At 47.5% G+C, this 121,896-nt stretch overlaps 2 protein-coding genes across 13 annotated transcripts in view; one reads left to right on the top strand and one right to left on the bottom strand.

Moving 5' to 3' along the window:
* Positions 1-4,218: 4,218 nt before the first annotated feature.
* TRRAP (transformation/transcription domain associated protein) lies at positions 4,219-116,668 on the bottom strand. 11 transcript variants are annotated; one of them, XM_047089075.1, is made up of 71 exons: positions 116,586-116,668; positions 113,933-114,093; positions 113,456-113,505; positions 107,751-107,861; positions 106,414-106,518; positions 105,417-105,500; positions 104,059-104,115; positions 102,502-102,627; positions 101,117-101,194; positions 100,824-100,912; positions 99,860-99,956; positions 96,911-97,049; positions 93,661-93,739; positions 92,338-92,572; positions 91,300-91,660; positions 91,114-91,211; positions 90,441-90,635; positions 89,797-89,988; positions 87,744-87,909; positions 85,980-86,236; positions 83,486-83,686; positions 80,745-80,896; positions 79,070-79,269; positions 76,485-76,702; positions 76,166-76,363; positions 75,340-75,600; positions 74,690-74,851; positions 72,598-72,694; positions 70,407-70,528; positions 69,895-70,065; positions 66,243-66,311; positions 61,906-62,025; positions 61,541-61,660; positions 60,977-61,141; positions 60,701-60,882; positions 60,333-60,531; positions 59,750-59,878; positions 57,268-57,534; positions 55,747-55,953; positions 55,319-55,477; positions 55,088-55,222; positions 53,597-53,707; positions 52,531-52,677; positions 50,307-50,520; positions 49,628-49,753; positions 47,363-47,509; positions 46,269-46,471; positions 45,546-45,667; positions 45,014-45,227; positions 43,045-43,224; positions 41,008-41,154; positions 37,704-37,823; positions 37,220-37,507; positions 36,914-37,051; positions 36,163-36,275; positions 35,640-35,775; positions 32,482-32,673; positions 29,678-29,906; positions 28,823-29,088; positions 28,161-28,261; positions 24,245-24,446; positions 22,935-23,099; positions 21,150-21,240; positions 19,696-19,895; positions 18,643-18,904; positions 15,263-15,488; positions 14,165-14,382; positions 11,534-11,718; positions 7,586-7,789; positions 7,305-7,499; positions 4,219-5,319 (listed from the first exon to the last, which is right to left on the bottom strand). In XM_047089075.1, the coding sequence occupies exons 2-71, from the start codon at positions 114,030-114,032 to the stop codon at positions 5,035-5,037; spliced, it is 11,580 nt and encodes a 3,859-aa protein (XP_046945031.1). In that variant the 5' UTR covers positions 114,033-114,093; positions 116,586-116,668; the 3' UTR covers positions 4,219-5,034. The 11 variants fall into 11 exon arrangements, with proteins under 11 accessions (XP_046945031.1, XP_046945029.1, XP_046945037.1 ...); XM_047089073.1 differs by having other exon boundaries at positions 116,447-116,623; XM_047089081.1 differs by having other exon boundaries at positions 19,696-19,841; positions 116,447-116,623.
* A 3,731-nt stretch (positions 116,669-120,399) lies between these two features.
* Positions 120,400-121,896, top strand: part of TMEM130 (transmembrane protein 130) — a 17,500-nt gene continuing 16,003 nt past the window's right edge. For both annotated transcript variants that reach the window (XM_047089226.1, XM_047089225.1), the window contains exon 1: positions 120,400-120,527. In XM_047089226.1, the coding sequence (XP_046945182.1) occupies positions 120,443-120,527 (85 nt within the window). In that variant the 5' untranslated portion in view covers positions 120,400-120,442. The remainder of the gene's footprint in view (positions 120,528-121,896) is intronic.

The following is a 121,896-nucleotide window of genomic DNA, read 5'->3' as shown; positions in this document are numbered from 1 at the left end:
TCCTATATAATTATGACTTGTTTAGACTCATATTTCCCAAACTCTTCTGTTTTATAGACCAGTAAAATATACTGACCATAATCAGTAGGCTGGTATATATTAAAATTTTTTTTAATGTTTATTTATTTTTGAGAGAGAGAGAGAGAGACAGAGACAGAGCATGAGCGGGGGAGGGGCAGAGAGAGAGGGAGACACAGACTCCGAAGCAGGCTCCAGGCTGTCAACACAGAGCCCGACGTGGGGCTTGAACTCACAGACCATGAGACCATGACCTGAGCCGAAATCGGACGCTCAACCGACTGAGCCACTCAGGCGCTCCTAGGCTGGTATATATTTATTAATTCTTTAGTTTGTCAGAGATGACATAAAAAATTAGTAACAATTATCTGTAACACTAGCATTTCATTTCATAAGGACATTTTAACAGCACAACTTTTCACGATAAAAGACTATGGTTGATTATCCATAAGAAACCTCAACTTTGATGCATTAATTTTTCTCACTTTTCTATTGACGGGCAAAAATTTCAGCACCAACTCATAGACGTTCATAAGCTAGTGTTTGTCACCCCCTGGTTTTCACCCTTTTCTCCCCTCCAGCCCCTGTTAGCTGGTTCATTCACCAGAGGGGACCAAGTGTCCATCAAAATACTCATTTCCCCTCCTCAAGTGCACCCATCACCTTTGCAAGCTTATTCTCCCCCATCTAAAGCTACTTATCTTTTCAGACTTTTTGCCATGTTTGTCTGGCAACTAAAACGGTTTTCCCCCTAAGAAAATTTATGCCAACACCATCTTGGAAGAAATGTCTTTTCTTCCTGATAAGAACGAACAAAAAGACTGTTGGAACTGAAAAAGCGAATTCACTGAAGCTGTAGGATACAAAGTCAACACACAAAGATCAGTTGTGTTTCCACAGGCGAACAATGAACAACCGGAAGAGAAAAGTAAGAAAACAATTCCATTTGTGGTAGCATCAAAATGAATAAAATAGGAATAAACTTAACCATGAAAACAAAACACTTATACACTCAAAACTATACAATTATAAACTGAAAGAAATTGAAGAAGACACAAAATAAATGGAAAGGCATTCAGGTTCATGGATTGGAAGACTTAATATTGCTAAGGTGTCTTTGCCATCCAGAATGATCTACAGGTTCAAAGCAACTCCTACAAAAATCCAAAAATAGAAAAATCTACCCTAAAATTAATATGGAACCTCAGGGACCCCCCAACTAGCCAAAACAACCTTAAAAAAGAACAATGTTGGAAGTCTCACACTTCCTGATTTCAAAACATATGACAAGGCTGTAGCAATAATCATAGTTTGGTGTTGACATACAGACATATATAGTGGGTATGCAGCTGACTCAGTGGGAAGAATGAGACTTTTGATCTCAAGTGTTTGAGCCCCATGTTGGGTGCAGAGATTATAATCAATTAATCAATCAATCAATCCAGACATACAGACCAATGGAATAGAACACAGAACCCATAAACAAGCCCCCTCTTATATGGTCAAATCAAGCATTCCATGGGGGAAAAGGCAGTCTTTCAACAAATGGCACTTGGAAAACTGGATATCCACATGCAAAAGAATGAGGTTGAACCCTCATGAACCCTTTATACCATATATAAAAATTAACTCACAATGGATCAGAGATTTACACGTAAGAATAAAACTGTAAGAATCTTAGGACAAACATAGGGGAAAAAGCAGCTTTGCGACATTAGGTTCGGCAATGATTCCTTGAACATGGCACCCAAGAGCACAGGCAACAAAAGAAAACCAGATAAATCAGACTACATCAAAATTTAAAACTTCTGCATGAAGGGGCACTATCAACAGAATGAAAGGACAGCCCACAAAGTGGGAGAAAATAGTAAATCATCTATCTGATAAGAGGTTAGTATCCAGCGGCACCTGGGTGGTTCAGTCTAACTCTTGATTTCAGCTCAGGTCGTGATCTCATGGTTGTGGGACTGAGCCCCACATCAGGCTCTGTGCTGACCGTGCAGAGCCTGCTTGGCATTCGCTCTCTCCCTCTCTCTCTGCCCCTTCCTTACTCCCACGCTCTCTCTCAAAATAAATATAAAAAAAAGGAGGTCAGTATCCAGAACATAGAAAGAACTCCTACAACTTAAAAAAAAGACCCAAACAACACAATTAAGAAACGGACAAAAGACGTGAAGAGACGTTTCTCCAAAGAAGATACACAAGTGGTCAGGAAGCTCGTGAAAAGATGCTCAGAGTCACTAGTCACAAAGGGAAATGCAAACCGAAGCCACAAAGGAGATGGACGCCACTCTACACTCCTAGGATGGTTATTACAACAAAGGAACAAGTGTCGACGAGGATGGGGAGAAACCGGAACACATGTACACACACCAGTGGCGAGGGTTTAAAGTGGCGCGGCGGCTACGGAAAACTACATGGCAGTCGTTCAAAAAATTAAAAACAGAATTACCATTTGGTCCAGCAACTCCGCTTCTGTGGGTAGTCCTGGAAGACCCAAATGCCGGGGGTCCCGCAGGTATTTGCACACCGACGTTCACGGCAGCGTCATTCATAGTAACCAGAAGACGGGAGCAATCCAGATGTCCGAAGACGGACGAACAAACAAAACACCGGTATATCCATGCGACGCGATATCATCCAGCCTTAAAAAGGGAGTTCTTACACCTGCCACGACACAGAAGCACCTTGATGTATATGCTGAGGGAAGGAAGCCGGGCACGGGACAAATACCATGTGGTTCTACTTACAGGAAATTCCTAGACACATCCAGAGACAGAAAGAACAAGGGTGGGGGATGGGGGCTGGGGGTGAGTGTTTAACGGGTGCAGAGTTTCAGTTTGGCAAGATGAAGGAAGTTCTGGAGACCACCGGTGGGGGTGGTTACACGACAACGTGAATGTGCTTTATGTCCCTGAACTGGACAATCAGAAGTGGTTAAAATGGTGAATTTTATGTTTATTTTCCGATAATTAATAAGCGGCTAATAACAGCACTTACCTTCCAAAAGTGCTTGGAGAACAAGGGGCACCCGCCACGTGTGGCCCCCACAAACAAGCCCGTGCTCTGGCCTCCCAACTCCAGGTCCCTGATCTTTCCAGCTGGAGCTCCGCTGAGGAACACCCTCCTGCCTGTTCGAGGGCTGGCTTTCCTAGAAACCAGGGGCAGCACGGAGGGCACGGTGTCGTGAGCCTGGCACAGAACCCGGGGCCCTCAGTACACCAACTTCCCTTCTCCGAACACCATCCACACACGTCTGCAGCCACCACACCCCCTGGGCGACTCTCCAAGGGCTACTCCCCACTCTGAGCTGGAAACCCGTCCTCTGAGGGCCACCCCCTCGGGGCTCATGGACCCATCCGCCTCTGAGGACAAGCGCCCAGTATAACGGCCCCACCTGCGGCCACCCACACAAACCAGAGCCCCCACGATCGTCTACACTTCTTACGGCACACTGGTTTACATGCCTGGGACTGGACTTCGTGGTGAGACTGCATGAAATCAGCTGCAGGCTTCCCCTCTGTGCTCGCCTGGGGACAACGGGGCACAACGAGGAGTAAAAGAAAGGTGATGCCTGGGAAGGGCTTGGAGTTCTGGCCCTGGAAGGGGTCTTGCTGACCAGGCCCTGACTTGGGTGAAGCTGTCCTCACAGCAGACGAAGCGCTTCCCAATGGAGTGAGTCCTTAAATTCAGAATCCTCATTTTACAATTAAAGCAGCAATTGCCGTCCCTCCCCAGTCCTGCTTCGCCATTTCTCATCCTCGGACATGAGTTACACCGCGTGCTCAGGAACTGCCTCCCCCTCCATTCTGCACCGTCCACCCCCATCCCACAGGATGAAGGATGCACAGGGGGAAGGACACCACGCTGGTGGGGCAGGGCCACCTCCCCCCTGCGTACACAGGTCCCTTGGCAGCCGCCCTGAGGTGGGGAAACCAAGCCGAAAGGGACCAGATTCCCAGACATGTCTCACACCGTCAGAGTCAGGACCAGCCTCATCGCCATCACAGAAGACGCTGAGGGTGGGTCCGGACCCCCAAGTTCCAAGCCAAGACCCCTCCCAGGCGTCACCTGTCTGTCCATCCCCAGGAAGCCACCCTGAAGCATGGCTGTGTTGGCCCAGGGGGCTCGGTCCCCGAGGGGCTGATGGACGCTCAGGCAGAGGAAACAAGCATTTCCATACATGTAAGAGCAGACACATCCTTTTATAAAATATTTATTCTAAAAAAAAAAAAAAAATCACACTGTACAAATTTAGATAGAACATTCTCAATGCTCATATTTATAAAAATGTGAACATGACAGACTGGAGTGAACGGACAAACTTTTCTTGCCGTTTCTTTTTAAATTAGGAAGGAAAAGGTTTTTTTCCTGGTACAATGATAGTAAATGTCAAGAAGGCGTCCGAAGAGCCAGCCGATGAAAAGCCTCAGATTCACCTGCCGCCCCCGGGGCTCAGTTTTCTCCCGGCGGGATCTGAATCCACCGCGTGAGGAACAGCGTCCCCGCAGGGTGACGAGGCCGTGCTGACCCACATCCAATGCGCAAGGAGATCCCGGAGCCAGTTACGTACAGCATAAAAGTCTGTGCTTAGAGAAAAACCAGCTTGACTTGTTCATAATTTCCTGTTTCTCTAACAAAGTGGGTTTTCTGTACACTTGTTACAAAGGTCTGTACAAAAGCACAAGGCTCCTGTGAGGTGTCATTTCTGAGTTAAAAACGGACAATAGAGAATTGTCTCCTTCAGTTCCATCTGTACATTCACACGCAGGAAGGAGTACGATAAAAAAGGTTTCACAAAGAAATTCCAGAGCGGAGAGTCCTGGTTCCTACAAGGGAATTTTAAAAGCCTAGACGTTTCCACTCTGCCGCCGTAACAGGCAGCTCCTCTAGAACTCCATTTACCCGCGTTCGCACACGCGCTGTCGGGCCTCCGTGAACACGGCGGGTGAAGCAGAGAGGAGGCCCAGCAGCCGGCGGGCGTGCTTCCCATTCTGGGCGGCAGGGCGGGCGCGCTCACAGCCACGGGTGCCAGGCGGGGTCCATGCGGCACAGGTTGTCCAGGCTGTTTGCGGCGGCCACCAGGGTGTTCACTTTGCTCTCCCCGCCTTCGAACTGGGCCAAGTTGTGCAGGCGGGTCATGATGGCGGTGACGGCCTTCTGCACCAGGGAGACCAGCTGCTGGCTGTCCATGTTCTCGGGCTGGCCGGCGGCCGAGAGAGGAGAAGAGGTGTCCTCCTGCGTTTTTTTGTGCCAAGCAATGATCTCGTCCCGAAGCACGGTTTTCAGGATGCCATCCACCTGTGCCAAGAGAGAACGAGACGATCCTGGATTAACCAGGAGCGACCCAGAGGGGCAGCTCCCTAAGGAGGCGGAGCCCGAGCACAGTGAGCCGTCACGGCCAGTCAGCCCCAGCACCCGGGCCGCGGCGTGTGCCTGGCGGATGCGGGGGGCTGGCCCCCAGGGGTACAAACCACCTCCTCACTTGGAGCAGCGAGGGCCCAAAGGCACAGGGTTTGGTCTGGTCTTCTGCAAAGCCGGGGCACATGTGTCCAGGGGCGCCTGCTGCTGTCACGCTGCTTCCTGGTGCCGAGCGTTTAAATGAGCACCTGCACACCTGACAGGGGCTTGGTTGGGCAGGCCTGTTCCCAGCACCGAAGCTTAGAGTGAACACCCCTTGCCCTTATGGGGCTCTGGTACTAACAGAGAAATGTTCCACATGCCCGGTGGTGACGGGCACTGTGCAGAAACAGCAGGTAAGGCGGGCTCAGAGGGGTTTGCAGGGGGTGGGGGCTGGTGACAAGATCACATTTGGGTGGAGACAGGAAGGAATCAAGTGGGTGTCACGGGACATGTGTCTCACGTCAAGGAGGGCCATCCCCAGGCCTCCGTGTGGCCACGGCACAGACTCAGGTTCTAGCCCCAGCTCCACCTTCTTGCCTGGGTGACCTTGATCGATTTACTTAGCCCACTGTGTCTCAATTTCCCTGTTTATATACTGGGCATAGTAAGAGAACCTCCCAGATGTGTTTTTAAAAGACACTCCTGTACAAAATGGTCTATGTTTTAGTGAACTTAAAAGCATCCTCTACATTTAGGCTGTTAAGAAATCTGGGTCCAGAGTTTGGAGAAGGTGGCCCGACTCCTCCTCATCTTGGCCAGCACCATCTACAAAAGGAACAATGCACGGTGCTATTCCACATTGTACCAGGCCCCTGAGATACGGGTAGTGCTTCCTTCATTGTTCTCTTTTAAGGTTTTCAAAGTAAATGCCAGTGTAAGGACTGCCCTATGATGTTTCCAGAAGCATAACATTTCTAAGTGAGGACTTGCTGTTCCAAGCCTTACGCCCCGGCTAAGTGATGGTCACAGCACAGACCACTCACTCACGGAAGAGCCACAGGGCTGCTTTTCCCCCTGTTCGTACTCCTGTTCCAGAAAGCACTCCTCGCTAACAGACAAGCGAGCACTGAAAGCACAAGATGTGTTTGATGTAAAAAGTCTGTCTTCACAGTTAAGCATTTAGCTGATAATCTTACAACTGTCCTGAGCAAACTTTTTGGAAAAGCAACTGGTATCTGCAGGCGTCTCTAGACACAAACTGCTCATCTGTGGGAAAAAAGGTACAACGCGTCTCCTAAGCTAGAAGAAAAATAAGTTGCGTTCAGCCCCCAACCGTGAGGAGAGAATAACTGCGGTGAAGACGGGCTTGGAGTCAGGGGGAACTGGATTCGAATCCCAGTCTGCCCTCTGCCGGCGGCACGAGCTCTGAGCTGCCCACCTTGCCCGCCAGCTGGACAACCGCTGGGAGAGTCTGAGGAGAGGCCACCGAAGCAGCCGGTGCGGTGCTGGGCAGGGACGGCGCCGAGAGGAGGGCAGCGCCATCCCACACCCGCCTGCGGCCGGGGCGGCCGTCGCATGTCCTACCGCCACGACTGTCCTCTAGGACCCATAACCGCGGTGCCAGGAAGACGGCACAACCCTACAGACAGTATTTCTGCCCTTTTAGAGAAGAAAGATCTACATAAACACAAAAAACGGATACCAAATGGAATAAACGAAACCGGCAAGCAACAGTGATAGTTGGGAAAATGATCAGTAGAGGCTTCTGACTCCTTTTTGTAAGTGCTTTGAGACAGCAAAAACTTGAAACGCTTTTTCCAAAATGCAGAAGCTTTAACTGTGCAGCCGCAACACTCTCCCTCCGTACTGGCAGACCAGCAGCTGTGAGGCCGCGCGCATACAAGTGACCCCAGCCGCGCGCCACACCAGCCACCGTGGCCTACCTTGAAGTTGGGCTGGGCGAAGCACCGGGCGACAGCGATCATGGAGGCTGTCAATGGGCCGGAGACGCCGATGGTGGTCAGAAACTCGGAAATGTTGGGGGTGAGGCGGAAAGGGACGGGACGGTTGGCATCTAAGTCCCCGGTCGCGTCGTTTATATCAAATCGGAAATAGGCCACGTTCAGTTTGCCGGTGTCCTAAACACCAGAAGGAGACACTTGTGGAACTGAAACCACACAGCAGAGAGGTCTGGGGAGAGGCGCCGTCTCCTCACACCCTTTACCTGAGCGATCTGTAACATCTCGGGGTTGAGTCTATTTAAATGCAAGACGAACTCTGCAAAGCCAATCAGGGCGAGCTGGATGGTGAACATCTTCCGGAACGTCCAGTAGTCCGTGGCGTTGGGGAACGTGTGCAGAGCCCACTCCTTGAGCATGCTGCGCGGTACCATGTTACTCTGAACCTCCTTGAGGATGTCTCGAAGCACCTGCAAGGACAGATCACCCCATGATACCTCCCTCCAATTCGCTCGTTTTTTTTTTCCCCAAAAGGAAAACTCTCCAATTGTAGGCTTGTACTTACTTGGCACCAACAGAATGAATTCTATTGAGAAATACGTATGTGATGATGTCTGACTAAATACAGGGATGTCAATTTCCCTCTAGGGCTCCACACCGTATGCTCAAACCAACACCACCGCCATCTGAATAAAAGCCTTAGGAGCATGATGCGTGATATCTGTCCTGCCAAGAATTTAGGCAAAATCTGAATACCGTAACCTGCTAAGCAGAGAAAACGCTAGGCCGGTTAACAAAAAGAACAAATAGTTGGATGACAACAATTCACACCTTAGACTATTAAAGACGAAAGGTGTATAACTGAAGGAGCTAGTCTATCAAAGTAGAGCAGGTGTTACACAACACTTTAAAGTGAATTCTGTGCTGGAGGACTCACAACACTATTTCAAACACCACTAATTCAGAGACAGTCTCAATAAAAAGTCTGCCGAGCTAATTCCGTTCCTGTTAGACCAAATGGTAAAGGCACAGGTCTGTTCTGGGCTAAGTCCTACCTATGGGCTCTGACTACCACTAAAATGCAGGCCCTAAGCAACCAAGAACCACAAACACCATCGAGAACATTAGCAAACATCAGAAACTTAATTCGAAGCAGGCTGTGGGCTCTGAGCTGTCAGCATAGAGCCTGACGCAGGGCTCAAACTCACGGACCGTGAGATCATGACCTGAGCCGAAGTCGGACGTTTAACCGACTGAGCCATCCAGGCACCCCTGGAAAACTTTTTTAAATTCTGGAAATTAAAGGCTTATTACAAAAATCCGAGTAGCTCTTACTCAAGGGGAAAAAAAGGCTGAATCTTGGTGACAGTGATCTTTGTGGCAGTTTAATTATACCATTCCCATCTACCCAGCTCCACAGTGGCTTTGCGACCATGACAGCTGTAGAAACCAGCAGCCAGGAGTGGGCAAAATGCGTTCAAAAACCTCATCTCCAGAGAAGTGCCACTATTTGACTTATCTGGCAGCTTCCTGTGGGTGGGGGGTGGGGTTAGGGGGAGGGGGAAGCCCCATTTATTGGGCTTGTCTCTGATCGAACTTCGAGTTCAGCCAGTGAGGAGCACCCTATCCGACAGGCGTTTGCTGAAAGCAGTCAGTGACGACCATGTCACCCTGCAGATGCCCAAGGCAGCGATACCAGCTGCAGCACAGAAGATGATGGCAGACGAGAGGAAGAGTGAGGGAGTACGATGACCACAGGAGGCTTCGAAAAGCCTCGATATATTCTTGAGAATCTAGAAGGTCACTAGAAGGTCACGAAAAACCTCAGAAAGCCCAATGCTTCCACTTCTGGTTGACCTGGATCTGCACAAACAGGAAGTAGAAGCTAAGGCAGAACATAAACTACTCGGCCAAGTGGAAGGCATCCCCCTCCCCCCATAGAGGCCCTCAAAAAAGGTGGAAGGAAGACTTATTGGTTCAAAGCATTCAAGAAAATCTGTCAAATCATTAGCTAAATGAGCAGAGACTTCAATGGCTGCACATGGCAAAAACAGAGAATTTACAAATCAGTCCAGGAAAGTCACTAAGCAAACAACAACAATAACAAACCTTAGGGAAAAGGATCTGATTTCTAGAGTTAACATATATTATTAAAAATGTCCAGTTTTCAACAAAAATGAGATAAATGAAGGCTCAGGAAAACATAGCCAATACACAGGAAATAAAGTGAAACCACTCGTATCAAGTCACTTGCATCCAGAACATACAAAGAATTCTCAGCATCAAAAACAAAAAAACAAATCATACAATTTAAAAATAAGCAGAGGGCTTTAATAAACATTTCTTCAAAGAAAATATGCAAACAGCCAATTAGCACACGAAAAGTTGCTCAACATCACTTGTTATCAACCAAAATGAATGAGAATGACTATAAGAAAAAGAGATAATAAGTGTAGGCAAGAATGCAGGGAAAAAAGAACCCTCATACACTGCAATCACCTGGGAAAATAGTTTGGGAGTTCATGTAATAGACATAAAACTTACCACGTGACCAATCAATTCTACTCCTAGGTATGTATCGAAGAGAAATGAAAACGTATGTCCATGTAAAAATATATACACAAATGCTTACAATCCTTAGCACTGGCCATGAGTCAAAAAGTATCAACAATCCAAAAGTCTACCAACTGATGAAGGGATCAATTACATGTGATATGGTCATACAAGGGACTATTATTAAGCAATAGAAAGGAACAAACTACTGATACCGAAGCAGGGTTCAATTTCACAACTATGGGATCATGACCTGAGGTGAAATCAAAAGTCAGGTGCTTAACCAACTGAGCCACCCAGGCGCCCCTCAACTGTTTTAAAGACAGATTGTGGTCATGACTGCACAACTCTGTGAATATGCCGGAAACACTGAATTGAACATTTTAAAGGGTGAATTTTCTGGGGCGCCTGGGTGGCTCAGTCAGTTGAGTGTCTGACTTGATTTTGGCTCAGGTTGTGATCTCATGGTTCCTGGGATCAAGCCCTGGGTCTGGCTCTGTGCTGACAGCATAGAGCCTGCTTGGGATTCTCTGTCCTCCTCCCCTACTCACATGTGCTCTCTCGCTCTCTCTCAGAATAAACAATATCACACAGATATTTTGTAAAACACATGGAACCTCATGTAAATATGTATTTGCAGATAGAGATCATCAGTTTCCATAATGTCAAAGACAAATAAATGCCGTCTTAAGAATAGAATCCATTCATCTTGCACAAACACCCCAGTACTGTCCTTGGTCCACAGAGTGACCAGGCAGTCACCTGCACCCTGATGAAGCCCTGACTCCAATTCCCAAGGGAGGCCACGAGCTCTGTCCACAGACACCCATCAACAGACGGGTTCCACTCGTTTCGCCTGCACAAAGGTAGGAGGCTTGCAACAGAGCCCGAGGCCCGGACTGCCTCAGGCCCTGCCTGTACCCTGAGCACTGCCCAGGCGGGTGAGGCAAGCACCCTGTGGGCTCCATCTTCCTAGAAACAGCCTTCCAGGTCCCAGGCTAACTGAAGTGAGTCCCTGGGAGAATGGAAGCAAGATCAGAGCTTCCAGCTTCGTGGCATCTCTCCTAAAAATCACGAGGCCCTCTCGGGAGCCACAGGAAGGACCACGGTGGCTTTGGGGGAGCAGGCCAAGATAGAGCTACCTTCTGGTGATGCACACAATCCCGCACAAAACCTCTTCACCCAGACCCCCACCTGCCCTGCTTTCTAGCAAGGGCAGGAATCTGCTCGTGGGGACGGCCCTCCACCCACCTGACGAGGCCAGAGCCGCGCGGGACTCCTGTGGGAGGCACTGTGCTCCCACACCAGGCGACCAAAACAACTGGGCCTGACTTGTTTCAGGGCTCGCCACTTTCCACATTTTAAAAAGCATACACAACACAGAGGCCGTGGTTCACCCCGGCCCCGGCCGCAAACCAGAGGAGCGTGAACGCGGACTGGATAAGCAGCCTCATGTCCCTCAGAGCAGGTCTGGCTGCCAGAGGAGTTTGCCGTCAAGTTATTCTGCAGCAAACGTCACCACATCAGGGGCCACGGTTGCCTAATTCTGACCACTCACAAGTCCAGTGAGGGAGAAAGGTCCCTCTCAACCGCCCGCTACTCCTCTAAGCGCTCTTGTCGGGGGAGCTCCGCCACAGAGCGCAGCTGGCCCGATTCGGTACCTGGTGGCTGGCCTGGGTCCCGCGTGCCTGCACCGTGGCCAGTCTGTCATAGTAGCGGGAGATGGGGTTGTCGTGCTCGATGCCCTTCTTCGCACAGCGCTGCTTGTAGATCTCCACGAGGGAAAGAGAAGAGGGGTTGTCCTCCACAAGGCGCATCTGAGGGGACACCGCCACAACTCGAGGAACTGAGGAGAAAGGAGGAAATGACTGAGACGACGCCAGGGGGCAGCGCTCGACTCCACCTCCAGGGCCGTCTTGGGAGGAGATCACTCGGTCCTTCACGAGCAGAGGATGGGGGTTGGGGGAAAGCTGGAAGTCCCACACTGCGTACCCACTCAGCACGTAGCACGAAGCCCAATCTGCTGAGCGACGGAGCCTGAGCCGCCAGCCCCTTTTGCTTAAGACACAGATGAACGGAAATTCTTTAGAAAGCAATCTTTAAAAATCGGAGACTGCCAACCTCGTCCGCTCTTCAGAGGTCCTCCTCCATCGGCACCCTGTCAGGAGAAATCAATCCTCCCACTCGCTCCGAGGTAGGAGTGTGATTTTGTCAGGCGGTCTTCCGGCATCGGGGATGGCTGGGCCCCGTCTTCAGGAAATCAGGAAAACGATCCCTCACATCATTTTCTGTGCCTCAGATAAGTTTCCAGAACCAACCTGGTCATTCTGCCCAGTCACTTTGTGGAGCTGTATGGGCAGTGATGGGCACTCTTTATGAAGCAATTCACCCCACATGAGGATAACCCACGTCATGACCACACTCAAGCAGAAAGTGTTGGGTATGGCTGCCCTGGAGCCAGATTGTCCACTCACATCCCGAGGGCTGTTTTCCCAGTGACATGACCTTGGGAATGGTCACTGGACTTGTATGAACTTCAGTTTCTTCATTTATAAATGGGACTACAATATGTACCCATGGGGTTGCTGGTAGAATAAATAACACTTTAAAGATATTACATCAATGGGGCACCTGGGTGGCTCAGTCGGTTAAGTGTCCGACTTCAGCTCAGGTCATAATCTCACAGTTCCTGAGTTCAAGCCCCGCATCACGCTCTGCACTGACAGCTTGGAGCCTGGAGCCTGCGTTGAGTTCTGTGTCTCCCTTTATCTCTGCCCCTCTCGGGCTTGAGCGTTCTCTCTTTCAAAAACGAACAAATGCGTGCTCACTTCGGCAGCACATATACTAACAATGAACAAATGTTTAAAAAAAAAAGTTAAAAAAAAGTTAAAAAAGATATTAGATCAAGGAAATATTATTAAAACTTTTTTTTTTTTTTTTAAAGCAAGCTCTATGCTCAACGTGGAGCTTGAACTCACAACCCTGTGATCGAGAGTCACATACTCTACTGACTCAGCTAGCCAGGTGCCCCTTAAGACATTTTGTTGAAGATATTTTGTAGAAAGCTGAGTAATTTCCAGAAGATAGCAAACGAAGTGTGCCAGCACAGGGTCATGGCAGCAGCCGCACTGGTGCTGCGGGGGTGGGGAGGGAGTGGGAGCTATGACCCAGTATCTGCACCAGCCTGTCCCTAGGCCACAATAACCACTTGCGCCTGCCCTGTCAGCGTGGTACGTGTACACAAACACACCCTCCCCCTCCAAATACACACACACACACACACACACACACACACCTCTGACTTTTAACGAACATAGGTTTAATTTGGTCTAAGCTCAGTCAAACCACAGCTACTGGCTTGTTCCATGGTTTCAACCCATAAAGACATCCCACAGTGACTCGAGGGCATGTATTTGGACTGTCATTTGGTGCTGACCAAGAGGTTGTTTCTTTGGAAAAGACAAAGAATCATCTATTACCCACAGATGTAATCAACACTACAGATCACATCATGTGCATGTTAAAATGCATACAGTTTTCTGTATACTCTAGTTCCTCAACTGACTTATTTGGGGGATAGTGAACTTTAGGGTGAAAGATTTTAAGTCAAAACGGGTTGGATTCTTAGCCATCAGAAGAAAGTTCCCTATGGGACTGGCTAATATGCATTGCAGTAGGCTCCCAACCTCAGAGGTTAGATGCTAAAATGTTTTGACCGTGGTTCTCTTCTCTAAGCGGGATCACAGGCATCTCATCTCTGCCCGTTACAGACAGAAAGGCTCACTCATGAACCACCCAGGACAACTACGTATGGAAAGGCCTTACTCGGAGGCTGCTGGTGGCCACCTGGCCACGATTTCTGTGGCGTTCACAGGCCTTGCTGACTTTCCCTTGCACCGCATTTCACTCCACGAAGGCTCGCTCCAGCAGGGGCCGTGCAGTGCACTGTGAGTTCCAGGAGTTGTTTGAAGACCGCACTTAAACACACTCATAACACGCTGCTAACATGCCCACAACAGGCCCGGTGCCAGCGCACGTTTCCCCAGAGCACGGGTTCCGGACGGGGGAAACCAGCAGCGCGCACAGGCAGGCACCCCCCTTTCCCAAACACTCATCAGAGCACCCGTCTTGCAGTGAGAAGGGAGCGGCTTCTTCACCGCACAGGGTCCTCATTCCAGAACCCTCCCTGCTTGGTGAGCTTCAGGGCATTCTCAGTTCCCCAGACGGCACGCGGGAAAATCCGCAAAGGCTAACGGGACCGGCTGTGTGCTCCCAAAGCACACCTGTCATACCTGTGAAAAATAAGTGCCTCTTTGTGGTTTCCTTTCTCTTCTCCAAACAGGGGTTCAGGAGCCGGAGCAGCTGCAGGACGCGCTCCTCTCGCCGGGACTCCGTCAGGCAGGCGTCGTTCATGACGAGGTACGGGTAGATCTTGCCGTTGTGCCCACGGATGTACAGTCTCCTGGCTGCCGTGTTGTGCTTCTGCACAATTTCCACCCTGGGCATAAACCTGCCCAAACAAGCACACGATGAAACACCAACTCCCCTTCCTGAGGCTCGACTTCCAATCCTCTTTGAGAAGAAAAGGGAACTTTACAAAGACAGCACTCGGAATCGTCACAAAAAGACAGAACGTGCAGCTACAGAGGTCACTCTGACCAGGTTTAAATGGTACGACGGGATTTTATGACGTGGGGGAAGACATCTTGACACAGGGAAAATCAAAGGCGGAAGAGTAGATGACGCTGTCGTCGTAAAACAATCGGGCCCCGGGCTCCGACTTCAGGAGCTCCAGATGGGCAGCTGACTGGGCGCTGAGCACCCAGCCACAGAGCCGGGGGACAGGACGGTCTGGCACAGGAGCAGGCTGAGGATGGACACACCCTCGCCCTCACCTCCCTCCCGTGCGCCCTGGCTACGGACGGAAGACGAGGAGCAGGGTGGGCGGCCGGAAGAGGAGTCAGATTTGGAGGACTGGGAAATCCAAGTCCAGATGCACGAGAGAGCAGAGCTCCAGGTCTGATTACGACCATTTGTTACCACACCTTCAACGTTTAAAATAAGATACAGTATACACACTAATGAATTTTATAATTGCCCAATTCTGCTTTGACTACTAAGCTTTAAAAGTTTTACAGACCGATAACCTTTCTATCACGCCCAGTTCTGTGGAAATTAGAAAAGAGCCTTTTAGAAACAAAAGAAACACAAAGGGGACACAAGCAAGACATTTACCCCATCAGTTCGACCAGAACCCTCTACCGTGCTTGATGGCTCAGCTTGATGGCTCAGATCCGAGAACAATCTCTCGTTCTCCCACTTCAGGGGCCAGAAGGAACCAGAACGGCAGCCCCAGGTCTGCCCTGAGGCCAGTCGAGCGGCTCACTTACCTAGCAATCTTGATGTAATAATGTGTCGGCTTTGGCATCAGAAATTCCCCTGGAATTTCTACTTCAGCCGTCTGTGCTGAGAAATTGCTCAAAAACCGGCACTTTTCTTCTATGAGGAAGAACTTTGGAAGCTGCTTGGTTTTAGCCTCCAGGATTTTGATCCACTTTTTCAACTTAGAGATAAGATTATGTAGCTTCATGGATCCTGGAACGCTGAAGTCAAAATCTTCAAAATAAAATGTAATTAGAAACATTTTTAGTCATCTGGGGTGACCCGGAATTCACTACAAAATCACGCTCAAGAGCGTCCCAGAGAGGAAGCAGGAATGTTTTACTCTATACCTAACCTGGAGCAAAGCATTTTTGCCTCTCCCGCTCTTTAGAGTGTAAGCTGAAGACTGACCGAGTGATGGGGACCCTCAGGTGGGACCGGTCTCCCCCCAAGACTGGAGGAGGGAACACATGGAGCGCCGCCGACAGGAAGCCTCAGCCCCAACGGTCACAGGTTCCTTTCAGGAAAGGATGCGGGGAGCACCCTGAGGGGCACGGGAACCCAGGGGGCCGGCAGCCCCACCTGAGAGCAACCACCACAGTGAGGGGCCAAGGCAGTAATCCAATCCAGGCAAATGCTAGGTTATAAACCGGTTCATCAGAAGACATTTAGACAAGAAACTAAAGTGCCAAACACGGAAAGCATGCATTTTATATTTAAATAAAAATCCCAGATGACTGTGTTCCTCAGATTTTACTGAGACTCAGTACTGAAAAGGCAATTAAACTGAGAAGTCCGTCTTCAAAAAAGACCTCAACCCCGCACTGATGAGCGCCACTGGTGGGAGGGGCTGCACGTGACTCTCGCTCGCAGGAGCCCGAACATCAGGATAAGCCACACCATTTCTGCGGGAAACGGACCCCGAGGGAGCCACCATCCTTGCGCCGACAGGACCGGGATCTGTGATATGGCAGGGTGACCTCTGCACTCAAGCTGAAGGGCTCTCCGGAGCCTCTTGCAAACGCTCTTCTGCAGAGTTAGGTCGTGCGGGGTGAGCCTGGTGCAGTCCTGAGAGGCACGCCCAGCCCAGACCCTGGTCCCCTATCCAACCTGCCTCCCCTCTACCAGGGTGCTGCAGGCTGGACCGATGCAGGAAGGCGATCGGGGGTAACCGATGTGCCCGGTGAGGGCCCCATCGACACCTACACGGGCGGCCCAAAGGCACCAGAGGGGCTGCGGCCGTCCAAATGCAAACCCAGCCTCCGAACACCCAGAAGCACCGCAATCCACAGACCCCCCCTGGGTCAGCCCTGTGGCCACGCCCACCTCCACCCTGAATCCGAACACCTGGCCACCGACCCACTCTCCACCCCCGTTATTACGTGATTTCACAAACGCTTCGTAACAATCTCTCGGCAGGCATCCCTTTGAATTGGCTTTTCACTCTCGGCATAACCCAAGGCTCGTCCAAGTCACTCAATCAATGGCTAACTCCATTCTGTCAATCTTAAGCGAGCACGGATGCATCACACACTCCCCATTCTTATTCGGTTTGGTGCCACTGCAAACAAAATGGCTGTGACATTCATGGACGAGTTCGTGCAGGGAAAGAAGTCTTCATTCTCTGGGATAAATCTGACCTGTTTTTGAGCTTTCTCCCACCTCCTCACTGGGTTAGGTAGCAGCCAGCACGTGCAATACTGGCCGAGGATGGGAGTGGGCAACTCTCGCTCCCTTGTGGGAACTAGAAGGTGGTGCTCGGACCCAGAGACGGCCCTTCCTGGGAACGGGTGACCAGAGGGGATGCAGAGCTTGGAGTGAAGTATCTGAAACGCCCACACTTGGAAGAGGGTCAGAGCCTCACGGCGGTCGTCTCTCACAGTTCAGTTTTTAAAATTTTTTTTGTGTCGACACCCAAATGACTTGTCTCCCTCTGAATGTTCTGTTTCAGATGACATTTGATTTAACCAGCGGACATTTTAAGGTAAAGACATACTAAACAGGGGCACCTGGGTGTCTCAGTTGGTTAAGCATCCAATTCCTGATTTTGGCTCAGGTCATGATCTCACGGTTTGTGAGTTCGAGCCCCACATTGGGCTCTGTCTGCGCCGAGTGTGGAGCCTGCTTGGGATTCTCTCTCCCTCTCTCTTTTTGCCCCTCCCTCACTTGTGTTCTCTCTCTTTCAAAAATAAACTTAAAAAAAAAAAAAAGACTTAATGTCCTATTTTTTAAGTAAAATAAGGCAGTCTCCACAAAATTCACCTCAGACTTTTCCTTTTTCAGGAAAGACCGACAGCATGTCACGTGAACATCACAAGGAAAATAATCTAAGGTGACCAAAGTGCTTCAGGGTAAAAGATATGAAAAGCTCGTATTTTATCGCTCAAAGAGCATCTTCTTCAAGGTGTGGGATCAGCAGGGGAAGCCCCTCGACCTTAAGGCGAGTCCAGTGTTACCTTTAATGCCCAGCTCACAAGCAGGGGAAGACACCCGGGGGCCCCGGGCTGCCTGGAATGATGGCAGGACGCACCCTATCCTGGATGGATCAAAAGTAAGTCATGGCTGTAGCTGCAAAGCATCCCGTGTAATTAGTGGGACATATTTTCTTTTATGTGATTTCAACAGAGTCTACACAGCGCAGGTTTCCAGCCGTGTTCTCTGTGACGTGAGTTGTTAAAAGATACTTTAGACACACTGAGCCCTGGTGCTCGCCTGGGCTCCTCCGCCAGAGGGTGGGCAGGTTGGCAGGGTGGTGGCAGGACACAGGTGGCAAGATAGCCTGCGTGGGGGACACGGTCGGCCCCTGTGCACACGTGCTGTGGGAACCAGGGCCCCCGTCTGGCAGATGAAGACTGAGGCCCCGGGAGATCGGACCTGCTCGCCTTCGACCACACCAGGCTGGAGCCAAGGTTCATACTCCTGGGGCTCTCGGAAAAGGCCTGGACCCAAACCAGGGACAATTGATGATGATACAACCTCCTGGTCATTCTGCCACCTGAACACACTATGAGTCTGAGCCCTACTTGTCACCTTGAGCCCACTGCCTCACCTCACACTGTTCAATTTTCCTACAAAAACCAAGTGTGGAGGGGGGTGGGAGGGGAGGTCGGGTTTAGCCTGAAACCCTCCTCTTCCCTACACCCTCCATCCCTCAGGCGGAGCCTGGTTCCAAACCTTAACCCTTCACTTCAGAGAAGGACGGGCAACCACAGGCTGGCAAGAGTCACCGTGACCTTGTGACCTTGTGACCTGAAGCTACATTTTAAACAGAGTGCTGCCAGCTCACCCAGTAGAGTGCTCACGAAAACAAGGAACTAGCTGGCTGAGATGTTAAAGGCAGACCAAGAACAGCCAAGTGGAACTCTGTAGGTATAGGGAAGGGACTCACCGGTTGTGAACTGGCCCTTTAGCTTCTGGAAGACAGGGTCCTGGGCGGTGGCCTGTGCCCGCCTGGCCAGGGACTCAGAGGCCGCACTGGAGAACATGGTCGAGACGTTGGACACGTTCTCTAGGCCCACTCCGAACGTGCTCACCAACTTCTTGACAAAATTTAGAGTGTGGGGGGTAATTTTGGCATCCGACACCGCTCCGCTTTTCTCAAATGCAACAGAGTAACATTTCGCCAGGCCCTGCTGGAGCTGCCTGAGAACCTAGTGGAAAGAGACCCAAGACGATGCACAAAACAGAGCTCCCAATTCAAGCGGCTAACCAAACACATGGCACCTGCTTGGCAGGTCCCACCGCCGCCTCCCAGCACACAGCACGTGTAAAATCAGACAGCACAGAAGGGACAGAACGCCTGTGCACTCCACGGTGTCAGCTGAGTTTTTAATGATGGTGACTAAGTGTCTTGAACATTAAAAAAAAAAGAGAGAGAGAAAGAAAAAAACCCAAACCAAAACTCCACTTTTTGGGTCACACACATACCCTTCTGTTGTCAGAAAACCCTTTCTATGCAGCTAGTTCTGAAGTTACTGTTGTGTGTCTGACACACACATAAGGTAATAGTAACAAGGGGGCCTCTGGGCCAACAAGATGAACATCTAGACAACAGGGCTCATCACTCTGTCATCAGCTTGCACTGCTAACACCACTAAGGAGAGGGCCTGGCTGTGGAAAAGCTCACTGGAGGACCAACTCCGCCTCCGCTACCTACACCTGCACCCAGCGCACACCCACCACCACCGTGGCCCGGGTAACTGCTGCTAAGTGATACTTAATTGAGCACAGTAATAAGCACGTGAAGGCCAGCGGAACTTTCTCAATTTCACCTCCTTCTCAAGTTTCCTGCTTCAAATATTTGGGGCTGCATTAGTGCGCAAACATTAACTATCTGCTTACTCTACTGTTCGATTCGACAACACAGACATAAATGAGCAGGCACCCAATCTGAAGGCGACACGGCCCAAAGCACACGGGACGATGGGTTCTCTGCACGTACCTCTTCGTGCCAGTTTTCTCTGAACCAGACCATCTGATCGACGATGCCTTCCAGGGAAGACAGAAGTGTTGGGTGCAGTTCTCGCTGCATGTGCATGATTCGGCTGCAGCGCCACATTGGTGCTGTTGCTCTTATGGGCCCTGGATCTGATGCAGAATGGGACTGGTTACCCACTGAACTTGGCTGCTGCTGTCCAGAATCTGAGAGCAACACACACAACGCCAATGTCAGCGCAAAACTGGCCCGATGCGAGAGCTCGGTGCTCTAGAGGACCCATCGGCCAAAGCAACGCTGTTCCTGCCGGCGTGTTAGCACATCACGACAGCCGGCTCCCCGGGGGCTGGGTGGGAGCCGCCCCGGCTCCGCGGAGAGGTGCACTGAGGGACTCAGGCCCACAGAACGCCACTGCCTACAGCCTGGCCTCCAGTGTGTCGGCAGAAAGCGAACAGGCCCGTGTGCTGAGCGGTGAAGTGAGGTGAGGGTGCGTGAGTGTTCGTGGTCCTCTCCTTTTTAACTTTGCTCAAAGTTTGAGCATTTTTTAAGTGTTCGGAAAAAAATTCTTCACATTCCTTGCAGACGGCTCAGGGAATCTGAACGTACTTAATGGGCAAGTCTCCATGTTCTCATTGAGGAAAGCCAGACCATGTACGTTAAAAAGGTATTTTTAAAAAAATACAGTCATCTGCCATGTGAGAAATACGTCATAGAAGCAAGGCCCGTTTTTCTAGCTTCGGCTCAGTCAGAAGAAAAAAACCTTAATTTTCAAACGACCAAACCACACATCCACCTGGGTGTGGTGGCCGTGAGGCCAGCACAGAGACGTGCGTGCAGTCCCTGGCTCACCCAGCTCATCAGCTGGGGGTGCAAACGTGCCCAGTGGGTCAGGTCACCTTTTTAAATAGTCTCTGGCCTTGCAGCATAAACAACCGGGTGTTAAAAACGTCCTGAAGCAAAGGGGCTTCAACTGCTCACACAGTACCATGTGCAGTGGGCAACTGAAACCATTAGTAAGTTATTAACATACGACTACTGTTCAATATGGATTAAAACCCTTCTGGTTTGAGTAAATTTTCACATCTGGTAAGACTGATTTCTATGCGGTTTCTTCTGACAGCAGAAGATATTTCTTATAAAGGACACGTATAGTAGGTGACACTTATATTGCTTACCAGGACGCATTACTGAACTCTATAATTTGAGGTAAAAATTTCATATATTTTTTTCTACTTATGGACCAAATCACTCAGGTAAACAAACCCTATTAAACCACAGCAACGGCAAACCACTGACTTCCCTCAGTGATCAGGTTTTGCCTCCCAGCCCCGAAGTGTCCTCTCACTGGCTAGAGACAGACAGGCTGAGGGCGGGAGCGTGTCCACAGCCGTCGGCACATGGAATGCCCCCATGCAATGAGCCCTCCTCGGTCTGGCCAGCTGGCCCCGCCCGAGACATACCGCTCTTGTAGCGTTCCCGCTGCTCTATTTTCAGGGTCAGGTACAGGGTCCGGATGGGAAAGTAGACCGCCTGGGGATACACGCGTCCAACCTGCTCAGAGACACGGAGGATAAAGAGCACTGCTCACCACTGTGCTTCTAGATGAGGACAGTTTGTACGGAAAATAACTTGTCGTTCATAAATGGGCGGGGGTCTGCATCTGGACCAAGGAGGCAAAATACTATACCACTGAGCTAATACACGAGTTCGGATTAAACAGCAGGTCAAATACCTAGTTTCCCTCGAAAGATCTGAGAGAGATCAACGTGGTGCCCAACTGGTTCTGCCTAGGGACGGATGGTTAATGACAGAGAATCCACTTTCGTTTGATTTGGTAAATCTGAGGAGGGCAAAACACACTGGTCCCTGGATCCTACTTGGGTAAGTAACAGGGAAACACAAAATGACACCAGTCAGTCCTTATGTTAGGCAATTCACTAGGAACCGATTCTATTAGGTTCATTAGTGAAGAACTTTGTTGTACGTGACGGCAGCAAGGAGGATGCTGAAAATTTTCTATTTAAGGTAACAAACACCAGTCTTACCAAACCGGGGCTTTATGGCTTCTTCGAAAGGTCTGAATAGCTACTATCATGTTACACTCTTCAAAATGTGCCCAGAAGACACCAACGACATCTAGCTCTAGACGTTCAATGAGGACAATACCAAATGGACTGAATCGAGCAGATAAACGTCAAGCAAAATGCCAGCACCCAGGAACATAGCTGCAGTCTCTCGAGGGAAAAAGTAAAACCATTTCTGGGTACAACGTGGATGATGCATCTCATGTAAAGACAGATGAGCGTAATATTCCTAAATGCTCAGTTGGGAGCCACTTCATTCGTGAAGTCAGTCACGGGGCTAACTTTACAGAAAGAAACACAGTCAAGGGGACTGTACATGAGACAGAACAGTCTCCAAATGTCTACTGTCTGGGTCCTTCCTCTACCCAGCAGGCTTCTCACAGAAGAGGGACAATCTGAAATCATCTCAACTAATGGTCATGAAAGCCCACAGGACCCCAGTGTGTCCCATCTCCAAAGCCCGTCCCCAGTGCACACAGCTTTCACCCTGCACAACTGCACGAGGTGGGACAAGGCTACCATTATGCTGACTTCAGTTTGAAGGGAGGCTCCAAAGGGTTCCGGCACGATGATGGGAAACCAGCTACGATCAGATACGCATTTCACTGTATTTCAGAGTAATCACTAGTAACTGTACATTTTAAGAGAATGCTTGTTTCATCTGCATCTTTATGTGGCATCATACGCAAGCCAAAAAATTAGCATTTTAACACGTAGCAACCGAGTGGATTATTTCACTGCAACCTTGACCTATTCTTCAATCACTTCTTTTTTTTTTTTCTTAAGGCTTTTATTTTTTGAGAGAGAGCGAGCGAGTGAGCAGGGGAGGGACAGAGAGAGAGGGAGACACAGAATCTAAAGAAGGCTCCAGGCCCTGAACTGTCAGCACGGAGCTCAGAGCCCGACACGGGGCTCGAACTCACAAACTGCGAGATCATGACCTGAAGTGAAGTTGGATGCTTAACACACTGAGCCACCCAGGTGCCCCTAATTCTTCGATCACATCTAATTGTGCTTCAGATCAAGTGATGTCTAAATGTGTACATCTTCCTATCTTTCACTTATTTTCAGTATTTTGAGCATGCACTTTCTTTCCAGAAAAAAACAATGTGAAATGAAGACATAATTTTCTTGTGAACAAAGAGACCTTGTTATTCGCACCTGGCTAATAAGGTTCAAAAGCAGCTTTCCCTCGGAGCCAACCAGGCAGGTGAGCAGCTGGGGGATCCAGGCCAGCCACTGGATGGGCGGCACGCCGATGCAGTACTTGTCGACAGCATCTGCCAAAGTATTTTTGTCGTCATCAAAACTCAGAAGCCACAGCACCTAAGACAGGAGGAAAAATCCTAGAGGTGAATAAAAATTCTGACGCCCTTAATCCGGTGCCTTTTCCCCAACATAGCACATAGAATAGCCTTATGGACAATGTGTGAAAAGTAAGTACGAAATGGCCAATGCTGCTAAACTTCATGTATAAATCACAGACGGATAAAAACCCAAGTGTGCACACGGTTCTTATGTAGACTCAGCATTACTGACAATCATTAACTGCCCCAACCTGCCGGCGACCAGTGGCCAGTGACCTCCGAATTCACACTCGCGACCTCACCAAAACAAAATGGCCTTTTGCCAAAAATCTCTGATGAACAGCACCCCGGCGTCAGGTGGGCCACACGCTGGCAGCCTGGTGTCCACTGTCTGCAACAATTATATCGAGAAGTAGGCAAATCCGAAGTCAGATACTTAGGCAGCTTCTTTGCATCACTATAGCTAGTCTGTGTTTCTAGGGTCACTTTTAAATACTAGGTGCTGACATTCATTCCAGATGTTGACGTCAAACCAAGGAATCCTGAGAAACCCAAACCCTTAACAGACAAAACAGAAAGCAGAACTTACTCCTACATTTTCTACAAGGATTAATTCTGGGTTTTGTTTCTGTTTCTTGAATAAATTGGTAAGAATTACATAAGTAAAAAGACGAGAAGCCACGCTGAGGAAGCAGCCTCAGGGTCAAGCAGTCACCCTCGGCATGGTCCATGGCACAGTGCTGGGGTGATATGGGACAAGAACTCTAGCAGCTGTGACCTCACCCTGCAGTGTCTGTGGAAGTCAGAGGATGCCACGCCCCCTGCGACTAGAGCTGAGCAGCTCTGTGACCGTGCGCACCTTCCCTGCAGGTGAGATGTGAGCATCTATGGGGTGTCCAGCAGGTAAGCACTGCTCCCCCCACCCCGCCCGCCGACAGCCTCCCCGGCAGTCTCCAGAGGGAGACCTCACAGAGAACACTGGACTCAAGTTTTCTTAGTTCGCAAATGGAACCATGACAGATGCTGTCAAGAGTGACGGGGACCGATGGTGCAGGCGTGAGACAGTCCCCCCTACCCCAGCACGGATTAGGAAACAGCCGATTCCTCGTGGAAGCCTTAAGGCTACTGGAGGCCCTCGGGGAAAACCAGTTCTTTCGTTCTCACCTTGGCTAAGTATTTCCTCGATTTGCTCTCATTCTGATGCCGGCAGGCGTGCAGGTAACAGGTGATGGCGGACACCCCGAGGTGCAGCTGCCGCTCCTTCACGAAGATGTTCTCCAGGTAGTCGCCCCACATGGCCCAAGCTTTCACCAGCACGTCGTGCATTTGTACAGCTGCAGAAAAGGCTTTGTTTGCTTCCTCAGATCTGAGAGGACACAAATCAGAGCATAATTATTTTTAGGTGAGCTTTGTGTAACATAAAACCAAGCATTTTAAGATGGATAATTCAATGGCGTTTAGTACACTCAAAATGTCATACAACTGCTATTCAATTGGGTTCCAAAACACTGTCATCATCCCAAAACGAAACCCACACCACGGAGCAGTCGGTCTCCGTTTCCCCCAACCTTTAGCCCCTGGTGACTACCAGCCAGCTTTCTGGCTCTGTGCCTTGACCTAATCCGCATGGTTCGTATAAACGGGATTACGCATCATGTGATTTTGCGTCTGGCTTCTCTCAGCACAGCGTCTGAGGTTCACCTATGTTGTAGGCAGCGTCAGCCTCTCGTTCCTTTTTAAGTCTCACTTCTGTCCGTTGCACTGCTTACCCGTTCACTTGAGCTGTTTTGCCAAGTTTTGTCTGTGCCGGCTACTGTGCACAGAGCTGCTATGAACACTCGTGAGCAAGTGCCTGCTTGAGCACCATTCCTAATTCTCTTGGCTATGCATCTAAGACTGGAATTCCCAGGTCACAGGATAATTCTGCATTTAATTTTTTGAGGAGCTGACAACCATTTTCCACAGTGATTGCACCACGTCACTAGCTGCAAATAAGAGACGGTTTTGCATCTTCCAACAACATACAAGACACGAAAGAACTAGATATTCCTGCCCCTTGTGAATCTAAATGCAGATCGAATCCAACCGCATGAAAAGGATCATACACCATGATCAAGGTCAAATGAGATTTATTGCAACACAAGGTGGTGATCAACAAACAAAAAGTCAGCCCATGTGATGCATCACATGAACAGAATGAAGAGGAAAAACATGGAGCCCATCAGTTGGTACAGGAAAAGCATTTGATGAAATCCAACACCCTTTCATGATAAACACGGCCCACGAACTAGGTATGGAAGGAAACTACCCTAACAGAATAAAGGCCACACACAAAAAGCCCCTGGGTAACATCACACTCAGTGCGGAAAGGCTGAAAGGTCTTCCTCTATGATGAGGAAAAAGGCAAGAACTTTCACCACTTCTCCTGAACTCAGTATTGAAAGTCCCAGGTAGAGCAATTAGGCAAGAAAAAAGCAAAGGCATCCAGATTGGAGACGAAGATGTACAATTATCTCCATTTGCAGATGACGCGATCTTACGTAAAGAACACCAAGAATCCACACACACACACACAAAACGATCAGAGTAAATAAACACTTCACAAAGTTGAAAATGTAAGAGAAGTATACAAAATTCAGCTGTATCTCTATACTTTAGCAATGGGGAATCTAGAAATAAAGTTAAGAAAATAATTTACAGTAACATTAAGATCTTTTAGGAATCATTTAACACAAAAAATGCAAGACTTGGACGTTAAGAGCTATAAAACACTGTTAAATGAAACAAAGTTAGACACCTCTTGTGTTCATGAACGGGAAGATTTAATATCATTATGATGACAATATTCCCCAAGTTAACCTACGGATTCAAGCTCTACAATCCTGGCTGCCTCTTTTACAGAAATGGATAACCTAACGTTCACGTGGAAAAATGTTAGTGACTCCAAACAGCCAACAATCTCGAACAAGAATCAAGCTGAAGAACACTTCCCTGTTTCAAACTTTACTGCAAAGCAACAGTGAGCAACACGGTGTGGCAGCCGTGTAAGGACAGACGTACATCAGGGGACGGAACCAAGTGTCCAGAAGCAAACCTGGATTCCTCTGGTCGACTAACTTTCAAAAAGGGTGCCAAGGTCATTCTACGGGGAAGTAAGTCTTTTCAAGGAATGGTGCTGGGACACAGTACGTACAAGTGCCAAAGAACGTATCTGGACCACTACCTCATGCCACGTATAAAAATTAACTCAAAGTGGTTAAAGACCTAAATGCGAGAGCTAAACCCGTAAGACTCTTTCAAGAAATCACAGAAGTAAATCTTGTGACCGTGGGTTCGGTGGTGGGGTCTTAGCTATGGCATCAGAAGTACGAGCAGCCTAAGAAAATGGATGCACTGGACTTTGAAACGAGAGGCTGTGTGTGTTGGGGGCACCGGCAAGAACTGAAGTGTTGCAGTGACACACCCGACAGAGAGACCTTCGTCCACACGTGTAAGAACTGGAGCTCGAAGGTAAAAAGTCAGATAATCCAACTAAGAAATGGGCAAAATAACCGAACACACATCTCCGGGGAGAAGGATAGATGCTCAACACCACCCACCACCAGGAAAAGGACGGTCAACACTGCAGCGAGGCACCAGCACGGCCGTGATCAGCAAAGTGGGAAGTAATGAGTGCTGGCAAAGATGCGGAGAAACTGGAAAGCATAGAGACTGCTGGTGGGAATGTAAAATGGAGCAGCCACTGTGCAAAACCATTTGGCAGATTCTCGAAAAGATAAAGTGCCACATGCCACAGAGTGATTTCACTCCGAAGTATGTGTCCCCAAGACCAGTGAAAGCACATGCTCACACAAAACCTTGTACGTGAACGTTCACAGCAACATGACTCACAGCAGCCACGAGCAGAAACCATCCAAATGCCAATTAACTGTTGAGCAGATAAATAAAATGTATAGACACACAGTGGAGCATTCTTTACCCACAAAGTGGAGCAAAGCACTTGCATCGGCTACAGCACAGACAACCCTTAAAACCATGATGCTGTGTGAGAAGCTGGGCACAAAAGGCCACAGACTGTATGGTTCCATTTATATGAAATGTGGAGAATGGGCACGTCATAGAGATAGGAAAAGATTAGCAGCTGTCAGGGGACAAAGGAAGGAGAAAATAGGGAGTGACTGCTAACAGGTATGTGGTTTCTTTTGGGGATGATGGAAAGGTTTTAGAAATAGCAGGTGGTGATGTGTACAACTCTGTGAATGTACTAAAACCCACTGAACCGTATGCTTTCAAATGGGTTATTTTATGTCATGTGAATTTAAAACACTAAAAACAACAAAAAAAACAAAAAAAACCTTTTACTTTGACAAAATCACTTCCTTATTTAAAATAAGCTAAAGAAGTAACCCCTATTGTTGAAAACGTGAGAGTTTGAGAGCGCTTCAAACTCTACATATGGCATCGAGCAGCATCTTGTCAGTATATCTCATTTGTACACTTCTTATAAAACTTCATCTGATGTGCATTTCTGCAAAACAGGATTCTGTGACCTTTTTCTGTAATGCACCAGATGATAAGCAGGTTTAGGCTTCGTGGGCCCAACAATTTGTCACAACTGTGGCTGTAGTGTGAAAGTGGCCACACAGGCAGTGTCAGTGGGGATCGGTGTGTCCCAGCACATCACTTATAAAAACCAGATCCTGGCTGGGTTTGGCCTGCATGTTACTACCGACTGGTCCCCTGCTCTAAAACAGGAAATGTCTCCATAAAAGGAATGAAATCACCCCTGGTCCAAAATGTCATGCTGTGAAAATGGGGAAATGAACCCATGCCATCAGCATTTTTGTGTTCAAGCGACTCATTTTTAAAAAAAACGCCTCTAAGTTCTATACATCAAACTGGCTTACCAATCTGCCGCAACTTACTATCTTCACAGAGATAGGACACCTGAAACATCACACCAGACAACTGTCACCGAACCATACAGACTTTGAGCTTCACAGGCACTTCAAGTTATAAAAAACTATTTACATAATCTGACGAATTTTCCTCTTACTCTCCTTCTACGTAACATACATACTTGTTGATCTGAGCCAAGAACATTCCCTTCAGGGCGTAAAACTCAGCAGTCATCTCTTTTGTGAAGTATTTTAGGTTCGTAGATTCAATAACTTCAAGGCCCTGTTTAAAAGCAAACAAACAAAAAAAGTAGGAAAAGAGTTACTGAAATTTCATCAAAATATTTACCTAGGCGGTAAGCCCTAAAGGTCATCGACAAGTGTACGTGAAGTTGACAGCAGACCTCGCCCCCCACAAACAGCTCTAGATGGACAGACAGACAGCTCCTAAGTGAATTGCTAAATGCCAGATTCAGTGCTGGACACCTTAAAGGATACTGTTTTTTTCTATAGCTTTATGCGTCTAGTTCGTCTCTTCGTTTTTATTAACGTTCCTCTGATCGTCGTCAAAATCTCCCTTATACCCTCATAATCAGTTTTTCATTTTCTTTCCTTACATAACCTTAACCAAGCGTAGTATAGAGCGGAGACCATAAAATGTACTTCAAACGCTTCAGTGCTTTCCTTTCCCTTTCGGTTTTTGAAAGGACAGTCTCCCACTAACGAAGCTGTGCTTTCAGAAAGTTCTGGCTCGCTTTCCCTACAATCTGCACCAGGAGTTCGCACGTGGGCACTCGCTCTTCGCCGGACCGCCTCAGCAAAGGGGCTTCCGCTGTCACTGTACCTGCATACACTCGTTCTTCCCCATGACTCCTGCCAGCTGGAGGTAGCATTTGACTTGCTGTCGAATCTTCTGGAAGCAATCCACAATAGGCACAGTTGGAATAGTGTGAATACGACTTAGTATGTCCAGAGCTACATTGACCAGTCCTTGTTTTCGGGCAATTTTCCCATACTGGATGATCGCAGAAGCAGACGCATGCACCCCGAGCATGGCATTGTTTGAACTTGGATCGTGCTGAGAGCTGTTTTCATATGCAGTTACAATCGCTAGAGAGCAAAGAAAAGAGCTATCAGTCTCCGCGAAACATTTCTCAAAGTGTTCCACGATAAGGCTTAAATAAAAAATGAAAAACACACACACATGGCTCATGAAAATGGGAAGCTCTGTGATAAACCCGTTACCTTTCCTTGCATTTTACACAAAGAAAGTATTTTACGCAAGAGTAAGGTGTAAAAAGCGCTGACTAGTGAGCTGAGCATTTACCATCGTGGCTAACAAATGGCGAAGGTGGCTCTACACAGAAGTCTGGCGGGGTGAGGGGATGAGCCAAAAGGCCCAGGAAAACTGGAGAAGCCTCCACACGGCCACCTTCAAGTGGCTCTTCCTCGGGCACCTTCACAACGAGCGCCACACCCCGGAGCTCCGATCCCCCGGCCTGCACCCCAGCAGCCCCGGTGCCAGCAAAGTGTTAACAGGGTGGGGAAATCTCCCCACCTTTCACTGCCTTCACCTCTACCCTTGCCATACCAACCACCACCTACCCAACCTGCCAGAAAATAGAAAATCTGGTAAAAGAAAAAAAACACGACAAAACCAAGACATGAAACCAGAACAGTGGGGTGTCTGGAAAATTACATGATGAATGCATGCCGGACCAGGTAGGTTTACCCTGGTAATGATGCTGCCTCCACATGAACACGCTGCTCCAGTGGGACAAGTCATCAGACACGATGGGCAGCCGGTTCCTCCAAGTCTTCACCACCGTCTTCATGTCATGTAGGCTATTGTTCCGGCCCAGGTTGGTCGGCTGCAAGCCTGCGTTTATTTGTGCAGCTTCCTGAAGTTCAATGATTTGCTGGGCTGCCTGAATGGGACCGGCAGAAGGGATTCCACGGTAAGCATTAAAGAGCACATGAGGAACATAAACCAGAGCCCTTCAGCAATCCAACGACTGTCAGGCTCTCACGACTCACCGAGGAAGCTCTCCAGCTCGTACAGACACCTCAAGGCCACGCTTCACTTACTCTTCACCCCAAAGTGTGCTCTTCTGCTCCCCCCACTTTTAAAAGCTCAGCTCTGCGGCTACTGCGATAGGAGAGGGACGACAGTGGTGTGGGCAGCACACCTTGCTAACGGCAGTCCCCCCACACTAGTTCTTCCCCATTCCCTCTGCCACCAACGAAGTGTGGCTCTCCTACCGAGCTCAGACCACAGCAGCCTGGCCCCCTGCCCTCAGGCCCTCCTTCCAGCAACTTAAACCCAGAGCCACACCATGCATCTGAAAACAGGATTCACAGGTGATCCCTTTGGGCTGGCACATACATCTTCAGTCATGTCTCTCGTGGGTCTGTCCAACTCATTGCCCTTCACACCCGGATGAGTTGCTGGCTCCAATCTTCTGGAAATGCCCTGGCACAATCCCGATCCTATCCAAATCCTACCTGGAAGGTTCTACTCCCTCCCACAGGGATTTCTCCCTTCTCTAAATCCTGCGTTTACTCCCTGTCCTACCACACGGCACTGAATTCTTGTTTGAAGTTTTGCTTCTTATGGCTGTCCTCTCTCTCCAGCTGGATGCTCCGCTGGGGCAGAATTGTTTCAAAAGTGTTACATCCTCGCCAACGTGGCACTAGGCTTGGCACCTGCTATCTCGTTGACTGAGCTTAGTGGAAGACACTGGCTGCATGAATCTCTGCTCTCTATCCGCACCTCAAGTTCAGGGCATTGCCTTCAGTGTCCTGAAACCTCCCTCTCACCAAAACCTCACCAGAAACCCAACAGTGGGGTATTTCTTTTACAACAGCTTTACAGACATACAATTCAAATATCACTGAAATCACTCAAGTTTTCAGTTCAGTAGTTTTTAATATATTCTCAGCACTGTAGAACCATCAACACCACCTAAGTATGGAACATTCTCATCACTCCCCACAGCGGCCCTGGACCCATTCAGCGGCCTCCCTGCATCCTTCCTCCCCACGAAGGTTGACAATCACTGGCCTGCTCTGTCTCCGTGGAGTGTCCTATCCTGGGCACTTCTCAGAAGTGGAGTTAGACGGCATATTGCCTTCTGTGCCTGGCTTCTTCACTCAGGGTATTTCTAAGGCTCACCCATCTGTACCAGGACTCCACTCCTTCATACTGCCCAGACACGCCACTTTTTATCTACTCGTCAGTGGAGGATCACGTGGCTAGTTTCCACATTTTGGCTATTTAATGTACACTATGCTGCTGGGAACATCGGCGTACAAGTATTTGTGTGGTTGTGTTTTAGTTTCTCTAGGATTGAAACTGCTGTCATACGGTCATTCTACACTTCACATTCTGAAGAACCGGCAGACTGTTTCCAGGCTATTTTATAATCCCACCAGCAGTATAATGTGGGTTCTAATTCCTCCACATCCTCACCAACATGTTACTGTCTTTTTTTATCCTAGTAGGTGTGAAATAGTATCTTGCCATGGTTTTGATTTGCGTTTTCCTAATGACTGATGCTGAGCAGCTGTTCCCTTGCTTGTAAGATCATCTGTACATCTCCTTTGTAAATGAAATTGGGTTCCTTATCAAATTTGGGCAGTTTTCAGCCCTTATTTCTTCAAATGCCCCATCAGCCCCTTTTCTGGCTTCATTCCTTCTGGAATCCCTACTATGGTAAGTACGTTGGTACACTAATTCTATATTATTTGTAAAACGCACCCACTTAAGTCTCTGCTCAGTCAGCTCTGTGGTCAGCTAGTTAACCAGAGACTTCCCCAAAGACCAGAACCAGTTAAGTCTCTCGGCCTTTGCTGAGGGGCCGTGGGCCTGCCCTGGCATGCATTTGACACTCAACCAGGCGATTTTCAGTCCTGCCTTAGCTGTCACTTCCTGCTTATACAGAGCCTCAAGGGCAGCCAGAGGGGTGCGAAGAAGGGGGTTCTATGGAGAGAAGCAGCACATGTGAGGGGCTGTGGGGAGAGTGGGGAGAGACTGCGTCAGAGCTGAGCAGCTGAACAGGTGGCCTGTGTGGCTGGAACACACTGTCAGCAACAGGGAGACGACCCACAGAGGAAGAGGCTAAGGAACAGGCTAGACTGGCAATCTTCAGGGTCTCTGAGGACACAGGACTTTTTAGGCTGCAGCGGCATCACACATTGATGGTGGCACAGGGGACGTGAAAGAAAATGCCTAGAGCAAAATTAAGAATCCTCAAAGTCACTCGTGGGATGTCATCTGTCATTTACAGCCCACAGAAGCTCCCAAAAGAGAAGCCACATTTCATCCCTCAGGATTCAGACTCTGGCCTTCCTTTCGCTGAGGACCAGCTTGAATGAGAGAGGACAGGACAGGTGAGAGGATCTTCCTCTCGGTCATCCAGGTCAGTTTACGGACCTAAGCCTGGCCAGGGGTGGCCTGCTGTGACGGCCCCCGAGACTGCCCGAGGACACGCGTGTACCCACCTGGAGAAGAGGTGTGTGCACGTGCGACACCACGTGCGGTAGCCGCCGCCACTCGCGGATGGCCAAGCTGCTGGCCATCTCCACCAGGCGCTCGATGAAGCTGAGCTGCTGCTCCTCGGGGTGGCAGATGGCCAGGTACCCGCGGTACATGTTGACCTTCCAAGCCATCTCTTTGGGGCAACTTACTTCCACCTGGTGGTGAAAACACAGTGCGTGGATGCAATGGGCAAACTTCCTTTCAGTGTGAAGGGTCAACATGATAGGCCGATTGTTTGGGAGCCAATTTTACAAGGAGATAAACAGACATTAAGCCATGAATAGATGCTTCTTTTCTTTTCAGAAGTCAGGCATGTAGATTGCATTTCCTAGATACTCTCCTTTTCCCAAAACCAGTGAGCAGCCAAGTCTCTATAGGGTCCTCGCTTTAAGGTCATTAGTGATTCCAAAAAAGAGGGAAACTGATCGCTGTTGTGACAGAAAAGATTAACGACCACCACTCGGCTACAAAGTCAGCCAGAGAATTTCCAAAGGATTAAATACACGTTCACCTCCACTCGGATCGATATAATTTTGAATTGTTTCCAGTTCGTAACTGTTAGCCTGAGAAACTGATCTAACTTGTTCCATGTTATAGAAGGAAGCAAAAGTCGATGGTTTAGGTTAGGAATATGAAAAAACACTCATAAATTTCACTGTCACTTAATTTCCCCTAGATTTCTTCTATCTTAGTTATCAGTTCTATTATGAAGCAGACTGAGCCCAGAGCGGTCACATTTCCTCTCGCTGGCTCTGACCCGGCCCCCCCACACATGGCTCAGAGCCACGTAAAGGCTCCACATGCTCCCCTTTCTGCCCTCGAAAGCTCTATTTGCCAACCACCTGCTGAAGAAAGCATTACAACTTGTCTCATTTGATCAGTCTCTTACAGAGCATTTAAAAACACAAATGATAAAAAAATTAAGGTCTTTTCAAAATAATCTCTGTGTGTTAAGAAGAAAGCATCTCTCCGTTGAAGGTATTTTATAGGATTTGATGTGAGACCAACATAACATTCATTCTGAAGCATCTTTAGCAAATAAACACGATACACATTTTAGTGCCCTAATACCATCTAAATCACGTAAGTATCATACTCTGGTTTCTCTTCAGATCGAATAAATCTTTCGCCTTTTACTAAATCACGTAAGTATGATGAGGATGGTGAAGACAGCGCCATCCTGCATTCATAGAACTCTCTGGCTTGTTTTTTCTGACACCTCACTTCTTCAAGCACGTTCACATTCACAGCCTCTCTTGATCTCAATAACCCAATGATGGAAGAAATTCAGGAAGACAGACTTGTCAAAACGTGTGCTTCTAATACAATCCTCTAAAATCACACTGACCTCACATTTTCTGGACTTAAACACTATTCAAGAAGATGGGCTTTTGTCAATCACCACACCTATCCTCTGTAAACCAAGAACACAGGCATCTCTTCTGTTTCCTATGCCGTTTATTAAACCAAACCAAGAAATAATGGTACTTCTGCAAGCAGCCCTGGAATCACAACGCACAGGAACGAAAACAGAAGTCATTTGATGTTTTTCCTTTAAGTATTAGTAAATGAGTAAATAATTCTGGACTATGAAGACTACTTGAATTTATTGCAGACTCCTAAGAATGTTTATTCACATACTTTGAGCTTTTTCCTAATCAGCATGTGCCTTACAAGTCTTTGGAAAACTATCAAGTGCTTCTGAAAGAAGAAACTCACTGATCAGATTATGGATAGCACGACGCTGCGTGTATTTGGCTAAGTGAAACCCTGGGAAGGGAGTAAAAAGGAAACATCAGATCGAGCTATAAATATTTACTCAGTAGAACGTAAATACATTTTGTCAGAAAAAAAAAAAAAATCTGTATTTTACCCATAACACGAGACTGGTCATCTCTGGGAGTAACAAACTCCCTGCATGAGATGAGCCATTTCCAGATCCCAACCCCAAAGTCAAGCCCTGTTCACACAGTCTGTGACCATCTCAGTTCCATGACCTTCTACATGTTTGTTAAAGAGTAACATCAGGAACCATAGTAACCACAATACAGGTTAAAATTCTGGACTCCTCATTTGCGAGAAAGCAGCCCCATAATCCCATGTGCTCTTGCCGTCTCCAAATGACAAGAGAAGAGGAAAATCAGTGGTGTGGATGTAACTAAACCCTACTGGGTAGAAGGGCAGGTGAGGACAGGACGGTAGCACTTCCTTCAGCTCAACCCCAAGCATGAATGTCACAGGGAAAAGGTGGAGAGCCGAGGAGGAGCAGGGAAGGAGGCCGAAGGGGAACAGGAGGAAGGGCCCAGATGACAAATGAGGAGCAAAAAGAACGGCTGCATCCGAGGACTGCCTAACGTGGGGTCCAGATGACACAGAGTCGTACCGTGCAATACTGCAGCTTTCGGGGCCTGATCTCCCCCAGTGGAGAGAGAGGGAGCTGCACCTCTGTGCCCACTTTCCCGCTGGGTACTCAGTTCTGCTGGATGGAGCTTCATCTTAAAAAATGTGGAGCTCAGGGCACACCTGGGTGGCTCAGCTGGTTAAGCATCCGACTCTCAGGCCATGACCTCACAGTTCCCAGGATCCAGCCCTGTGTCAGGCTCTGCACTGACAGCATGGAATCTGCTTGAGATTCTCTCTCTCCCTCTCTCTCTGCCCCTTCCCTGCACTTGTGTACCCACTGTCTCTCAAAATAAACTTAAAAAAAGAAGTGGGGCTCAACCAAGTTAATGACTCAAGTTCCGTTACGCTACGCTGCTTTCACTCGTGCGACAGGGAACACGCTTTGTAACCACATCACTCAGCAGACCTTACCGCCAGGCCCGGCCCGGGATGTGCCCTTGCTGCCTGCACTTCCAGCCGTGCTTCTGCACCAAGTCCGCCTCGACGGACTACTACTTAATCTAACGCCTAGATGGAACCGATCCAGGAAAGGGGTTAGAGACGACCAAAAATAATGCCTGCTTCCCAAGTGCTATTTTTCATCTGCCAAAATGCCCAGTTTGTTCTAAGTGGAAGAGAACACTCTAGAGACTGAGGGCTTTGTGGAAGGGACCCACGCGGCTGTGGAGAACATAATCTGGGCCCAGCGAGTTATCAGGCAGCAGGAAAGTGGCCTCACCTGCACCAGTGCCTCCTTCATGGCGGTCCAGTTGGACACCCGCCAAGCACACTCGAGGACGAGGTAAGGGTTTATGTGCCCTTTGGACTGGCCATACTCCGTCAAGGCTTCCCATTGGTTCAACTCCTTCGAGCACCTAGAAGACCAGGGATTCAAGAGCACAAGGTCAGTTACCAACACACTCGCAGACTGAGACAGGGCAGGAGACGAGACATTAAGTCGTTTGTTGCCATTCCACAGAAGAAAACAGACATTTTCCCCCCAGAGCAAATTTTCCCCCGAGGTGCCCATGGCCGTGAGCCACCCGCTCTCTGAAATAACAGCTCCCCCAGAACACCAAGGGCTGCCCGCCACAACACAGCGGAGAGCTCGGAGAACTGGAAGAAGTTGTTCCTTTCTTCATAATATGGCCATAGCGAAAGTAGCGAAGTCCCCTTTTAAAAACACACGTGAGGAAATTTCAGAGACTTTTTTTACTGGATCTCTTCATGGACTCCTGAATGCATCAAGCACACTGGCATACCGAATCCAGTGGTCCTCCCAAAGCTGGTACTCTGGGAAGATAGCAGGGGACGCGTTACTCCTCTCATGCTCCTTCTTGGCTTTGTCCATTGCCTTCTCGTAAGATTCTTGTGCCTGGAGAAGTTAATCATGCTCTCAATTATTTAGGACAACCTGGATCTCAGGCCTGGGGGTGCCCTAAGCTCTTCTCTAAGACCACTGCCACCCGAGAGGTTCTACGTGCACAGGGAACAGGGATGGCCCCGTACCTCCCGCCCCCTCGCCCGTCACAACAGACAGTGTAGAGACAGTGTAGAGACCCAGGATGAATCTCTCTGTCCCTCAGTGAGGACAGCAGAGCCCAAAGCTCGTGCCTGTTCTGGAGTTTCTGCGGCTCAGTGTCCTACACAAGGCTGAGAGCCATATCCTGGGTCAGCGACCCAGGCTACATATAAAGGACAAACACAAGGATTAAGATTTCAACACTGAATGTAATCTACCTGCCACTTCCAACAGGACCACTGACTGCAGATAAAAAGCATCCACGTTAGCAACTAACGGTAAAGGATCGTGGACTGAGTTTCAAAAATGTTCGTGTCATGTATGTGTGTTTCTCTTCAACTGAGATTTCAATCAGAAGGCCTTTCTACGCAGGGTAAATGTTTCAAATAAACACGTGAACTTATTTAACGTGAACTCTGACTTGACAATGTTAGAAACCACCTCTCCTCCATGCGGCTCGGCCGGCTCATTGGACACTGGGTGGTGGCTACCTGCTCAAAGAATCCGTGCTGCTCGTAAGCAATGGCAGTCGCCGTCTCTGAATACTTGCAACGCTTCTGCCACAAACCAGCCCACATATCTTCCTCTTGTAACAGAGAGTACAGTTCAGCCAGGGAGTCCAGGATCTCCTGAAAACAGAGCATGGTTTCTTGAGTGCTCCTGATAAAAACCTTTCCTCTTCCTCCCAATAAAGCAACGTCACTGGGCTGTAACTTAAAATCACTCGGGAGAGGCTTACTGAAACCATGAGGCCCCAGACCAGGAAGACGTGACCCAGAAGACAAGGTGGGCCTCACCTGCTGGGGTGGAGTTATGCTCTCCTGCTCATAAAATTCCGTGGTTTGCTTCGGCTTAATCTGCAGACTCAGACCTTTCTCAAAAGCCTGGTGCTCCAGCATTAACGTGGACCGGAACCAGAGGTTGTGTGTCTTCCCCAAATACTTCAGAACGCAGGGCCTGATGGGAATTGGGGGGACACACTGGGACATGGCCTCGACGAAGCAGTTCAGCGCGCTGGGCTGACAATCCCGCTGCACCTGGTGGCTGCCGCTGCACAGGAACGGGCTGATCTCACCAGCCAGAGCCTACAAGCGAAGCACACGTGAACTGAGGTCTTCGCTCTCTTACACAGCAGCTGACAACATTTGGGGAGGATTCACCATTAGTGAATGGGGCGTGGTTGCCTCATCCTTTGAAACTGAGCCAAGATTGTTTTCTTTCACCGAGATTTATCAACACCGAAAACCACATCTTCCAAAACAGGATGTAAGACAGACTCACGTGCTGCTGTCTGTCGGACAGGATTTTCCACAATCTGGGAAAAAGCTGGACCCACGTCTTTTCTGCCAGTGTTGTGGAAATGTGACAGAGCTGGACAAAAGCGCTGAGCAGTGCTCCCGTCTACGGAAAGAACAAAGGTCCATGTAACCACACAGGGGGTCTCATGTCCACGCTCAAGATACCGCTATCTCTGCTGTCTCGTGCTTTATCAGACACTTATCCACTGTCAAATTTTCAAAGATCAAGCGTCACAGCAGAGCATAAACACAGATTCTGAGCATGAGGAACCCATGGGTGCTTAGGAGTCAGTGACGTGCCTACATATTTTTAACTTCTTTTAAATGTTTATTATTGAGAGAGTGAGCGTGCACACGTGGGGGGAGAAGCAGAGACAAGGAGGCAGGATCCAAAGCAGGCTCTAGGCTCTGAACTGACAGAGAGCTTGACATAGGGGCTCAAACTCATGAACCATGAGATCATGACCTGAGTGGAAGGCAAACGCTTAACTGACTGAGCCACCCAGGCGCCTCTACATTTTTTGACTTTTAGGGCATTTTCTAACTTTTAAGGGCATTTTCTAACATGGTTCCACCACGTCCAAGAAGTATAAACGCAATACTGACACAGATGTGTTAACAAGAGGCACAGGGACTCCATCAAAGCTGGAAACATGAAAGAGGAAAAGAGGAGGAGCACATGCATAGAAGGGAAGTTCTTGGCCAAAGAGTACAATTCTGGAGAACAGATCAAGAACTGAAGATCCAGAGTGTCTGCAGCTGACGGCCAGTGAGATGGAAAGAGCCAGGGTCAGGAACTAAAAGCCCGGATGGTGAATCAAATCCACAGATGCCTCTGACTTTGTCCACAGCTTTGCTGGTTTTCAAAGTCTGAATCAGCTGCCGATATTTCCTACAAACAGGCAGGTTTCAAGCCTGCTGGAAGCCCACTGGGCCCATGGGGCACACCTCCCCACAGAGACAGGGCTTCAGGGACACATGCGTCATGACCAGGCTCTCCTTTCTCCAACAGCAAACTGAGGAAGGGAAATCACCCTCATGTCCACCATCTACTAAAAATGCAGAAAGCAAAGCTACAAACATTTCAAAGAACATGGGTGAAAACATTTAATAAGTGAAGAATGCTCCGGTTTGGTACTCGGGCTGCCCCGTGAGGCAGACGGAGATGAAACGACCACGGAGGACCTCGGTGGCTGCCCCCTCCTCCCCGGCCTCGGGGGCCTCCTGCCTCCAAGTCAATCTAGCAGAGACCGGAGCGCTGAAGGGCCACAAGTGTTCACACACCTGCTGCTCATCTCGAGCCGTGAGTCGGGGATTCCGCAGGTCCCCGGCCTGTACTCATTCACACACTGTCACGGAGAGGCTGTGGTGGCTCTGCCAACGCCAAGGAGGACAGGAGGGGACATTGGCGTCAACACGTTTCTCACAGGGAGGAAGACGGCCAATTCTGGGACAAGACGCCCAGGGCAGAGAAGAGGGCAGGAGCGCCTGGTTCCATGAAGGACCCGACCCATTCACGTGCCTCCTAGTCCCTCTGGACTTAGAAACAAACTGTCTGGAGGCACCGACTGGCCTCTGACCACTTCATGGGTGGAGGGGCCTCGGGAAGGAAAATGTCAAGGTCAAATAGACTTATAAATGCAGTGACTTATAACCCCACCTTGCTCTACAAAAAACAGAAATATGAAAAGTATCTTCCATAAACACGTGATAAAATAACATGAGCGCCACTCCGACTTCTGAAGCCTCCTGGTGGCTTTCACTGTTCTCCACAGCACTCACCAGCCCACACAGCCACACCGATTTTACCTCTGTTTATTATTTCCCCCAGTAGAACAGGAGCCCCACGGGGCTGGTACTCTTGTCTGTTTCATTCAGTTACACGAACTGCGAAAATGTACTCTGATCTTTCACAATGAGCTGATCATTAAACTTATGCCAAAGCAACCAATGAGTCAGTATCTACATGGTGACTTATCATGGCGACTGTCAGCCAAGAAAGGCCTTTGGGTTTGGGGGCACTGACCCACCACCCTTCTTCCAGCAGAAATGACAGGAGGGACAGGGGCCTATTAAGTCTTCAGTTGTGAACAAAAGTGTGTCATCTACATGTAAGAATGCTCTGCTTCCGTTCTGTGCACAGGAAGATGAAGTGTTATGTTTATCCACACATAAACACAATGATCACTCAGATGCAAATTAAAGTTTGATTTAAGGGGCGCCTGGGTGGCGCAGTCGGTTAAGCGTCCGACTTCAGCCAGGTCACGATCTCGCGGTCCGTGAGTTCGAGCCCCGCGCCAGGCTCTGGGCTGATGGCTCGGAGCCTGGAGCCTGTTTCCGATACTGTGTCTCCCTCTCTCTCTGCCCCTCCCCCATTCATGCTCTGTCTCTCTCTGTCCCAAAATAAATAAACGTTGAAAAAAAAAAAAAAAAAAGTTTGATTTAACACACAAAATACAGAATGGGTTACCAGAGAATTTTAAATGTACAAATTATCTGTGACAAGTAGTTTGTTTCTAGCTTTTTTCACCTAGGTCTTGATTTGAACAGAATCATCGCTGGTTCTTTGTAACACTCTTCAAAAACAACTTGGTGTATTGGCCTTAACCAATTCTTGTAGTCTTTAACTAAAAATCATCACTTCTATAATTAACCTAAGAGTCTGAGGAAGTCAAAAAGCTTCTAGCTGGCTATATCCCAAAACAGATGCATTTGGGGGCGCCTGGGTGGCTCAGTCGGTTGGGTCCGAGTCTTAATTTCGGCTCAGGTCATGAGATCGATGGAACCCCACGTAGGGTTCTGTGCTGACCCAGAGCCTGCTTGGGATTCTTTCTCTCCCTGTCTCTCTGCATCTCCCCAACTTGTGCTTTCTCTCAAAAAAACCCAGAAAACAAAAAACAAAACAAAAGGTGCGTCTGGAGGACCTCTCCCTACAAAGTGAACTTCATTTACCATGTTAACCTATTCTCATTTTCTTTTTATTGCATTTGAAAAATAATTCAGCATTGTCTCATCTTATATTTTTAGTAAACAATTTCATCCTTTCTTTCAAGGGACAGCAGTGGGAAAATTATTTTCTCCCACAAGATACTCTAATTCCTTCCTCAAATCTTTACACAGAATATCCACTTTGATCTCACAGAATTACGATAGCGTCAACTGAGAAAAGTGAGAAAATACGTCTAATTTGTAGAAGAAAACTTCACACTGCCGTGGGGTAATCCTGCTCTAGGATTCAAAATATTCAGGGGAGAAGACCACCACCGTCCCTCGGAAGCCACACAGACCTTCACCTCCCGGAGAGTGTCAAGGAATTTGTCGTGTCTGTTGGTTAACATGTGCAGTTGGTTCCCGATGTCCTTTTCAGAAAGCTCTTTGGTTTTGGGCGTGCTGGTCTGGTCTCCCGGGGCCAGCTCTATGTCAATCTCCACGTCCTGTGAAACAGAACACAAACAGGCAAAAACAAAAAGTCAGACAGTTAGAGAAAACCCAGTAAACAGCTCTTGCAAACTCCTTGTTACAGTTTTGGCAAGTAAAATTCTAGGCAGTTTCCCAGAAGTTTAAAACTATGTAAATCCTTTGAGCTCTAAAATAAACAAAGCAGATGGACTAGATCAGACTTTTCTCTAAATGACACTATGGAAAGATCACTGTTTTGCTCTTCTATTTGGATTGTGGAAAGCAAAATGAAAAAGTGCAAGTTCTAAACAGTAAAAATAACAATGATAAGGAATTACAGCCTATCATTCCTCAAAATGCAGTATAGCTGCCTCGCTCATTCAGATTAAGAATATGGTCAGGGTCACTGCACAGAACCTGTTGGCACAATGTTTTATATGACTCATTCCCAAAAAGGAGTAAACCCTTCTTTCTGTCTGAAGCCTCTGAGAAGTCACAGCCAAAATTCAATCATCAAGCAAGCCTCTGAGTTACCAACCATTTGGTATGTGCCCCTGAAAAAGCACAACAATGACTTCCAAGTTGGCAATTTACTTCATACAAGAGAGTAACAGGAAGGAAAGATCGTATCACTAGATCATCTAGTGTTCAGCAACAGAAGGAGATTTTAAATTCTTATTTGATAATAGAATGAGTAGATATCCCACATACAGGAGGGGCACCAGACTACCCTTTCAGAGCAAAAAGGGTGCCTCCTTTTGGAATCCTGGGCAGCTGCTTCTAAAACCCAGCACTCCGGGGAAAGACTGAGCTTCCAAGAGCAAACAACCTAAAGGAGACCCAAGTTTAAAGGTCTATGCCTGGAGTAGTGGCGGCTACTCCTCATGGAGCACTGAGGGCCTTCGGGACAAAGACCTCGGCCTTGCTAGCCAGTTCTGGGCTCCAGGGCTGCCCCCACCAGGACGAGGTGGAGACTTGGGAGGTTCACAGCAGGCTGCTGGTAGAACCTGCTGGAGCCCTGGGAGGCGTCCCTCCCTAGGGTAGTGCTGTTAACACAACATGGCTTCTTCTCACTTGGGAGAGAAAAATCACCGAACAGTAGAATAACCTGTACTAAGCAAGACTAGCTCACAATAAAGTGATCTATCTCAAAATTAAATGGCAGTACGAGATGCTTATCAATTTAACCTAAGTGTCTATCAACAGATGAATGGATAAAGATGTGGTGTAAGTACAATGGAGTATTATTCAGCCATAAAAAGGAAAGAAATCTTGCCATTTGCAACAACATGGATGGATCTTGAAGGCATTCTGCTAAGTGAAAGAAGTCAGACAATGACAAAAACCCTGTGTTCTCACTTATATGTGGAATCTTACAAAAAAAAAAAAAAAATCTTACGGAGAATACACTGGTGCTTGCCAGAGGCAGCAGGATTAGGAGAGGGCAAAATGGGCCAAGGGGGGGCCAAAAGGTATAAACTTCCAGTTATAAGTCAGTCATGGGGATGCAATCAATGTATAGCATGGTGACTATGGGTAATGCTACTGTATTGCATATCTGGAAGTTTCCAGGAGAGTAAATGTTACAAGCTCTCATTAGAAAAAAAATCTGGTAACTGCGTGGTGACACATGTTAACTAGAGGTATCCTGGTGATCATTTAGTAATATATACAAATATTGGATCGTTACATCGGACACTTGAAACTAACATAATGTTGTATGTCAGTTACACCTCGATAATAAAAAAAAAGAAACATCTAACTGAACAGAGGTACCACATCCAGCACTTTCAGGTAGAGACAGGTTTTAATGCATTGCTCTTGCCCTCCCAACCCCCCCAAAATCTATGGCTGATATCAAATTTGTCCACAGAAATGGGAATTCTGCTGTGAAAAGGAAGGGACCACACAATCTGGAGCATTACTTCCTCTTTGGACTCGCTGTTCTCTCGCTCCCGAGGCTCCTGCTTGACATGTGTGACCATGGCGAAGGCCGCTCGGTCGTGGCTGTCGGCCAGGTTGATGACATTGGTGATGGACGGGAGCATGGCTCCTTGGCAGCTGGTACCAATGGGAGTGCTCTTCTCACACACCGCCAGAAGCAGCTGAAAAGGATTTATGAAAAGAAGACAAACCTAGAACATTAGCCTGGCATTTGGGGTGCAGGGACCCATGGTTGACACCTAGTTCTCACGACTGGCACACATAGGGTGTTGACTCGTGAGCCCACAGCTCTGCTTCTCCCCAGCTCAGTCAGACAGAGGGTCTGAACTTTTCCTCCAGACACCCCTCACTCGGCACCTCTGACTCCGTGTCTAAGCAGAAATTCAGTATCTTTCTCCCCTACCAGACGGGCTTCCTCCTGCTATCAACTCCTGCCCAGACTAAGTTCCTAACTCATGGACTTCCTCTTCCCAAATCATCTCCTCACACACAGCTGACTCAGTGCTCTTCTCCCTGTGGCCCCCAGTGGCTTCCATGGCCGCCAGGGGACAGTGCAAGCTACTCAGCATGGCTCACGAGCTCATCCCTGACGTAACACTCGTACCCACATCCAATACTTCCACGACTATTCCCCACATCCCAATACGCTTTGCCACCTGGCCTTTGCCTCTTGACCTGGATGCCCCCCAAACTAAGCCACTCTTGCCCCTGCCCCGGTGGAGCTGAAGTGTCATGGGGAAGGACAAGCCCAACATCAACACGTAAATAGACACATAATAACGAACAGAAACAGAAAACAACGACAACAACCAATAACCCAAAACCAAACCAAAAAAGATACATACTCACTGTAAGAACAGAGCCAAGAAACAGGGAGACCAACAGAACAAAAGGGTGCCCCTTTTAGCTTAGGTGTTAAGAATGTGGCATGTCTGAGAACACAAAAGGCCAGTAGGGCTGGAGACCACCGAGGGAGGAGGGAGACAGGGAGGTCAGTATCGGGCTGGAGAGAGGAAAGGGTCTGGTCACATGGGGGCTGGAAAGACGTGTCCTGGAGGCTGGATTTTGTGCCAAGTATAAAGGCAAGGAGTGACACACACAATCGGCATTATTAAGGACAATTTTGCAACAATAACAAAACTAGGGTGGTGAGCAATGATGGTGGCCCCAAGAGGGCAGAAGAAGAAAAAAGGGTGAGAAGCAGGTGGCCCTGAACTGGTAACCCCTGGCGACGGACCAGATGCGCAGGACAAACGAGGCAAGGAATGGCAGATCCCCAGCTTGTGCCCCTAAAGAGGATTCCACAATCTTCTATCTCATTAGGCAAAGTAATTTGGTAACCTTCTAGCTTCACTTGTAAACAAGCAGACTAGAATTATCTGCAGAGCATCGATAACCGACGGGAAACTAGGCTGCCTGGTGTAGTAAGCAGATACCTAAGCCAATGAAAGGCAGCGGATATGAACAAGAAACAAGAAAACAGAACTCTCCCCCCAATCCTGTTAGAAACATCCGACCATCCACTGAATCGGTCTGACCATCTCACACAGGCCTCGGTCACTGGCATGCTGGCCCCTCACACTAGGGATCAAAGTCTGTGGCTTTGTCAGGCTGGTCTGGCCTGGCTGCTCTACCTTCCTGCTCTAAGAATGATGAGACGTGACACAGTACGTTAAATCTTCAAGGGCGCATAGACAGAATTTACAATTTTCACACTTGAGGAAAAACAAACCTCTGGCTACACACTAAAGAACACTATTCAATTTTCTAGGAGCTTAAAACCACCCCTAAAAAAACCCCTCGAGCTGAAAACAAAGCTTTAAAAGTCTTTTTTTTCTTCCTGGAAGAGAGGACAGCAGTTTATGGTGGAGGTTTCTAATTCATCTCAGACAATGTTGATGCCTCCTGCTTCAGTGCCCTGCCAGGGACGGCGAGCTGAGCCCGTCCTACCTCAATGCACTGCTTAATCCAGAAGTGGTTCCCCATGGCTTCCCAATTCTGGGAACAGGTAACGTAAAGCAGGCGCTCGTATACCCGACGTTTCATAGAGTTGTCAAAAACCTCGAAAAACTTTGCCCTGATGAGGGGCTGGGCGCAACGCAGCCCGGAGAGGAAGGCTGGCTCGAGTTTCGCAGTCAGCTCACTGCCAGACAGCGTCTCATCCCTGAAATGGAAAGAGGAACACGGGGTGGAAGAGCTACACCAGAGGCGGACTCTGCAAACCGGAAGCCAACAGGCAGAAAACAAGCGGGCGAGAACGCTCCTAAATGCCGCTACGAAAGCCGAGAGTGGATCATAAATTACCATAGGCCGACGCAGCATTTGAGCAAAAGGTGCGTTAATGGCACAAAAATATGTTCTGGGATTAAGTGTAGGTATGTTTAAAATTTAACTATCGTGAAGAAATTCAACGTTACGTAGCTTAATTAAAGAACATACTGTAGACACATACGCGCAATGTTTGGTTAACCGCTGTCATTACCTGTAGACATAGTTAACGAGGTCTAAAAACTGGGCATTTAATTCAAGGTCTTCCGGAAAGCGCTTTTCTATGTAGGCCATCATTTTCACAAGCAAAATGGACTTCTCCCGGAGTGTAGGTGTCTGTATGAATTGGGTTTTTTTTTAAAAGAAAAGGTCAATTACGTCTATTTGAGAAAAGATAAATTCAAAAGCATTTCAGCCATCTGCTTTATTTTTTAAGCTCCTAAAATTTTGTCAAGTAAAGTAAGACAAGATCATTTCTAAATGGAAAGAGCCCGCCTCTGGCTGTCTGCAAATCCTTAAAATCAAGACAGCTGCCAATCTGATTTTCCTAGGGGCTGCAGCTCACTTTGGAGAGAAGTAACTAAATTATCAAACAAATCAGAAGTTTGCAATCACCTTACTAAATTCAGTAACAGTCCCGTATCATTAATTTTTCGGATGCTTACCTTTAGCACCACAAAGACTAAGAAATAAGATTCATTTAACATCTTAATACAAATACACATTAAAAAGAGTGACCGGTCACCTTGAGCATCTATTTAAAATCTGTTAAGTGCCATGAGAGAAATCCATCTTAAGAAAAAATCCTGCGAATGCCAACATGGGAAAAAGCGTTCTGCCGGAGAAGCGTGAGGAGAAGAGCTGAGCAGGCCATGCTTGGACTTCTGCCTGCACAGCAGCAGGTGCCTGACCCGAGCACAGCCCTCTCGCTGCTCACCTGACTGGCTGCCATCGGGGAATTGTTTTTCACCCACTCTTCCACGATTTTCACTACAGCCCGGAGGATTTTGGCATCCGGCGACTTTTCAATGAGGGAGGTCAGGATGGCCTGAATGAAGTTCTTCCTCATCTCCATGCTCATGACGGCCAGGCGCGTTTTCACCAGCTCCAGACTCAGCATCACCAGCTCTCCTGTTCCTGCTTGTGCAGAGAAAAGGGGAGCACCCCAACAATCCACATGATGCATGATGTGGCACGTCAGGTTCTGTCCCACCCTGCCCCCCACATACTCTCCTGCAAGAGGGGCCTCATAAGCGCCTCCGTACGGGCAAGGGGACGATGGAGCGGATGGACCAGTGCCGGACACCCAGACACAGGCAGTCCTCAAGCCACGTTCACAGCACTTCTGCTCCGATGGGCCTCTAGCAGTGGTGCCAACTCTGGGCACACGTGGCCCCGCCCCTGCAACCAACAACTTTATCCCTCAGGATCCTGGGGCCCACTACTCGGGCCCAGAACCTGCAACTTCATTTTTCATAAGGCATAAAGCTCTGATTATGCATTTGGTTTTATGGCAAAACCACTGGATAGCTCTCACTTAGCAGTGAATGCCCCACATAAACATCCAGCCCGCTTAAAAATTTCATCCCTACATTCACAAATTTGGGATGTAATCCATGAAAAAAAAAATTTAATGTTTATTTTTGAGAGAGCGAGCGAGCACACGAGCAGGGGAGGGGCAGAGAGAAAGAGGGAGACACAGAATCTGAAGCAGGCTCCAGGCTCTGAGCCATCAGCACAGAGCCCAACGCGGGGCTCGAACTCACAGACTGTGAGATCATGACCTGAGCCAAAGTCAGAGGCTTAACCGACTGAGCCACCCAGGTGCCCCTGGAATGTAATTCATTTTAAAAACGAGTCTCACTTTGGTTTTATATGAAATGCTCACAACATCTTTTTTGAAAGCAAACAGAGAGCGGACTGCACCAAAAAAACAGGAATTCACGTTGGTTTCAGAATTCAATCACACAGCAGCACCCTTCTGGTGTTCCATGAAGTCTGAGAAAAAAACGTGGGGGCCCTGGTTGTCACCTGAGGTAGCTTCTGTGCTGCCCGACGCTGCCTGTGGGTTCAGGTGCTCTCGGACCATCTTCTGCAGGGAGCGCATGAAGACCGAGATGAGCCGGTCGATGTAGCTCGGGTTGTTGCTGCAGGCGGACTTGAGGATCATAAGGGTCCCTAAGAGGTAGAAATCGGTGTGTTCGGTTTTAAGAAAAGTTTTTTTAAAACTCAGTAATCAACAAAAATGGGCTATTTAAAACATTTTAAAGTGTACCGAATAAAAATGTGTTGTTCCTGACCAAGTATGGATAAACCCCAAGTGTCAACATTAGAAGCTTTTGTCCACACACACTACACTCTGGAGCACCGCGTTTTCACTCCCAATTCTGAATTCACGATCCACACCAAGCACGGGAGCCGATTTTTATGCTTTGGTAGATACAACGTTCGTACCTTCAGTTCTGGATTTTATCCTTGTTATAGCAAACCACCCTAGTGACATTTATTGTCCCATGATAAGTTTGGGCAAAAAAAAAAAGAGGGGTGCCTGGGTGGCACCCCCGGGTTAAGCATCTGACTTCGGCTCAGGTCATGATCTTGCGGTTTGTGAGTTTGAGCCCCGCGTTGGGCTCTGTGCTGACAGCTCAGAGCCTGGAGCCTGCTTCAGATCCTATGTCTCCCTCCTCCTCTGCCCCTCCACTGCTTGCATTCTCGCACTCTCAAAATTAAAAAAATTGACATTAAAAAAAAATTGAAAAAAAAAAAAAAAAAGAAAGTAGAACAAGAAAAAAAAAATCCTTAAAAACAAATCTAGACTATTTGGACATGATAAATATTTTAGGATTCAATTTGTACCCCATTCTGAAAAACTGAGTAAGATCAGTAAAAATCCAGTAAAAGTCAACAAAACTAACATCAGAGCATGAACACTGAGTATGTGCAAAAAACGTAATCTTTCCTGACATTTTTTAGGAACATCCTGACCCTGACCTACACATGAAATTTTAAATTTGTATTCACGGTTCCCATTATAGACCAGTATAAGGGTATTCATTTGCCATTGATGGGTGCAATCATCACAGATTTGGACAATTTTAGGCTTGCTTTGTTAAAAGGCTGAGTCTCAGGAGACAGGTGACGCTTGGTGATGAGGAGTCAGTAACTGAGCCCTGGGTCTAGGGCAGGGAGACTGGTGTGACAAGACTCCAGGCACTAGCCCCAGTGCTGCCCCCGGCCTGCTGTCACCCCCACAAAGGAGGGAGGCAGGGCCAACGGTGGTCAGCTCTTCAGAGTCCTCCAGAGAATTAAGAAGACATTCAAACTCTGGAAGCCAGGCTGCGAAGCAGGATCTACATGACCCGCCTGAACAAAAGTCACAGAAGGATTCCTCAACCATCTAAATCCACCCGGTTCCAGAATAGAGCTGGCAAGCTTGAATACTAAGGGATACAATTTTAGATAAATTAAATTTCAGATAGCAAGTAGCAAGGGTCTGGAGAGCAAGAAACTCATTCAGATGTAACGTATTCAGTTTGCAGATTCAGATGCAAGTGTGTGCATGATAAAAGCTACCTATGTGTTTACATACAAGTACACAAAAAAGACACACATCAAGACGTTAATAGTGAATATTTACTAAGCAAAGAGAGTTTTAGTTTTCCTTCTTTTGTATTTTCAAAATTTCATACAATGACAAAGTTAAAAAAGCATTTTTAAACTGCTAACCCTAAGTCTGTGACTTTCACAAAAAGCAGAGTAAAGTAGCTACGCATTTGACTTCTGAGTATCTGGAGGCCCAAGTCGTCCGGCTGCCCCGATTACCTGAAAAACCAACTCTTGTCTCACCTGGGGCAGCCAGAGCCTCACCACGTAGACAGGGACTAGTTCTCGTCTTGGGAGTGGCTTCAACACGGGTGACCGTATCGTGAAAGGCAGCAATTACACATCTGTGCACACTGCTTTAGCAGCGGCTCCGTGTGTGACGTGAAGCCGGGGCAGCAGGACCCGCGCCACACGGGGCAGCTCCCCCACAGCCCAATCCTGCACCTGAGGCTGGGGCGGGAGGAACCGAGGGAACACAGACATTGGTTGGGTGGAGGCCGTTTCCCTCAAAGACCACAGGGGACTGGGGCCTCACGTGTACCAGGCCACACAAGACACCCTCAGCGCATGTCAGCTCAAAGCTCCAGCTGACATCCTGACCCTTTCCGAGAAGGAAAGCTCGTCCAGAGAGCACAGAGACCAACGCCAAAAGGAACCACTGCTACAGAAAATCTAAACCGGACCCAAACTCACCGAAAAGCTGGGAGGGATTCGCATTGGTGGCCTTCTCATAGTTGGTGAGTCCTTCATAGATTACCTTTCCGACGGCCGCATAGAGGCACTCCAGCTCTTCGTACTTGGAGGCCACACTGGAAGTGCCTGAAACAGAAGCGAGAACCTGGGCCCTACGGTTTAGGTTCTCAGGCCCATCGGGGCACCGGGACATTGACCTTCCTCACACTAGGTCTGGAGCCTTAGTTATCTTGGGAAGTGGGATAACTGGCATGGGCGCTTCTCTCACACTGCAGGACTTGTGGCACTCATCTCTGAGAGGATTCCGACTTTACAGAGCTAAGGGACAACGTTTTATCCCCCAAGCTTTCCCGGAGTGCACCCAAGATCCACTCACTTACAGTATGCCAAAGTTTGACCTCGACCGTTTGACATTGGACAAAACACTGTAACCCAACTTCCTTTACTGCCTAAGGAAAGTCACGTTCAGCTGATGAGTAACAGAATTTCCAAAGCAAAACAAAAAAACATAATGCAACGACTGCCGCCGTTAAGTTCTTAGGTCAAGAAAAATTTTTTTTCAAAGAAAGACGGAAAGCCCGAAGTAAACGCTCACTATAGTAACTGGAGGAGGAGCACTCTCGAGTGACAAGCTCCGTGCCCTCCCATCCACTGAGGCACCAGAGCAAAGGTCACCTACTTGGCTCTGTTGGGAAAATGCTCATTAGGCGGGAGAGAAGGCTATGGACCGCTCGGAGAACCTTGGTGTTCGCGCATGTCATGCACGCAGCGATCCCACGCTGCAGAGGTTTGAAGCTGCTGAGGATGGCTGGAGACTGCAAGACAGTGAGCAAGAAACCCAGAACTTCCAATCCCGTGCAAATATTTCCATAGTTGACTTGATTAGGCTGCTCCTGCGGTGGAGAACACAGGCCACACACAGATGACGTCAACACTCCGGTGCCATCGACTACACAAGGACCACATTTTATTCATACAGGAGGACTTCACATTTCTTTTAACAAATTTGCTTTAAGTATTTAGTCAAACCCCCTTTTAAATTTTTTTTTTTTTCAACGTTTATTTATTTTTGGGACAGAGAGAGACAGAGCATGAACGGGGGAGGGGCAGACAGAGAGAGGGAGACCCAGAATCGGAAACAGGCTCCAGGCTCTGAGCCATCCGCCCAGAGCCCGACGCGGGGCTCGAACTCACGGACCGCGAGATCGTGACCTGGCTGAAGTCGGACGCTTAACCGACTGCGCCACCCAGGCGCCCCTCAAACCCCCTTTTAAATGCTTATGAGAGACATTAATACGCCCCTCAAACCCCCTTTTAAATGCTTATGAGAGACATTAATACTCAATATTGGGGCGCCTGGGTGGCGCAGTCGGTTAAGCGTCCGACTTCAGCCAGGTCATGATCTCGCGGTCCGTGAGTTCGAGCCCCGCGTCGGGCTCTGGGCGGATGGCTCGGAGCCTGGAGCCTGTTTCCGATTCTGTGTCTCCCTCTCTCTCTGCCCCTCCCCCGTTCATGCTCTGTCTCTCTCTGTCCCAAAAATAAAAAAATAAAAAAAAAACATTGAAAAAAAAAAAAATAAAAGATGATGTCATAAAAAAAACAGTATTAGAAAACCGAGTATTGCTTCTTGAAACTTTTGTCTCATTGTTTTTCACACATAGATGCCTTGTCTATGTACTGTGTGGACACACTGGGTTGTGAGATAAAATCTTCTCACACTTACTATGGGAAAAGAGTGGAAAGTCACCACGAGCTGGGCACGCTGTATGACGGAAATGTTAGCCTGTGACGTGGCAGAGGTCGTTCACTAATGGCTGAGCTTAACTCAATGCGACTGCATTGGATAGGGAAGTAGTTTGACCTTTCAAAAAGAAAAAGAGGATGGGGCGCCTGGGTGGCTCAGTCGGTTGGGTGTCTGACTCCTGATTTGGGCTCAGGTCATGATCTCTCGGCTCCTGGGATCGAGCCCCACATCAGACTCTGTATTGACAGTATAGAGCCTGCTTGGGAGTCTCTCTCTCTGCCTGTGTCTCTCAAAATAAACACATAAACTTAAAAAAAAAAAAAAAAAAGAAAGAAAGAAAAAGAGAAAGGAAATATACAGAAAATCCCGAAGCTATATGTCAAGCTAGAATCAAAGCATATACTGCAGACAGGCAGCCTATGATCCCACTGTTTTCATGGTGCAGGTAATCTGTGCAACCTTTAAAAAAAAAACCCTTTGCAATGCAAAATAACAAATGCTTAAAATCGGTCTGCAGCTGCCCAGAAATTACAGGATCATGGTTTTTTACAGAAACAGACCAAAGACCCACCAAATAATCAGCAGCATTAGAGGCTAATTTTTTTAACCCTTACCCCCCCTTTAGTTTATTTATTTTGAGAGAGCGAGCGAGTGAGCACGTGCCCAAGTGGGGAAGGGACAAAGAGAGAATCCCACACAGGCTCTGTGCTGTCAGCACAGAGACTGACGCGGGCCTCAAACCCGTGAACCGTAAGATCATCATCTGAGCCAAAGTCAGACATTTAATTGACTGAGCCACCCAGGCATCCCAGGGCTAATTTTTTTATCACCTTATTTTGTGGTGCTCGATAACAAATTATATGTCTGTTTTAAAGTTTTATTTTAGAGACTGTTTCATAAACCAACTAAAATTGTTTATGCCAAGCCAGTCGAGAGGTCACTTTAAGAACAGACGCTTCAAGATGCAAGAAAACTATCATGTTTTCAAAGCTCTTCGCTGCCTGGGGCTGGGGACATGAGCTCAAGTTTTAAGATCTTTTTCAGGGAGTGAAATTCCCTCCCCCTCCTTAGCAGCCACGATTGGCCAAGAGAACGGAGGGTTTGGGGTTTGGTGGCCCAGCCCCAAGATCGGGTGGCAGTGACAGACACAACCACTTACCACACTCATCAGGAGCTTGTCAAACCACTGCAGTTTGAGCTCAGACTTGGACCACATGTCTGGGCGCAAGGCAGTCTTCAGGAGAGTCACACACCGGCGAGACAGCACCTCCCCAGGAGACCCCGCAGTGTTGGTATTGTCGTTAACCTGGAAATCCACTTAAATTCAAGGCCACGTCTCACTGTGACACTGCCTCTCGCCCTGGCACCCGGCTTCCACTTCACTGCCACCTACTTTCCCACCTGACTCAACTCAGCCTTCTCCACTTCAGGGACTCTTGCCGACAGCCCCCCCCCCCCCCACTCTCTTGCTGTGGGGTCGGTGGGGATTTGCACTCATTTGTGGGAGTGACGGATTAGCGTCAGGCAGCTCCCCAAGAGCGTACCCAAGCTCCTCCCACGGACCTCACAGGCTGGGCCTGGCACACTGCAGCACCGAGAAGGTACTAGCTGAATTATTCAGCAGATTCTTTTCAGTACTTTGAAGCCCTCAATGGTTTTGCAAGATCTACTATTCTGTTTAGTAATCATACAAACTTAAGACTCCCAAATTCTAAAAGAACTACCTAAGAAAATTTCATTTACAATGTTTTTTTTTCAAGTTGTTTCAGAAATAGATTCCTAAGAAATACATGAAAATACATATTGACGTAAATGATAAAGAAATACAAGTTTTAAAAGCACTTAAATTACTAAACGTCCACAATTTATGGAGGTCGGATCATCCCAGCACCTTTACGAGATGTACTTGGAAGTTAAATAATCTGCCCAAGGTCACTGGCCGAGTGCCATGTTGTGTCAACACCAAGATGACCTTAATCATGAGATATACCAATATTTTACCATCGCAGAAAGAAAAAATGTTTTTAAAAATCCCATCACTTATAAAACAGGCAGGTTTCAGAAACGTTAGCCTGTTATGAAATCAGTGGAATGTGGTACAAGAGAGCTGGCCTCAGACCTTGGTTTGTCTACATTGTTCCTGACTACACTGTCGGAGATAACATTCTAGAATCTATTAAGCAGTCTCTGAAGAATCTGTAACAGAAGCCTTTCAAAAGCCGCACCTGACAAGCCACGCGGATGAGGAAGTTCACCACTGTGTCTGTGTGCTGCTTATCAATGGGTTTGGCAAGAAGGGAGTCGGCTCCAGGCAGCGACTGGCTCCTTCCGAACACCTAGAAAAGGCAGGCAGAGCATTCTCAACAACGCGTCCGTCTGAGAGAGCGCGGCCTTGTGCAGCCAGCTCGAGGTACACAGTCCTCCTGGGGGCGGCGGCTCTGGGCAGCGGGGAGACCGGCGGCAGGCACGTCTCTGCAGACACAACCGACAAGGTCGCGAGGACACCAAGGCGGCTCTTCATACGGAGCAGCAGCCAGGAGAAGAGCACAGACAAAGCCGCTCCAGGCACAGGAAAAGGAGCCAGTGGATGAGTCCCAAGTGAACAAAGACCCTGGGGCACTCCGGAAGTGGAGGAAAGGCCTGTGTGGCTGGAGCATCGTGAGCAAGAACAGTGGGGGGGGGGGGGGGAGGGAATGGCGGGGGAGGCACGAAGGCCATCAGCAGGGCTGAGTCACACAGGCCTTGAAGGCCTCAGCCCCAGAGAGGGCTTGGCCGGGGAAAGACAACCTGACCTACTGCTTCTTCAAGCTTTTTCTTTTTTTAAATGTTTATTTTTGAGAGAGAGTATGAGTGGGGGAGGGGCAGAAAGGGCGACCGAGAATCCGAAGAGGGCTCTGTGTTCACAGCAAAGAGTCCAATGCGGGGCTTAGAACTCACAAACGAGCCATGAGATCCTGACCTGAGCCGAAGTCGGATGCTTAACCAACTGAGCCACCCAGGTGCCCCATCTTCAAGTTTCATTTTTAAATGATGTAACAGTACAGAGGCCCCAGGCTCCCTTTACTCAGCTTCCCTTAGATTCTGACAAGAGGCAGCAGGAGAGGACAGAGGAGCTGGGAGGCACTGCAGTGAGCAGGGGAGGTGGCTGGGCGCACGCCAAGAAGGGTCCGCGGCCGGGTCAGCAGGACCTGACACGTAAATGGACAAAATCCGTGGCCCGAGGTGTCCGACCTGAGCACAAGTAGAGACCAGTAGAGGGGAGGGACGGTTCAACCTCAGGCACAGAGTGACAGAGCCATCACCTCAACGAAGGCTGAGGAGAGCGAGCAACCCCCTCCCTGGCTCTCTTGTGTTCTCCAAACAAAACAGGACACATCTGTTCACTTTGAAAAAAATGAACACAAATGGGTGCACATTCTCGATCAATTTTCTTACCCCAAAGCGTTTCTCTCGATGCCTCCCTGCAAGGAATTAGCCATTCTCATTGGAACTCTAAGATATTAAATACACACATAAAAAACAAAAAAACAAAAACAACCGTATCTGGTGACATGAGAAACACGGCGAGTAAGTCCTAGGTCACTGGGGTTCTACCTGTGAGTGCAGCCTTTCCCGGCTGTGTCTCAGGCACGGTGCTGGGCACTTCGCCCACATTCGGAATTTGCGGAATGAATGAAAGAAGCGCAGAACCCATAGCAGAAAGCACTCGATCTTACCGCACTGATGGCTCCAGTGGCCGTCCTAAAGCGTTTCACTTCCTGGGCGGAATCCACCGACAGGCCTCTTTTAATGGAAGATGAAACAGAGTTGACTCCTTCGCCACTTGAATTTGAGTCCATGTCTGAATCCGGCTTAAAAAACACACAGGTGTGACTTTACAAACTGATTTCTAGGGAGAAGCAGAAGGAATTCAGTCTGGGACGACAGGACAAGTCTGGCAGCCGTACCTGCTGGTCCTTGATCCTCTGCAATTCCCACTTGATGACGACTTCAGACAGGTCCACGGCCAGCCGCCTCTGCTCGATGGTGACGCTGGGCGTGAAGCCCAACCTCTGCATGGCGCTGACCATGTGCTGCACCAAGTGATGCCGCACAGGGTAGTAGACCTAGGGGTACGGGGTCTGTGTCACACCGGGACCACTGCCTCGTGACTCCAGCACACGTGCGCAAGTGGGCACACACACACGCATACACCCCCACCCCCCAATGGACCAGGAATACCTTTATTAAAAGACGACTAACCACATTATTACCGCAAACAATCAGAGATAAGCAAGAGGTGAAAGCAAATGCCTGAACGCGCAGGACGCACCCCCTATGGTCCTACGGCGCTCTCAGCGTGTGGTCCCCACCCCCCGTGGTGCTCTCTACACACCTTAAAGTGCTGCACGATCAAATGCAGGATGTGAACGAGCTGCGGGACCGTGTGGCCCTCCTCCACAATGATCTTCCTCGTCCAGTGCGTCAGCATCTGGTGCCCGTCCTCCATCCTGGCCGGCACCGCCGGAGTCAAGATGGCCATCGCCTGTCTCACGATGGCTCGAGCCTCCATCGCATGAGCCTTGAGGAGACTGTGAAAGACCTAACACAGGGAAGAGGTTCTTACGCACGGTGAGAACGAAGGCTCGGAGAAAGGAGATGAGAACAATCACTTTGAACCGAGACCGGGTGTTTTTGCAAAAACAGTTTTCGCAAAATTCCTTAGGGCTGTCTTCTCAGGAAACAACAAAGCTGCTTTCTCCTTCCTTAAGTTTTGAGATGAATGCGTTGTTCCTCCTCCTACCGAGCTCCCACTTCGTGCCCGTGCTGGGCCAGGGTGGAGCATGCAGAGGAAGACCTGGCTCCTCACAGGGACTCGGTCTCGCGTAACTCATGGGAAGTTAGCTGATGTACAGGGATCATTTCTTTCACCGCAGCGTGACACGAGTAAAAGGGACTGCCCTCGGCGGCAGTCTTAGAAAAGCGCGAGAGGTGACGTCCTGACGTTAAGTAAGGTCATGACACGAAGACCACCCGATGGGTACGGAAGATGGAGGGGGCAGGGCAGGTGCTGGAGATCAACAGGACTCGCCCACGCCCCGACCGGGAACTAGAGGGCATCGCGGATGGTCCCTGCGTCTCTGGCTGGGAGAGCAGCACCCCAGAGACGTGCCTGTGGGAGGTGATGACGGAGGGGCCGCTGGCTTTGTGGTCTGGGGTGTAACACCTCAGAGGTCACAAGACGAAGTGGTCAGAGGAAAACAATCAGGAGTGACCACACAGAAGAGGACAAGGACGATCGCTTAGGCAACGTTAATGGGACAAACTGAGCACTAAAGTGTACTACCGCATTTAATTCTTACAGAGACAACACTAAACTCAGGGTCACAAACTTGCGACTGCAAAACAGAAACTCAAACCCAGGGCGGCCTGGCGTCAAGGCCTAACCCCTCCGGGGACTCGGAGAAGGGTGCTCATCGTTGGCAGAGGATCAGTACGGGATGAGGGCTCTAGAGTGCCTAGTGTCTTTAGCTAAGGAACGGGCCGGGCCCTTGCAGAATGGTTTCAATGGACCAGCAGATCGGAAGCCAGGCTACAACGTGCAGAGGAGCAGGAGATGGGCAAAGGAGACGCTTTGCTGTTTCAGCAGCAAGGCCGCAGAGGGACGACGGAGCACAACAGTAACTGCGGAGCGGGGGACACAGTGAGCGGTCACGGGAGGGTTCACGGTGTTTGTAACACAGCAGAAACCAGCTATTTTTAAACGGTGCCGGGAAGGACAACAGCAAAGGAGGCTACCACTGCGGAGGGGGGGTGGGGGGAAGCGTGTGTGCAAATCTGCCCGACGCCTGGGGCGGCGGGGGGGGGGGGAGGGGGGGGCGCGGTGGAGGGGGGATGGGAGGGCGCCCCGCGGTACCTGAAGGACGATCTTCTTGTGTATGGCAAACTTGGCAATGATGTGCGCCAGAAGCAAGTGTCCGCTGTATTTGCAGGCCGGGTCCACGCAGGCCTTGGACAGCAGGCAGGGCCACGCGAAGGTCATGAGGCGGCGCAGCTTGCTGTTGCGGTTCTTGTTGTTGTCGTGGATGTGGTGCGGGGCGTGCTCCACCAGCAGCGTGGCGTACTGCAGGAGATAGATCCTCAGCGAGTCCAGCATGTCCGCCTGCTTCTCCGGGTCCAGCACCTGCGGGCGAGACCAGCAGAACGGAGCTCGGGTCCAGTCCTGAGCCGTGTCACCAACCAAGGGCCACACGACAGGTTTACACCTTCAAACACACACGCACGCGCGCGCTCCTAAACACACACACACGCGCGCGCGCGGCATATACAACATCAAGCTTTACAACAAGAGAACCAATGAGGTCATGCCAACTTTCCCGTCATGTGTGCGGATCAGAGACTCCCGGAACGAATTTCACTGACGAAGGGCGGGCTTACAAGTCTGAACACAGTGGGTGAAGGACCTTCAGGGGAAAAGGAGGGCCTCTTCTTTAGGACGAGATTTGTTTTTTTTTTTTTTTAGTTTTTAAAAAAAATTATTTATTTTTGAGAGAGAAGACAGAGCATGATCTGGGGTGGGCAGAGAGAGAGGGAGACACAGAATCCAAAGCAGGGTCCAGGCTCTGAGCTGTCAGCACAGAGCCCAATGCGGGGCTCGAAATCACGAACCATGAGATCATGACCTGAGCCAAAGTTGAACACTTAACCAACTGAGCCACCCAGGTGCCCCTGTTTCTTTCTTTCTTTTTTTTTTTTTTTAATGTTTCTTTATTTTGAGAGTGAGCAAGCACATGAGAGCGGGGCAGGGGCAGAGAGAGAGGGAGAGAGAGAATCCCAAGCAGGGACGCAGAGCTCGATCCCATGAACCATGAGATCACGACCTGAGCCTAAATCAAGAGTCAGACACTTAACTGGCTGAGCCACCCAGGTGCCCCAAGGACAGAGTTTCTTAATTTCCAAGTAGTTGAGATTTTTTGCCTAGTCAGCTGTTAAGTGTCTGTCTAGTCCTTATTTTGCAGTATTATAGTAAGAAAATGCTACCTGGAAAACAAATCTCTAAAGAAATTGTTACAGTTTTCTGTCATCAAGTATCGGACACATTTCTGTTTTATGAATATGAGAAAACATGTCCACCCCGAGGAATACCCCGCAGGTCTCTACTGAATCAAGTGCGCTGACTCTCCATTCCAGGCCTAACTACGTTTTCTCCCAGAAAGTTCTGAAAGGCTGAAGTCTTCCACCACAACTGTGTTTTTACTGGGGTTCCTCTGGCTCCCCGAGTCCCCTCTCCCCTGGACCTGCTGCTTGCCGGCAGCCTCTCCCGGGACCCCCACCTGCCCGGTGCCACTAACCCTCACCTGACCTCGAAATCCCAACTCCTCACTTGTGCTGAGTCAGCAGCATCTGACCCAAAAGACAGTCTAGAGAAGGCAGCACAAGAGAAGGGGCCGCATCTGAGGGACCATCTCCCCCAGTTGCCCGGCATGAGGCAAGTGTCAATACGGGGACCCAAAACAATTCCTTGGGCTCAGCTCTCATTCCTAGAGAGAGCGGAGGTGGGGTGAAAACTGCAGGAAGGACGCCCGTCTTCAGGAACCAGTAAACTGCCAATGGGAACAGTCCCCTCCACTTGGGCCCCAGGACGGAACAGTGATAGAACGAGTGAGAAAACTGGGTTCTCCTAAAGGGCGAACGTTCAGACAACACCCTGCAGAGGAATGCCCGTTGGTCACTGCACTCCAACAAACCACGTGTATACGGAACGCTCTACCAGCCTGCAGGTGAACACAGCACCTGCAGGCAAAGTTCAAAGGCCAAGCCAGCACAGGACAGCCGAGGCACCAAGAGGAATGCCGAGCAGCCATTTCTCAAACACGTCACTCAGAAAACCTCTCTAGCACAAACCGGAAACGCTACTGTAAACATACAGAGACCTAACACCTAAGGTAACCTCAGACATCCCTGCTGTCACATTGGTCTCGTTAACTTGACATTAAGGGTCATGGTGGCAACTAGATCTGGTCTGTTTCCACTGACTTTTAGTAGATTCTTTTGCAAAAGTGAAGACAAAAACCATGTGTCAAGACTCTAACCAGCGAGAGGGATTTTTACAAAACAACTCCAACATCTAACTGTTCACTGACATATGTTCCGTTTCTCACTGGAATCTATTTGTATGGAAAGTCAGTTCATTCTGAAGTGTCCTCAAAAAAATGCACTGCATTCTAATACGACCAACGCAATTCTGTAAACCAATGCAACTGTGGAAGATTAGAACCTTAGGGAAATAAGCTTATTTCAGCGAACCCATCATACAAAACACACATGCACACACACTCACACGTTCTCTCTCATCTACTACGTTGCTTTTCATGCCAAAGCACTGATAGTGACACCACCTTGGTTATAAACACACTGGTGATGCTCTCTGGGTTATCGCCTTCTGGGTTGGGAGGTCCTAGGAGCTGCTCCCCGTCTCCCTTCTCAAAGCTGTATAAGAAAGCAGGATTCAAGATATGCTGCAGAACCTACAAGAAAACGTAAACATGAAGGAGGAGGAAAACAATGCTGTGCTCCGTGCTCTTTATTTCTTCAACAAGGTGGGTAGGGCCCCCAGGGTTTGCTTGGACACTGAACCCGTGAAGCGAGATCTCAGTCAAGGGTGTGACCCATCACCTGACTTTGACTCAAGCAGTCAGCAAGAAAGGTGGGTCAAAACAGGAGGAAAAGCGACTTGAGTCTGTCTACTCTCGTGTCAAACGAGGCATTTACTAAAAACAAGGACTCCGACAACCTACTTTGCAACACTGGCTCACTCTGGACCCGCCGTAAGTTTTTCAACGGCAGCATCTTCCTCGCCAACAGTCCAGACTCTAGTTAAGTGTCCGCGGAGACACAGCAGAACACAAACAGTGCCCCTGGTTCCCTAGAAAATTAGCCCCAACGCCCACGGCAAAACCACAGCCTAACCGTGAGACTCACCTTGGCTTTCAGTTCATCTCCAAAGTTGGGGTCGCTGAAGTCCACAAAACGGAAAAACAGGGCACGCTTTTGAGCGATGCTGTAGTTTTTGGGAATCTCTTCCTCCATGTACTCTTTCAGGAACGTCATGTTGCAGAGAAAACGACCGGTAAAGGCCCGGAGCAGCTGGAAGAGCAATTCTATGTCTCCATAATTCCTTCTGCAGGGTCAAATGAGAGAACAGGCTATGTTATGGCTGCTTTCGCGACGACGTGGGTGCATGTGGCCAGTGGACCACGGCTAAGCACAAATTCCCAGAGGGGCTCCGGTGTAGCTTACTGGGGGGAGGGAACAAGTCACTGGACAGAAAGCACAACGGATGCACCCACTTGCAGTAATTCAGCAGACAGTAGGCCAGCAGCTTGGGCTCCTTCCAATTGGTGGCAGCCATATTCTCCTTCCGGTGTCTCTCTTGAAAGGTCTCGCTAACCCACACACGCCTCAACTGGCTCACCAGAGAATGCTGATTGGCCAGCCAGGAGTCATCGTTTTTAACTATAATACTTATGATCTGTCAAAGAAGCGACAATTAGGGAACTGGCAGGGTTCTCCAAGCATCCCACCTGAACTTTGAAGATTTCAGGTGTCTGGTGAGAAGACGCTACCTTGATGGCCTGAAACTGGAGGTCCAGGCGCAGGGTGCTGGTGCTGGGTGAGCCAGGGCGCACGGCGGTCTGGGGGCCACCGGGCAGCAGCAGGGTGATGAACCTGTTGGGGTTAGCGGCCAGCACATCTCGCAGAGGTCTGGCATCTTTGTGTTTTAAAAAACTCTGAAAACAGAACAAACAAGCTATTTTAAGCCAGTCAGGGCTCACAAAGGGTTTAGATGAATGAGCGGTACGGTTCTTTCCCAATCTGTCTAGGCAGGCTAAAAAGCTGCTATAACCACCCTTTTAACAAAAAGCTCCTTAGCGGTAATGATACTTCGTGACTGTGGACTCCATAATCTTAGCAGTTCATTCATTTGTTAACACCACCCAAATCCTACAGACAGGGGTTCCTTGGCCCACACTTTCCACGTACGCGACAATGAGGTTTCTAACACTTGGATATGTTACAGAAAAAGGAAAGCAGAGCACTGAACAACGAAGTATGAGTTTCGGACTGCAGAGCACACCGGCCAACAGGAATGTGCAGGGACACTGGACCCCAGCTCCCCGTGTGCCTACCATAAACATTCTGCTCCACTGGGGATCGTTCAGTGTGGCTTCCATCATGAACAGCTCCACCGTCTGTGAGGGGTGCCGAGTCAAGAACTTGATGAGAGGCTCTCTGAACGGACTGCCGGCCTAGAAAACATGTGGGTGAAATAGCATCCTCTCAGGGCCTGAAGCTTCTTAGGTCCACCGACCTACCATGGCAGGAGAATGCATTTGTCCCTCCTCGTAACCGGAGCGTGCAACAGTCACAAGCGAATGCTAGCACGGAACATCTTTGTGCTGTTAGAGTACCCCATCTAAGATATGACGAAGTGAAAACGTCACAAGCCAACAGATGGTGGAAGAGTCAGAATTAACCCCAATTTGACCATTACCTCAATCAACATAGCCCGTTCTGTTTTCATCACCACCTCTAACAAAGGCTTGACGAGAGTCTGAGGTGCAGCTGGGATCAGATGAAAAAGGTTTATAATTGCCGAACAAATTTTCATTTCCTAGTGAAGAAACCCAGAAATTACAAAACAGGCCAATTAATTTTGCCAGCCAGAGATCTCAACATCACTACAGACCCTACAATGGTCTAGCTACATTCGCAAGGCTAGCCACCAGAAGCAAAGAATTAACATGTAAAAAGCCACAATTTACCAATGTCAGATTACTGCTGTGGCCCAAGGAAACTAACTGCCCTTGGCCTTCAGATTTCATCTGTCAACGGAGGGAAGAGGGAGCTGTGTACCTGATGTGATTGTGCTGTGTCTGTTTTCAAGAGCATGGACAAGTGCTGGACGTGACCTGACAGGTTGCTATGCTAGAGCCTCATGGAGGAGGGAACGAGCAAGCCTATGGCCAGGGGAGCGTGACATCACGGGGTCTGCTCTGCTGTGACATCACGGGGTCTTCCCAATACACTAAGTTCTGAGGGCACAGACTTCTTTTGTCCTCAAAACTTAGCATGAGAAAAGCCTTCAAAAAATCCTTAAGTATTTATCCTGAAAGTTGAACATGAACGTAAATAAATGACTGACCACGGTACTAAAAATATTCGTCAACCAGACCTACAGATGAGGCTGACAGATGGCTCTATGGAATCGTACAAAGAATGTGAAATGCCAAGATTTCTGCACTTTTCCAGGTGCTGACAGCTCAGTGGTCAATCGCTCTCAGTCCCACTTTCCGTGCTCAGTGTTAGCTCCCACAGTTTTTATCCGCAATTCAGAGATTCCACGTGGCCAAAAGTACGGCCACGGAAGGGAAGACTCCCTGATGTACACCCCCCCCGCACTGTGTGCAGTAGGATGTCCGTTACTCTAAGCGCAGTAAAATGGGGATGATAAACACCCGTCAGGAGGGGCCCCATCCCAAGAGCATCTGACATACCTCCGCAAATGCCTTGACAAACCACAAGGCCAACAGTGAGATGGGGAAGAAACGAGAAAACATGGCTCAGTGTCACCCCACCTCACCTGTAGAGTTCTCCGCTGCCGAATTCCCCAGAACACAGAGCAAGGTCTACTCTGAAATTGTAACGTTCTAAGAATGGTACTTTCATATTGTGGTTTACGTTTTCCAAGCGCGGGCACAAAATCACTTCTTTTGGTCTCCACAGCATCGCCGGAAGCCAGGACTGACAGATGCTATCATTCCCATTTTACAGCAGAGGGAAAGCTCAGGGTTCTGACTGTCCAAAGTCACGGTGTCGGGGACTACGTCAGTGTGGTGTGCGTGAGCGAGAAATGCGGGGGGACGAGACACGGAGGGGCAGGGAGGTTTTAAACTCCAGGCAGGCAGCCAGGCACTCAGGTGTGTGCAAGAAAACAGCTCCTCTCAGTCCCTAGCAGGGGTGATGTTCTTTGTGTAGTTTCCTCCCAAGAGGCTGTTAGATGTAGGAGTTCATACCACCACTATGAGAGCAAAACCCGGCTGAATCTTAAACGGTGTTGACATATTGCGATTCTAACATATAGAAACCAGAGAACTTGGACTCTTGCTTTAAAACGTCCTAATAGGTAACATGCGTGGCATCTGGACAGTTCACAGCAACGGTACTGATACAACTCCGCCACAGACAGACAATACGGCTCACTGCACTCCAAGGCACAACGCACTCCGTCCACCACAGAACCACAAATCACAGCAAAACCAAATACGACAACACCCCCTCCTGGGCCTCCACTGAGATTCTCACCTCTACCCCTTCCATGGCAGGCTGAACCAAAACAAAAATTACAGCATGAAAAAAGGCAACAAAAAGGTAAAAAGAACAGAAAAGAAAAGAAAATATAAACCGTTCTTCACAATGCAAGTCATAAACTGACTTTTAATAGGGTTGTTCTCACCTCAAACTGACAGAATGGAGACAAGGAACATCTCCCGCACTCGGAAATGCTTTCCTGAGGATGGGGAGGAAAATCATCTTTTTTTTCTATTTATGTTATTTACATAAAAACTTCCCATATACTCATACACAGTGAGGATTATTGGGGGAAACAAGACAGTAAAGACAATGATGAAAAAGCACAATAATTAACAAATGCTCAACAGCAAAAAAGCACACTTTCCACCCTTCAAATGTCAAAATAGAGCCCTTCAGAGAGTGTAGAATGGAGCATATCCCTTCCTTAAATCAAATTTGAAAAGCAGGAATTTTGGAACTCTTGCCCAGGGGGAGAAACTGTCAGACCCAGTTGTGTGCAAATGCACTTAAATATCTGTTTCTATTCAGAGTAAGTTTTCACGTGCAGCGCTGTCATTAAAGAACTTTTCTTTGTCTTTCCCAGCTGTAGCCAGGGGAGTGCCAGGTGGTTTAGCCCCATCAGCCGGTCACGGTGACACAGCCCCCACACCCAGAAGAACGCACAGCTACCTGGGTCACTTTGCCAAGTGAAGCCATGCATGCCAACACAGACACAGCTCCACAAGCGGTTGTGAGTTCTCCCCTGGGGGGGTTCGATGTTCAAATGGGAAACCTTTCTCCACACGGTGCTAGTGCAAAAGCTCTGATCATCAGGGTACACCCAGTGTTATAAATAGTCAACTATTTATATTTAACATGTCTTCAGTTAGAGGTTCTCCATTATGTAATTATTATTTGGGGATTCAACCAAATGGGGACAACCTATGTTCTGAGATCCATTCCCAATCGTGAACAACATCCATAAAAAATGATCAGAGTTCAAGAACAGAAAGGTGCCTTGGCCCTGGGCTGAGGTGACGAAACCGTGGGCACGCTGCAGGTAGACCCCAAACACCATGGCCTGAGGCCGCACCTGCAGAGCTGGGTGTTCCCAGGCCTGCCAGGAGCACGCTCCCAGGATGGATGGTCACCATGTTTCCCACAGGAGCTGGAGGATCTCCCGAGGCCCACAGCTCCGCCCCCTGCCCACTGCCCCATCCAACGAGCCCTCCAAATGACTTCCGTCAAACTTTATGGAATCTTTCTGATCTAATGGAAGTAATTCGCCTGCCCCTTAGGTTTTTAAACGTTTATTCTAGAATCGTGTGCTTCGGGGAATTAACAGCCTATTATAAAACAAATATAAAAAATTTAGAGCAAAAATACCTAGCAGATTGAGAGATGGGGAGGAAAAACAATAGAGGCACCCGTACCTACTCCGAAGAGTTTAGGCTTTTAAAACCCACTCTGCTCTCCCCCACCAAGAGTTCCTGATATTCCCCTGTGTATACTGATAACAAACCTTCAAAGAGGTTATTATGGTGGTATTAACGCTCCTAGAAAGTTTGGAATCCTGGATTAGTTTTGCTCAGCTGGCTGTTTAGAAGCAGCAGGAATCAAGACTTACATAAACAAAACACCTTGACACAGAATGGTCAAAACAAAGCATAATAAAGCCAAAAAAAAAAAAAAATTCAAGTTGGGATGAAACACAGCATCCAACAAACAGGCACAGAATACAGAAAGCCACGTTGATCACGCCTCTGAAGAGCTCTAGCATTCCCTCCTTAGGACACTGCCGTACAATTTCACCAGGTGTAACAGGAACTTAGGGAAAACATGATCCTACCGATAGGACAGTCATCAACTTAAAAAATATTTGAGAAGAATATTAACATATACAAATTAGATTCAAAACAGCAAGAACCGTTATTTTTAAGAGCAAAGTCTTAGAATGACCAACGTCAGACATGTAAAAATATTTAACTTAAAGTCATAAAAATGTGTTTCGAAGTACTGGCCATTTGATTTTTGGCAAATAGCTGGGGTGGAGGATTGAGACCCATAAACATACACACCAGTACTTATGTGATGCTTTACTGCATTATCCTTACTGTTTCAAGTCCTAAAATCTATACTTAGTTTTACGAGGCAATGATGATGGAAAGCAATGAAAAACAACAGCTGAGGAATGCACCACCATGCAAACAGCAGCTGCCAAGAACAGTCTAGAAAATACACTTTGTACACTTTAAAGCAAAACTAGAATTAAAAGACTAACATTTCAAGCTTCCCAGAATTCTCATCAATGAAAATGTCACATTAAAGCGAACAAGAGATTTTAAAGAAACATAAAAAGGAATGTTCAATCATCCAGAAAAATAAAGGCAAAACGTAATGCTAATAAAATATGGTCAACAGTTCCTATAGACTAGATTTCTGACCGGCGTCTTAATTAAAAGCACTGCTCTGACACTAACACTGGGAACAGCAGTGCCGGGCACAGCTGCCCTGCCCAGAAGCGAAGAAGTCACTCACGTTTCCGTCGCTCCTCTGGCCCCCTTTATGGGTGAGGACCACCACTTCCATCCACTTTCGTAGATGTTGCTGTTGAAAAAAAAAAAAAAAAAAACATATTCTTAAACATTTTTGCCTCACACAGGATCATTTCAAGGCCTTGCTGTTCTTAGGTGGAAGTTCATATGTAACCATGAATTTCCATCATATTCAATGTGAGGACAGCAGCATTCATGTTTGAAATGGCCCAACCACTGAACTGGAGAAGAGAGCAGTTGGCATTTGCGTCACTTCTAGAAGGCTGAGTTTACGCTGGTAGAGCGGAAAACGTCCCGAAACCCGGCCATTCTGACATTGGGATTTTACTGCTACCCTCTCACTACCACGTCCCTTTGCCCTGAAGCTGTTCATGAGCACCTCAAGGAGCCAGGCGCCAGGCGAGGCACCCTGTGGAGAACGAACAAGCCGACATCATCCCTCCTTGTTCCGGCTTCGGTTCCAGTGGGGAGAATAAGGTAAAATACACAGGTGCCTGCCATGAACAGTCAAGGCAAGGGGTTGTCAAAGAGGAACAGGCATCAGCCAGATAAGGGGGTCAAGGTCAGGGAGGGCCCTGCTGAGGCAGACACTCCAGAAGCACAAGGGAAGAGCACACCAGGCAGAGAAGAGGAGAGATAAAGGCCCTGAAGCCACGAATAATGTCTGGCTGAGCAGGAGGGGGCACAAGGTGGGTGCGGGGGGTGGGCTGGGAGATGATCATGGATCCCATCTAGTCAGAGGCTGTACAATTAGTGCAAATACAGAGCAATTCTATTCTGTGCAGGGCAAGGGCAACCTTTGTGAGCTAATAATAAGATTCTGTGTTCCGCGGCAAGAGCTCGAGAAGAGGGATCCCCGAGCCTGGTGCAACTCTGGCCCGGCCTGGACGTATGGCGGCCAGCCTCCCAGCCACAGTGGCCGGCAAAACCTGGCAGGTAAGCACTCAGAACCTATAGCTAAAAGCCCAAGAGCATCCAAATAACTCAACTATCTTCACTGTCCCACACTGTCCAAACTTGTCCTTCAAACACTGATGCCCTGCGGGGAATTAACTAGCTGTTTTAAAGGAGACTCCGGGATAAAAGAGGCTTGGGGACGGATGATATGAATACACCTAAACACTTATAGAGCCAGTGCTCCCAAGAACAGGCAGTGAGAAACACTAAAATACATATACTTTCAAAGAAATTAAATACACTAAGCTAACAACATTCTGCCAGTAAAATTCCTGGAAAGATACTAATCACCAAAATTTTTAAGGTGGTTATCATGAATGCCTATCCTACACACTGAGGTGTCTTCGCTCGTAAAATTATACCGAGGGCTTGAGCCGTTTGCCTCAAAAGCGGATTATGCGTGGCAAGACGAAGGCTCAGTGATGGAACGCGGCTCTGAAGAACATACACAGAAGGGCAAATGTGTCTGTCCTAGACCAGCGTACCAGTCCTGCCCGAGAGCAGCAGGCACGGGCACATCAGGACACCCATGCCGGGAACACGAAAGCAGAGTTGGCACGGTCTCTGGCAAGGTGGGCGTCAGATGAACACGGCCACACCAACAGCAGCTTCAGTCTTTCTTTATCTAAGTACATCAACACTCTCTGCTCCTAGAGAAATTTTCACCATTCTGAAAGCAGCTGTAGTGCCAGAGCAGGGGGAGGGGTGATCCCGTACACAAACCAGAAACACAAACCCACGGATTTGACTTCCGGGCAAAAGACTCCGGGCCTAAGTCAGGAACTACAGGCTGTGAGGTAGGAAGTCTCTTCACGCTGTTCTAAAAGGTCTGGGTAGTGATGTTCACCAAATGAATTCTCAGCTCACAGCAAATCTGAAGGATCAGACTGGCTGTAAAACAACCAACGGATCACAAACACATTGCCTGCAAAAGCAGCGAAAGAGGACAGCTGAGAGGTGAGAGAAATAAAGAGACACTGAGAACACGCACGGATCTCACACACAAGTGTGCCAAGAGCTGTGACGTGACGCAAGATAAAGAGCGTATCTGACGTGCTCTCGTTAGGAGGCGATACAACTTCATTTACTGGAACCACATCTGTGAATGAATGTACGGACGTAAACTGGTAGGGGGGTGTGTGTTACGCTTGGAAGCTTAACGGGAAGGCAGCTTCCGATCTGGAAAATGTATTTCCATGTAATACCCTGTTTCCCAGTTCTACTCCAATAGGGCAGCAGCTACAATTTTTAGGACCAACCGTAATGCTACCAATTCCCAGGTAGGTGTTTTGGTGATTGTTCACTGTTTCGGGGTCTGCAGATATGAAGAAACCACACATGAGGTAAAAGCTGTGTGGTCCTCACACATCTGCACCCCACACACGCTCTATCTGTACCTGTCTACTCCTGTCTACGGCTGCGGAAAACCTGTGCCAAAACCAAAACGAATACCTTCAATGTTTTGAGATACCTGAATGGTCAAAGGCTACTTAAGAAAGAAGCATGCCAAGTACATGCACATTTGCAGTAATGTGCCACGAAACCCAAAGTTATTTGTAACCGTCTACTTTCCAGGAGCAAAACTGAACGTATACGAAAGTTAATAGTTGAACCTCCTTCAACTGCTTATGCTTCAAATTTAAACAGGGTCAAACAGGTATTTTTATTTGCATAATTATTTCCTTGGTATTTCTAAAAACCCAAAATACTTCAAAAGTTCTTACACATGTTCCACTAGATCACTGTCTACGTAACAGCAGAAGACTGGGAACAACCTAGATGTTCCTCAGCAGGGGAACAGTGAGACAAATTAGGGCACGTCCACGTAAGGGAATAGGAGAAAGGAGTAGAAGAAAGAAGCACTTCATGTTCTCATCTGAAATGATAAGTCGTAAAAAAAAAAGTAACAACTGTGTAAACGTTGTGCTTCCTTTTGAGGGAAACAAAAGAATATACCTATGACCTATTATGAGTATAAAACATCTCTAAGGGACATACAGGAAACTCTTAACACAGGAACCGGAGGCGGCCACTGGAGGACAGGAACGAGGGGGGTCTTTCACAATAACCCTTTCTTGTTTTTTCTTAATGTCTGTCTATCTATCTATCTATCTATCTATCTATCTATTTATTTATTTACAAAATCGAGAAAATATTCATTTGGTATTTATTTTTTAAGTGTTTATTTATTTTTGAGAGAGACAAAGTGAGAACACAAGCAGGGGAGGGGCAGAGAGAGAGGGAGACACGGAATCCGAAGCAGGCTCCAGGCTCTGAGCTGTCAGCACAGAGCCCGGATGCAGGGCTCAAACCTATGAACCGTAGTATCGTGACCTGGGCCAAAGTAAGACACTCAACTGACTCAGCTACCCAGGCACCCCAATGTCTATTTATTTTTGAGAGAAAGAACACGCATGTATGCAAGCAGGGGAGGGGGAGAGAGAGAGGGAGAGAGAACCCCAAGGAGGCTCTGCGTGATCAGTTTGGAGCCTGACAAGGGGCTCAAACTCACGAATGGTGAGATCATGACCTGAGCTGAAATCAAGAGTTGGGTGCTCAACACCCAGGTGCCTCCCCCTTTCATGCTTTTTGAATTTTAAACCACGTACATGTATTACTTAAAAAAAAATAACTTAAAATTTCAGGCTGATTAGAGAGTATTTATGCATTTGGCTTACCATCATCTGATCACAAAATTTATCATTGAAGGAGTTTGGGAAGAGCCTGGTAACTGAAGTGAGACGATTCACAACATTCAGTGTCAGGCTTCGATAATCCCCCAGCATCATCAACAAAGGCCGCATATGTGTATGGATTTGATCCACTTCTATGGTAGCACCTTCCAAAAACTATTAAAAAAAAAAAAAAAAAGGTTACAAAGGAAAACAGTTAACAGAATATACTTTAAAACAGAATGAGCTCATTCAGCTCTAGCAACAAGTGTGTGTTTTCCTTGGAAAATGGAATATTAACCATATACGTTCTAGAAGTTTATGATGAAATGAACGTGACTGCTCATTACTATTTATTATTTTAAAAGGCTCATGAGGACTATGAAACAAATAGAGACGTTATCAGAGTGCAGTGTGTACGAAACAGAGACTTCCAGGCACACAAACGAGGTGAACAGCATGAACCTAAAGGCAGAACTCACACCCATGTGTGCGCACACACACACGCACTCACTCACCTTTCTCATACAGGCTTCTCCAGCCTCCTGCAGCTCACTATTCGTGGAATTCAGGGCCTTGAAGAGGGCAGCGATGATCTTCTCCCTGGACTGAGGAAGGTAGTTGCAGGCAGCAAGCGCATCTTTAGGGAGACAGATCAATACAATTTCATTATTAACCTGAAAATTGTATGAATAATTTCCTTATCTAAAGGCTCTTACCAATCAACACAAACTGAATCACCGAACCACCTCCCAAGTGTCCGACCTCAAGAAAGACAAAGGAATACATGGTCTTCTAGCTCACGTACATGTTCAGGGTTATCTAGGAGGGAAGTCAACAGCCTGTCAGAAAGGCCATGATAAATATTACCTGGTCCAGATAGAAGGAAGAAGGGCTGGAGGGGGAAAAGAGGGAGTGCGCACTGACACCACTTCCCCCATCCTCACATGGGGTGAGAGCATGGCTGAGTGTAAGCAGACGCATGCTGAATTGACAGAGGGCTGGCCCTGAACTCTAGTGGTGAAGGGAACACACACACACAGCCCAGCTTCTCTTCCACTATCCATGTCTGACCAGGCAGCCTCCTCCCATCTTGGGGAGTTAAAGGCTGTGAAAATGCAAATATTCATAGAAAAGGGGACACACATTAATCCCACATGTTAGCTGAGAGATAACATCCAAGAGTAATGCCTGTTATTAGCCAACAGGAATGAAAAGCATGCAGAGAAAGCAATCCCGACACAAGCAAAGATTCCAACCGTGGCTGCGGAGCACCCCCCTCACTCCCACGTGCTGTGTCGTCCACATCCCAGCCCCTTGCTCAAGCGCAGGTATAATGGTCTGCCTCTTACCTCCTCTACCCCTAACTCAAGGAAGGTTCTGGCAATGTTTTATTAGGAACGTAAAACCCAACAGAGCAAGAGAAAAAGTCAACTAAAAAAAAAAACTCGTACTGGGTATTTATATATCAAGAAAGAAAGAGAGAAAGAGAGAGAGAGAGAGAGAGAGAGAGAGAGAGAGAAAGAGAGAAAGAGAGAAAGAGAGAGAGAGAGAGAAAGAGAGAGAGAGAGAGAGAGAGAGAGAGAGAGAGAAAGAGAGAGAGAGAGAAAGAGAGAAAGAAAGAAAGAAAGGAAGGAAGGAGGGAGGGACCATGCTTCTAAGTGAGAATTCAAAGGAGTAAAAATTCAACAGTGTAACTGACATTCCTCACAAAAGCCTAGAGGTGGCAGGAGTCTCAAATGCTATGGAGCCACTGAGAAGCCTATACGGGTTGTAGTAAATCTTACTGTATACTCTGATTTGGGTGCAAATGGCAATATATGAAAGCTATGACAATACTTTTTTTCTTCTTTTTAATGTTTTTTTATTTATTTTTGAGATGGAGAAAGACAGAGCATGAGCAGGGGAGGGGCAGAGAGAGAGAGGGAGACACAAATCCAAAGCAGGCTCCAGGCTCTGAGCTGTCAGCGCAGAGACTGACAGGGGCTCAAACTCACAGACTGTGAGATCATGACCTGAGCTGAAGTTGGTCGCTTAACTGACCGAGCCACCCAGGTGCCCTGAGAGCTATGACAATTCTTAAACCAGAGTATCAGAGTCATGACAGAACTACAGAATAGAGAGTTAATTATTATAAGGTAAAATGCATCATTTATAAGAGTAAAAAATTATTTAAATCCTAACAACTGATATAATCTATTGACATCTCATTATGTAGTTTCACAAATACTTGTTTTTTTTTGTTTTTTTTTTTTTTGAAGAAAGGCAGACTGCCACATGCAGCGCCTAATTTGGATGTGTCTGGAGTCTTGGAAGCTTGACTACCCTATGTTCTCCTACAAACACAAGTTTTTTGATTCCACCTTAAAAAAGATCAAAAAAAAAAAAAAAAAAAAACCCCAAGGAAAAATAAGATAAAAACAGAGAAGGCGGCAAACCGTAAGAGATTCTTAAATATAGAGAACTGGGGGTTCCTGGAGGGGCAGTGGGTGGGGGATGGGCTAAATGGGTGATGGGCATGAAGGAGGCACTTGTTGGGATGAGCACCGGGTGTCACATGGAAGTGATGAATCACTGGGTTCTACTCCTGCAACCAATACGACACTGTACATTACCTAACTTGAATTCAAATAAATAAATTTAAAAAAACAGAAAAAGCCACTGTCTCCCTGCATCTTCATACTCATGACTTAATTTTGATTAACTTACTCAACGCTGCAATTCGCAGAGGTACGAGTGACGGAAGGCTTTTGTAACAAGGCAGCTTTGTTAAAGCGGAGTCCTCAGCCTCACATAAATTTAACAGCTGTAAAAGATACAATAATTTTAGCCTGCTCTTCCTGTCAAGACACAATAACCTTGAAAATAATAGAACACAGCAATCTTAGACACACACACCACAATCAACGAACTAAATTCAAATCCTAGAGAATTTAATACCAAATGGGACTGAATTTCCTTCTAAAGCAAACTCAAGTCAGCCTCAGTAGTGAAATGAGACATTTTCTCACCCACTCTGATACCGTAACCTTTTTTCTCTAAACAGGGGACCACGTGAACTGCAGATATCATGGTGGCAGGTACATCTTCCTCCTTATTCAGAGCTGCTTCCCCATGCCTCGGGCCAGTGCTCGACAATCGTGTGTGCTCTATAATTCAGCATTTCAGTGGTGATACTTGTTTGCCGCCCCCCCCCCCCCCCGCCAAGTACAGAAAAGTGCATAAAGAAAGAAGTTAAAAGTCACTGGGAATACCATTAGTCAGAGATTCCTGTAGCTATGTTTTATGTTTCTGGACATTTTATCACAAGCCAGTATATATTTTTACGTCTAATACCTAAAATACCACATATGGGGTTCTACTACTATTTTCCCCTTCTATTTACATCTTAAAAAAACAGTATTAACTTTACCGTTTTTTCCTTAAAGATTCCTACCTAGTAAAAGATTTAAAACAGCAATAAAAGGACAGAGAGTAGAAAGCACTTCAAGCCACCACCCTATTCCACTCCATCAGTACTACTCTCCTCATATAAAACACATGTGTGCACACACACATACCGACAACTGTATCTGTATCTACATCTAGACAGAGTGAGTTCCGAACATGACATGTACCAGAATCACCCGGGAAGCTGGGGGAAGCTTGCAGATGGTAGATTTGTAGGTCTGACCCCAAACTTCCAGGGAGAGGACTCCAGAGTCTCTATTTTTCAAAAGATCCTCACATGTTTTGATGCAGCTGGTACAATGATTAGCACTTGGGAAACCGGACACATTTCCTGAGATTTATCTCCCAGCACTACTTAAGGATCTGGTCTTAAGCCTCGGTGAGGAATTTTCCACATGGTTAAAACACATCGACCTGGATCCACCAAAAGGAAACTTCCTCCCATCCTCTGGTGGCTCTCCTAGAACCTTGGACAGGTCATATGAGCATCGACTCTTACACAAGGGACGCAACAAGGTATAAAAGATCAAAGCTAGACCACGTGATCATACAATCGTACGTCCAAGCAAATACATAGGACTTAAAAACTCAAGAGGCAAATTTTTCATACCTGGAAATTCAAACTTAGTGTGGACTGAAAAAACTTGCTTATGACCTTTGCCTCAGTTTACTGACAATGCCTCCAGAGTATGATTCAGGTCTTAAAAAAGATCAATCTAGAGACTGATCCCCAGACCAACATTGTATTCTAAGAATTAATGCTTAGAATTTGACTGTATCTATAGTTCAATTTGTTTCTCACTGTCTAATGTCACCCCATACTGGGATGTTTACAGCGACAAACACTTGTTAAGATGCCATCTGCCACTGCCCAAGATGAGGATCATCAGTATCTGTATTTCATGGAGTGCCATCAGGGCCAAATAAAGGCATTCCTGTGAAGTAGGTTCTCCACGGTGCATGGCACATTCGTAAGTGATGAACACATTCAATAAACCGGCCCTTGCTCTGAGCCAGTCTTGCTCAGGGCACCAGCTGATGACGGTGATCAGAGCAGATGGTAAATCTTTCTCTAGATGACATCTTTAAGGCCCTGGGCAGCAAGGTTCCTCGTAGAGGGCTCACACAATTCTACGGACTCGGAAAACAGCCACACGTGGTTGAACATCTCTGGTCACCAGGCCTGTCACGTACGTACCTGTGCGGCGTGCTGGGCCAGGTTATGGCTGGTTACCTGTGGTCGCCACCTATGCCTTCTCTGAATGCTGCCTGACCAGTCTTTGTGCACAAAGACAGGCTACCAGACACACGTCATCACCATCCACACCACGCCGCACCACCACCCCCCTACCTCTGTGTAGAACACCTTATGTTCCACCACGTTAAGATCCATTGTGAAGAGCCTGGGCTGTAGCGTGGTACAGAACGTGTTCCCCTCCATCAGGCCAATCTGCGCATTGGCAGGCTGGTGTCTGAGCAAATGCTTCTTGGGTGGAACCATATCCTGGAGGACCTGGGAGAGGAAAGGAGGAAGCACTACTGACCAGTTGTCCCTAAAAAGCAAATACTGCTCCTCACAGTACTCGAAAATAATTACCAATTTGAGAACCACGAGATAAAAAGTTATCACGAACGTCCTTTAGTTAGGGAAGGGAGGGGAGGTTCCGTGCGCGAACACCGGATCATAGATAGTTACGTGTCAAATACATTTACCTCCTGAGTCTCTAGAGTCACCGCTCTTAAAACAAGAGTGACCAGACTGTACTACAGAGACCCAGGAAATGGGCCCTCTGTTCTCCTGACACTGACAACTACGAGTATAGCCACTGACACAAGCACGCCGCCTTCTGCCTATCTGAGATCAGAGAGAGCACATCCAGGAGCACTCTGTGAGGTGGACACACAGTTCCCAGTCATACATCACCTTCAAGTCAGATTTGAAGGAAAACTGCCTCAAAAGTTTTGCTCAAATGATCCTAATTCCAGTGGCAGAAATCTCACCTCTTTATGGGGCTCCATGATCACTGTCACACTTTTCCCAGTGACCTGGGCTAAGACCTGCAGGGAATGCATGGCCTGTTTTCTCACAGTGGAATTTGGAGAGGTGACTTCTCGAACCAAGTCATGTGTCACATGGTGAAAGGACTTCTCCTGAGCTGCCACGATCTCTTCGGCTCTCTCTTCATCTTTTAAAGGTGTCGCACACCTCATCAGAAGCTGCTCCAGGGTGGTCTTTGCCATGGCAACCGCCCCGTTGGAAACCTGCAGGCCAGGGACTCCTCAGAACGAAAAGGGCTGTGGCTGAGCGCCTGCACCCCTTGCACCAGCTAATTTAACAACCCCCGTTCAGTACTTCAGGAGCCAAGTCGCCTTCCTACAATTTCCATAGGTCACTCAGAAAAGAAAATGCAGATCTGGACACACTCCTTACATTTACGCGACAGACGAGCTGGCAATGCCCGCTGTACTCTATTTGTTCGAGTTACACCCGCACATAGGTTCCGAAAAATGCAGCTTCCACAGAAACTCCCGCAGCACCTGCACTATTTAGCTCTACGGCAAGAGTGAGAAGTATTGTTTCCCTTTACAGACAGATGTGCCGTGTTATGTACTCTGGCCTGTGACCATTCCTTAGCAAGGCAGACAGATATTTAGACAACCAGGGAGAGCCTATGGTGGTTCTGACCTGTCTTTTTTATTCAAGATGCCATAACGAAATCTGAGCTGCTAGGAGAGCCCATTTCCAGAACTGCTTCATACTAATTATTCTCCAGGCAAATCAGTTTCTGGAACAGCTTGGTTAGGTTTGGGACCACCCATTACCTACCTCTCCAGTCAAGTCCATCATGACAAATAGAAGCGCTTTGAGGAACGTCTGCTGGTTCTGGAGAACCCAAGTGAGAGGCAGCCGCTCCATGAGAAATTTAATGGACACCACACCCCCCAGCTTTGCATACCAGGCCTGCTCATAGCAACACGCACACAAGCGTTCTACGATGTAAGAAAACAGAGGCAGCTGGCACGCCTGGGGAGAAAAACAGAAGCACAAACTATCATGTTACTGCAACTCTTAAACCACCAGTTTCCACGCTACCCGCAGGCACAAACACCCCCAAAAGAGCAGATGCTTCTCAGTCTTTCCTTACCCTCTCCTTTGAGCCCAGGATGATACTGGCAACATCAAATATCACAGCTAGTGCCACCTCTCCAATCTTGCAAAGCTCCTTTTCCTCGTATGCCATGCAAATGGCTATTGCATCAATTAGGACCAAGGGATCCATTCCTTTGGACCCATTTTCTTCACTGTGGAACATGGCTGTGCTGGGCTGGCTGCCCACCTGGTAGCAAGGAAGCAGGAAAGGACCTGAAAGAGAGGCAGCAGGCATGGGAGAAATTCAAGGTTATTTCCATGGACGTTCTTGTCCCTCAAATGGCAAAACTACCTCATTTTTTTTTTAATTTTTTTTAACGTTTTATTTATTTTTGAGACAGGGAGAGACAGAGCATGAACAGGGGAGGGTCAGAGAGAGGGAGACACAGAATCTGAAACAGGCTCCAGGCTCTGAGCTGTCAGCACAGAGCCCGACACGGGGCTCGAACCCACGGACCGCGAGATCATGACCTGAGCCAAAGTTGGACGCTTAACCGACTGAGCCACCCAGGCGCCCCAAAACTACCTCATTTTTAAAACACTTAAGTTTATTTATTTTTAGGGAGAGAGTGAGAGTGAGCATGTGCCTGTGCGAGCAGGGAAGGGGCAGAGAGAGAGGGAAAGAGAGGATCCCAAGCGGGCTCTGCACTGTCAGCGCAGAGCCCCATGCAGGGTTCGAGCTCATGACAGCGAGATCATGACCTGAGCTAAGATCATGAGTCGGATGCTTAACCGACCGAGCCACCCAGGTGCCCCTAAAACTTTTTTAAGTTTATGTTTTTAGTAGTCTCTGCACCCAACATGGGGCTCAAACGCATGAGACTGAGGATCAAGACTTGCATACTCTACCAACTCCAACAGCCAGGCACCCCTAAACTACCTCGTTTTCAAACTAGAGGTCAGGAGCTCAATAAAAGCCCACGCTGGCACTTTTTTTGTTCCTTTTGGAAAAAAACTTTTTAATTAATAATTTATTCATTTTTAAGTTTTCATCCAAATTAGTTAGCATATAGTGCAACAATGATTTCAGGAGTAGATTCCTTAGTGCCCCTTGCCCATTTAGCCCGTCCCACCCCCCACAAAACCCCTCCAGCAACCCTCTGTTTGTTCTCTATATTTAAGAGTATCTTATGTTTTGTCCCCCTCCCTGTTTTTATGTTATTTTTGTTTCCCTTCCCTTACGTTCATCTGTTTTGTATCTTAAAGACCTCCTATGAATGAAACGACATGAGACTTGCTCTTCTCCAACTAATTTGCCAGCACTGGTACTTTAGACCAACTTCTGTTAAGTTGCAATTACTTGTAAACTAAGTGGTCTAATTCACACTAAGGTGATTCTTCTGAATTATTTCCGTTATAAACAGTATTCTTTTCAGATTTTCTCAGTCATAACTCAAAAATGCATTAGTTTAAAATGAAAATCACCATCAGGTTCCTTGTTTTAGAAAATTAGGGAGGGCTGGGTGCCCCGTCGGTTAAGCATCCGACTTCAGCACAGGTCATGATCTTGTAGTTCATGAGTTCGAGCCCGGCATCGGGCTCTGTGCTGACAGCTCGGAGCCTGGAGCCTGCTTCAGATTCTGAGCCTCCCTCTCTCTCTGCCCCTCCCCAACTCATGCTCTCTCTCAAAAATAAATTAAACATAAAGAAAAAAAAGTAAAAATCATTGAAGAGACCAAGGGGCACAGCACAGAAATGACTGTGGGCTATGCTCTGGACTTCCTGACATACAAATAACAATTAAAAAGCAACTTGGACCTGACACCCAACACACAGAAAATAATCTGCTATTAATTAATGCCTTGGAGGCACCCAGCAAGATAGGCATTATCAGGCAGCTTACAAGTCTGCTGGAAAAGACATTAATGGAGAGACACTGAGGAATGATCTAAAATAAACCTTACAGCATTGACTATCCGGACCAAGAATGCCAAGGAGAGATACAAGAGGGAAAGTTCTAGGTGTTCTGCGGTGTTCAAAGGAAGTTGTTTTGCTGCTCTGGAGGGTGAGGGGTCTTGGGAACACCTGCCCAGCGCCGGTCTGGGAGGAGCTGCAGAAGCTGGGAGTAAGTGTTCAGAAACTTACACAGCAACTGACAGTGTCAGGACATTTTATTGCCTTCTGCAAAAGCACCCGTCCGGATGGATTAGGAAGAGAAGCAAAGAGACAAACAAAAGTGGCCCGTCCCCATCCAGAGCCTGAGGGGTGGCAGGGATGACCACTCCAGGAACCGAGAAAAGCACAAAGACTTGGGGGAAGCCAGCTGACAGCAGGAGGACAGAGGGGGACCACAAACTTTTACACGCGGAGTGCCCAAAAGTATTCCGCCCCCATTTTCATGAAAAACAAAGGGCCAAAATATTAAACGCACATATTTTACAAATGAAACGTGGTAACAATTTTTAAGTTAATGTTGCACTCATCACTGAAATATCGATTATCCCGCAATAAGTGGGGATTAAAAAAGCAAAGGCCAAAAATCAACCAGCCAAACGGCTTCTCTGAAATACCATGAAGTCCTTGTGGAGCTTTGGAAGCAGCCCAAGGAAGTCACGCGAGCACTTGCACCGCCCCACTCACCACACTGCTGGGCAACTGCCACCATCGTGTAGTGGCGGATCAAGCTGGCGACAAAGGGCAGGGCGCTGGGCCGGAGATCCTTAATGACGGCAGACATGAACGCCCCAGTCAGGGCCTGCTCAAACGTCTTCCGAGCTGGAGTGTCCTGTGCTTTGTAGCGATGTGATATGATGACATTAGGGATGGTCTTTTCTGTAAAGCTGAAAGACAAGATTGGATCTGTCATCACAACACCAAAGTCCCGACCTGATGATGTCACCAGCACGTGTTTTCATTTTCAGCTTGCCAACCTTCCCCTTGTTCAGACAGGCCGAAGTGCATTCATTTCTCTGCTTTAATTCCAGTAACACCTGGATTCAAACAGGATGAACTTCATCAAGAATATCTATAACCAATGGTTTCAAGAGATCCCAAGTGTGTTCTACCTAATATGAGCACAGGCAAGGAATCAGAGCAAAATTACACTGTGGCAGCGGATTTAGTATCTTTATAGTTTTTAAAGAAAGTGGATGTTGGACTTCTGCCTTTTATAACTAAGTCAAATTCTAAGAAATAAACCAATCATTTGGGGTGCCTGGGTGGCTCAGTCGGTTAAGCATCCGACTTTGGCCTACGTCATGATCTTGCCATTTTGAGTTCAGGCCGTGCATTGGGCTCTGTGCTGACAGCTCAGAACCTGGAGCCTGTTTCAGATTCTGGCTCTCCATTTCTCTCTGCCCCTCCCCCACTCGCGCTATCTCACTCTCTCAAAAATAAACTTTAAAAAAAAAAAAAAAGAAAGAAACCCATCAACAATCAAATAGAAATGAAAACTCTTGAAGGCAGCTATACACCTATTGTATGTTGAAAAATCACACCATGCCAAGGTGCCCGGGTGGCTCAGTCTTAAGCGTCCGACTTTGGCTCAGGTCATGATCTCACGGTTCACGGGTTTGGGCCCTACATTGGGCTCTGTGCTGACAGCTCAGCTTCAGATTCTGTGTCTCCCTCTCTCTCTGCCCCTCCCCTGCTAGCTCTCTGTCTCTCTCTCTCTCTCAAAAATAAAGAAAACATTTAAAAAAATAAAAAGAAAAGAAAGGAAAAGTCACCACGGGAACTATATCAGACCCGGTTATTAGAGGCCTCACTGACAGTGCATGGACCACCCATCACCGATGCTCTGAGAAACGTGTAAATACAGAGCCAAAGTCCCCTCCCTGCAATGTAACACAGAAAGATTAACACCCACACATGATCACAAAAGGCCACCACCTAAGGTCATAGCAATAACTGATAAGAACAAAATATAAATATCACATGACAAGAATCTGGGGAATGGAAGGGTCACCATGGATCAGAAAAGCAAAAGATCCACTGAATGTCTATCACGTGCCCAGCGCTAAGGATATAATGGTTCATAACAGGACAGAAAAGGCTAGGACCCTTGCTCCCTGAAGCTGACAGCCTCAGGAGGCAACAGTCAGACTACAAAGGAGGTAAATTCTAATCCTCAAGCACCCAGTTTCGCCTCTTCATTTTCTCAAAAAGCCCAGAGAAGCATCACTAGGCAGATCGCAGGCTGACTTCCCGACTTGACGGAGCAAAGTCCTAGCACCGCGGGGATCTGGGAGGTGCTCTCCACCCTAAATCCTGATGGAAGATGCGCTAATCACAGAAAACCACGTCCCCAACATACTTAGGGTGTGCGAGAAGCTGGTAGAGGGCATGTTTATTGTCCTCCAGACTCATCATTGCCACCAGGAAGCACTTGATCACCTCCCACGCCTGCCTCCGGTAGTAAGGCTCCGTGTTGGCGCTCTTCAGGCAGTCTAGAGCGGTTTCGATGGCCTACGGCAAACACAAAAAACGTAGTTTATGCAGAAATTACCTGACCACAAAATTCTCCCTTTACAAGACAAAAGAGCTTTCTTTATTTTTTCAGAAAACCTACACAGTTATATGTACATTTTATCCTGTTCAATTAGGTTGACCAGGAAGGCTGGGGAGGCATAATCATAAACAAAAAATCACGTGAAGCCTTTAACAGCTAAGAGATTAGCCTCAATGACAATTCTATAGCTATAAACCCTGTAAGCAGAAGAAGTGATGGGCATTAAAAGATTCATCTAGGCTGTGTGTGTGTGAGGAAGCAGTGGATGCTGACAGGGCCAGCAGCCCTGCCCTAAACACTCACACACGGTCACAAAGAGCAAGACAACAGGTCCTCACTGTTGTGCCCGAGCCCAGGGCACCGCAGCACTGTCCCTCCTCCCACCGCCTCTGCCCTGGTCACCAACAGGTAACAAATCATGTGGAGACAATTTCAGAAGCAGTAAGAATCAATGCAACCTTTGAGCCAATTACCTGTCAAAAGAACAGAGCATTGTAACGTGCCCCAAGTAGGATTATTTGTGAGAATTCGCCAGCACCTGGCTTGGCCATGAGCTCATGCCCTTGGCCCCGGCAGCCCCACCAGCTGTGTGGGGTGCTGCGTGCCCTCGGCCTCTGCCTGCTAGGAAGCCGGCCCCGCGTGCACCTGAAGTCTGTAAGGGAGTCCAGGAGGATGTGGGAGCCAATCTTCAAAACTTGGTTACTTCTTTGGGGGAAAAACTACTTCTAAAGAGATTTCCTGCTCTGCTTAGTCTATGCAGCATCAAATGAAAGTCAGATACCTTAGTTTTCACGACTAATACCAAGCTTGCCACTGACAGGGCTGAAGCAAACAGTCCTGGGTTAAGACATTACCTACACTCTGGGAACATGCTTCAGACACAGGATGTTCACTTCAGTAACTTGCAATGTAAAGGCAGCATTTTAGCTGTATTCTCTTAGGAGGAAACTAGTGCTTATTTGGCAAATATTTTTATTAAGGTTTGGGGGAGAAGCTAGGGTTGCATCTCACCGTGAGGTCTGGAGAGGACACCTATCTACGGGCTGGGGGAGGGTTTGGGACAATGTGAGTGCTTGAGAAGTGGGGGATACAGGATATTGAGAGAGGATGATGGATGAGAACCCCGGAGGGACATTTATCCATGATGGGCATCGTCCCCCATAGATGTTTAATAAAGCCTGATTGAAAAAAAAGAAAAAAAATCACAGAACTCACTATGTGGGTAAGGTTTGAATACAGAGAAGTGAACAGGCAGAGCTCTACACTATGACACAACAGGACAGTCAGCCCTGAGCAAAGGGAGGGCTTTGAGTGGGTCCAGGCCACGAAATGCTGGTTTAAGACCAGATCTGTCTGCAAGGAGTTCAGGAATCCAGCTGGCATCTGGCTTACTAAAACGGCGGAGTCACTTAGATGCACGCGGAGGCCTACTCTAACACCCTTTAAAAAAACAGCCAGTACGGGATGCCTGGGTGGCCCAGTCAGGTGAGCGTCCGACTTTGGCTCGGGTTACGATCTCAGTTTGGTGTGTGAGCTCAAACCCCGCATCAGGCTTGCTGCGGTCAGTGCCGAGCCCGCTTCGGATTCCCTGTCCTCCTCTCTCTCTGCCCCTCCCCAACTTGCATGCTCTCTCTCAAAAATAAAACATTAAAAAAAAAAAAAAATACCCAGTATGTAATGACTAGATAAACATCCTGAAAAGACACGGTAACAAAAGTTCTAAGGGAGGGTGGAAGAAGGCTGGCTCTACAATAAGGCGGAGAAGTCAACCTCAACAATGTAGATCATGGTAAAGTGGACCAACATGCATGTGACAAAGGACCAGGAGGGCTCGATGAGGTGAAAGGGGGAACAGTTTTCAAAATGACAAAGCAAAAGTAGCAGAGTGGACACTCGGGCATGATGCTGGGCACGCTGCCTGCCCATTTGCTACCCAACGAGACAGGAGTTCCAAATGGCAGATGGAGAGAGACCACAGAGCTGCCCGCAGAGGGCTCAGGAGCCAGGAGAGACAGCAGGTGCTACGTCTGGATAGAGAATGGGAGAAGTGGGTGCTCAGGAATGACAAGTATGGGATAAACTTGGGTTCTAATGACACGTGAAGTAAAGCCTGATAGGCAGTGAAACGGACTAAGTTCAAGGAAGGGGTGGGCTGGGCGGCAGTGTCTCCTGCTCCATCGGGAAACATGAAACTGCTCAAGGGTCCAGAGTTCTCCGGGCAGTACACCCCCACCGGCCTCCTGGTGTCAGGAAAGCCCCTTTGCCACCCAAGCTGGTCCCCCAAAACAGTCTGTCCTTTGAGCTAGAAACGCCCTCCCAAAGGGCACCTGCCTGGCTCAGTCAGGAGAGCATTTGACTCTTGATCTTGGGGTTGTGAGTTAGAGCCCCACACTGGGTACAGAGCTTACTTACAAACAAAATCTTAAAAAAGAAAATTCCCTGGCAAGAAAGACATGTTTTATTTACGTATTTGCAAACAGAAATTCACTTTCTTAAAATGAAATGTATAGTATCTTTAAGAAGCTCCTGCACATTTCCAAATTTACCTTCTCCATCGGGAGCTGAAGAGATGCTTTACAATCAGAAAACTCCACCGTGATACTGGGGCCTTGAACCTCGGTCACAACATAGTGCAGCTTCTGGGACTCCTTCAACATCTTCCTGTTACTACCACCAAATTTACCAAGTACACGATAGGCCACGTGAGAAATGCTATCAGCAGGATTGCGTAAAGTGCGCCATAAAGCCTAAAAACCAAAGTACTTTGATTAAAATCCTTGCAAGGCAAGGCATCCTCATGGTTCACAAATCAAACTTTTCAAGTTATAGAAAATTATACAGCAAAAATTCTTCCTCCCATCTCTGTCCCCCAAACACAAATTTCCCCTTATTGGGAGAAGCCAATGTTATTAATCTTATGTATTCTTCCAGAAAAATTTTCTTTAAAAGAAAACGCAGATATAAACATAAATGTTCTTCCATGCTCCTGAAACACACACAGTAGCATATGATAAACATCGCAGAGCTCAAGAGCAAGAAAACTAAGCAATATATCGTCTAAACATATATACAAAATGGGACCAGAAGAGGCATGGAGGCAAATGCTCTTTACTGTTAAAGTTCTCGTCCTGGATTTGATGGTGAGTTCTCAGGTTTTTACTTCGATTATTAGGCTTTATAACTTACGAACAAGATAAATTCCTACGAATAGGATACATAAACGATCTTATACATTTCAAACTTCATGTTAGAAAGGATGGTGAAGGGCGAAAACACAATCATGACAGGCCCCGCATTCTGGGAACAGATAACAAGTACGCGCACCTTGTATCAGCATATAAGGACCACACACACTCAACTGTTTCAAAAAACTCTTGTCAATCTTCCCACATTCTTTCACCTAAACTATCTAAGTCCTCAAAATTCCTATGTCTGTCTAGGGGCACCTGGGCGGCTCATTTGGTTTAATGTCCGACTCCTGATTTTGACTCAGGACATGATCTCACAGTTCGTGAGTTTGAGCCCCTTGCTGGGCTCTGCATGGACAGCAAGGAACCAGCTTGGGATTCTCTCGCGCTCTCTCTCTGTCCCTCTCCGGTTCATGTGCAGGTGCAGGCGTGCTCTCTCTCTCAAACTTAAAACAAAAAAATGTCTATTTAAGTCTATTTTCTTAGATCACCTTCCATAACAATACCAGATATTAGCATCTAGCACCAGCCAACGTAAAATCTTAGAATTTTCTTTAAAGCAAAATTTCAACTTCTCTTATGTTCCTAAAGGTCCACCAAGGCCTGTCCGTCAGGAACCCCTGCTGAGAGGTGCTAAGCCCCCCCTCCCCCCAACCTCTACCGCTCCACCCGGCCCCACCACTCCTCATGTACCCTCAGGAGAGGGAATTTCTGCTTAACCCCCCGGGAGGGGGTGGCACTGGGAGCGAGTGCTGGTTGAGGAGACCACAGAGAAACAGACTATGACACTTGTCTAGTATGGGGGGCGGGGACCACTGGGGCTCCAAAAGCAGGAAGGAGCCTCGCCCCGTCTCCCAGGACTGTCTGCCTCATGAAACAGCAAGAGGCCCATGAGCCCAGCCCCACTTCCTCCTCCCACATGCTGCTCACCCACACCTGGGTCAGGCCCAGGGTTTTTGCCTTCCAGAACCAACAGTGCCGTTCTCTCCTGAGGCAGGCTCTCTGTCAATCCTCCAAAGGATGGCTGGGAAAGTGGACTTGGAGGCCCTGACCCAACCGCCAGGCCCATCCTCTCCCACCCAGATGGCACACAGGGTCCCTATCTCAGGACTGGGGAGGAAAGTCTCCCAAACCCAGCTTCAAGTGCACACTGCAGTTTCCAATCCAGACTCCTGTCTTTTAGGGTTACTGAGTCTCCATCCTTTGAAGCTGGCATTCGGACCTCTAGTTGGGGCCAAATACTCCAAAGCAGAGAGGCAATATAGTGACAGGCAGCCTACGCTTCTAACAATTACCGACTACATTACAAATCCGTAACGACAGCAAAACGTGAAGGCAAAACCTAATATCTGACATCCAAACTCTAAGGAAGAAAACATGTTTTCAAAACCATCTCAATTATCTGCTTCATTTCCCTTGACCCGAAAGTGAACACCTGCACTTCCTCAGGAGTGTGATTCTCTTCACTGCAGCATCCCGAGATCTTTCGTGGACAAAGAAAGGCTCTTCCCGGCAGCACATAGCAACCACAGCACCTGCCCTCACAGGTCATCAACTTAAATGAGTCTGTGACCCTCGTGAATACCCTGAGAAAAGGGCAACACTGCAAAACAAATGTCTATTTAATACATACTTCTACACATCTTTTCATAAGCCAGGAGACTCATGAAGAGGTTAAAAACTACACCACTTCATCTTGCAGAGAGCCCAACACGGGGCACAGGCAGCTCACTGGGGGTGGGGGTGGGGGCTGTCATTTCCAGAAACACTAGCCTAGAAGCCCCGGGAAAACCGGATCCGTGAGCCCCCGACAGCTGGCGCTGGGCCGGCCCCTGCGAGAACGCACACTTACCTGCATGAGCTCCGCACGGACAGGCTGGATGTGGTCGTAGAGGAAATCGGGCTGTAGGTTGTCCACACACAGCTCCAGGGTCCTCAGGCCTTGGCTGACCAGCGTCTGCGAGCCGTTGAGAGCAGACACCAGGGGATCCATTAACATGGGCAGGTAGGGCAGGAGGGAGCTCAGCCGCACGGGCACCGTGAGACACAGCTCCACGAACAGGTCCTTCATGTGCTGCTTGTGCAGGCCGCTCTGCAGCATGTTGAGGCCTAGAAACGGGGTTTGTGGGCATCAGAGAAGAACATCACCCCCAGACGGGCCAGAGTTAATCGTACAGAATAACTGTTCCACCTTCTACTATCAACATCAGCGCAATGACAGGAAGACATTTTACGTCTCATCTACTACATCAGCTAAACCTATTCTAGAACCATGACCCTTCTGTCCGTCATGTTCATGGTGACAACAGCAGGCTGCATACAACTGTAACGTAAGCTATGATACAATTACTTAATGTTAATTAATCCTAATGAGGTAGCTAATATCACACACGGATCTTTTAAGAATCACGTTGTTTTTAACAAGCCTGATCCGGAGACACAAGACTCCAGTAAGATACATTCACCTCAAGCTTGAGGTTTACAACCTCACGTTTTTTCAGGTTTCCAAGAGACCACAGTTGAGGTCTCTGCTGTAAAATAAACTTTTTTTTTTAAAATCCACTTTCATTTCCTGCAAATGGAGAAGATCTTCCTTCTCACAAAGACAACATCCCTGCTTTTTGTGAGGGTAAGCTGAGCTCCTTCCTAACTGAAACATGTCAGATCAGGACCTGCCCTGAGTGCTCAGAGACCAGCTAGAAAGAGAAAGGCCTAGAACAGTGGATGCATCCCAGGCAGTGCAGGATGGAGAGAGCACAGAGAAAAGATCGATCAGGGAAGGCATCACAAAGTAACAGCACTGGATTCAGGGTCCAAAGGAGGAGAAGGAGAAAGGTTAAGTTCCCAGAGGGGATCCACTCGAACAAAAGTAGGTAGGGAGAAATGAGCCTGGGGAGGAGGAAATGAGACTCCACAGAACAGAGGACTCAGGCTGGGGAATGACTGGAGATAGGGTTAAATAACAGATGGCAGAACTGGATCATGGGCCACCTTGCAGGGTGGACTCATGGCCATGTTACAGGCAACATGGCGACTTTTTCCCAATGCCTCCTGGGTACTATACGTTGTAAATGGCTTTTCTTTAAGGATCCCCTTTAGCTCTAGATCTTGAAAGCATTCCTGGTCACACCGGAATTGCAGGATTCTGGTTACGTAAGTTTAGCTCAAAGTAAAAATACACACTTATAAATCAGCTTTATAATTGCTTTTTCTCTTCTTATTCTGACTCTCTCTCAAACTAGGGATCCCTGATATTACTACTAAGCCACTAGAAACCACTTTGTAGACTTGCTTACCAAATGCTACAAAAATACAACCAAGTCCTAACCAGGGTGATGGAAACCTTCCAACTCCTGTTCAACTCTTGTGTAGGGAGGGGAAGGTCCATCCCTGAACAAGGGGGCTCCCTTCAAAGTCCTACTGCCTTTAAAGAGAGTGGGACACGGGAACATGAACACATGGACACACACACACACCTCTGGCAGGGGATACGTACATATATCCCGTCACCAAGACCTTCACGGGATGCAGAGGATGAATGAACCCCACAACCACAGTCAGCCAAACCCACACATGCACACAAGACTAAAAGGCAACCAAAAATCACTGCTCTGACCTTGCAGGAGGTTTGGTAGGAGAGGCAAAAATTCCTGATACAGGAGGTCATGGCTACCTCCCCCAATGGAGCGGAACAGGGCCCGGAGCAGCAGGAAGTAGTTATAGGGCTCTTTGGCAGTCTGTGCAAGTTCCATTGAGCTGTTCACGATCTTGTGCAGGTGGGGCTGCGCGGTGGAGAAAAGGCAAGTTAACACGCTCTAAATGAGGATGGGCGACACCCTCAGAACTCATGCTGAAGGTTCACTGTAAACAGGGATGGAAGGTAGTTCTGACGAGTTCACTCCTAAAGGCAAAACAAAACAAGACCTTTCCATCCTTTATTTGGCTCAGATTATTTGTCTTGAAATATTATGCTGGTTTCCACCAGGATGGCTGCAGAAGAAGTGTTTAATAGGCTCCTACGTTACTAGGCAGTTACACGATGTTGAAAAGGTAACACTCTGGAGCAGGAACCAGAGGGTCTGTCCGTTCTGCTCTGCAACTCAATATGGTCACTTCCCTCCTAAGACTAAATAATCAAACAGGATGAAGATGCCCATTTCCTAGAACAATCTAAATGCAGAAAGTAACCGAAAGGAAGTGGAACCTCACGATCAAAAAGGATACACACAACGTCTGGAAGAGCCTCAAAAATTGAGATCGTAAGATCTTGGAAGACTTAATCACAAAAAATTTTAATAATAATAATAATAATAATAAAAGTACTCTACCAGCTTATAATAACTTTAATTAACATTTAAAGCCAGACTAGCTTTTTATTTTGTACTTCAAATGCTGATTTTAACATGTAACAGGTTCAGCTGCACACGAAATGTTCTACAGGTATGTTTACAGTGAACTGTGTCACTGACATTGTTCCCGATTTGTTATCATACGTGGCACAATGTACGTGTGCATGTATCCTACCATCAGGTTTTATTCTGGTTTTGTTGTTGTGCATCTAATATTGGCAAAAATTAAATTTTTCAAAGACACCAAATTGTGTGGACGCATATTACAGTTAAGCGTTTGTTCTTAGAAAAATACAAGTATTTTTCTTTTAGGTGAACACAAAAGTAACGTTCAGGTTGTTGCTAAGTGACTGCGACAGAACGGAGAAAACCTGAGGGAGCGGTCACGTAAAAACAGAGATTACTGGTGCTCCTGGTCACCGCCTATACATTTACTGCTCCAGGAGGAAAAAAAAAAAAAGGATCTTGTTTGTGTCTTCAGAAGCCCCCCCCCCCGCCCCCCCCCCCCCCCCGCGGGAAGACATCACACTTCAGATAAAACTGCTGCTAATACTCAGCTTCCTACAGGAATTAAAATATTTTGCCTTAAGTGGAAATGAATTTTTATTAGGTTTTTGTGCCACCGTCTGGTGCCTTTTCAGTGGGACATGTAACCACGGGTAAGTTTTTTTTAGCCGTTTGCTAAAATCAAGTAACTGAAGAGATGGAATTAGACTGCACTGGTCATCCACTACGTTAGGAGACATGTCCCTCCGAAACGGTCCTAGTAGATACCAATTAGTTAGAATTCATAAAGAGGAAAAACAAACAAGCGGTCCCGAAATGAGATGTTCCCCGTACTGCCAAGGAAGACAACACGGCGAAGACACAAAGTTAGAGCGGAAGACGGCTGACAGAATCAGAACTGTTACAAAAGCCACCTGTTTCTCTTTGGACAAGAGAAGCTGGTAAAGAGTAAAGAGATTTTTCCCTTGTTTTTTTCCCATCACTCAATTTTTAAAATAAGAATGATGTGCTATTTTATTTGTGTAATCCAGAGAAAGAAACTGGAATTAAAAAAAAAAAAATTTAGTGGTGGCAATACTAACAACAACCCACTGCCTGCCATGGGCACTCTGAAGCTTTCATTTCAAATCATGGATGAATCCTCTGAAACGTTCTTCACATTTAGGCCCTTACTGGCCCGAATATCTATGAACTCAAAGAGCACTTTACAAATCTAAAAACAATACCTCCCATTTCCGTGCAAATGGAGAACAGGAAGCAAAACACAACCCAAAACTCCCCAAAACAAAGTACACTTGGCTCCACGAGCTTTACCTTCAGCATTTGTTCGTTTTCAGCTGCAAAGAGGGAGACTGAGCCAAAGACCAGCTTGAACAGCTTGAGGTACAGGTTGGAGACCTCCACGCTGGAGCCCATCTCCGGCAGGCGGTCCAGGAGGTACTCCACCAGGATTGTGGCGAACAGAGCCGAGGTAGTAGGGTTCGCCAAGAAGGAGTTGGCAACAATCTGTCACAAGGAGAAATGTGCTTGACAAAAACAATCCTCAAAGTAGCCTTAACACTAAGTAATGAACTTTCCAAAAACACAAAATCAAATCTGTAACAGACAGCACAAGAAATTAATTATCCACCCTAGGAAAAAAATTTGTAAATCTGCCAAGCACGGAGTAGGGCCGTTCACCTCAAACACTCACGTCCATTATTTTATCTTCACTGTCAAATACCAGGAGCCTACATCTAACATATATTTAATTTCTACTAATGAAAGAAACTGATCCGAGACATCTTGACATTTTGAACAAAAAATATTATGTCCTAACATCTCTCTAAATTTTTCTACCAGCACATCCTTAGGCATATCATTTAGAACACCCTCAAAATAAAGAAAATGCCAAGCGCTCCACACATCAACAAGTAATTTTAAAATCAACGTTCAAAGGATAAGACAGAGTTTTATACCTGAAGAGCGTAATTTTTTGAGATTCTTTCCACCATGTAAGGGACTGTTGTCTGAAAGATTTCTTTAAACGTTAAGGGATTCATCATTGTGAACACGCCGGCGAAGTGTTCCAACACCTCCTTCTCCTCCTTCATTCTGACGGTCTGGCAGTTTGCTACTCGGATGTAGGTCTGTCCATTTCCAGCTATCTGGACCTAGCACAGGGAAGAAACCCATGGATGTTAAAACCAGGCGTCTCTGAATGTATTCCATGACATAACTGGACCAGCTGCATGTTTAAAACACAGCGTTTGAATTACATAATAAATGTCCTCCCATCTTTTTAATTCTCTATTCTCAGCTTACTTTTGGAAAATAATTAAAACAAGCAAAAAAGCTTTGCTAAGCGTTCCACGCGAGAACAAATTTAGTAAAACTTCCATCTTGCTTCCACTGCGTTCCATGTACACAGACCGCCTCCCCCACCAAATGCTCACGCTGACACTTACAAGGAAAATCTTCACCGTTAAAGCAATGCCACACTACAGAACAAGAGCAAATCTGGGGACACGAACACTGCAGACAATCTGCAGTAAATCGAGCCTTTTAGGACCCCTTCCATCACATCACCGGCACCCTCATCCCAGGGGCGTTTCCCACACTCAGGAGCCTGGTTTGAGGGCACTTCCTTACCTGATAAATATCTAAAGCCTGCATTGCATATTTCACAAGTTTTATATAAATCTGAGTCTCTTTGGGCTGTAACTGCTTGTTGGGAATGAACTGAGCTTCTGGAAAAGAGAGAGCATAATCAGTTAAGGTGAACAACACCCACTCTGCAGAAAACATCCCATCTAAATAATTCAAGAGCGGAATTACCACCAGGTGCTTTACATGACGTTATGCCCCACGTGATGGTCTTGACGCCACAGACCAAGGTTTTGACCAAACTTCGGCAATCTGTGACCTGGAATGTCTGCTTGTCCTCTTTATCCTTTTCTCCTTGCTTTTCAAACGGAGGCACAGGGGCCGGGGTCACGGGGGTGGCTGGGGTCGGGGGTGGGGGCGGGGCGGGGGTGGGGACAGGCGCAGGGGAGGGGGCGGGGCCCGGGGCCGCAGGGGCAGCGGGCACCCCGGGCAGGGCTGCCTCCACCGCTCCAAGTTCTGACTGAGGCTTGCACTTCTTAAAGATGGCAGAGAGCTGGTACCGGGCAATGGTGTGGAATTTGAGGACAAAGACCTAGCAGAAAGAGAAAGGGGAGAGAAAGACAAAAATCATTCTTCTTCCACAGGCTGGCAGCCCTTCCAGGAGACAGGAGAAGCTCTCTGAAGCCACTTGCCGAAGAGAAGTGTGCCATCCTCCCCAAGGAGAACTACAGTGGCGTCCCTACCTCCACTGTCACTGTGAGGAATCTGGCTCAGAAAAGCTGGGGGACTTGTCGCAGAAGCCTAGACGCGTGGCCCAGACGACTCCAGACCCACACTATCGGCTGCTGGCCTCAGCAATCACACTGTACTCTGTCCCCACGCGCCCAACCGGGCGCCTCCCCCGGCTATACAGTGTGCCTGTAATCCCTCTTCTAGGTACTCGCCAGGAACCACACAGTGTCCCTGAAATACTTGCCAGGAACAGTGTGGGAGCGTCCACGTATCATTTACTTCGCGCTCACGACAATCCCGGGAGGCAGACACTGACCGTATCCCTGGCTAGGAGCAGGCTGGCACAGAGAGGTTAAGCATCTTGTCCAAGGGCACCTGGCTAGCAGGGGATTTGAACCCAGGCGGTCTGACACCCGGGATTGAGCTCGGCAATCGGAAGGCCACATGACCTGGTCAGTAAACCACCGGTACGAGTCCAGAAGCGGGCACTGGGATGAAAGCACGCAGGACGCCCACACCTCCCAGGAGAGCTGGTACCTCCAGCATCCGCATCAGGACGTCCCTCCCGTTGCCGCTCTCCTGCTCGCTCTTGGAACGGATGCAGTCCACCAGGTTCAGCAGCAGCTTGCAGGACATGGTCTGGATGCTGCTGGGCAGGGACTCGTCATCGATGTTCTTGGCAAAGAGCTGGACGGCGAGGGAGAGGTCGCTGAGGGGCAGGTGCTGACGGACGTGGTGCACGAGGTCGGCCAACGTGCTGTAGGCGAGGGGCCTGTGGGCAGAGACCCCTGCTAGCGAGCGCCCGTCCCAACATGCCCGCAGGGCCGCGTCTGCGGGCCACCACTTCTCCCACTACCTGCCCCAGGAACACAGCACAGGGGCGGTGCACCTGGGGAACGCTTTCTAGGTCCTCTAGGAGTGACACCATCTGATGCCCAGTTGCAGCTGGTTCAACCCCAAGCTACATAAAAAGTGTCTTTGTATTGGGGCGCCTGAGTGGCTCAGTTGGTTAAGCGTCTGACTTCGGCTCAGGTCACAATCTCATGGTTCGTGAGTTCGAGCCCCGCGTCGGGCTGTGTGCTGACGGCTCAGAGCCTGGAGCCTGTTTCAGATTCTGTGTCTCCCTCTCTCTCTGCCCCTCCCCCACTCGCACTCTGTCTCCGTCTCAAAAATAAACAAACATTTAAAAAATAAAAATAAAAAAAAATGTCTTCGTATTTGTAACAATTCTACATGGCCATCACAGTGAATAGTCTACATCGTATTCAAAGTATTCTTCCTATTTTTCAAAAGATCTATCACAGCTCCCAAATTAGAACCAAAAAATTAGTAATGTTGACTCATTTTACACTGTAAAAAACGATAAACTGTTAATTTTCTCCTTTAGAAAGAAACATGGTCACAACCACATTTATTTTATGAAATGAATAAAAAACAAAGACTAGAAGGAAATGCACCAAAATATTATCCATGTTACTTGAACTCCTTATGGAGAACAAAGATGTTTGTTTTCTTCCCTTCTTTCTTCTCGTTGGGTACTTAAACATTCTTTTATAATAAAGAGATATACTTATTATATAAACAGCAAACAAAACAAAACAACCCCAACAAAAAACCAATACGAGTCAGATCAAGTTGTGCCTACAACTGACATCAAGACAACTACTCTGAATCTTCCCTTTAAGCCAACACACAAAAACCAACCTAAAGCGTTCCCAAATTTCCCGCAATTCTAAATCCCCACGGGAGAGTAAAGGTCTGTGGAGAGCGTCTGTTGAAACGCTCACACATGAAGGGCCAGGGCCCACCACCCCGACCCCCCCGATTTAGCCAACAGATCTCATGGGCTGAATATCGTACCTGAGAGTCTCCCGAGCAGTATATCCTGATCCAATCAGTATGGATTCATCAAAGAGCTTGTCCATGCAAGGGATGAACTCTAGAACACAAACACCCAGTGCACACGTCACCAATTACACCCATGACACAGCAGGCTTCCTCACGGTAGCCAGCCTGCTGTCAACAAGCCATCTAGACTGGGAGACGCGTGGGCAGGAGAAAATCACACGCGCCGTATTTTAGTCAAAGACCCCGGCTTTGCTGGGCCGTGTGCTGTCAAAGACACAGTTGGGATCACATGTAGAATCAGGGGACAAACCAGACCAAGGGAGCTTCCCGGCCCCTGGCAGAGAACCTGCCCCAGCGCTTCACTGCAGGCCCGCCCCATCCTCCTCAGAAGCTGCCGCCATCGAGGCGCCTGGTGGGCTGAGCCGGAAGAGCACGTGACTCTCAATCTTGGGGTTGAGTCAAGCCCCACACTGGGTATAGCGGTTACTTAAAATCTTAGGGGGAAAAAAAAAGCTGCCACTATTGGCCCACACCTGCCTGGAGAAGAGGGGCAGTACCCTCTAAATGCCCCTTTATTCACTGCCCTGGAGTCCTCCCCTTCTTAAACATTTTATGCTTACTCGTTATGGAGGAATACGGAGAAAGAAGGGTATTTCTCCACATAAAGTACCAAAGTCTAGAAATTTTGCAGGGTTCTGGTAGACATAGGTCCCAACTCCCTGGATGAGTGAGGCTCACCAGGGTTCTGTCTCTAATCCTACAGGTGGAATCCTCACCAAACCCCCTCCCTGCTCCCCTGTGGGCCTGTAGAGCCAACCAGAGTAGAAACAGCTCGTCTTCACTCAGGGACAACTCACATTTCTAAGGATGTGCACAGAGGGCAGCAACCCACATTTTTTAGGTCTCTCTGCCATACACACACCCCCCGCCCCGCTGCCGGGAGCTCTGGCCACAAACATCCAGAGAATGTTTATATTCTAGAACAAGTCTGACACCGTAGCCATCTTTGATAAGTCAAATAAAATACATCCTTCGCCAGCTAATAGCTACTAAGGGTCAAAGACAGAACAGACGCAGAGAGGCACAGAGCACATCTCTGGCTAATTCCCAAAGCCAGGCAGCACAGGGACAAGTACCAAATGAAAGCAGCGACAAACTGCCCCTCTGAAGTCAGAGAAGGGGACATGCCTGGAATGTCCTCAGAGGTAGTCAATAGGAAGGACACACAGAAGGAAAGATGCAAAGGACTCAGGCACCAAACACTGGCGGGCTGGCTACGGACGAGCAGAGTGGGAGGAGGAAGTGGTAAGAAATTAAGGCGCAGGCATGGGTTCCCAGATTCCCTCCGTGACCCAGAATCAGAAAATGGGTAACTTTGTGAAACAGCCAGGTTTTCTCAAACTACTGCTCTTCAGAATTCGTGCAAAGGGGTTACTATTTATTTAGTATCGTTTCAGATACCTTAAAATGTTGATGGACGTGTAAATTTTACGTATATATACACATTTTTTGTATTTTATACTAATATATAATACTACTAATATCGAATGTGATTAAGCGTGTCTTTTAAATAGACACCTTTGTAAGTTGTGATGTTGCTACCTAAGATACTTTCAAAATAAAATATCCTAAAACAGCTTGTTAAAAAAAAAAAAAAAATCAAGCCCATCAGTAGAAAGACTTAAAAGGCAGGAGGGCACGGGGCGCCCGGGGGGGGGGGGGTGCAAGGGAGGTGTAAAAGCTGTATTCAACACAACTGATGTGGTCAAACCCCAAGAGCAGCAGCTCAGAAATGCACCCGTCTTGGCGGCACAGCCTGAAGACCGAACCCGAGCCGCGTGGCTTCACACGGCTGGGCTGTGGGGGACGGAACAGAGGCTGTCCGAGAAGCGCTCTGTCAGCATTTCCCCAAGTAGAAACCTGCTACACAGCTCCCCAAAGACACCCCCAGATCCTCCTCACTCGAAATGGCAGGAATGCCAACAGTTACTGAGAACTGCAGTGGAGAGATTTTAAAGTGTTCCGTGTAAAATTCTTCTATTTCAACAGTGTTCAGAGATGAACACGGAGAAAAAGCACATACAGCCAAGGGAGCCGTGACTGGACAAGTCGCAATGGCCCTCAGCCCTGGAGGCACGTGGGGGCTTTGCGTGCTGGTGACGCTGAATTTCTCATCCTGGGTGATGTTCACGCACATCGGTTCTGTAATTTTTGGCAAATCATACATTTCTTTTGTGCACTTTGCTATGTTACATTTCACACACAAAGGGTTTTAAAAATATCTATATTCTACTCAGCTGTATCTGCGTGCATAACTTGTATTTTAATAACATAAAAACATTTGAGCTTTATCATATTAGCTCACGTGTAAGCACGCAAACTGTATCTTTCCCTTCATGTTTAAGAATTATGTAAAGAAGCCCAATCTTAGTTTTATATATGTTCTGATTTACAAACCAGAGGCAAAAAAAACCCACTTAATATTGAACAATTACTGGGGGAAAAGATTATCCCCCTCAAAACATTTAGGATGGAATTTGGACACAGCAAATACAAAAATATTTTAAAATTATGTATTGGGGCACCTGGGTGGCTCAGTTGGTTAAGGGTCTGGACTTTGGCTCAGGTCATGATCCTGCGATTCGTGGGTTCGAGCCCCACATTGGGCTCAGAGCCTGGAGCCTACTTCAGATTCTGTATCTCCCTCTCTCTCTGCCTCCCTCCTCAAAAATGAATAAACATTAAAAAAAATATGTATCAATAACTGACAGAAAAAATATAATTATCAGATTGGCCAAAAGCAATTATCAGTCTTATGCATCAAAACAGGACCAATCCCCCAAGCTGTTTCACAGCACGGAGGAAGAAAACAGTTTTCTTCTCACCTTTCAAGGGTTACTGGCTATGAATCAACAAGCAAACAGCTACTTGCCATTTCAAAAGATATGCACCCAAAAGGCAGAGAAATACCATGAGATGCTGAGGACATACGCTACGCTAAGGGAACGACCACGCTAATTATGAGACTGTTCGGACAGCACAGAGAAACCTGGTGGCAGGCAAAGAGAGGCAGCCCAAGAGGGCGGAGGCAAGAGGCAGAGAAAGGAAGGGGAAAAGTAAACACAACACAGCAATACAGAAAGAAGGACACATGGAGCCTAAAACATCTGAAGGAACCAAAGACCCGTGGTCCCACCCCAAAGATGGGGACAGGACCACGCCAGCATGGCCACACAAACATCCCGAGACAAGGTGGACATACGGTTTCTTAGCTCTGTGGTGAGGATATGCTTTGCAGCGATGAGAAGTTCCTTTCTGAGGTGTGCAGTCTCTGCTGGGCAATTTGAAAGTAACTGTAACATTCCTTTTACCATCTGCTGAGAGTACTTAGTCACCAACTCCTATAAAAAGGAGGAAAGCAACAGTTACAGATAGGTAGTAAGAAAAACCCCCCATTTTATAAACTTCAAAAGAGTTCAGTAAGACTATGCTTCGTTCAAGGGACCCTCATAAAGTGGTCATCCTAATAAGTATTATCCAGAAAGTTTTAGGAGTTTGCATGAACGCTGCCACAGTGGAAGGATGTACAGAAATGTTAAGTAGCGGTTTCTTTTATATAACGGAATTACAGACAACTTCTTTATACTGTTCTGTATTTTCCCAACTTTTAACAATGCACCTGAATCATTTCATCAGTGGTGAGAAAGCAGGAGAAGTAAATATTGAAAATTTCCTAAGACATCATCCACTCCGTCATCCCGTTAAGTTGTGAATGACACCAGAGACACCTTTCATCAACTCAGAATAAGCTCTAATCAGTTTCCTTTTGAGGCATGTTAAGAAGGCAATTCACCAAGGTAGCTCAAGCTGATTAAAATATCCAGGAGTCGGAAGCCCAGGTGGCTCAGTTGGTTGAGTGTCCGGCTTCGGCTCAGGTCATGATCTCACAGTTTGTGAGTTCGAGCCCTGCATCAGGCTCTGTGCTGACAGCTCAGAGCCTGGAGCCTGTTTCGGATTCTGTGTCTCCCTCTCTCTCTCTGCTCCTTCCCCGCTCATGCTCTCTCTCCCTCTCTCAAAAATAAACAAACATTAAAAAAAAATTTTTTTTAATAAATAAAATATCCAGGAGTACCTAATTCAGATTAAAAAATTTTTTTTAATGTTTATTTTTTATTTTTTTTAATGTTTATTTTTTATTTTTTTTAATGTTTATTTTTGAGAGAGAGACAGAGAGCAAGTGGGGGAGGAACAGAAAGAGAGACAGAATCCAAAGCAGGTTCCAGGCTCTGAGCTGACAGCACAGAGCCTGACGCAGGGCTCGAACTCACAAACCGCGAGATCATGACCTGAGCCAAAGTCAGACACTTAACTGACTGAGCCACCCAGGTGCCCCAATGTTTATTTATTTTTGTAAGAGAAAGAGAGAGAGAGAGCGAGCGAGCGAGCACGCGGGCAAAGGAGGGGCAGAGACGGAGGGAGACACAGAATGCAAAGCAGGCTCCAGGCTCTGAGCTGTCAGCACAGAGCCCGACACAGGGCTCGAACTCATGAACTATGATGCGATCGTGACCTGAGCCGAAGTCAGATGCTCAATTGACTGAGCCACCACTAATTCAGATTTTTGAAACCAAACATACATTTTCTTAGTATACGGTGTCATTATTGAGACAAATGCACTTAAAGGACAAAAATAAGAATGCTTTCAAAGGTAGTTTTTACTGTAAACAATCTGGCATACATGTTTCCATTTTCACTTTTCCTGAAAATAATAAAGTCTCTCCCTTAAGAAAATAATTATAATTCACTGCTACAGGATAGATCAGGACTAAATTCATGCCACACTTTACAATAACTACAGCTACACAAGACTTTTATTCACAAACGTGGTATGACTGATGGGAAATAAGGTGTCGTTTCTCTCTCACAAGTTCTCCAAGACTGAAATAAGGACAGACTACAACTACAAGTGGGGGAAAAACAGAGACATAATCGCCCTCTCTCACCGGTTAATTAAGGATGCCATTTTTTATTTTAAAGTTCCAATCTCTCCTCATAACTTGCTGTCACACCAACTTCCAACAGCAAAACTCAATGCATCAAATCCATCCCCACAAAAACCTGTGCACCAGTATTTATTTATATCGGCCTTATCAACAATGGCCAGAAATGAAATCAGCGCATCTAGTGACAGAAAGGACATCAGTGGTAGCCAGGGCTAGGGGCCTAGAACGAATCACACTGCTGCCGATCAGTATGGGAATTCTTCAGAGGGTGAAGAAACAGTTCTAAAATTGGATAGTGGCGGTGACTGTATAAATCTCTATGAATACACTAAAAGCACTTAACTATACACTTTAAAAAGGTGAATTTTAGGATATGTGAATTATATCCTGACAAAGTTGCTTTAAAAAAAATCAGAAACAACCCAAATGGTTAGCAACTGTGGAATGGATAAACACAGCCTGGTGCATCCATACCTTGTGGCTATAGACCACACTGTGACCCCCCCCAAATTCAGGCTGAAGCCCTCACCCTCACTGTGACTGGACCTGGAAACCAGAGTCTTTTGAAGGTAATTAAGATTAAATGGGATCTTGACAATGAGGCCTTAATCCAATAGGACTGTGGCCTTAGAAGAGAAAAAGCAATCTCTCACTACCACTCCCCGCCCCGGGCAAGGACACAGCAAGAAGGCAGTGATCCGTAACCCAGGAAGAGTCCTCACCAGAAACTGAACCCAGCCAGAACCTTGATCTTGGCCTTCCCAACCTGCAGAACTGTGAGAAAACCGATTTTTGTTGGTCAAGCCACCCAGTCTATGGTATTTTGTCAGGGAAGCCTAAGCAGACTAAGACGACTATCCACCGATAAAAATAAAGTAACAAGGATGAACCTCCGCACTACTGCTAAGTCAAAGAAGCCACACCCAAAAGGTTACCCACACTACCCACCATAGGATTCGTTTGTTTGACATTATGGAAAAGGCAAAACTAGGGGCCACAAAGTCAGTGTTTGCCAGGGACCGAGGAGGAAATGGACAACATATAAAAGGGAATTTTGGGGGTGGTGGGAATGTTCTAGATTTTGGTGTGTTGGTGGTTACCAACTGTATGAATCTGTCAATTCAAAGAACTGTATACCTACAAAAGGTGAATTTTATTGTGTGTAAATTAGATCTCAGTAAACCTGCCTTAAAAGTCAGTGAACTTACCTGATAAATTCTGATGATATAGGCTAAAAATGACAATGTTTTGATCTGAGCAGCAATAAAATCAGCATACAACTCCTTGTTGTAAAGCTTATGTTGCCTGAATGAGGAATGAATAGAATTTACAATATTAACTCTTAACTCTTTAGGTTATGTTAATATTAATCAAAGCCTAGGATAATTACTAAGACCCAAAAGTTTGATTTCTACACAGACAAAAACACAGCACCAACCAGTTCAGATTAACACAAAGGATTTAAAAGCATAAAAAGCAAGCCGTTCTCCAAGCCGCGGCACGGCAGCCATAACGTGCCCCCAAACAGCCAACGCCAGACTGATCAACGCAGCCAGCAGACTGCATCAGGGGACCAGGGGCTCCATAAAAGACCCCATAAAGGGCCACCGGGGCTTGTTACAGCTGATTAATCTCAGGTCCTGCCTTCCAATGACTCAGAGCCAGGTGGGTTACAGTCAAGAGAGTAAAGTGACAAAGGTCTTAAGAGGAATGCTGTTACATTTGGGAAAAAGCTTCAAGGGGGCCTCGCAAGATGAATATGCACGGTTCACATACTCGGTGGTTAAGGCTGACAGGGAGGGGAAGGGAACGAGGGGGAGAAAACGTTCCAGCACTCGGGCTGAAAGGCACAGCAAGAGCAGGGGCCTGAAGGTGGAGAGGCTTGGATATCCCACAGCTGGGAGTGAGCACAGGAACACGTAACGGGAGCTCTAAATTCACAAGACCCCCAAACCCGTGGTTATCAGCTCATCTTTACAGAACAAGGAACTGAAACAACCATTAACATCATGACTGAAACACAAGTTCAAAAAGTCAAAAACGCGTATCGCTTTACCAAAACTTTTATCACTCAAAATTTTCGTGTCTTATGAAAGACGACAGTAAGCATATTTTCACTTGGAATTAAAGAACCGTGGCAGTGAGCCATGTCGCCATCCGGAGAAATCTCACCTGGCTTGTGCAGATACCTGAATTGCAATGGTATTCATGATCAAGGGCACAAATTCAGCAACGACATTGTGGATATTCAGTTTGTAGAGCTAAAAGCAAACATATCAGATTTTCATGCTCTTACACTCTGCTATAGCAAAATAATTTGGCATACCAAGAAAAACTCTAAGACTCATTACATTAGTTGGCACGTGTGCACCACACACGTTCTGTTTGCCACAGAAAACCAGAAATGAATTTTGTCATAAAATAAGAAGCCAAAACCCCAAGAAACTAGTAAGCAGTACACATACCTGATACATTAAAACAACAATAATGGGCAATTCTGCCAACACTTTCAGAGAAAGAGACCCTCTTGGGATGATGGAATGCTGTAAGACAGAAGCAAATGGGGCCAAGGTTATCACCATGGCACTTAAAATAACCCACCACTCAGCATCGCCCCAGGGAAACAAAGAGAAAGGAAAATACTGCCACATCTTTGTAAATATCTGTGGTGAAAGATCCAAACCACTTTGAAAATAAAGCACAGAGAACTATCGTTTAATATAAAGGTTTTTACATACTTTCCAAAGTCACCACCTATGGTAAAAACATCAGGAAAATTCGTCTAAACTCAGACATTCAAATCACCTGAGGAAACTTTATTTTTTATTTTTTGGGGAAATTTCCAATTAGTATCTATTATTTTACTTAAAAGAACAACAGCAAAAAGTACAAATTTACCCAGCTTTACTCAAAGGTATTTATAAACAGAGAGCGCTTACGATAAACATAAGAAAAAATTCACTAGTCTTAACATATTAAGAACTCCCAGCACAGGTGAGGAGAATGTCAGACACAGATCCAGAAGGGGCAACGGACAGGAATAGACAAGCAAGAAAAGAAACACAAAGACGGACATCGAAACCGAGTTCCTAATTCAGGAGGAGAAAAGGAAAGAAAGCTTTCTCCGACATGTAGTTTCCTGTTTATTCCAGCACAAACTGAAACATGCTGCAAAACGATGGCAGTGAAACAGATACAGATGGATAGTATCCTTGGATCAATCCTAATAACACAGCCACAGTAACTGCTCAGTACAGGTTACCTTTACGCCAGACGCTTCAAATACCTCACATCTCCTCCAGACAATACTGGCATTACCTTCACAAAATCCCACTAGACGGGCTTGTCAGATAAGGAGACGGAAAATTAAGGACAGAACAAAAGCTATGTACTTTGCTACAGCCAAAAAAGCCTAAGTGGCGGGGCTGGAACATCGTCCCCAAGTTTTAAGCTTCTGTCCTCAGACCCCATGCTCTCAGGTACTGAATCACAAATTTATATGCAGCTTAAAGGGACGTCGTCAATGTCAGAGCTAAGGATGGAACAGAGGTCACCTCGCCTGGGCAGCTGCTCTTCCCAACAGAGGATTCTGGATTTGCACTACTGTCTTATCATTTTATCTTCCCATCCACAGTGAGCAACAGTTCTCGTTTAGTACCTGAGGGCTGCACAGCAGAACCAGTGACACTCTCAAGCACTCACACGCCTCTGATCTTAAATACCTCAAGTGCTTAGAGGAAAAATCCCCAAAATACACTAAAAATATACATGAAGAGTATCTCATTTTTTTCCTCTACCAAGTATAGGAGACATGGATAAAAACAAAGCAAAACGATGGAAAAAAACTTACTGTTCTTGTCTCACTGTCCTCGCGCTCTGGATTGACTTTCACAGCAATTGTTGTGATCATACCAACCATTTCTGGGGGAGGGACTGTGTTCTCGGGGATCACCTGAGGGTTCTCAAAGTAGCGGTTCTGCATAGAAAGAGCAGAAATCATTCTTCCGAGTCAGACACAATATTCCTCAATGAAACACACCTGACACCTGATGGAGCAAACCCATCCGTTTGCTCGCTTTTCCGTTGGACTGATGCCATAGTACTTGGGGTCCTCTTTAAGGACAAAGAGAACATGACAGCGACATTCTCTACCGTCAACAATGGAAAACAAAAAACTCGCCCAAAGTATTTTCTCCTTTTTTTCCTGGCTGGTAAGAGATCAGGTGCATGGCATTACGTCACTACCTCGGGGGGGGGGGGGGTGGCGTGGGGGATGTAGCCCCTCCCTCTGGTGGTAGGAAACTCAGAGCTAGTCCCCACTGAATCCACTTTCCAAACAGTCTCCTACACATAGATCAAAGACAGGAATGGAAGCAAAGCACAGACATTTTTAAAAGCCAGGGCCTCACTGCCATCCTTAGTTCTCAATGCGATTTGGGCTTTAGATTAAATAAGACCACTTCTTATGAAAAGCAGCTTTTCTGACTGAATGGCAAGTGTCAGCACTTGCTAACTCAGTAATAATGATAACTTGACAATTTCAGAATGCAACAAATTTTATACATTCGTAGATTAAAATCCTTAAAATACCAAAAGGATATTACTTCTTTGATTTTTAAAAAATTCCTTTAAAGCTTAAAAAAAAAAAATCTTTAGAAAAACTTTGATACACGAACAGATTCATGCACAATGATTTTTACCAAAAATTTTTTACCAGTATTACTTGTGACTGTGACAGGAAGTGGAAATTGGGAAAACCAGCATCAAGGAGACAATCCAGGTACACGCACAGGACGGGAAATTATGGGGCCACTAAGAACTATGACTGCTGGCAGAAAAGTGTGTTACAGGATGTTCCAAACTGGTCCCAGTGGCACCGTCTATTAGGTGAGAGTAAGGTGGGGAGGAGACCGCCCTCATGCACGCCATGCGCTTTCACACACTGCTGAAGCCACTGAGAAAGACTTCTTTCAATATAGGAAGGAATTTTAATGACACTGAAAAGGAATCTAAAAGCGGACACTACCTCCCAAAAAAACCTCACAATAGGAGTGCAACCATCTTTAAAAAGCGTGAAAAAAGTGAAAAAGTGAAACTTTAATATCAACGGTTGCTTACAAGTGAGAAAATTACAGACAATTTACCTTGGTTTTTTTGGTTTTTTGCAAATTTCTACACTAAAACACACTGCTTTTACGTAAAAAATGACGTATTTAAACAGTGAAACTGAAAGAACTCCTTTTAAATGGCTGATTTATCAACCTCCATTCTGACCACCACTAAACACTCCTCATCCTCAAATTTGCATTCCCCCCAATTATTCCTTCAACCCAACTATTTCAAATTCCCTTTGGAATGAGGAATAAGTGTATACAAATAATAGATTCAAACGATATTAAAAACATACCACTACTTTTGGAAGCTCCTTGTAAATCTGTTTCACAAAATCCAAAAAATGATGAATCTGAAAGTAAAATTTTAAAAAGACAACATAAGAAATTTATAAACAGAAAATACAGTAAGTAATGCAAGTGCTAATACATGAGTACAAGAACTCATAAAACAGGCAGGAAAAATGTCAGACTCAAATTCCAACAGGCAATGAACGTGAACAGACAAAAAAAGAAACAAGAAGGAAGTAAGTTTCTAAATCAGGAAGAGCAAAGGAACAAAAATGAAAATAAATACCACTTATTGCCTTTCAAAAAGTACTACTATCCATGTGAGATGGAATCCAACCAGAGGGAGACTCTCTTATACTACCAAGGGAATCATGAACCGCTCAAACCCTTCTGGAAATCAACCTAATGACAATCAATATCTCTCAGAAGCATTAAAACATTAACTCGCTTGACTTGATAACTCTACTACAAAACCAGTCTATGAAATAATCTGAACTGTAAACAAGATATTTAGCAATAGTCCTAACATAAAAATTCTGCAATACCTTAACTATCTAAAAACAAGGGCATCGTAAGAAAGACTACTACACATCCATTAAAAATCAACTTTGTAAAGAATTTTTTACGATCGGGAAAACACTCTTATGTAGGAAATATACATATACATAAGATAGGGACAAGGAACAGAAATCAAGACATCGAAATCGCTTTCTTAAAATGACAGAAATTCTATTTCATCTTTACTCTTTTAACTGCAAGATAATCTACAACATGCATTTACTAAAGTTAATGTTAGAGAAGATACTACCTTAATTATGACTAACAGCAGGTTTAATGCTTACTTTGTAGGTACCAATCATTCTGCTAAGAACTTAACTTTCATACTGAATTCTTCAAGCAATCTTTTGTGGCTATGTCCTGTGAGGGCGCTCATTTTATGGAAAAAGCTCCAAAGGGCTAGGAGCTGACCCAATGCCAATTACAGATGGTCAATCACTGAGTTACAGAGCTGAGATTCCAAGCCAGTTCTGACTTCAGAACCCACATCTCACACCCTTGCAGAGCATACAATGACTGGAGCCTTCCAGCACATCAGACCTGTAAATACCAGAATTACCCAAACAGCCCTGCCAGTTTAGTAGTTTACCACGTTTCAACTAATGTACAAATTCAGCAGAATATTCATATAAACATGGACCAAACAAAAGTCACTGTGAAACCCATAAAGACTTTCCCCCAGACTGAGGCTATCCTTTTCTGGAAAGCAGCATGTCCCATCAATTCTAAAAGAGAGTACACACATTATGCAAAAGAAAAAGGCTGTTGACATACTTTTATAAATGCTATCAGTCTAAACACTTACTTCTTGTGTGATGGGTGGCCTGAACTGTTTGTGTAGCTCGATAATGATTCTTAGACAAATAAGAACATTCTCTTCGTTTTCCGTCTTAAAAAAGAAAAGAAAAAGCATTTAAAAAGAGTTACACTTCTAAGGTTATTTTAATCTAAAGATCACAGGCTATTTTCTAAGCATTTTTCTGTACACGCACCCAACGTCAGCCAACCCAGATTTCATGTGTTGAGCACAGAACACAGTAGCCTCAGACAAGAAGCTTTTGAGGTCTTTGGTGGACCAACGGAAGGGTGTCCTGCCAGTGAGCTCTGGAGAGTAACACTTTGGCAAGTCACACCATGAAGGAAGGTCTTAATGGTCCAAAGGACGCTTTCTCGTTGCTTAAAAATGCTGCCAACAGAACTGGTGAGCATCCACCCCGTACTGGACAATCTGCTAAATCCTTTACGCTCTCTGAATGGGGGTGTCCTCCACATCTTACCTGTGAGGAAGCTAAGGCTCAGAGAAGGTAAGCAATGAGGCTACCACAGCAGCTAACCCATGGCAGAAGAAGCTCTGAATCCAACTCTATCCCCCTCCAAAGCTCACCCTTCCAAGAGGCCCCGAAATACAACAGAATTCTAAACCCGTTGGGACTAAGCAGCAAGGAAAGTTTTAGAGGTTAACATTAACAGGTCTCAGGTGGATTCACCCGAAGAGTTTGAGAAACTCTTTAGCAGCATCTACTGTGCCTGAAGTAGAAGAAAACAAAAGGGCCCTGCACTCTGAGTCTGTCTACCCAAACCTTTCCAAACATTTCCACTATGTCTACTCAATTCCCTGCTGACTCCATGAATCTTCAATTAATATTTCTTAGTAATTTGGTTGGCAAAATGGACATTAAGAAGGTTTTTACTCATGCGAATCACAACTTCAGTGAAAGAGAAGCATGGAATACCAGATTCTACAAGAAGAAAACCACTGAAAGTCTGAATACGGCTAAATAACAAGAATTCTCAAAGATTACCTCTAAAAAGCGAAACATCACAGATAAAACGTTTTTTGTATGAGGACGAAGATGTTCGTTGGTTGGTATCCTGTGAATTATTTCAAGGACCAGTTTCCGCAGTTGCTGGTGAAGAAAAATAAAAAACATAAATATCAAATCCTTCCAAGAATCCCAGAAGAATTCTTTTATACTCTCCAAGTTACACAGCTGTCTGCACCCCACACTGGGAACCACCCAACTACAAGATAGACCCCATTTCAGGAACAGTCTTGTAAATTACTTAAACGTAATCCCAGGTACATACCGCAAACCATTACTTCAAGCTTTCCACAGTCGTGTACCAAATCAACCAAGCCTAACCTTCCCTCTTTGAAAACTTATCACTATTTCCAGCGGAAGGGCACTAGTGTGTGATTGCTGGCTGCATTTCAGATGAAAGAGCACAACACAAACTGAACTTGGTCTGGGATCTCCTTCCATCATGTGTTTGGTTCCTATGATCCTCTCCCTGGTTGATTCTCTTGGGCCCGAGGACTGACTGCATCATAAGCTGACTAAGCTTCTGGAGTACAACTATGGAGTCAACAACTAAAAGGTAGGCCAAATGTGTAGCTCTTCAACTGGTACAACATAAAAATGCTTTGTTTAGCATTATGTTAACTTTTAAAGAGTTATTTTTAAGAGACACGCACTGAAATATTTATAGAAAAAATTATGATGAGACAGTCTTAAAATGATCAAGGTGGGAAGGGGGGGGTGCAAAGCACGGGGGCGGGTACAGATAAAACAAAACTGGCCAGAAGTTACGAGAATGGACACTAAGAGTAGATGAGGCACTAGCTATGGAGAGGGTCACCTAAGGGATCACTCCCTCTTTTTGTGGATATATGAACTCGTCTATAATACACAGTGTATACATGTCACCAGTCAGCAAAAGTAAAGAATTAAAACCAAGACATTTAACTGAAGAGGCATGGTTTGGGACAAAACTATCCTTACGTGACAAAACCTCTCCTACTCTATTTATTATTTTTTAATGTTTATTTATTTTTGAGAGAGAGAGAGACAGAGACACAGAGTGTGAACAGGGGAGGGGCGGAGAGAGAGGGAGACACAGAATCTAAAGCAGGCTCCAGGCTCTGAGGGGTCAGCACAGAGCCTGACGTGGGGCCCAAACCCACGAATGGCAAGATCAGACCTGAGCTGAAGTCAGACGCTTCACCAACTAAGCCACCCAGGTGCCCCAAAACGTCTCTTATTTTAAAGTGGAACCCTAAGTTTTCTCACTTGTTTTAATTCATAAATGCTTGCAAGCCAACATTTTCTCTGCTCGCTGACATTTCTGAACAGATTACCTGGGCTGGTTTCTCCTGAAGAAACTGGACCTCCCCATCTTGAAGAAATGTGAGAAATCGGGGGATGATGTGCTCGAGGAATGTGGAATATTGAGGAGATGATGTGACATTCTAATTAGGCAAAGATAAAAGAAAACCCCGTTAAGTCTGCGTATTTTCATATTTTCATTTCCCATTCACACTATAACCTCAAAAGAGAAAACACTTTAGCGAGGCCAACAGTAATTTTTAGTGCTTTTAGAGGCTTTTGTGATTGAAGTTTTAAAACTTTTAAAAAAATTTTTTTTAATGTTTATTTCTGAGACAGAAAGAGACAGAGCATGAGTGGGAGAGGGGCAGGGAGAAGGAGACACAGAATCCAAAGCAGGCTCCAGGCTCTGAGCTGTCAGCACAGAGCCCGACACGGGGCTTGAACTCATAAACCATGAGATCATGACCTGAGCCAAAGTCGGTCGCTCAACCGACTGAGCCACCCAGGCGCCCCTAAAATTTTTTTTTTAACGTTTATTTTTGAGACAGAGAGAGACAGAGCATGAACGGGGGAGGGGCAGAGAGAGAGGGAGACACAGAATCGGAAGCAGGCTCCAGGCTCTGAGCCATCAGCCCAGAGACCAACGCGGGGCTCGAACTCACGGACCGCGAGATCGTGACCTGAGCTGAAGTCGGACGCTTAACCGACTAAGCCACCCAGGCGCCCTTAAAGTTTTGTTTTTTTTTTTAATGTTTATTTATTTTTGAGAGAGAGAGTGAGACGGAGCATGAGAGGAGGAGGGCCAGAGAGAGGGAGACACAGAATCAGAAGCAAGCTCCAGGCTCCGAACTGTCAGCACAGAGCCCGACACAGGGCTCGAACCACAGACCACGAGAATAGGACCTGAGCCGAAGTCGGACGCCCAACTGAATGAGCCACCCAGGCGCCCCTGGGGTCTCGTGATTGCAGTTTTAAATTAATTAAAATGACCACTGCTTCTGAAATCCAATTTAAGAGCCCAAATGTTAACATTTACTGTTAAAAGTAGAAATACTAGCACTGTGGAAAATGTGGAACTCAGAGCCTGCTCTAGAAGGTAGCTGTGCCACCACCTGAGTAAGAGACTTCTGAAAGGTCATTTAGCTTCTAGATCTTACTTTCTTCAGGTGGAAAACAAAGAGCCTGAACACACTGACACCTCTTTCTAATCTGAAGCTAATTTACTGGTTAGATCTACATTAATTGGATTATAACCCAACCTAATCCATTATTTATCCCAGCACTGATTCTAAAAGAACAGAAAATGAAACTACAGTCTGGAGACCGTGCAGTAAAATGGCTCCTAGAGCACTTTCTGGAACCCACTCAGGAAGTGGGAACCTTGGGCAGTTACTCAGCCTCTGTGCCTCAGCATCCCCATCTGTTGAGTATCCTATTATTTCCTGATGTAAGTAATCATGTAAAGACTACATGAGTTAATTTACAATGCAGCAAATGCTCTGCGGTAAATGCTCAATAAATGTCATCTGGTGTTATTACCAGAGCGCCGTGCTATGGTAATATATTTTTTTTTTATTCTTTCTCTCTTGGTCCTCACAAGCCCAACGTAAGTATTGTCTCCATTTCTCAGATAAAGAAGCTCAGAGAGGTTATAAACGTTGCTGAATGTCAGTCCGTCTGTAAGCTTTAGAAGTGGATGCAAATTAAGTCTAACAGCCAAGTCCCCTCCCCTGCTAAGGCCTCACTTGCTCATGCAACAAATTCTCATTGAGGATTCTATCACGTGCTCTGCGGGGATACAATGAAGAAAGTAGATACAATTCGTGCCCTCAGAGATGGGGAAGGCAGTCACGTGCTGGGAAGACCGATAAAGAACAATACAGAATTATGATGGAGGAGGTAATGGCAACTAAGGGCACATCTATAAATGGGACACAATGTAGTGAATGGAACCAAGGGCAGAGAACGCCTTCCCCAAGAAGCCATGTTTATGCTCAAACCTAAAAGGTGAGCAGGAGTTAGCCATGTGAAAAAGTGGAAAAGGACAAGGTTTGAAAAAAAAACATACACAAAGGCACAAAATTATGAGAAAGCCTGGGTGTAAAAGGCACTAAAACTAGTTCCTAATGGGAGGGACGGGAGCAAGGGACTAAGTGGTTAAATTGTTACTATCGCAAGAAGCATCTGGGCAGTTAACTAAATACAAGTGTCTCAAACTCCAGACACTGATCTGGGCTGAAAATAAAAGTGTAGGGTTGTCCATCACACTAAGGTAATCTTAGAAGGGGAATCTACGAAGGGTAAGACAGAGGAAAAGGCGAAAACCAGAAAAGAGTGCGGTCCCATGCAAAAATAACGCCTGAGCACCACCAGGTTCCCAGGGCGAACCCAGGGCTCCATTCACACAGTACGCCGTGGGGGACCCCACCGTGCCTCGCAGCTCCCCCCAAGCAGACTATGAATTCACTGGGAGCAGGAACTATGTTTGTCACCTCTCATGCCTAGAGCTTAAGACTTTTTAGGGAGATGCCCACATTCAAGGGCATAAGGTAGAAGATTCATGCTGGAACATTACCAAGGTTACCAAGAAATCCAGCTCATCCGAACATAAGCCCATTAGCAACCACGGATTCCATAGCTCTCAAACGTCAGTTTCAAATTTCTCCCATAAAAAGATTCATTCAACAAGATGCCCCATTGTGCTGCCAGCATTACAACTTAGCCCCCAGCTCTTTGATCCGTATGAATTTTTCATGCAAGTTCTAACTCAAAGCTTTTATTTTCTGTCCTGAAAGATGGTCCATACGACATTTACTTAGATCACAATTTTATTCCTAAGTGCTTCAGGAAATTTCTAAGGCTCCTGAAAGCACTGGAATTGTTTTTAATTTCACTCGTCCCATTCAGACTTTCTTCCAGGGTGGAAACGGTGGCAATACAGAATTACCTACTGATGCTCATCCTAGTATTTAATTCTTTGAAGGGCTTAGTTTTCTGGATTTTACTTAAGGCAAACGTTCATATCATACAGATTTCAAAAGTCACTATTTTAAAAAGCCCGAAGTATACTGCTTTGGTAAACGTTTAGTTCTCTGGATTGAATCAACGCACCCGGGACCAAAGTCCAAAATTAACTTGCTAACAGCGAGAAATGAAACAAGAGGCAAAGGGGCCAGACACTTAATCCAGATAGCCTCGTGCCCACACTCAGAGGCCGGATTCAAGTGCTTGTTTCTGCAGGTTCACGAGACCCTCCATGACTTGATCCTCTCAAACCCACTGGGGCTGTGGTTCTCACTTACCAGCTCTGCCAAAAACGCAGAACACAGGCCTATCATGTCCTCCCTTCCACTTCTTTTTTTAGTTTTTTTGTGTTTTGTTTTTAACAGCTTGTGTTAGCAGCTTGGGCAGAAAAGAAAGCTCTTTAGCTCAATCTCTAAATATCTCAGGATTTTTTTTTTTTTTTTCCCAGCTCAGTTCAGGGCAACAAGTCCTTAACATCTACTTAGAACAAAACTACCAAAGAAAAACTCCCACCAAATGGAAATACTCCCCATTACCACAGATCCTAGGGCATCTGATTCATCCCCACAGATTCCGACCTTTGCAATTCAAATGACCACGTCAGAAGCTACAAACATTTTGTTAATTACATGAACTCTCTGAGAAAGGTTCTATTATCTCCACACGAAAAGTAACAAAGGTGACCTTCTCTTCTGCCTATGAAACTAACAGCACCAGACTAACCATAAAGTTGGACAAAACACGAGAGCACAGTTTTCGGGTGCTGGACAAGGGCCACGATCTCCAGAGGGGAGATCATATGGCCACCACGGCTATCTGCTCAGGCACGGATGCCCTGACGGGCTCGGCACGCTGGCGCCCAAGGACGGTATGATGATCCCGCTGAGCTGAGGAGCAAACACCAGAGTTTCAGGCAGTTCAGGTGGCTGGAACCTGCAAAGGAGAACCCCAGAGAAACAGAAAGCACGGGGGATGGTCTTCTCTGAGTCCTCGAGACCTTGACTGAGGGCTGAGCTGCACGTCCAGGTAAGAGGAGGTAACGCTACCTGCAGCGCACCAAGAGGGACAAAGACCCATCAGGGGTCTAGCAGTGCTGGAGGATGCTGTGGGTCCAGCCTGGCCACACTGCACTTTCTTAACACCTCTTTCTCACCCCAGACACCCAGCTGAGCAAGGTCCATGCCCTAGAGGAAGGCCTCTAAACAAGCAAAGCCTCAAATCAACTTCTGATGATATCACCTGGAGCTGGAGTTTGGAGGCTAAATTCCACGGACTCAGAGAAACCTGGGGGCCATCTCAGCCTTCCCACAGGTCCTCCATACCATAGCATAAAACCAAGCCTCTGCGGGTTCGAGATCAGCCGGCCACTGAACTGCCTACCACAATCAACATATCAGCACTCTTCAGAGGGAGGGAACGGAAGAAGCTAGAGTCCCTACGTTTCACATATAATATTCAGCATACTCAAAAAGTCCCAGATGGGGGCGCCTGGGTGGCGCAGTCGGTTAAGCGTCCGACTTCAGCCAGGTCACGATCTCGCGGTCCGTGAGTTCGAGCCCCGCGTCGGGCTCTGGGCTGATGGCTCGGAGCCTGGAGCCTGTTTCCGTTTCTGTGTCTCCCTCTCTCTCTGCCCCTCGCCCGTTCATGCTCTGTCTCTCTCTGTCCCAAAAATAAATAAACGTTGAAAAAAAAAAATTAAAAAAAAAAAAAGTCCCAGACGTGCAAAGAGGCAGGATCATGTGACCCCCAGATACACTCAAGACTTGAATGCAGTCATTATAAACGTGTTCCAAGAACAACAAAATGGGCATTAATGAACGATGATCATCTCCGTGAAGACCCAAAATCTAAAAAGAAGAACCAAATGGAAGTTCCAAAACTGAAAGGACAATAACTGAAATAATATAAAAAATAAATTGAAATTTTAAAACATCTCAGCAGTTGGGGCGCCTGGGTGGCTTGGTCGGTTAAGTGTCCGACTTCGGCTCAGGTCATGATCTCACGGTCCGTGAGTTCGAGCCCCGCGTCGGGCTCTGTGCTGACAGCTCAGAGCCTGGAGCCTGTTTCAGATTCTGTGTCTCCCTCTCTCTCTCTGCCCCTCCCCTGTTCATACTCTGTCTCTCTCTGTCTCAAAAATAAATAAACGTTAAAAAAAAAATTAAAAAAAAAAAACATCTCAGCAAACTGGAGAGGACACAAAACACTCAGTGACCCTGAAGGCAGGCGGTAGAAATTAACCAATCTAAAGAACACAGACACGACAGACTGAAGAAAAGTGCACAGAGACCTAACATGACACTATAAAACCGTGGAATGTGAGACTCAGAAGAGAGAAACTGCTCAAGGTCACGGAAGTGATTAAGTAACAGAGCCACAACGGACTTCCAGCCCTCACTCCACCTGTTATTATGTGAATACAACAAATCTACCACACAAGTGTGAGCGCATCCTGAAAGCATATGCCTCAAAACGAAAACAAGTTCAACCACCAAAACCAAAGCAACATTCCTCAACATCACTTGAAGTTCACGGTCACTAGGTGAGGAAGTTGGACAATATTGTGTGCAGGTCAAATTTCAGTTCTGAAATGCAATAGGTCACACTAACAGAGAGAACGATTTCTGACTTACTAGTAAGATTGACAGAGGAGCAGTTGGAAAGCACATGTGAATATTCAGCTCACAAGAAAAAAAATAAATTAAGCTCATACCTCAAAATTTTCACTAACTTCTTGCATCATTTTTAACTTTGTTTCATCAGCTGTAAATGACAAAACAAGTCATCAGGTAATTGAAATTACGTTAAGGATCTTCAGAAAATGATAAGATTTAGGGAGTTAAGAGAAGCAATCAGATCTTATCAGTTTGACTGTCATGGTCCAACAGAAGGCACATAACTAGTTCCCTACCACCAGTCACACACACACTCATACTCCCAGACATACGTGTGCATGCACAGACAAGGGCACAGATATATATATAAATACATACATACACACACACACACACACACACACGTGTGCCTCTTTGGGGCTCCAGCCAGCAATGCTCATCACTTTGCTTCTCCACAAGGCAGGGAATGGGAAAATTAGGATAAAAGCTGACATTACTATTTATCTCCAGGTGCATGTCATTTGAACGGAACAGAATGAGTCCCGATAATGTACTTCTTAACAGAATTGACTCACGTGTATTTACATCCGTGAGAGCTGCCACGAACTGAAGGTATTTTTTCATCAGAGTGGTTTGGTCAACCACCGTGGCCCCTTGTGTTGCAACAAATGCCATTTTTTTTTCCAGCCGGTTTGTTTCTCAAGAGAAAGGTATCAGGTCCATGAGTTCACCCAGCCTATGAAAAGAAGCACATGGTTTGTCAACTTATTAAAGGCACAGGCTCACAATCTATATGGAAAATCTTACCTAAATAACTACATTAAACTAAATACTTTTTAATTAACCCAGAATACTATTCATTCTGCTTTTTGGAAAATGAAATTTACTTATATCCATTTTATCTATTAACTTCTAAACATGATTTTTATAAATAGACATCCCCCTCCCCCCCTTACTGTATATCTTTCTTTCCCTAGGCCAGGGGTTGGCAAACTCTCTATAAGCCAGAAAGTAAACATTTTAGCCTTTTTAGTCTCTATCACAACACTTAACTCTGTTATAGCCAATAAACAGCCATGGACAACCCACAGACGAAAAATCATGGCTGTGATCCAGAGAACTTTTATTTATGGACACCGAAATTTCAATTTCATATAATTCTAAAATGTCATGAAACATTCTTCTTCTGTGGATTTTTTTCTCAACCATTTAAAAATGTAAAAACCGGGGTGCCTAGGTGGCTCAGTCGGCTAAGCGTCCAACTTTGGCTCAGGTCATGATCTCGCAGTTCGTGGGTTCGAGCCCCACATTGGGCTCTGTGCTGACCGCCCAGAGACCGGAGCCTGCTTCGGATTCTGTCTCTCCCTCTCTCTCTGCCCCTCCCCCATGGGTACTCTGTCTCTCTCTCAAAAATAAATAAAACATTAAAAAAATAATAAAAAAGGTAAAAAGCATTACTAGTTCACAGGCTATATAAAAACACACAGCTGAGGGGCGCCTGGCTGATTCAGTCAGTAGAGCATGAGACTTTCGGTCTCTGGGGTGTAAGTTCGAGCCCCACGTTGGGTGCAGAGGCGTAGAGATCACTTAAAAATAAAAATCCTAAAAAAGAAAACAAAAACAAACACAGGCAGCTGACTGGATTTGGCAACCTCTATCTTAGGTGATTGGTTCTCAAACTTCAGTGTGCACTAAGATCACCAGGTGCCAAAGACGGACTTCCAAGCACTACCCAGTGAGGGACCCAGGAAGCTGTAAATTTTGTTTGCAGCTGGCACAAAGTAGGTACTTAGAAAATACTCCTTCAATGAATGAATGAATGAATGCATGCATGCATGCTTCAGGTCGTTGATGACCACACTTCAGGAGTTACCTCTCCAGGCTGACACTTGGTTTGAATTTTAAGAACCCTCACAGAAGTATCTTGAGAACCTGATGAATTTGCTTTTACCCATCTTCCTTGTGTATAGAACTGTTTAATTCCACTGGGCACGAAGCCGCAGTTTCAGGACTTAATTTGCTTCTTCTGCCGACCTTTGCAAAGCCCTGCCTACCGGATGCACTCCCTTGCAGCTCACACTTGTGCCCCAAGTGATGGGGACACCCTGACTCCACAAAGCCTCTTCTGGCCACGGTCTCCGAGACCACCAAAAAAAGCACTTGGATGCAGAAAAGACGCCGAGAGGTGCTCTATCCCGCTCCTCCTGCTCCGGGCAGGAAAACTCACGGAGACAGAAGAGGGGGATTCCGTCAGCCCTGCTGGAAGACCTGACTACTTACTGCTTCCTCTTTCGGGCATTTCACCGAATGCCCCCATATTCTCATCCCTGGGGACCCGAGAGTCAGGGTGAGGGCCTCTCTGTGCCTACGAAACTTCGGGTCGTGCCCAAACTCCTTGGACCCCCTTTTTCACCGAAGTCAACTCTTCCATCGCCCGGGGCCCCAAGAGGCCAGGCCCCGCGTTCTGCTGGGCCTGGGGGTGAGGGTGAGGGTGGGGGGTGGGCTGAGGAGGGAAAACGGCCCATTCCGCCCGTCTGCGGGAGAGCAGCTTGATGATGCCGCCGGCCATGGGCCCGACGGAAGCCCGCGTCCCGGCCCAGGTGGGAAGGCCAGAGCCGGCGCCGCGCCCGCGCACAGACAAACGGCCCGGCCGCCCCGCCCCGACGCGCCGCGACTGAGGCGGCGCCGCCGGACCAGAGGGGGCGCTGTCGTCGCCGCTACCTTCGCTCTCCGCGCCGGGCCGGACGAGCCAGGGGCCTGCGTGGAGGCCGGGAGGTGCCAGGCTGGCCCGGGGCGCCTCCGGGGGAACGGGGCCCCAACCTCACGCTCTCTCTTCCCGGTCTCAAACGGCTCTCCGCTTCCCTCCTTTTGTCGTCGTCCCCGGGCACCCAGCGTCCGCCCTCCAAGCCGTGCTACGGCGAGCGCCGAGGGCCAATTCCCGCTCCGCTAGCCGTCCGCCTCCCAGAGCTCCCCAGCGCCGCCAGGCAGCCGGAGGCTACAGGGCGGCCGCCGGCCCCCGCCTCCCGGGCTGGACCCCGGTGGGGGCTGGGAGGGGGGGGACCTAGGGGGACCCGGCGTACGGAGCCTACCTCTGTCGCTCCGCGGAGCCGCCGCACAGGCCTCCCACGCCGGGTCCCCGCCGCACTGGTCCGGGCAGCAGCGCGAGCCTCCTGGGGGCGTTCCGCTGCCCTCCCTCGCCTGCCTGCGCCTGCCCGCGATTACCCTCACCTCGGCGGCCGGCCTCCTGCAGCTCCAGCCCGCGACCCCCAGCGAAGCCCTCGCAGCCACAGCCGCCGTGCAGTCCCGCCCCCGCTTAAAGCGGCCGCGCCCGCCGCGGGTGAAATAGGCCCGGGCGCACCGCCCCCAAGTGGGTGCGGCCTGGGCAGGCGGCGGGAGCAGGGAGGGGCGTTGCGCCCGGGTGGGCCCGCCCGGCCCTTTAAACCTCCGCCTGCGTGGGCGGGGCCGCCGGCAAGGTTGGAGTGGGCAGGCAGGTGGCGGGAGTCTTTGGGCTCCTGCTGCCCTAAATCTGACCTCAGGAGCCAGGCCCGGAGAGGGTAGGGTAGGGACATCGGGGACTGCTGCAGGGCGGTGGGCCCCCAAGGGGCTTCCTTAGGAGGCGGCGGTCAGGCCCGGGAAGAGTCCATCCCTGAATTGAACGTGGCAGTGGGGCGGGGTTTTCTCCCCCACCTCCTTGCTTTTCTGGGGTAGTTCTTAACCCAGTGGAAAGGTGGAGGCAAGCAGGGGCCTTGGAAAGGCGAAGGCTGGAAAACAAGGAAAGCCCTGGTGTTCTGCTCGGAGATTGTCGGCCTGATCATTTGTTCTGCGGCTACATCACCCAGAGGCTGGACCGCGCAGAGGATCTCTGTCACCTCATACCTGGCGGGCATATGTCTCTGGACCAGGATAGAGCAGTGATGAGAAGGAAGGGGAGTGGGGCATAACGCCCTGATGCCCAGGTGAGATGGCGTGGGCTGGACCAAGGGGCCTTAGAAGGGAAAAGTATTGTTGGGCCTCACCTACGACTCCATCTAGGATAGTGGTTGAATAGTGAACTGCTCCTGGTAACCCATGGTTAGGTGGACAGAGCATTAAAGTGATGACTTCTCTCCACCACTTCCAGGACCTGTAATCGCTAAGTTACCAAAGTCTTTGTATCCCCTTCCCAGACAGATACATTTCACACCTGGTAATAAAGGTAACTTGTAATGCCTGCAAGAAATCCTGAAGCCCTATTCGGAAGCATGCTCCTTGCTTGTTTAACGTTGCTACCCAAGAACAATCCTCTATTGAAGTGCTGGAATTTTAAGTGGATGCATTTGGTGTCACTTATTTCTACCCTGGGAGAAATAAAATGGGTCAGAACACCTTTTCCACTGTGGAAAAAGTTGCAACCAAAATCACTCCCCACCCCCAAAAAGTAATCAGTCCAAAGTTGGGGAAGGTTGAATAATATGAGAGCTGAAATCAGTGTGCAAACACTTTGTTGTTTAATATTGTTTAGTGGGAAGGGGGTAGAGAAAAAAGCAGAGGGTAGACATCTTTTGATAAGTTTCAGACGAATTGCACAAGCTAGAGACCTATAGTTAAGCCTAGCTCTAACATTGGCTAAATCCCTACACTTCCCACGGCCCCAGCTTCTCCTAGCAAGGTACCCAAATTACTGTAATGATTTTTATCTCTTTTCTTGTCTCTCCCCTGAATTAGAGGTCAGAGACAGTGTCAACTCTATCCCTATCAGGTAAATTAGATCCATGCCTCCTCTGCTTAAAACCCTCCAAAGTCTTTTCAGCTCATCTTCATTCCCTGGGCCTATGTACCTCCCAACCTCATTCTTCATATTCTAGCCACGGTGGCCTGCCTTACTATGCATCATGCCCACCTTTGTGCCTCAGAGGCACAGAGCTGGCTCTTTGTCATCCTTGACGAGCTCAAATGTTACCTCCTCAGAGAGAATCTTCTTAAGATCCAATATAAGAAAACCACTGTTCCTTCCACCTCTCATTCACTGTCTCATAATACTGTATTTTCCCCCAGTAGCCTCACAGTCTGAGTATCAGTTTCAGGGTGGCCTTGCATTTGGCTTCTGTGACATAGATACGACTATGTGTGACTACTGTAACATTATTCAATGCAATACAGATACACATAAAAAAAAATCTTATTTTGTTTTCTGCATTTAGTTCATTTATTTAAAAAGATTTTTAAAGACCTTATTTTTTTTTAATTTTTTTCAACGTTTTTTATTTATTTTTGGGACAGAGAGAGACAGAGCATGAACGGGGGAGGGGCAGAGAGAGAGGGAGACACAGAATCGGAAACAGGCTCCAGGCTCTGAGCCATCAGCCCAGAGCCTGACACGGGGCTCGAACCTACGGACCGCGAGATCGTGACCTGGCTGAAGTCGGACGCTTAACCGACTGCGCCACCCAGGCGCCCCTAAAGACCTTATTTTTAAATAATCTCTACACCCAACATGGGGCTCAAACTTAACAACCCTAAGGTCAAGAGTCATACACTCTACCCACTGAGCCAGCTTGGAGCCCCTGCATTTAGTTTGTTTTAAAAGAAACTAATAACCAGATCTTTGAATAATGTTAAATAGTTAAATATCTGAATCTCAGTTTCTAACCTTAACAAACTTTTTTTTCCAAGCACAATTTTCTTCTCAGTTCCTGATGGACAAGCACAACTTTCCCAGGTCTGTAAGCAATTCTAATGATGACAGCCATCACTGATTGAGTGCAATGTCCAAAGCACTGTTCTAAGCATTAACTCATTTAATCCTGGCAACATATGTCATAGGGAGTATTTCCGTTTTCAAGAAAAGCAAAGTGAGGCACTGAGAGGAAGTGACTTTCCCAAGGTCACATAACTCTCAGGAAGGATCCAAAGTCTCCCGGTTCCTAGGCCTGGTACTGTCCCCATGCTGGTGACTGATGATTCTGTGGAGTGACACCTACTAGCATTTTTAACTTTATGAGGGAAGGAGAGCTCACTCCAATCTGTTCCCCCTCCATCAAGGTGAGATGGCAGTGTGGCCAGCGGGCCCATCCTCAGTGGGGACCACAGCTGTCACAGAGACAGAGGCCATACCTATAGGTGCCTTCACTCCCATGCTGCAATTCAAGTAGTGGCCCATCAGTGCCCACCAGGCCAGAGGGGCCATCCAACCCCCACCCCCACCCCCTCTGGGTGGGATCCCTTGCCCAAGTACAGAGGAAAGCAAAGGCAGAGCTGAGACAGAGATCCTGGTAACCAGTGTCCAGTCTTCAAGGCCAGACAGGCAGAGCCACCTTCCAGAAGGAAAGACATGTTCCGCTCTGTTAAGGCAGGTGGAAGCGCCTGCCTAGGCCAAGGCGTGTCCAAGGAGGGGCCTGGTCACTCCTCCTTGCAGTTCTCTGAGTGTCACAAGGCCCTCAGTGACAGCTAGGGCCCTGGTGTGAGCACGAGCCCATTTCACAGCAAGCACAGAGAGGAACGTCATGTCTCAGGGTGGGCACCTGAGCCCCTCTCTCCGGGAGGATATGAGGCGTTTGCAGGCCCTTCCAGCGTCTGGCACACAGTGAGAGCTCCAAGTGAACGAGGAGCCGCATCTCCAAATCGTGTGCGTCAAGAGGGAAAATGGCACCTGGAGAAGAACCGAAAGGGGCCTGCGCGCGGCTTTGCAGCGGTGCGCGCGCCTCAGGGGACGCTGAGTCAGAGCCGGCGGGCGCGGACGCGGGGCGCTGAGAGGAGGGGAGGATCGTGGGGAGGAGAGGAGTAGAGGGAGAAGAGGGGAGGGGAGGGGGAGGCGGCGCAGGCGACGGGAGCGCGGACTCGGGGAGGCGGGGGCTCGTGCGGACCGAAGGGGGTGCGGCGAGAGGAGGGAGGGACGCGGGGAGGGGGCGCGGCGCGGCTGACGCGGGCCGGGGTCCGCGCGGCTGGCTGTGGGCGGCGGCGGCGCGCAGCGACACAGCGTCGCGAGGCGAGGACGAGCGAGCGCCGCGCCCGCATCTCCTCGCGCAGCCCGCCCCGCGCGCCCCGAGGAGCGGCCGCCGCCGAGCCTGCCGCGTCCCCTCGGCGCTCCTGCCGCTCCCGGCGCAGCCATGGCCCCGGCCCTCTGGCCGCGCCTCAGCCGCGTCCTCTGGCTCGCCTGCCTCCTGCCCTTGGCCCCGGCTGGGGTGGCCGCAGGTAAGGCGCCGCGCCCTCCGCTGGGCCTCGGAGCGGTCTCCGGCGGGCGCTCCAGCCGCCAGCCGCGGAGGTGGCGCCGTGCGCTCTGCGCGCACCTCCTTCCTCCCGGGAGACCTCCGCAGCGCGCTGCGGAGGAGAGCGCGGCCAGCCGGCCCCTCGAAGCCCTCTCATCTCTCCCTCCATCCTTCTCCCCAGACGTTGTCCCGGCACTCGTGGGGTCTCCCCGTGCTCCTCGGTTCCCGCTGCCACCTCCGGATCGCCCCTGCCCTGGGAACCGCGCGCGGTGGCCGGTGCATCCGGGGGGATGGCTGGGGACCTCGCAGCCGCTGGGGGGGGGGGGGGAGCGGTGAGGAGGACGATGCGGGGACACCGGGAATGTGCGGGTCGGTCATCACGCCACAGCCCCCCAGGGAGCGCGGGCAGGTTGCCCCGGAGCAGCGCCTTTAAATGTCGCCTTATCTGGAGAGGTACCCACCCCTCCCCCCCCATCCCCGCTCGAGGAAGACTTTGGCGAGGTTGCGATTTTAGAGTCCAAGAGGCCAGTCTGCCATTTCGTCTTTGGAATGGTTTCCAAAATGGACCCCAAGCTGACAGGTTCTGCTGGGTGCTCCCCACAACCCCACCGCCGGAAGGCCAGCATTAACCTTTCTGCCACATTTTGGTGACAACAAAAGGACCCGGATTGGAGAGTTGTTGGGGGACAGGTGGGATGTGGACAGCTCTGGGGATGTGCTTGTGTTAAATATCCAACATTTTTTCATTACGCGCCCCCCCCCCCCAATAATGGTAGAAAGAGGAAGAGATTTAATCAAAATTGTGAAAGAAAAGCCCCAAGGTAAAATAAAAACCTGCATCTTAGGGATGAAAATAGAATTTTGTGGGAATTATGTTTGGTCAGGATTACCTGCTTCCCTCCTGGAAATTCACAGAGAGACGGGGGTCTCCTGTCCATTGGGTTTACGTGTGTCCAGAAGTGATCAATGGTGGCCAAAATTCTAAAAAAAAAAAAAAAAAAGAAAAAGTAAATTAATTTTTTGGAGATCATGTGTGGTTTCCAGCCTGGCCTATTCGTGATGTGAGCCAGAGAGCCGGGAATTAGGTTGGGGAGCATACCTTCTCCCACAGGAAAAGCAGAGAGACTTGGAAGCCCTTTCCATTCTTGCTGGGGTCTGGGTCAGCCCACACCAAGTGCCTCCCACAGGAGAGGCGTAGGCTAGAGTCCTTGTCCTGGATCATTCGTTAATTCCAGGTTATGTTCAGATTTCAGACGTACCCTGGGAAGTGTTTGAGGCTACCTTCATGGGCAATGTGAAAGAACTGATGTAGCCATTTTCTAGAACGTTCCAGGTTCCCACATGCTGTGTCGTCA

The sequence above is a fragment of the Lynx rufus genome, unplaced genomic scaffold (genome assembly GCF_022079265.1).
Source record: "Lynx rufus isolate CCGP_SWC_20201006 ecotype Redwood Valley unplaced genomic scaffold, mLynRuf1.p SCAF_27, whole genome shotgun sequence".
NCBI lineage: Eukaryota > Metazoa > Chordata > Mammalia > Carnivora > Felidae > Lynx > Lynx rufus.
The sequence above is the reverse complement of the archived record's forward strand: the minus strand, read 5'-3'. Positions and strand labels throughout refer to the sequence as shown.

Coding starts and splice junctions, on each gene's coding strand:
- TRRAP (XM_047089075.1), bottom strand. CDS start 114,032: ATGGCATTTGTTGCAACACAAGGGGCCACGGTGGTTGACCAAACCACT. Junction 70,529..72,597: donor TCTGCGAATTGCAGCGTTGA/GTAAGTTAATCA, acceptor GTCTCCCTAAAG/ATGCGCTTGCTGCCTGCAAC. Junction 37,508..37,703: donor TGTCCGACAGACAGCAGCAC/GTGAGTCTGTCT, acceptor CTTCGCTTGTAG/GCTCTGGCTGGTGAGATCAG.